At 42.4% G+C, this 144,179-nt stretch overlaps 4 protein-coding genes and 1 long non-coding RNA gene across 9 annotated transcripts in view; 2 read left to right on the forward strand and 3 right to left on the reverse strand.

Annotated features, from left to right (window-relative positions):
* Positions 1–6,678: 6,678 nt before the first annotated feature.
* LRRC14B (leucine rich repeat containing 14B) lies at positions 6,679–10,692 on the reverse strand. Its single transcript, XM_075843794.1, has 2 exons — positions 9,773–10,692; positions 6,679–7,550 (listed from the first exon to the last, which is right to left on the reverse strand). Exons 1-2 carry the CDS (start codon positions 10,690–10,692, stop codon positions 6,902–6,904), a joined length of 1,569 nt encoding a protein of 522 aa, XP_075699909.1. The 3' UTR covers positions 6,679–6,901.
* Positions 10,693–30,784: 20,092 nt separating this feature from the next.
* Positions 30,785–50,459, reverse strand: SRP54 (signal recognition particle 54). Its single transcript, XM_075843678.1, has 16 exons — positions 50,228–50,459; positions 46,550–46,656; positions 45,661–45,752; positions 45,422–45,506; positions 45,117–45,221; positions 44,450–44,516; positions 42,201–42,258; positions 41,947–42,097; positions 39,921–40,069; positions 39,684–39,784; positions 37,831–37,917; positions 36,388–36,461; positions 35,039–35,147; positions 32,914–33,084; positions 32,575–32,670; positions 30,785–31,262 (listed from the first exon to the last, which is right to left on the reverse strand). Exons 2-16 carry the CDS (start codon positions 46,625–46,627, stop codon positions 31,171–31,173), a joined length of 1,515 nt encoding a protein of 504 aa, XP_075699793.1. The 5' UTR covers positions 46,628–46,656; positions 50,228–50,459; the 3' UTR covers positions 30,785–31,170.
* A 268-nt stretch (positions 50,460–50,727) lies between these two features.
* On the forward strand, positions 50,728–99,756 carry LOC142664529 (uncharacterized). Of its 4 annotated transcripts, XM_075843679.1 has the most exons (9): positions 50,750–50,837; positions 56,375–56,496; positions 63,380–63,524; positions 74,622–74,760; positions 88,333–88,454; positions 91,537–91,647; positions 95,139–95,245; positions 95,647–95,737; positions 99,216–99,754. In XM_075843679.1, exons 2-9 carry the CDS (start codon positions 56,402–56,404, stop codon positions 99,330–99,332), a joined length of 927 nt encoding a protein of 308 aa, XP_075699794.1. In that variant the 5' UTR covers positions 50,750–50,837; positions 56,375–56,401; the 3' UTR covers positions 99,333–99,754. The 4 variants fall into 4 exon arrangements, with proteins under 4 accessions (XP_075699795.1, XP_075699794.1, XP_075699796.1 ...); XM_075843680.1 differs by lacking the exon at positions 63,380–63,524 and having other exon boundaries at positions 50,728–50,837; XM_075843681.1 differs by lacking the exons at positions 95,139–95,245; positions 95,647–95,737 and having other exon boundaries at positions 99,216–99,756.
* On the reverse strand, positions 87,258–101,137 carry LOC142664532 (uncharacterized). Its single transcript, XR_012851304.1, has 4 exons — positions 101,026–101,137; positions 100,635–100,762; positions 88,325–88,445; positions 87,258–87,787 (listed from the first exon to the last, which is right to left on the reverse strand). It is a non-coding gene; the product is annotated as an uncharacterized LOC142664532 (long non-coding RNA).
* Positions 101,138–102,891: 1,754 nt separating this feature from the next.
* BAZ1A (bromodomain adjacent to zinc finger domain 1A) overlaps positions 102,892–144,179 on the forward strand; it is a 98,931-nt gene continuing 57,643 nt past the window's right edge. For both annotated transcript variants that reach the window (XM_075844149.1, XM_075844150.1), the window contains exons 1-13: positions 102,892–102,972; positions 103,246–103,376; positions 115,416–115,694; positions 117,266–117,400; positions 121,182–121,283; positions 122,145–122,232; positions 127,864–127,989; positions 129,667–129,745; positions 134,154–134,320; positions 139,377–139,472; positions 139,842–139,980; positions 142,322–142,468; positions 143,303–143,398. In XM_075844149.1, coding sequence (XP_075700264.1) covers positions 103,264–103,376; positions 115,416–115,694; positions 117,266–117,400; positions 121,182–121,283; positions 122,145–122,232; positions 127,864–127,989; positions 129,667–129,745; positions 134,154–134,320; positions 139,377–139,472; positions 139,842–139,980; positions 142,322–142,468; positions 143,303–143,398 — 1,567 coding nt within the window. In that variant the 5' untranslated portion in view covers positions 102,892–102,972; positions 103,246–103,263. The remainder of the gene's footprint in view (positions 102,973–103,245; positions 103,377–115,415; positions 115,695–117,265; positions 117,401–121,181; positions 121,284–122,144; positions 122,233–127,863; positions 127,990–129,666; positions 129,746–134,153; positions 134,321–139,376; positions 139,473–139,841; positions 139,981–142,321; positions 142,469–143,302; positions 143,399–144,179) is intronic.

The raw sequence follows: 144,179 nt of genomic DNA on the forward strand, positions 1-144,179 counted from the left end.
ACGATGAAAGCCGTAAAAAAAAAAAAAAATTGTGAACGCCAGAATCTCTATTTTTTGGTCACCTAATCTCCCACAAAAAATGAAATAAAAAGTGATCAAAGCGTCGCATGTACACCAAAATGGTATTATTAAGAACTACAGCTTATCCCTCAAAAAATAAGCCCTCATACCACTTAATCGATGGAAAAATAAAAAAGTTATAGCTCTCGGAATTTGGCGACGCAAAATAAATGTTCTTTTTTACACTTAGGTTTTTACTTGTAAAAGAAGTAAATTATAGAAAAAACGATACATATTTGGTATCGCCGTAATCGTATTGACCCGCAGAATAAAGTTAATATGTTGTTTTAAATTGGGGTTATATAATATTACAATTTTCTGGGACACTAAATTTTGGGTTTTCATTAACTGTTTCCATAATCATCAACATTAGAAGAAAAAGATGCTGGAAATAGATCACTCTGTGTGTAATGAATCTATATAATGTATGAGTTTCACTTTTTGAATTGAATTACTGAAATAAATTAACTTTTTGATGATATTCTAATTCATTGAGAAGAACTAGTATAATTTAATATTTAGTGTCACAGAGAGGATTGTTATGTAACAAATGTGATAACTTTTATTTATCAGACAATGGTAATGGGGACATGTATGTGATGAGTAATAACTACTAACAATATACAAGGTTTGAACAGAAATTATTTGTGTAAATAAACATTTAAAAGATGACGTAAGAACCTGGTCCTGATCTGAAATGGAGCGGAAGTATGTTCTTGTGTTATTCTTCATTCCATTTTTGTTTTACATTTTGGCTGCTAGTCAGAGCAAGACCTGGTTTGGGCCTGTTCACACGTGTGCCTGGAAAAATCAGCTCCGTTTTTTTTAAGTGGTTTTGCACCACAAGCTTTTTTGAAGCGTTTTTTTAAGTAGTTTTTTTTCCTATTTCTTCAAGAGAAAAAGTGAAAATCCACGTGCGTTTTTTGCCAAAAACGCGTAGAAAATTGCAGCAAATGAACGCATCAAAAAACGCGTTTATTTCCATCTCCCATTCATTTCAATGGAGTTTTTGAGGCAGAAAACGCCTCAAGATGGTTCATGTCGCTTCTTTTTCCCGCGAGCGTTTTTTTTTGCTCGCGGTAAAAAGACACCTCCCATTGAAATCAATGGGAGTCAATTTCGGCCATTTTTTGCCGCGGTCTTTTCCACGGTTTCCGCGGCAAAAAATGTGGCAAAAAACAGGGTGAACAGGGTCTTTGGTTACACGTTTTCTTTCTTTGAGTTAATTTGATTGTAGAAATTTCCACAGTTATAAACACATTTGTGAGAACGTTCTGTGCTTTTTTTTCAAATTGCAGCAGGTCCTATCCATCACATATCTTGCAGATTTTCTAGGTTTCTTTTCACTTTTGGCTTTAATTCCTTAAAAATCCACATGGAAGCCGTTCTAGGAACAAGGCTGGGACAAGGTGCAGGCACCTACCTAGGGAACACTGACAACTGATGGAGATGGGGGCGAAATTATGCATGTATCCTTAGGGTATGTTCACACACTTAACAAAAACCGACTGTAAAATACGGAGCTGTTTTCAAGGGAAAACAGCCTCTGATTTTCAGCAGTTTTTTATGCATCAGTCGTTTTTTGCTGCGTTTTTTTTTTACGTATTTGGAGCTGTTTTTCGATTGACCCTATGAAAAACGGATCCAAAAACGACTCAAGAAGTGACATGCACTTCTTTTTTAAAGGGAGTTTTTACAAATGGTGGTGTAAAAAACGCCCAGTGGGAACGGAAAGCCGTTTTTCACATTGAAATCAATGGGCAGATGTTTGGAGGCGTTCAGCCCCCCCGTATTTTCAGCCGTTTTACGGGGTGTTTACGGAAAATAGGCTGTCAACATACCCTTAGGGTCAATGCACACGATTTGTATTATGTGCGGTTTTGCCGTGTATATTTGCGTGCGGAAAAACCAGAGCGTAATATAGTACTAGCATAGATAATGAGATTCCAGGGAATCTCATGTCCACGCTGCAGTATTTTTCAGGGATGTAAATTGACCCGCGATGCGTATTTTCAAAACCATGGCATGTCAATTTATCCCGCCATTCCGCTTGCGAATTCTATCCCTGTAGCACTACAGAAATACGCAGCAAAACCCGCATCATGAAAATTGCCACGATTTACGAAGCAAAACTTAAAAACCCTACCGAAAAACACACCTTTCTTGTGGTTTTCTTGTGTATTTTCCGCCGCAAAATACGCAACGTGTGCATGTGGCCTTAATGGAACTAATCATTTTTGTGCATATCTAGATATTAGGCCCTGTTCCCACTGAATTTGTGGGCAGAAAATATCTGGCTCAAAATTTTGACCTGCCTGCACTTTCTTGCTGTGGTTTTCTCTGCATTTTTCGCAGCGTTATTTGCCCGTGGTCATTATGGTCAGAGGCGGAACCGCGGCAAGAAAGAGCACATCGCTTTGTTATACAAAAAAATGCCTTTGCCTCCCATTGAAATCAATGGGAGGCGGTCTCGGACATTTTTTGGCACTGATTCCGTTGTGGTTTCCGCGTCAAAAGTCAGCGTAAAAAAACTCAGTGTGAACTGGGCCTTGTTCTCCAACCCACAGATCTCCCACAGAAAAAGGGGAATAGACACAAAGAATACAGCAATAATATCCAATTTATTTATAAACAGACATGTTTCAGAATTCTGATATCTACACATTACATCAAATTTTGCATACACACAATTCGGGAAGAAACAATTCTACCAGACTGTAGTGGAAGATATGTGCTTTCAATTCTTCTTGGATTAAAACATTTCAGACTTCTATGATCTAATGGTAGTAGCAGTAAAGTTGCAAAACAGCTTGTTAAAGGGAGTTGTCCTGAATAAAAGTAAATCTATAATATTAGGAATTTATATTTATTCAGTTTCCAGATCTTTGGGATTTGTGCACATGGGATGGATTAGCTGCACATTTTCCACACCAGATTTTATAGCGGAAAATCCTGAAGCATATTACAGTAACAGCAAAGGGAATGATATAAGAAAAGGTACAATGCACACCAGAAGTCGTTATCCAAAGATAGATTTTTAATATTAGTAATTATGCCAGTATAAGTGCGACGTTTCGGTCATGTCTCTGACCTTCATCAGGTACTGTAATATCCTGGGTACTGCGTAATGGCGCTTAGTGTATGGTGGCTTACCGCATGTGGACAGCGCCTCCACATGCGGCAAGCCACCATACACTAAGCGCCATTCCGTGCATTGTACCTTTTCTTATACTGTACGGGTTGGGCCCCTACGCATGCACCCATACGAAGACCCAGTGCGGCCTGAACACCTTCAAAAGCAAAGTGAGTGAGATATCTCATCCACATGCTGCAGAAAAAAACCCGGAGCACCCGTTCACAAATTGACCTGCGGTGCATGTTAATTTATGCTGCGGAATCGCTGCACTTTTGATGCATTTTTTCCCCCATTAAGTTCAACAGGGAGGTAAAAGCTACAACAAATAGCAAATGTTGCGATTTTTGCCGCGGAAAAGCTGAAATTTCGCCTCAAAAAACGCAAATCTAATGTGTACATTTCTAGTGTAAATTTAATTTAAAAACTCTACACTTCCTTCCCTGGCATTGTCATAGCGACGGCTTCCTGTTCTCCCGGCTGCTGGCCTCCTGGGATGACGATTCATCCAACTGCTGCAACCAATCACAGGCTGTAGCTTTCACATGGACTGCAGAATCATCACAGGAGGCCTCGCTGCACGGAGAGCTATGGCAACGCCAGTGAAGGTAATTATTGACATTGATTTTTTTTTTCGCTCTTTTTTTCCGCAGCAGTGATTCCGGCCGAAAATCTTCACCACAATTTGGTGCGGTCTTTTGGGCGGAATTCCCTGCGGGTTCTAGGTCGGATAAGCTCTGTACTTTTGTGCACTGTATCCGACCTGTGTGAACATACCGATAAAGTGGCACGTAGGCTGGGCTTCCATTTAAAGGATAAAACTGGCTAGATTCCTCACTATCGAACCCCCTTCTCCCACATTTAAATGCGGGTTAAATATTGTAAAAACGTTATAGTTGTGGTCGTTACGGACACGGCGATACCAAATATGTGTAACTTTTTTTTGTTTTGTTTTTTATAATAACGAATTATGTAAGCGGAAAAAGTAATTTTTCATTTTTTTTTCACGTATTTTTTTTAAATTAACTTTATTAAACTTTTTTACTAGTCCCACTAGGGGACTTCAATATGCGATCGCTTTTATAATACACTGCAATATTTTTGTATTGTAGTGTATTAGTGCCTGTCCGTATCAAACGGACAGGCATCTGCTAGGCCATGCCTCTGGCATGGCCTAGCAGGCATAACTAGCGGCAGACCTGTGGGCCTTTATTAGGCCCCCCGGCTGCCAGAGAACCACCGACACCCTGTTATCTTACGCAGGGTGTCAGTGGGGTGAGAGAGGGAGCTCCCTCCCTCTCTCCAAAACCACTCAGATGCAGCGCTCGCTATTGAGCGCCGCATCTGAGGGATTAAACGAGCAAGATCGATACTGATATCGACCTCGCCCGTTGGAGTAGAGCTCCTCCCTGCTCTCAGCTACCTCTGGTAGCTGAGAACAGGGAGATTTAACGGCTCCCTGCTCTATTTATTTATTCAGATGCAGCGCCGTAAATAGGCAATTGCATCGGAATAAAGCCCGTTAGTGGCTGCCGTAAAAACACTAATGGGTGGTCACTAACGGGTTAAACTATAGTTTAATAAAGTGGATGGAGATTACAAATTTGGCAAAAATTCTAGCTTACTTATCCAGTTTTTAGATCACAATATATATATTGGCATTTTTAGTAAGGTCTAAGAATGAGAAGGTTGGAAAAAGCTTTTAGGTCAATAATAAACCCATCACAGTTAATAGTTAAAGGGGTTATCCAGGGAGCAAATAAAAAAACAAACATGTCTAAAGATATTTATATAACCATCTAACTACTTTCACTGCAGTAATTCACATTTTAGCCTTACTCATCCATCCACGATGCAATGCTGAAGCCGTGGACAGACTTATAGATAATAGGCTAAACTTGTCATTTCAGTGCGCTCAGTAAACTACAGATCCCATCATGCACTTCGTTCCTCGATCTTATGTGTATCCCCGCCTACCACAAGTACTGTTCACTAGCGAAAGTGTGCGCTCTGTATTGCTGGCGCTCTGTGACACACAACAATCCCTTTATACTGGCCACAAGTGTCTACAATAAAAAAAACACTTTTTTTCATTTGTGGATCAGTGAGTAGCGTGCGCTATTGAATATAGCTAGCGACATTCTATAATTCCAGGTAATGCAATCTAGGACACAGCTGTTGAAGAAGAGAGCAGTCTCCCCATCAGATGTGTTGGTGCGTCATCATCCCACATGACCGCTAGGGGGCTGGCACTATGATGTCCCTGTAGAAGTAAGCCAGCCGTCGAGCCATTAAGTGGGATGATGATGCACCGACACATCTGAAGGGGAGAATGCTCGCGGTCACATGGGCATGTGTCAGTACGTCATCACTGCATAAGGACTACAGGACTTCTGGTGACCCAGCAGCGTATTGCCAAATGGAGAAACGTCACAGTAAGGCTGGGTTCACATGACCTATTTTCAGACGTAATGGAGGCGTTTTACTCCTCGAATTACGTCTGAAAAAACGGCTCCAATACGTCGGCAAACATCTGCCTATTACTTTCAATGGGCTTTACGATGTACTGTGCCGACGACCTGTCATTTTACACGTCGCTGTCAAAAGACGGCACGTAAAATACAGCCTCGTCAAAAGAAGTGCAGGACACTTCTTGGGACGTAATTGGAGCCGTTTTTCATTGACTCTATTGAAAACATCTCCAAAAACGCCTCAAAAAAACGCCTGAAAAGAAGCCTCAAAAGAAGCTCCAAATTTCATTTTCAGCTTAAAAAATGCCTGAAAATCAGAGGCTGTTTTCTCTGAAATCAGCTCCGTATTTTCAGACGTTTTTTGTTAAGCGTGTGAACATACCCTAAGGGTATGTGCACACGGTAGCAGGCTTTTACGTCTGAAAAGACAGACTGTTTTCAGGAGAAAACAGCTGCATCGTTTCAGACGTAAATGCTCCTCCTCGCATTTTGCGAGGCTTCTCTGACAGCCGTAAATTTTGAGCTGTGCTTCATTGACTTCAATGAAGAATGGCTCAAATTACATCTGAAAGAAGTGGTGTCCTGCACTTCTTTTGACGAGGCTGTATTTTTACGCGTCGCCGTTTTACAGCTGTCAAACGACGACGCGTAAATCACAGGTTGTCTGCACAGTACTTCGGCAAACCCATTCAAATGAATGGGCAGATGTTTACCGACGTATTGTAGCCCTATTTTCAGGCATAAATCGAGGCATAATACGCCTAGTTTACGCCTGAAAATAGGTCGTGTGAACCCAGCCTAAAGCAAACACATGTACCGTAATTATGGTCGGTAATTACGGGCCCATTCATTTCTATGGCCGAGGAACACCTTCCCGTATGTCTACTGGAGGGTGTCCGTGCAAAAAAAGCTGCAAAAAAAAATAGGACATGTCCTATTTTTTTATTTTACGGACCGTGTTCCTATACTTTATAATCGGAGCACGGCCCGTAAAAACGGCCAGCTGTCCGCGGTCGTCCGTGCCCGTAATTACGGGTCGTAAATTACAGGCACTGTCGTGTGCATGAAGCCTAAGTGTGTTCATATTCAACATTTATTTCATTTTGGGAACATGTTTGTTCCCTGGATAACCCCTTTAATAGTCCTCAGTTTTTCCATCTCCATCTCTAATCATAATAATACTTTAGTTGTATTGTTGATAACAAAAACATTTTTCTTGTCAATGGTTTCTATCCCTCTACCCTTCTAATTTTTGTAGTGATGTTGTGAAACTCTGAAGGGCATCCCTGAATGAATTCAATAAACCTGCACCCAGTTCCTTGCTGGTTTCTTCGATAGCAGAATCATAGCTGCCAAAGAGTGGGGTGACGGCTGAAATGTCTTCTCGAGCAGCCTGAACCAAAATTCGTTGCAGAGATTCTTTGACCATGTTATATTTTTGATTATCAAATTTTACGAGGGTTACTTCATCAAGGGGGTAGCTGACATCAGGAGGATAGCATTCTTTTGGTACTGGAAACTCAACATACTTCAACATTGGCAGATTGACAAGAACTCTGAATATTCGTCTTAGACTTATAGATGTTAAAGGATTCTGGAGGAATTTAAAATCTTTAAGTTTTAGGCAATGCACCAAGCCCATTTCCATTACATGGATATTCATGTCTCCAATATCACATTCCTCCAAAACCAGAGTCTTCAGGGTTGATGAAGCTTTGTAGAGCAGTTTGAAGAATGTTGATGGAAAGAGTTCTGTTATATTGTGACCACTTAGGTCCAAGAGTTCCAAGTGTTCAGCATGCAGGCTGTTTGCCAAGTACGCCATGTCTACCTGGTTCAGGGAACAATTGCCTAGTTCAAGAACTTTTAATGGGGTATTCAACGGGCTGAAAAATAAACCATAGATAGATATTAGGTCGACAACCATTGAATTGTGAAATAAGGATTATCCATGTTGAAAATATGATAATATATATTATGTAGTACATACCCTACAAAAAACATAATTATAGCGGATCCGTCATTTTACTATTCTGTATGGGGACATGTCCGCTCTACTATTAGATGAAATAGCTTACAAAAATATTTTTCATTTGGCTAATAGTGCCTAATAAAGAATACAGCAGACTTATAGTTATGAGTCCGCTGTATACAAGAGGGAATCTCTCTCCCCACCTACCTTCCGCCTACTGGTGATTAATGGCTGCTGTTTATAGATGCAGATAAGGCAGCCCGTCAGTCACTGGTGAGAAAGGTCGGGGGAGCACTCCTCTCATAAATACAGCAAGCTATGAGTCCACTGTATTCTTTAATAGGCTCTATTAGCCAAACAGCACAACATTTTTCGTGCAGTTTGGGTTAATAGTAGAGCGGACTTGTCCCCATTAATATTCTAACCTTAAATGGGGCAGCATTGAATGATGACAGATCTGTTTTAAGTAAAATGGCATAGAGTATATCATAAAATGACTGTCGAAATTGGAATTCCCTTATTATTGTTATCTACAATGTTTTGATGCCGCTATAACCAGAAAACCACATTGCTACTACCCAAATTTTAAAACCAGCTTGTTGATAGAAGAGGCTGTTGTGAAAGAATTAGTCAATAGGAAGACGTTTTCAGGAATAGACTTACTATGGTTTTAAAAAATTATAGCAGGCCTCAAAACCTGAAATACTCAACACTCCAGTGTGTGAACAGGATTTTCTAAGATTTATTCAATGACATGTAAAATCTGTTCACTAAGATAAAAAAAGAAACCTAAAGAAAACATGCAGCCGGGCTTTTCAGGGCACTGGGGTGGGGGTGGTACATGACACAGAACACAAAAGAAAGAATTACTGAACCCCCCTCAGGCCTCACTAGGCATAACACAGTATACCGGTATCTGCCTGGTCTGCTCTTTCCCAAAAAATTACCAATTTAGTTTTCTTTTTTATTTTAACCGCCTCCACTTACCCGGTTTAATACTAGCTGGGGCTTCTATAAAGTCTGGCTGCCATAGAACTTATACAGAAGATACCCCGTCCAGGGATGTGTTTTTGGAAAATGGAAAAAATATATGATGATGATGATAATTATTATTAAAAAGCCAAAACCATTTTGGTAGCACATGGGGTCCACAACCCACTGGTTGTTATACTGTTCACTTCCCGTTTTTTGCCTACGTTTAGCATGTACTTCGGGAAAGCTCCTAATCCACACATTAAACGTCTCCATAGGGCTCCATTAGCCCGACGGAGGCCAAAAGTGTATCTTTTTGGCCACAGTCTGGCTAGTATAGTTTTTTTTGCAGGATGAAAAGCATAGTAGACTATGCAATTTCATCCTGCTGGATCCCAAAAAAAAAACGTATATCACGCGGTATACGTTCTTTTAACCTGGTAGCCTATGGGTGACATATGGCATACTTCACAGGTATATGTTAAATATATATGTCATGGGCTTTTCAATAAATGGATAACATTATAGACTATGTGCGACGGATACATTAAACGGATAATCCCTAATAGTGGCATTCTGTTACCAATAAACGATATTGGAATCCGTACAATCAATACTTCATGAACTCATGAACCCAGTTCATGATGTATCCGTTTAACGGATACCAATAAAGGCTATGTGGACCTTTGAAAGCCGTAAGCTGCACTGACGGCTTTGGCTGAGAGCGGGCCCTGTGTGTCTCTCCCACACAGGATCCAGCATAACTTAGATGTGATTGATATTAGCTGGATCCTGTGTTACAGAGACACGCAGGACTTGCTCACAGCCAAGCTGTCAGTTCAGCTGAACTGACAGACTCAACCTAGAGAACGATACAGCTTATATGTTAACAGGATACATAGAAGGCGTCTCGTAAAAATTAAACATTGTTTTAAATAAAAGTCAATTAGAAAAGTGATTTAAACCACAAAACACTGATTTACTAAATAAAAAATAATAATTCTATTCAAAGGTGTACATTGCCTTTAAGGTCTATGGTGACAGATTACATTGTTAGGCATCCGTCATAACCTATGTTTAATGTATATGTCAAACGCAGGCAAAAAACGCGATGTGAACATAGATTTTGTTAATTTTGAGACATATGAAATAAATGATATGTACCTGAGCAGCTTCCTCAGCCTTCCTGTAAGGGTAGAGAACGAAACACTTAGTTCTGTCAGATGGACCATGTTGCTTAATTTCTCTCCTATGTTACTTAAAACAGCATCATCCTCTGGTGTATAGTGGGTAACATTGAACGTTCTTGTTGGCAGGGTGAGAGACTTAAGTTGAGGAAAAGTGACATTGTTTAGAAGTACCTCAAGATGGTAATGTTCTAAGCGGACATTGTGCACGATTTCTAACTTGTGAATAGAATTTGGCTCAATAAGTTTTATAATATAAAAGAGCTTCCTCAAGGCTATATTATCTGCCCTAAAATCTACACATCTGATCTTCAGGGGGCAGTGACATCGCATTAGTAAAGCTTGAACCACAAGTTCATAGTTCTTCTCTGTGACAAAGAGGTTACAGCGGATATCAATGTCTATGTCAAAAATAAAGGGATCAAAATCAAGTCTCTGCATTTCCACCAGAAGTTCGAAACAGAGCTGTGAAATCATTTCTGTTCTTGCCCACCTTCCCAATGACTTCTTACATTGGCACGGCTGAAATTCAATGTCTTGAATCGCTGTCAAATCTACAACTTTAAGTCTTTTCGAGTAAGTTGTTGAGGGATTCAGTACATAACTCTTTAAGCCCTTCAGACATGCTGTCAAGCTACGTTGGCATGCCCAGTGGCTGATATCTTCAGGGTAGTCCAGCGTTTTGCCAAATAGTTTGCGAAAGTTGAAATCTTGCTGAGGCCAGTTCTCCACCAACATAACAATTAATTCCTCTTTTTCATGTAAGTAACAAGCTTTCAATAAGAGGGGGTACAGATTGTGTGCCACACTCCTGATATGTTTCTTAGCATATTCATGGTTGAATATAAAGGTCTCTGCCCCGAGAAATCTCAGCGTCTTCATGTTGTATGTGATCATTTTCCGTCCTGTCTTGGTCACGGTTTAGTATCTCTCTGGAGCTCACTGTGTCATGGTGCTTTATTTTTAGTTGCAGCTGACACTGGAATTTGTTGGGAGATGAAAACCTCACCACATGTCAGTCTCCCTTTTATAAGTTGGCTTGTCAGCCTGTAGTTCTGTTGTGCTCGGGAATATAGCAGACACTCAGGCCTCATGCACACGACCGTAGCGGTGTGCACGGTCCGTGATTACGGCATGGATGGTCCGGGGGACTTTCATCCGCAATTATGGACCGTGCACATGCAAGATGTGCATTGACTTTAGTGAGCCCGGCCCGCAAATGTGGTCCTTTTTACGGCGCTGCATCAGGATAAATAAACAGAGCAGAGAGCCATTAAATCTCCCTGCTCTCAGCTACCAGAGGTAGCTGAGGGCGTCTCTGCTCGAACGTGTGAGATCAATATAAGTATAAGTATAAGTATCAATATAAGTATCGATCTCAACCGTTTAACCCCTCAGATGCGGCGCTCAATAGCGAGCGCCGCATCGGAGTTGTATTGGAGAGAGGGAAGGAGCTCCCTCTCATCCCACTGACACCCGGCGATAAGATCGCCAAGTGTCTGTCTTCTATGGCAGCCGGGGGGCCTAATAAAGGCCCCCAGGTCTGCCTGTAGTGAATGCCTGCTAGATCATGCCGGAGGCATGGCCTAGCAGATGCCTGTCCATTTTAAATGGACAGGCAGTAATACACTGCAGTACAAAAGTATTGCAGTGTATTATAAAAGCGATCGGATGATCACATATTAAAGTCCCCTAGTGGGTCTAATAAAAAAAATAAAAAAGTTTAATAAAGTTAATTTAAAAAAATTACAAACTGTTTTACTATTAAAAAAACTAAATGAAAGTGTTATTCCCAAGTTGAGTCCAAAATAGTTTTTTGGACATTCTAAGCTGGAATTTAATATTAAAACATTTGCTGTTAAAATAAAAAAAAAATTCATTCCCTAACTACCTTTTTTTTTACACTTGATAACTCAGCTAGTGCTGGTTATCTTTTCAAAAAAGGGGCGTGAGCGGCTCGATGTCCATCAAGCCGCTCTGCAGTGTGCGCGCTCCCGACGTTGCTAGATACTGTAGTTCTAGCAACATCGGGAGAATGTTCGTCTCAACCGGGCATGGTTAGCCCGGTTGAGACGAACACACCGTGAATGTCAACAACACTACACTATATTCACCCCGTTTCGGCAAGCCACTTCTCCCCCACCCTCTCACTACATATAATTTCTCTAGCCGCCGCACCGGTGCTGCATCAGCACCCGGCGAACAACATAAAATATATAAAAAAAATAAACTCACCTAAGATGTTCCTACGGAGCTCTGAACGGTCCCGTCACTTGCCATCTTACTGATACTTGGCGCCGCTCGCATTCATAGTAAGAATGCGTTGTGGCGCAAATGACGTAATCCTATCACGCTCACGTGATTACGTCATCTGCGCCCACCGCTTTGTTATTGTGAATGGGAGCAGTAAGAAGAAAAGTGACGGGACCGTTCAGATCTTCGTGGGAACTTCTTAGGTGAGTGTATGTATGTATGTATGTATGTATGTTTGCATGTATGTATGTTTGCATGTATATATGTGAATGTATGTATGTTTGCATGTATGTATGTATGTATGATATAAACATATGTCTCAACATGAAAGTGGTTATCAAGGTTAGACCACCAGCAAGTGCGGATTTAGGCCTCCCTACTATCAGAATAGAGACTCCAAAATAATTATGGAAAACACTGAGAACAAAGGAGTCATACACTATTGGAATGAAGTTTGCCAATGGCATAGAAAAATAAACTTTATTAGGACAATACAAATTACATACGATTTAAAATTTGACTGCAAATCCAAGACCTGTACACCTCCCAAGTGGCATGAAAGAACATAGAGGAACCACCTCTTATAAATGCAGCTATGAGAAGAAAAAGGTCTTTATAACAAATAATGCCATATCAGCTAGGGCTCAAGCAAAAAAATATTTAAATATGATTAAATATCAGTAAGGGCAAAAAGCCAAAATGTGTAAGTTTAGTCTTCTACTTTGGCCATTTTTTGACCTTATGTATTCACATTGGTCCGAGATCGATATTTTTGAAACACCTGTCTTACTGCTTGTGGGACTTTAATTCCCACTATACGGATCTGCTTGAAATCGTGTCAAGTGTCTCTACACGTCTTGGGATAATAATGCCATATCAGCTAGGGCTCAAGCAAAAAAATATTTAAATATGATTAAATATCAGTAAGGGCAAAAAGCCAAAATGTGTAATTTGAATGAATTGTAACATATATCCAGCCAGACTCATAGTAACATTCTAAGTAAATAATTATATGCTGGACTGAACTAGTGACAACAAATTGCTTACATAAGCCCACATCAAGCAAGACAGGTCTTCCCAGCAAGTAAAGCCACAAGAAGAAAGGCAAGTAAGAAGGTATAGGGTACAGCGTAGAGTATTACTAACCCATATGGTTCCTGTAGTTCAGTAACTTCCCGAGTACGGAGAGACCCCGGCGAGCGTTTCGCGTGGATGGCTTTTTCAGAGGGGTATACTATCTTCGACCTAGTCTTTCTACCTTAAATACACTGTTTAATCCAGTCAGCTGATACGGGTTGGCCAATGAAATCAACACGGCCGTGCCTGTCAGGCCGAAACATCGCGAGACTCGCACACCTGACAGCCGAGTCCCCACTACGCATGCGCGGCTCCGGAAACCACGCACGCGCAGAGGAGCACAAACGGCAGACAGAGTTAGAGCCAGCGATGGCGCGTATGACAGGCAGGGCAGGTATACAACATCATAGGATGAAGTAAAGGTAAGTTTTAGGCCTCATTTACACGAGCGTGTGCGTTTTGCGCGCGCAAAAAACGCTGCGTTTTGCGCGCGCAAAAGGCACTTGGCAGCTCCGTGTGTCATCCGTGTATGATGCGCGGCTGCGTGATTTTCGCGCAGCCGCCATCATAGAGATGAGGCTAGTCGACGCCCGTCACTGTCCAAGGTGCTGAAAGAGCTAACTGATCGGCAGTAACTCTTTCAGCACCCTCGACAGTGAATGCCGAACACAATATACACCAACCTGTGAATAAAAAAAGACTTTCATACTTACCAAGAACTTCCTGCTTCCCCCAGTCCGGGCTCCCGGCCGTTGCCTTGGTGACGCGTCCCTCTCTTGTCATCCGGCCCCACCTCCCAGGATGACGCCGCAGTCCATGAGACCGCTGCAGCCTGTGATTGGCTGCAGCCTGTGCTTGGCCTGTGATTGGCTGCAGCTGTCACTTGGACTGAACTGTCATCCCGGGAGGTCGGACCGGAGTTATCGGTAAGTCAGAACGTCTTTTTTTTTTTACAGGTTCATGGATTTTCGGAGCGGAAGTCACTGTCCATGGTGCTGAACCAGTTTAACGCTTTCAGCACCGTGGACAGTGACTGTCTCCTGACGTCGCGTACCCGAACATTTTTTACCGGTTTCGGTCAAAACGAGTTTGGCCGAACCCGGTGAAGTTCGGTGCGCTCATCTCGAATTTGACACTCCGTTTGGATGTTTGTAAACAGAAAAGCACGTGGTGCTTTTCTGTTTACATTCAGGAGTTTGACAGCTCTTGCGCGAATCACGCAGTTCGCACGGAAGTGCTTCCGTGCGGCATGCGTGGTTTTCACGCACCCATTGACCTCAATGGGTGCGTGAGTGCGCGAAAAACGCACGATTATAGAACATGTCGTGAGTTTTTTTCTGCGCACACGCGCTGAGCGCAATTCACGCATCGTCTAAACTGCCCCATTGACTAATATAGGTGCGTACGACATGCGTGCAAAGCACGCGCGTCGCACGCGCGTATATTACGTTCGTGTAAATGAGGCCTAAAAGGCGGATTTTAGTGCTACGAAGTTATATACTACAGTAATTTATTTAGTGCAGATGTTATAGCACGCATCGATCCAAGAAGGTTCTCACTGGAATTAATCATAATGAGATAATTGTAGAAGAATTGATACGATACACCGGGATCGCAGAAAAAGTGCTAAATGACAAGTGAACCCCAAGGTGCTGTAATCAGTTAATAAATATAATACATGGAAGGAAAAAGAAGAATCATCATCAGTAAGAAAAGTCGAATAATTAGAAAAATTGAGAAATTTATATATAAATATATTAAAAGTGCACGAATACAGTCCATGTTATAATAGCATGTTTATGTTATATTATCAGCATACAATGCTGAGCTTAATCAACAGTGAAAAAAATTAACAAATTAGGAGAGTCCCACTCTAAAGTGGAACACATTATGTACTTGTTCCAACCGTATCCCGGGCTGTCACAAGAGCATATAAAATAAAATATATACAACAATAATGACAAAAAGTTATAAAATACAGTGAATTATCCCACGACGTGTAGAGACACTTGACACGATTTCAAGCAGATCCGTATAGTGGGAATTAAAGTCCCACAAGCAGTAAGACAGGTGTTTCAAAAATATCGATCTCGGACCAATGTGAATACATAAGGTCAAAAAATGGCCAAAGTAGAAGACTAAACTTACACATTTTGGCTTTTTGCCCTTACTGATATTTAATCATATTTAAATATTTTTTTGCTTGAGCCCTAGCTGATATGGCATTATTTGTTATAAAGACCTTTTTCTTCTCATAGCTGCATTTATAAGAGGTGGTTCCTCTATGTTCTTTCATGCCACTTGGGAGGTGTACAGGTCTTGGATTTGCAGTCAAATTTTAAATCGTATGTAATTTGTATTGTCCTAATAAAGTTTATTTTTCTATGCCATTGGCAAACTTCATTCCAATAGTGTATGACTCCTTTGTTCTCAGTGTTTTCCATGTATGTATGTATGTATGTTTGCATGTATATGTTTGCATGTATGTTTTCATGCATGTATGTATGTTTGCATGTATGTATGTATGTATATATGTGTGTGTAGGCTTGCATGTATATATGTGTGTGTATGTATGTATGTATATATGTGAGTATGTATGTATATGTGTGTATGTATGTATGTATGTATGTATGTATGTATTTGCATGTATGTATGTATATTTGCATGTATGTTTGCATGTATGTATATATGTGCATGTATGTATGTATGTATGTATGTATGTATGTTGGCATGTATGTTGGCATGTATGTATGTATGTATGTATGTATGTTTGCATGTATGTATGTTTGCATGTATGTATGTTTGCATGTATATATCTGCATGCTTGTATATATGTATGTTTGCTTGTATGTATGTTTGCATGTATGTATGTATGTTTGCATGTATATATGTGCATGCATGTATGTATGTTCATGTATATATATATGTATGTATAAATGTTTGCATATATGTCTGTATGGCCATGTATGATACTGTCTGCTGGCACCCTGTATATAAGCCAACTTTGCGGCAGGCTTCTATACATGGTATAACAGTCAGTATCACACATGAAACTGAAACTAAGCCTACGACATGTTTTATTCACTTTTTTTATAGTGTTTTTTTTTACAGGTTTGGTCGTTGGACTACGTCTGTTTCGAGGACTACTTTGATGACGGCTTTTTTTTCTACAATAAAATGGTTAATGAGGGTTGTGTTAGGGGTGCTTTATTTCAATAAAATATTTTATCTATATCTTTGTCTTTTCTTTTCAACTTTTCTTACTGCCACTTTAGTAATGGCCGCTGTCTGAGTGACAACGTCCATTACTAAGGCGAGGCTTAGTGTTAGACGGTGCAGAGGCTAACACTAACCACCATTATTACCCCGGTACCCACCACCACTAGGGGTGCCGGGAAGAGCCAGGTACGATCCAGTACCCGACCATCTGTTGTGATGGTCGGGCACTGGGGTGGACGCAGGCTGGTATTATGAGGCTGGGAAGGGCCAAAAACAGTGGACCTTCCCACACATGTAATGCTAGGCTGCTGCTGTGTTGTATCTGGCTGGTTATGAAAAATGGGGGGGAACCCCACGTAAGTTATTATTATTATTTTTTTAATTTTTTTTAAAAAGGCATGGGGTTCCACCCCATTTTTCATAACCAGCCACATACAACACAGTGTTATTAGCCTGGGAATGGACAAAACCAGTGCCCCTTCCCACCCCTGTAATGCCAGGCTGCTGCCTTGCATCTGGCTGGTTATTAAAAATGTGGGGGACCCAACATCTATTGTTAAATAAAATAAAAAAACTACGTGGGGGTCCCCCCATTTTTATAACCAGCCCGATACAACACAGCAGCAGCAGCCTAGCATTACAAGGGTGGGAAGGGCCACTGTTTTTGGCCCTTCCCAGACCCGTAGTACCAGCCTGCGGCCGCCCCGGGGCCCGACCATCGCAACAGATGGTCGGGTACTGGATTGTACCAAGCTCTTACCGGCACCCCTGGTGGCGGTTGGATACCGGGGTAGTAATGGGTGGTTAGTGCTAGCCTCTGCACCGGCTAACACTAAGTACCGCCTTAATAATGGACGTTGTCAATCAGCCAACTGCCATTATCTAGGCACCAATAAAGTTTGAAAAAAAAACACATATACAATTTTTTTTATTGAAATAAGAAATCCCCAACAAAACCCTCGTTAACCATTTTATTAAAATTTGAAAAAAACGTAGATCTACGCAGTAGTCCAAATAAAAAAAAGTTAGCAATGTGAACAATACCAATATTTATACTCACCTACACACACACAAACAACCACACACAAACATATACACAAACACATATAAACACACACCCATATATTACACAAAGACACACATAAACACACATATACACACAAACACATGTACACAAACACCCATATATACACAAACCGTACACAAACACATACACACAAACACATCCATATATACACAAACACACACACACAAACAAACACACACACATATACACAAACACACACATATACACACAAACATATACACAAACACACACACATAAACACACATACACAAACATATACAAAAACACACACACATATACACACAAACATATACACAAACACACCCATATATACACAAACACACCCATATATACACAAACACATGTACGCAAACACCCATATATACAAAAACACACACATATACAAAAACACACACAAACATATACACACAAACATATACACATATGCACAAACACACCCATATATACACAAACACACACACATTAACACAAACACACACATATACAAAAACACACACAAACATATACACACAAACATATACACATATGCACAAACACACCCATATATACACAAACACACACACATAAACACAAACACACGCACACACACATATACACAAACACACACATATACACACAAACATATACACAAACACACCCATATATACACAAACACACCCATATATACACAAACACACCCATATATACACAAACACATGTACACAAACACCCATATATACACAAACACACACACATAAACACACAAACACATACACAAACGAATACACACAAACATATACACAAACACACCCACATATACACAAACACACACATATACACAAACACACACATATATAAAAACACACACAAACATATACACATATGCACAAACACACCCATATATACCAAACACACACACATAAACACACACACATATACACAAACACACACATATACACACAAACATATACACAAACATGTACACAAACACACCCATATATACACAAACGCACATAAACACACATACACAAACACACACATATACAAAAACACACACACACACACAAACATATACACACACACACGGATATATACACAAACACACACAAACATATACACATATGCACAAACACACCCATATATACACAAACACATATACAAAAACACACACAAACATATACACACAAACATATACACATATGCACAAGCACACCCATATATACACAAACACACACACAAACACACAGATATACACAAACACACATAAAAATATACACACAAACATATACACACACACAAATACACCCATATATACACACCCATATATACACAAACACACAGACATAAACACACGCACATAAACACACAGATATACACAAACACACACACACACATATATACTTACCTTTAGCGGAGCGCAGACTTCTCCTCGCGACGGGTGCCTTCCACTGCATCGCCTGCGCCGAGATGCGCGTTCACGAGTAAATGACATCCTCTGCTCAGGACGCAGAGGATGTCATTACGCAATGCGCGGCCACCGCTAAAGGTAAATAGCGGTGGCCGGAACCTAGACAACGTGCAAGATACAAAGAGGGACCGACCTGGACTTCTATCAAGAATATCAAGAAAACGACATCGCTGGGCGACGGACAGGTAATTAGAAAACTTATTATTTTTGCATGGGGGAGCTTCCTTGATACATTTTTGAAGATGGGAATAACCCTTTAATTTAAAATAGGCTGGTCATTAAGGGGTTAAATGTCTGTATCAGGCTGGGTTCACACAGTGCAGATTTGCAAGCCAAAACCAGATTTGGATCCAGGAGAGCAAACCTATAAGGTCTTCCTTTGTATATTTCTTCTGTTTAGGTTCCGTTCCTGGTTTTGGCTTAAAAAATACATGTAAAATCTGCACCAAATCTGCACCGTGGGAGCCCAGCCTAACGCCTCATTCACATGACAGGGTCAGAGTGTCGGCCGATAAAATCGCCCGTTTTGGGCTGTTTTTCCCGGCCAGTTTGCATCCATTTTGCATCCGTTCCGATTGCGTTCTGGGCCGTGTTGCCGGTTTTAACGGACGATTTTGACCCGTTTTGCATCCGTTTTTTTTCCATGTCCGTTTTAAAATCGGATGAATTTCATTTAAATTTGTTGCCACATATAATGCCACCCAGCCCCCTGTTGGTAATGCCACCCAGCCCCCTGCAGGTAATGCCACCCTGCCCCCTATAGGTAATGCCACCCTGCTCCCTGTAGGTAATGCCACCCTGTTCCTTGTAGGTAATCCCACCCAGCTCTCTGTTGGTAATGCCACCCTACCCCTTGTAGGTAATGCCACCCTGCTCTCTGTTGGTAATGCCACCCAGCTCCCTGTTGGTAATGCCACCCTGCCCCTTGTAGGTAATGCCACCCAGCTCCCTGTTGGTAATGCCACCCAGCTCTCTGTTGGTAATGCCACCCTGCCCCTTGTAGGTAATGCCACCCTGCTACCTGTTGGTAATGCCACCCAGCTCCCTGTTGGTAATGCCACCCTGCCCCTTGTAGGTAATGCCACCCTGCCCACTGTTGGTAATGCCACCCTGCCCCTTGTAGGTAATGCCACACAGCCACCTGCAGGTGATGCCACCCAGCCCCCTGCAGGTGATGCCACCAAGTCCTCTGTAGGTTATGCCACACAGCCACCTGTAGGTGATGCCACACAGCCCCCTGTAGGTTGCACCCATCCCCCCCCACATTCCAGGAGAAGTCACTGACTTCAATTTCCATATATGGACAGTGTAGTCACGGACTTCTCCTGGAGAGGAATTCCCTGCCACAGGTCGAGAATTCCGCTTCAGAAGTGAGTGACGTCACTGTGTCCATATATGGACAGTGTAGTCACTCACTTCTCCTGTAGCGGAATCCCCGGCCATAGAGTCGGGGATTCCGCTGCAGAAGTGAGTGACATTGCTGTGTCCATATATGGACAGTGTAGTCACGCACTTCTCCTGTAACGGAATCCCCAATCCCCGGCTGGGGATTGGGGATTCCGACTCCTACAGGGAGCAAAAAAATACCCTCCTCTTCCTCACATGCACTCTGCACTGTGAGGGAGGAGGAGAGAGAACGCGAGCAACAGAATACAAGGCCATCACTCGGGACACATTCCGGTGATGGCCGTGTATTACCCGGCCCCATAGACTTCTATGGGAGCCGGGCGGCCGGGTAAACGGCTGAAATGAAAACCGCACCAAAATTGAACTTCATGACACAGCTACAATATAGATCTTGTGGTGCGGGGTCACCTTTAAGGCTCCTTAGCAGGCGATGATGCTGCAGTCATGACATCAGAAGGACCAACATCACAGCCTTGGTGACTTAACCAGTGATTATGTCATCAGGAGAGGGTATTTATCAGGCAAGTGGCCTGGTGGATCTCCATCTATTGCATCAGTACATGTGGTGACGTCACAGGGGTGTTGAAGTCACTAGGTTGGTGATGTCAAAGGGATGATGATAGCATAATGGACACGGTCAATCATGTTTCCTGTTTAAGTTCTCAGAGTAGGTGGAGATATCACAAGTGAGGGTGTGGCGAGCAGTGATGTTACAAGGGTTGCTGGCCCTATAAATTAATCACCAAAACATGTTGCTGCCAGACAACCGTGGCGGCTTCACCCTGGAGCAGGAGTGGCTCATGCCAGAGGCCCAGTGCTTCTCTTTTAAGGCAGTGCATGTGATATTGTCAGTAACATTCTGACTTGTCACTAAGGCCCCAGAACCGGTGGTGACATTACAGGTGATGTGGCAGGTCGGGTGTGGTGGGCAGTGACCTCACAAGGAGTGCGGCACTATAATTTGAGCGCAATGGTGGCCTAGCCCAAAGGCACATTTGTTTTATTTTGACTTTTCTGGCAGTAAATCTCCTGCCTCTTTTCTTCTCCTCAAACATTGTTTCAGTTTGAGGAGAAGAAGAGACTCGAGAGAATTGCTGCCAGAAGAATACAGTGAAAAAAAATACAGTTACACTCTAAAACATTCTCTGTATAGATAGATTTCTATCTATCTATACAATCTATCTATCCATCTATCTTTTTTCTATCTATCTACCTTTCTTTCTTTTATTCTATTAGAATAGGCAGGTAGGGAGTATATAATTATATATATATCCACATATATATAATATATATAGCAATAGCGGTTTATTTTTTTGTTAGCGGTAGTGTAGATATATATATATATATATAGCAGTTAGCTTGTGTGTTTTATAAAAAATAAAAATTTGTTTAGTTAGTGTTAGTTACGTTATGGCGAGGAAGTTGTTTAGCGCCGAGGAGGCATACGCCATGCTGTGGTCTGAGTCGGAGACCGCATCAGAGATGGCGTCCGAGATGGAACCTGTTTTAGGTAGTGACGATGACAGCGTCACTTCAGGTTCATCTTCAGGGGACATTGTCCCTGATGCAGTTGAAACTGCAGAACATGAAAGCGCAGGGCCAAGTAGCGCTGTAGCACGGGACAGCCTGGTCCTTCCAGTCCAGGCTCTTGTATGGGCACCTGCCCCATCTTTTGGACCTAGAATCCACGGATTTACTGCCACTCCTGGCATAACCGTGGACAATACAAATTTTGTACAAATGGATTACTTCCATTTATTTATAACGGACAACATCCTAAATCAGATTGTCCACGAAACAAATTTATATGCCACTCAATATATAAGGCAGAAACCTTCATCCACCCATGCCAGAGATTGGACGCCCACCAATTTGCAGGAATTAAAAAAAAATTTGGGGCTCACCCTAAATATGGGTATTGTCAAAAAGCCCTCCATTAGGTCTTACTGGTCAACAAGACCCGCCCAAGCCACCCCAGTATATTCTGCAGTAATGCCCAGGTCTCGTTATGAGACAATAATGAGGTTCCTCCACTTCAATGACAACACACAGGCCCCCCCAAGTACCGATGCAAACCGGGATCGGTTGTTCAAAATAAGACCGCTAATAAATTCCCTGAATAATTTATTTCTGCAACTCTACACCCCTGAGCAGAATGGAAGTGTGGACGAATCCCTCCTCAACTTTCATGGCAGACTTAGCTTTCGCCAATATCTACCTTCCAAAAGGGCAAGATATGGCGTTAAGCTCTACAAATTGTGTGAAAGCGGGTCAGGATATACCACCGCCTTCAGGATTTATGAAGGGCGGGACCGCACAATAAATGTTCCTGATTTTACTCCAAGGGTGAGGGAGGGAATGGGTGGGTTGGGGGGTGGATGTCATGTTTGCATATTCTCTAAAGTTCATCTGCTGGAGAGCTCCATTTGCATAAACCTGCAATTTCTTATTTTAGAAAACCCCAAAAAATAAATTCCCATTATACCCCTAGATTAATATTTTGGGATTTCTGCTTCAAGAGCAGATATTTTGGAAGTGTTATAGAAACTCTGTTGAGTTTTGTAAAACCAGCTTTGAAAAAAAGCGATTTGTGAAATAAGCTTCTTCTATCGTCCACCCTCCTACTTCTCTATGTGATAAATAAGGCACACATATTTGGTATCCCCATGCACAGGAGAAGTGGCAGAATGTGAAAGGAGATTAATTTTGGCCGTGGTCTATGCCGTGTGTGAAAAATGCTGGTATAAACTGACGCATTTGCTAAAAAAATAGCTGATTTTTTTTTGTTCCATCTTATTCAAGAAACTTTCAGAAGAAAACTGGACTTGCTAAAAATATGATAAACCCCTTGAAGGAAACCTTGTGGGGTCTACTTGTGTGAATGAAGTAATTTATGGGGTGATTCTAATATTTCAGCAGCATTACGCCCCCCAGAAAACAGTATGCGGTTATAAAATCAAATGCAAAATTCCTGGACCGAAAAGGCCAAAAAGCCTGCTTTTATGCCAAACCCTGGCACATACCCGCACAGTGAATAAGGCACACATATTTAGTATCCCCATGCACGGGAGAAGTGGAAGAATGTGAAAAGAGATGAATTTTGGCCGTGGTCTATACCGTGTGTGAAAAATACTAGCCTAAACTGACGCATTTGCTAAAAAATAGCTGATTTTTTTTTGTTCCATCTTATTCAAGAAACTTTCAGAAGAAAACTGGACTTGCTAAAAATATGATAAACCCCTTGAAGGAAACCTTGTGGGGTCTACTTGTGTGAATGAAGTCATTTATGGGGTGTTTCTAATGTTTCAGCAGCATTACGCCCCCCAGAAAACAGTATGCGGCTATAAAATCAAATGCTAAATTCCTGGACCGAAAAGGCCAAAAAGCCTCCTTTTATGCCAAGCCCAGGCACATGCCCGCACAGTGAATAAGGCACACATATTTGGTATCCCCATGCACGGGAGAAGTGGAAGAATGTGAAAGGAGATGAATTTTGCCCGTGGTCCATACCGTGTGTGAAAAATGCTATCATAAACTGACGCAATTGCTAAATTCTTGCATTTTTTTCCAATTTTGCCCACTTTAGAGAAAAAAATAAAAATTATATATACTGACAAATGCCACTAAAACAAAGCCTTATCGGTCCTTTAAAAAGAGTGTAAAATTCAAAGATGAACTTTATTCACCTGCAGAGTTATAGTCATCTAAAGAAGCGCATAGCAAAATTGTCAAATTTGCTCTGGTCATTTAGCTGTAAAACAGCCTAGTCCTTAACCGGTTAAAAAGATTTGTGGTTAAATGAACGTTCTGGAGAGGGGCTGCAAACGGAGCCGACAGAAAGCAGTCTGGCGAAATGAGCACTAAGCGGGACCGAGCACCTGCATTGAATTGTATTACATGCAAGCTGCATAAGCCAAACGGGAACAAGCAAACAAATAAAAGACAAACAAAAATAAATAAATAAATTGCAAACCAGTACATGCAAAAATAAATAAATAAATATTATATGTATTCATAGACTGTAAAACAAATCCCTTTGCAGCGTTTTTTACAGCCGTTTTTGGAGCTGTTTTTCTATGGAGTCAATTTTTTGCCGCATATTTAGTAGTTTTTTGGGGCGTTTGCCTTGTGAACATACCCCAATACTACCTGGTATAAGGTATGCAAGATGTAAATGACATCTATTATATCTGTGGAGGGAGAGGTTTGGTGTCTTGTACAGTGAGATAGCTCCTTCTAAGGAATCATGCACACGATTGCATTACATATCCATGTTGTACGAAAAACACGGGTGGCACCATACGGCAGACAACGGAAGCTTATGGCTGTATTATGGAACTGTAGAGGCTCCACGTGTCACCGTTCATGGTCCACATATGAGACTTTGTAGTGTACATTGGCCCTAAACCTTACATCGCTTTGTAATTATTCAACTGCACAGGCAATAACAGGTACACAAATGAGCCAGCTGTTGTGTCCTCGTTTTTCTACCTCCGTAAGTCACATGTGAACAGTGGTAAATACAGGATGGGGAGTGCAGTGTAACAATACCGGTGTTTTCAGTCATGTAAATTGCATGACCAAGAAATATATGTTTTGATGTCCCTGGCGCCGCAATCGCAAATGTTGCTCTCTGACCGGAGTGACTTCTCTAGCAATCGTTCAGAGTGGAGGGGGGTAGCGTTCAGTAAAGAGCTCGGAGCACTGAACATTAAGAGGCCGCACATGTGGCAATTGCGATCGCAGCGTCCGGGAGATAAAAACTCAGATTTCTCGGTCATGCAACTTGCATGACCAACACCACAGGTACGGTTAGGGTATGTTCACACGCAAAATGAAAACCGGCTGTAAAATACAAAGCTGTTTTCAAGGGAAAACAGCCTCTGATTTTCAGCCGTTTTTGAAACCACAAACGTTTTTTGATGTGTTTTTGCAGCCGTTTTTTCAGCTGTTTTTCTATTGACAATGAAAAACGGCTCAAGAAGTGACATGCACTTTTTACAGGGCATTTTTTTACCCGCCAGTTTTTTTGTTTTGTTTTTTAAACGGCCGCGTAAAAAGATGCCTCGTCGGAACAAAACTCGTTTTTTCATTTGAAGTCAATGGGCAGATGTTTGGAGGTGTTTAGCTTCTTTTTTTTTAGGTGATTATGCCCCAAAAAAATGGCTGAAAATAAGCCCTGTGAACATGCCCTCATACTGCACCCCTAAGCCTGTATATAGCGCTGTCAGCAGTTTTCTGGGGTCAAAACTGCTGCTAAGGTAAAGAAAGCAGGTGTGATCATCTTGCAGGACACCTCCGCTGTATGAATGTTTTTTGGGCTTTTTTTTTTTAACCATGAAAATGTGTTTTTAATGTATTTCACCTGTAAAAACCACAGTGAAAAATTGCTCTAATTTGCGGTAAAACGCTGCGGCACTAGTGCCGGGTCCTGTAAAGTAGTTTTTTTTTATCTGGTTGCACACTGCTGCTAACTATATAATGCAAAAATTCATTGTTCACCTTTCAGTGAACAGGTGTTAAAGAGGCTCTGTCACCACATTATATACTACCGTTCAAAAGTTTGGGGTCACCCAGACAATTTTGTGTTTTCCATGAAAACTCACACTTATATTTAGCAAATGAGTTGCAAAATGACTAGAAAATATAGTCAAGACAATGACAAGGTTAGAAATAATGATTTTTATTTGAAATAATAATTATCTCCTTCAAACTTTGCTTTCGTCAAAGAATGCTCCATTTGCAGCAATTACAGCATTGCAGACCTTTGGCATTCTAGCTGTTAATTTGCTGAGGTAATCGGGAGAAATTTCACCCCATGCTTCCAGAAGCCCCTCCCACAAGTTGGATTGGCTTGATGGGCACTTCTTGCGTACCATACGGTCAAGCTGCTCCCACAACAGCTCTATGGGGTTGAGATCTGGTGACTGCGCTGGCCACTCCATTACAGATAGAATACCAGCTGCCTGCTTCTTCCCTAAATAGTTCTTGCATAATTTGGAGGTGTGCTTTGGGTCATTGTCCTGTTGTAGGATGAAATTGGCTCCAATCAAGCGCTGTCCACAGGGTATGGCATGGCGTTGCAAAATGGAGTGATAGCCTTCCTTATTCAAAATCCCTTTTACCTTGTACAAATCTCCCACTTTACCAGCACCAAAGCAACCCCAGACCATCACATTACCTCCACCATGCTTTACAGATGGCGTCAGGCACTCTTCTAGCATCTTTTCAGTTGTTCTGCATCTCACAAATGTTCTTCTGTGTGATCCAAACACCTCAAACTTCGATTCGTCTGTCCATAACACTTTTTTCCAATCTTCCTCTGTCCCATGTCTGTGTGCTTTTGCCCATATTAATCTTTTCCTTTTATTAGCCAGTCTCAGATATGGCTTTTTCTTTGCCACTCTGCCCTGAAGGCCAGCATCCCGGAGTCGCCACTTCACTGTAGACGTTGACACTGGCGTTTGGCGGGTACTATTTAATGAAGCTGCCAGTTGAGGACCTGTGAGGCGTTTATTTCTCAAACTAGAGACTCTAATGTACTTGTCTTGTTGCTCAGTTGTGCAACGGGGCCTCCCACTTCTCTTTCTACTCTGGTTAGAGCCTGTGTGTGCTGTCCTCTGAAGGGAGTAGTACACACCGTTGTAGGAAATCTTCAGTTTCTTGGCAATTTCTCGCATGGAATAGCCTTCATTTCTAAGAACAAGAATAGACTGTCGAGTTTCACATGAAAGCTCTCTTTTTCTAGCCATATTGAGAGTTTAATCGAACCCACAAATGTAATGCTCCAGATTCTCAACTAGCTCAAAGGAAGGTCAGTTTTATAGCTCCTCTAAACAGCAAAACTGTTTACAGCGGTGCTAACATAATTGCACAAGGGTTTTCAAGTGTTTTCTAATCATCCATTAGCCTTCTAACACAGTTAGCAAACACAATGTACCATTAGAACACTGGAGTGATGGTTGCTGGAAATGGGCCTCTATACACCTATGTAGATATTGCATTAAAAACTAGACGTTTGCAGCTAGAATAGTCATTTAGCACATTAACAATGTATAGAGTGTATTTCTGATTAATTTAATGTTATCTTCATTGAAAAAAACTGTGCTTTTCTTTCAAAAATAAGGAAATTTCTAAGTGACCCTAAACTTTTGAACGGTAGTGTAAGCGCCCTATCTCCTACATAATGTGATCGGCGCTATAATGTAGGTGACAGCAGTGCTTTTGATCTAGAAAAACAATCTATTTTTACCACTTTATGAGCGATTTTTAGCTTTACGCTAATTTGTTTCTTAATGCCCAAGTGGGAGTGTTTTTACTTTAGACCAAGTGGGCGTTGTGCAGAGGAGTGTATGACACTGACCAATCAGCTTCATACACTTCTCTCCATTCATTTACACTGCAGATAGCGATATAGCGATATCGCTATGTGCAGCCACATACACAAAGACTAACGTTACTGCAGTGTCCTGACAATGACTATACATTACCCCCAGCCAGGACGTGATGTGTATTCAGAATCCTGACACTTCTGAATATTTTCTGTGAGATTTCCAGCAAGGCAAACGTAATCTCGTTTTAAATTACAGTTTACAGGGTAATCTCGCGAGATTACGCTTGCCTTGCTGGAAATCTCACAGAAAAGATTCAGAAGTGTCAGGATTCTGAATACACATCATGTCCTGGCTGGGGGTAATGTATATTCATTGTCAGGACACTGCAGTAACGTTATAGTGTGTTTATGTGGCTGCACATAGCGATATAGCTAGATCGCTAGTGCTGTGTAAATGAACGGAGAGAAGTGTATGACGCTGATTGGTCACTGATTGGTCAGCGTCATACACTGCTCTGTACAACGCCCACTTGGTCTAAAGTAAAAACACGCCCACTTGGGCATTAAGAAACTAATTAGCATTAAGCTAAAAATAGTTCCTAACGTGGTAAATATAGATTGTTTTTCTAAAGAAAAACCACTGCTGTTACCTACATTACAGCGCCGATCTCCTTATGTAGGAGATAGGGCATTTATAATGTGGTGACAGAGTCTCTTTAATAAAAAAAAATCCACAGTGGTCTCGAACCAATCAGCTGTTCAGGGTACTTTATATGCTTGTCTTCAATGCAGATTGCCTCCAGGGTAGACAAAGCATGGACCAATAGCAAATTGATGGTGTTCTCTGAAAAACTAATGTTACATAAAAACAGACCTTTTGGTGCAATTTCCTGTATTTTCTTGACTAAAAAAACAAAAAGGTACAGTAAAAATGTGCATGGGGTTTTGAATAATTAGTTCAGAAATGAGTTGCCTAACCCCTTCTATATATTTGACATAACTGTACGTCATGGCCCGGGAGGGGGCGGGGGATATGGAGCGTTCTCATGGGCTCAATAACAGCCATATAGATCGCAGCCATTTAACCACAATCAATAGGGACCGCAGCATCTAAGTCTGTCATTCTGTCGGCCCCCCCTAGAACACGATTGTGGGTTGCCGATGGTTGTTATGGTATCCTGGTGGCCTAATGAAGGCCCCCAGATCTGCCATCTTGGTGCTCCTATTAAGTAAAAATCACAATGCACAAGTGTATTGAACCAGCGATCTAATGATCACTTGTTCTAGTCTCTTGGGGGTACAAAAAAATAAATAAATCCTTTCTATTTTTTCCCCTAACGTTACGTAACATTTTTATTTTTTTAAATAAACCTACCGTGTTTCCCCGATAGTAAGACACCCCCGATTGTAAGACGTATCGGGGGTTTCAGGGGGGTCGGCTAATATAAGCCGTACCCCGAAAGTAAGACATATGTCTTACTTTCGGGGAAACACGGGGGTATTGCCGCCTCCTGCCCACTTCCACTCCCACTTAACGCCGAAGGACGGATATATCCGTCCTCAGCAGCTGCTAGTTCGCGCCGGAGGACGGATATATCCGTCCTGTGATAGCGCGGGTACTGAGACTGTACCCACGCGATCAGCGGCAGGAGCACGGCTGTTATACACAGCCTGGCTCCTGCTGCAACTGCCGGAATCGAAGCGCGCGCCGATTCCGGCAGTTTAACCCATTAAATGCCGCTGTCAATAGTGACAGCGGCATTTAATGTGTTTGACAGAGGGGGGAGCTCCCTCTGTCACCCGATCGGCGCCCCCGCAAACAAATCGCGGGTCGCCGTCGGGTTTCCATGACAGCCGGGGGTCTAACAAAGACCCCCAGGTCTGCCTTCAGCATCTGCCTGTTAGGCGATGCCGGAGGCATGACCTAATAGGTTGCCTGTCAGTTTTACACTGACAGGCAATAATGCTTCGGTATACTAAGTATACCAAAGCATTATATATGCGATCGGCACATCGCATAGTGAAGTCCCCTGGTGGGACTAAAAAAAAAAAATGTAAAACAGTTAAATAAAGTTTGTGAAAAAAAAAATAAAAAATAAAAAAAATATTTTTTTGCCAATGTAAGACATACCCCGAAAGTAAGACATAGTGGGGCTTTTGGGGATAAAAAGAAAGTAAGACACTGTCTTACTTTCGGGGAAACACGGTAATTAGTATTGTCTCATCAGTAAAAGCCCGAACTATTACATTATAATATTATTTAAAGAGGCTCTGTCACCAGATTTTGCAACCCCTATCTGCTATTGCAGCAGATAGGCGCTGCAATGTAGATTACAGTAACGTTTTTATTTTTAAAAAACGAGCATTTTTGGCCAAGTTATGACCATTTTTGTAGTTATGCAAATGAGGCTTGCAAAAGTCCAAGTGGGTGTGTTTAAAAGTACAAGTCCAAGTGGGTGTGTATTATGTGCGTACATCGGGGCGTTTTTAATACTTGTACTAGCTGGGCGCTCTGAAGAGAAGTAACATCCTCTTCTCTTCAGAACGCCCAGCTTGTGACAGTGCAGACCTGTGACGTCACTCACAGGTCCTGCATCGTGACGGCCACATCGGCACCAGAGGCTACAGCTGATTCTGCAGCAGCATCAGCGTTTGCAGGTAAGATCGACTTACCTGCAAACGCTGATGCTGCTGCAGAATCAGCTGTAGCCTCTGGTGCCGATGTGGCCGTCACGATGCAGGACCTGTGAGTGACGTCACAGGTCTGCACTGTCACAAGCTGGGCGTTCTGAAGAGAAGAGGATGTTACTTCTCATCAGAGCGCCCAGCTAGTGAAAGTATTAAAAACGCCCCGATGTACGCACATAATACACACCCACTTGGACTTGTACTTTTAAACACACCCACTTGGACTTTTGCAAGCCTCATTTGCATAACTACAAAAATGGTCATAACTTGGCCAAAAATGCTCGTTTTTTTAAAATAAAAACGTTACTGTAATCTACATTGCAGCGCCTATCTGCTGCAATAGCAGATAGGGGTTGCAAAATCTGGTGACAGAGCCTCTTTAACACGCATGGTGAAAAATATAAAAAAATAAAAATTTAATTTCAGAATAGATGTTTTTTTGGCAGAATTTGGCGCATACACAAATAACACTAAACAATCAAACTACAACCATTAAGAAATTTATTTTACAGCAGACAATTTTCCAGTAAACTGCCAGCGATGAAGTATACAAAGAGGTTAACATTGGTTGTACATGTTGTATCTTTAACATCTCCTATTTCTTTCAAAACTTAAATTATTTGCGATATAATTTAAAACTGGATTTCCTTGTCATTACTTGAAGTGGAAGTAAAAAGCCGAGAAAATAATAAAACGACAAGGAGGACACCGTACGAGGACCACATATAATCTTAGTCTCTGAATCAGTTTCATTTCATGGTCTTCCAGAAGTTAGAACGCTACCTTTCTAGCAGAGTTTTGAATGTCTCTGGGAGAAAGATGAATTTGGGGGATCCTCTGTTCAGAAAGGCAAAAAAATCTCATCTACATGTTGTTAAAACCCATCATTCCTTTCATGTTACCAGCGGCTCCTTGTTGAAACTGCCTCATCATAGACTGCAGGCCAGCCATCCCACCTGCAAATCAGAAAATACATTTTAATTCATTACTTTTATTATTCAACAAAACGGAGGAATTGTATTGAACAAATTAAAGCGATCCCAACGATCAAGAGATCTTCATAGCTCTGGCTTCTCTAAGGGTATGTTCACACGCACTGTTTTCAGACGTAATTCGGGCGTTTTATGCCTCGAATTACGCCTGAAAAAACTGCTCTAATACGCCTACAAACATCTGCCCATTGCTTTCAATGGGTTTTAGGGCCTGTTCACACAGAGTATTTTGACGAGCTTTTTGGAGCGGAAACCGCTCTGCAAAACTCGTCGAAAACCGGCCAAAAATGCCTCCCATTGATTTTAATGGGAGGCGGGGCGGTTTTCTTCCGCGAGCGGTGAAACGGCCTCGCGGGAGAAAGAAGGGACATGCCCTATCTTTGCGAGTTTACGCCTATGACATCAATGGGAGGCAGAGAGAGAGTATTTCGCAAAGTTTTTTGCCCATAGCACTCAATGGCCGTGGGCGAAAAACAGAGCGAAAATCGCGGCAAACGACGTGCAGGAAGGACAAAATCTGCCTCAAAATCCCAAATGGAATTTTCCTCCTGCAAAAAAACTCTGTGTGAACACAGCCTTACGGTGTTCTGTTCCCACGAGGTGTAATTTTACGTGTCCCTGTCAAAAGACGCCCGTGAAAAAGAAGTGCATGTCACTTCTTGGGACTTTTTGGAGCCGTTTTTCATTGAATCCATTGAAAAACAGCTCCAATAACGGCCGTAAAATATGCCGCGAAAAACGTGAGTTTTTACAAAAACATCTTAAAATCAGGAGCTGTTTTCGCCTGAAAACAGCTCCGTATTTTCAGACGTTTTTGCTCACTGCGTGTGAACACACCCCAAGGCGTCATGCACACTTCCGTTGCCTGTCATACGGCCGCTAACGACTGATCCATGAAGCACGGACCGCACACGGATGGCTTCCGCGGACCAAATGAATGGAACGGCCGAGACTGTTCCGCCAAAAACGGACAGGAGTAGCACCTGTGGTATTTTTGTCAGAACGGCCACACTGTTCCTTTAAAACAGCGCAAATGTGCATGGCCCCATAGATATGAATGTGTCAGTGTGCTATCCGTTAAAAAAAATGGATAGCACACTGAAGAAAATAACTGAAGTGGGCATGAGGCCCAAGCCCCAGCGATCAGCTATTATTGAGATGCACGGTATTACAGAATATAAAGTATTATACATTTTCAGGGTGCCCGATAAAAATAAGCGGCTTTGTTTATTCTTTGAAGACATGCTACTTTTCGGCAATGATTAGCAGCACTTACCCATGTGTTGTAAAACTCTGGGGTCCATCATTTTTGCCATTTGCTGATTAAGTTTGGCCATTTGTGAAGGATTTACATTTTTGGACATGTCACCACCTAGAAGTTAGACAGCACAAGTTTTAAGTAAGAGTCAATACTTTGCAAGGCAGTTCACTGCACAACACACATGTCAAACCTGCGGCTCTGCAGCTGTTGCAAAACTACAACTCCCAGCGTTCTTTAAAAGCTTGCAGCGACCAGGGAATGCTTGAGAGTTGTAGTTTTGCAACAGCTGGAGGGCCACAGGTTTGACACCACTGCTGTACAACATTGAATGGTAACATCAGTGTAAATATATACCTTTGAAGAGTCCTTTGATTCCACCCATTTTTTTAACCATTTGTGCAAATTTAGTGTACTGTGCGAGGAGTTCCTGTACATCTCTTGTAGATACCCCTGATCCTCTGGCCACTCTCTGAATTCTCCCAGGTTGCTTGCTGAAGAGTTTGGCACCATCCGTGTTATCAAGTTCTAAAAGATACATAAATAAATTTACAGGTACAGTTGTAGAGTCCGTTTGTATAAAACGTAAAAAAAAAACAAAAAAAAAACAAAACACGTAGACGATGGTTCCTTCTTTCATTCAGGACAATAATTAAATACCCAGTGTTGAATAAAATGGTAGTAATGCCTAGAACTAACAGCAACGCAGCATCTTTAGACCTGGAAGAAATTAACTTTAGTTCTAGGTTCCCCACAATACTATTATAAACAACTCTATGAGCCATGGAGAGGTGATAACCGCTGATCGCAGGGGGTTAGGCTCTTTTCACACGGTTTACTAGTCTCCATTTGACGTATTACACCAGGAAAAGCTCCTAATGTAAATATTAAACAGAGGACGTGACAGATGCCTAACAGTGGAATCCATCACCCATAGACCATAATGGAATCCGTTTAACACATACATCATTAACTCTCATGACGTATCAGTTACAGATACTACCATTTACAAAAAATAAAAATAACTTTTTTTTTTATTTTTTATACTGGATGCCCCTTGATAAAATAGTGTAGTCTACAATGCTATTCTATCCAAAAAAAAAATAATCCACACCCGAATTTGGCCTCCGGCTATATAATGGGAGCCTATGGGAACCTTTGACGTATGGGCCGGGAGCTTTTCCAAAGCATTCAACAAACATACCAGGAAAAGAGAGAGCGAGAGGCCTTAGAGAAGTCAGACTCAAGGTTAGGGCTGGGTGATTAGAACCTAAATCAAAATCACCGTTCATTGAACTTGTAACCTCGATTACTATTAATAAACAATTTTTAGGCCACGCCATTGAATTAATATAGATCCCCTGAGCATGCTGTATATAATATGCCCCAGACACTGCCCTTCACACAGTATAATGCCCCCATACAGCCCTAATGGTGCCTAATAAAAAAGAATAAAATAGATACTCACCTTACACCATTCCAATGACAAGAGTAGGAGATCCCTCTGTTCTGAGTGGCTCGGCGCATATTTTCAGATGCCGCTGCACTTCTGCCATATACCGGCGTTTCAGGCATCTTATTGGTCCACGGTGTCCTCAATGCCCACCCCAATGACTTCTTGTTTAGCCTCAATGCCCATCCCTTTTATTTGTTTAGCCTCAATGTCCACGCGCCACGGCGAGCGGACAGTTCCCGCCCCAATGGTATATACATGGATGATGTGGGGTTGTGTATATATAACCCCCATTATCCCTGTATATTACTTTAGTCATCCCTGTATTTTACCCCATCATCCCTGTATAAAACTCCCATCATCCCTGTACACAGGGTTTATGGCTGGTATATATAGGATTGATAGCGGGTATATACAGGGATGATGGGGGTAATATACACATACCCCCATCATCCCTACCTATAGCAGCCCGCCATCATCCCAGTACATAACCTCCTTTATCAATGTATATACTATTAGGACGGGCACTGTTCGCTCACCACCACACACGGGCATTGAGGCTAAACAAGAAGTGTATGGGGTGGGCATTGAGGAGACAGTGGACTAACAAGCTGCCTGAAACACCGGTATATGGCAGAAGTGCAGCAAACTCTGAAAATATGCGCCGAGCCGCTCAGCAAATACAGGCGCAGGACAGTGACCTCATTGTGCCCGTTTGCGCTGAGCCATGAGGCCGGCGTTACGCAGTGAAAAGTAGAGCAGGGAACTGACTGTTCACTGCTCTACTATGGGATTCAACTGTGTCTGCGTTCTGAGGAGGCAGATACAGTTGAAACTGAGAATAAAAATGAAATGTGCAAGATGACCTCGGTTATCTGTGCGGAATTTTAGTTTCATTTTTTTTCCTATTAATTGCGAAGCCCTACTCAAGGTGATCAGCTGATTGCTGCGTTGGTTGGATGTCCAGTCTAGTTGTAGATATCATTGAACCAAACCCAAGATGACAGATTCCCAAACATATAATCTTACCCTGATCGTTCATACTGTCCATTATAGTCATTAGTTTCTTAAGTCGTGCCATTGATTCTTGCTCGTTACCCTTGCTCATAAAATCTTGACCAAAACCAGGAATCATGCCCTAAAAATGAATACAAATGTTTAATTAGAAGAAATAAAAGACCCAAAGCGCGTCTTCAAATGTGTTTTTCAAAAGCGTAGGTCCTAAAAATAAAACGTACAAAAGGAAGTTCTTCTCATTTCTGGCCACAAGAAAATGGACAAAAACAAAACGAGACACACACAGTTTGGATTTATTAGATTAGGGACAGACATTTGTCCGTGGGACCCACAAATACACGAAAGTGAAACAATCATGCTTCTAGACACATCTCAAAGTCTATGACAGACATATCAAAGGGAGTTGAAGTCCCAAGTCCCTATAAATTAGGAGAATGGTTTGTTTAATAGTTTGTTAGAAAAAATTATGAACGTCTCTTAAATAAAATGCAAAAAAAATTTCTGAATGTCATAGGGCGGGGGAGGGGGGTTTTGTTAAAGCTAATAGGCAACTTTAGTCATTGTTCCATATCATGTCATACGGTATAGTTTGCAACATCTTGTATTACCGTTTCTGACTGTCTCACTGTACTGTCAAACTTTGTTGTACATTTGTTTCTTTTTTTCTTTGGCAAATTCAATAAATAAAGGTTATAAAAAAAAAAATTATAATAATAAAAAAAAAAAAAAAAAAGGAAAAAAAAGGGACATTAGTGAGTCTTAGGCTACGTCCAGGTGTAGCAGAAGAAACCGATCATGATTTTGTAGCAAAAACCTTCATGCATTATATGCAGATTTTGCAGTAGCTTGAGTTGCAGATTTCGCACTATACATGGTCATGGGTGAAACCCGTAGTGAAAAATCGGTGACGTTTCCTCAAAAGAATAAGCATGCTGCGGATTAGAAAATCTGCACCATGCGGATATTCATGTGGATGGGGTTTAGAAAATCCCATCGATTTGTAAATTCACAGTATATTGCTGCGCAACGCCACTACATGTAGATCCGGCCTTAGGGTGTCTACAGGTGGTTTTGCGTTGCAATATTTTAGTACAGCAAGCAAATGTGCAATGCATCACTTATTCACACATTGCACTTTGCCAGCTGTGTTTTTTTTTTTTTTTTCATGGGTTCTAGACCATGTGGACATCTTTATAGACATTATAGCCTTTGGGAGGGGATATCACAAGTGCCACTTGAAATCTTGTAATGTTAAACGCAAAAACCACTTCGAGATACAAACACACGCAGGATGATCTCACAATATCAGAGTGCCTACAATTGTAATACTAGAGATAGTGGTCTAGTAACGAAACACTTACCAAAATCTGGCTAAATGGACCCATTTTCATTATGTTTTGAAACTGTTCATACATGTCTCTGAGTGTGAACTGACCTTAAAACATAAAAAAAAAATGAATTAAAAAATGAATTCAGACTTCAAAGACCACAATTAAAGAGCATGTATCGTGATTTGGCTAGAAGGTTGAATGTAACCTTTCTGCAAAGCAAGTTTTTAGACCAGTTGTTCTTAAACTAGGGCCTATACTAGATGCCTCCTTATGTGTGCGCTACATACTTAAGCCTATGCTAGCTTAAAGAGATTCTGTCACCACATTATAAGTGCCCTATCTCCTATATAAGGAGATCGGCGCTGTAATGTAGGTGACAGTAATGCTTTTTATTTAGAAAAACAATCTAATTTAAACCACTTTATGAGCGATTTTTAGCTTTATGCTAATTAGTTTCTTAATGGCCAAGTGGGCGTGTTTTACTTTAGACCAAGTGGGCGTTGTACAGAGCAGTGTATGACGCTGACCAATCAGCGTCATGCACTTCTCTCTATTCATTTACACTGCACTAGCGATATAGCTATATCACTATGTGCAGCCACATACACAAACACTAACGTTACTGTAGTGTCCTGATAATGAATATACATCACTACCAGCCTGGACGTCATGTTTATTCAGAATCCTGACACTTCTGAATCTTTTCAGAGACGCTACAGACGTGTCAGGATTCTGAATACACATGACGTCCAGGCTGGTAGTGATGTAACGTTAGTCTTTGTGTATGTGGCTGCACATAGTGATATAGCTATATCGCTAGTGCAGTATAAATGAATAGAGAGAAGTGCATGATGCTGATTGGTCAGCGTGATACACTCCTCTGTACAACGCCCACTTGGTCTAAAGTAAAAACACGCCCACTTGGGCATTAGGAAACTCATTAGCATAAAGCTAAAAAACGCTCATAAAGTGGTTTAAAATAGATAGTATTTCTAAATAAAAAGCACTGCTGTCACCTACATTACAGCGCCGATCTCCTTATATAGGAGATACGGCACTTATAATGTGGTGACAGAGCCTCTTTAAATACGGCACTCCCTGAACTCCCTAAAGCACATCTTGAGTGATGTTCAACGGTGTGCAACTGTACAGTAAGCAGAGGGGCCCTCTTGGTTGACGGGCCAATAGATATTGTGCTAGAATTTTAACACTTCGTATGCAAGTGTCAGAATACTAACCATATAATCCCTCTCGAGCATCATCAGAGAGATGCTCAGCTCCGCATGTAACGTGCTGCTTTGAGCGGCCCAGATTAGGAGTTGCAGGTGCAGTATAAATATAATACAGCTAAAACTAGATTTGCCTTACATATTTCGGTAATTTATTATTTTTTTCTAATAGTGAACAATATACTCTATGTATAACCCCACTGCTGAAATACTAACATCCCGGTTTGATTAGCATTTTGCTTACCATGTTTCAATTTTTCTATCAGAGCCTCATTGTCATCCAACTTCAACTCATTCACCTTATCGATCAAACCTTCAATATCTCCCATTCCTGCAGGAAACAAAATTGGAAAAAAAAGAAAACATGGTTTCTTCTACAATTTAATGTTTGTCAATAGAAAAACACATAGACGGGCAAAAAACCAAAACCCACAATTTAACCCCTTGGTGACCAGCCAATTTTAGGCCCTAATGACCAAGCTATTTGTGTTTTAGTTTTTCTATAGTTGCATTCAAAGAGCTATAATTTTTTTATTCTTCCGTCGACATAGCTGTACGAGGACTTGTTTTTTGCGGGATTAGTTGTACTTTTTAATGGCACCATTTTGGGGTACATGTCATTTTTTAATTAACTTTCCTTAACTTTTTTTTTGGGGCGAGGAGAATAGAAAAACCCCCATAAATTCTGCCATTGTTCTATGCGTTTTAAATTCACACCGTTCACTGTGTGGCGTAAATAATTCTATGGGTCGGTACGATTACGCCGATACCACATATGTAGAGGTTTTTTATGTTTTACTACTTTTGCACAATAAAATTGTGAACTAAAATTATTTGTTATTGCATCGTCGCTTTCCAAGAGCCGCACTTTTTTTTATTTTTGCGTCAATGTAGCGAGATGAGGGCTTGTTTTAAGCTGGACGAGACGTAGTTTTGATTGGTACTATTTTGGGGTACATGGGACTTATTGATTAACTTTTATTATGACTTTTTATGGGGGGGCAATGGAAAAAAAATAGCAATTTCGTCATGGTTTGAGTTATTTTTACGGTGTTCACCTTGCGGTTTAAAAATGACATATTAACTTTATTGCTTGGGTCATTACGGTCGCGGTGACACCATATGTGTGTATTTATGTTTCTTTTTTACACTTTTACTAAATAAAACCACTTTTTATGGAAAAAAAAGTTTTTTTACTGTAATATTTAATAATAATTTTTATATCACATTTGTAACTTATTTCTTTAGTCCCACTAGGGGACTTTACTATGCGATCTTTAGATCGCTGCTATAACGCTTTGGTATACTTAGTATACCAGAGAATTATTGCCTGTCAGTGTAAAACCGACAGGCATCTATTAGGCCCCCGGCTGTGATAAAATCCCATTGGAGGCCCGCGATTGCATTTGCGGGCCGCCGATGGGTGAGAGAGGTAGCACCCTCCCTCTGTAAATGATTTAAATGCCGCGGTCACTATTGGCCGTGGCATTTAGCGGGTCAAACGGCCGCGATTAAAGTAAACTTCGATTGCGGCCATTGGAACAGGAGCCAGGCTGTCAGGCAGCCGAGCCCCGGCTCCAGCCTGCACAGGACACCCGTGCAGGACTTGGACTGGGCCGCTGTGAAAAGGCGACGGCCTGGACGAAGGCCCCTTAAAGGTCGCCGTGAAAAGGTGTATTGGTGGTCACTAAGGGATTAAGTGAAATGCAGAATTATATATCGGCTATTTAAATTATTATGTTACACATGGATGGGCTGGAGCAGCCGATATACAGTGGTTCTCCACTATGGCTTGTATAGACAGTCTTGTGTGCACCCCCCCCCCCCTCTAATGCGTCCATATGGACACAGGTCATATGGAAGGGGCATGTACTGATGGGACATCCCTTTAACAGTTTATTTACAGGAGATTTGAAGAGGAAGGGGTGTGATACAGATAAAAAAATAAGAATAATATACATCCCACAGGAGAAAAACCCCACAAGACTTTATGGGATTAGATTAATTACAAAAGATATGCCCCTAGTGGGTGCATCCACATTAATTGGTATAGTGACAGTATTCATCACTAAATGAAATACAACCCATGCCACTAACCTAGGAGTTTGCTGATGAAAGGCTGTGTTTTAAATGGCTCAAAGTCGTCTATATGCTCTCCCGTTCCAATAAAAATAATTGGGCTCTTTGTAGCGGCGACACTGAAAAACATAGGGTTAACAAATTAGCAAGATGGTATCTACTGTACGCCTAACGAAAAATAAGCAGTAACAGAATTATTAAGACTAGAAATCAATCTGCTGCCACAAGATCTAAAATAAAAAACGACAGACTTACGCACTGAGAGCTCCTCCTCCTTTCGCATGACCGTCCAGTTTGGTCACAATAACCGAAGCTACATCCACTTTATCCTTAAAGGCTTTGGCCTGAGATTCACAAGCCTGTCCGATTGAGGCATCCATGACATACACAATGTTATCTGGTTGCTAAATATTGGGGGAGGGGGGTTAGATAAAAGCAAGAAGAGTCAACAATGTATTTGTTAGAAAACAAATTAAGATATATTTAGTTATAGGGATGATAGGAGTGTGTATGAGCTCTGATCCTTAAATGTGCATTTGATACTATAAAAACCCATTCTAAATCCCCCACCCCAAAAAAAAAATCAGATTATACCTAAGTTAGCGATTCTTCCCAGAAACCATGGTTACTTGCCGGTCCCATCCACCCACTCTGCTTACTACCTTGTGCAACGGAAGACATTGGACGCAGCGGTCAGACACGTCAGCTCTATGAACAACTTGCCATTACGCAAGACTAAACAGCAAGGTGTGGGAACCGAGAAGTATAACTAACTTTTACTTATATGTGGCAAAAACTAGGCCAGGGTTACAATCTCAGTTGTGGGATTCCAGCCAGAGGTCAGTCACATGACTCAAGTTGAATGATTTAAAGGGGTAGTTCACATGGGGTTTTCTTTTGTTGGAGAGAAGTATACCTTCAACAGAAAGCTGCAACGTATCCCACTGTACAGGCATACAGTGGGATAAGTCATCTGAATCCCCTGGGCAGAGCGCTACCTAAAGTGCTGTGCACAGGGAAGCCCCTGACGTCACTGTCCATATTTGGACGGTGAGTGATGTCAGGAGTATTACAATGCCGGAGTCCCGGCCAGAGCATTCAAAGCGCTCTGGCAGGTGGACTCCAGACACCACCCGCACGGCGGCCCTATATCTCCTGCAACTAGCAGCCCAAGGAAGCTACGTCACTGGAGCTTCCCGACACCTAGATTTAATAACGGAGGCCTGTAACTGTTGCATCCGTCACCCATAGGGTTGTGTTTATTTTGTAAGGAAAAAAAAAAAAGGAGGGGGGAGGGAGGGAAGAATATCCTCCATCCCTATACGACCATTTAGGATTACAGTACGCTATCAGGTGTTAGCATGGACTTATAGGTATCAGAGAACTGAAGCCGGGGACCAAGGATTGTTTCATCAGTATTCCGCAGCAATGCAGTGAGCTCGTCCATCCTCATGATATTGTCCACTCTATGTACCCACTGCCCAATGGTCGTGGCAGCATTTTTTTTTTTTTTCATAGGACAGGGACACAGGCAAGGCCAGCATGACCAGATGACCGCAGTATAAGTTTTTTTGTGTGATCCGGCGCGATGGAAAAGCATAGTCTACATTATTCGATCCTTCAAATAAAAAATAAATAAAAAATATATATACCAGCCCGCCAGAGGCCAAAAGAACACTCTTTTGGCTTCCGTCAGATTGATGGAGCCTTATGGACACTTAACGTGCATGTCGGAAAATTTCCCACAGTACAGACTAAGGCCTCGTGCACACGGCCATACCCGTAATCACGGCCCGCGATTGCCGGCACGGCTGGCCGCCGGCAGGCCTCAGACATTTATGGCATATCCACAGGACATGCCATAAACGTCTAATAGATGTGGATCCCAGCTCTGGGGCCGACACCTGAGGAACGGGGGTCCGCCGACCCCATCTGTTGAGGCGGCCGCCGAATCAGTGGCAATGTGGCTGGGATTACGGAAACAGCCAATCTCGCTGAGCTACATATTTTCCGCAACTCCCATAGAAGTAAATAGGAGTTATGGAAACAGCTCTTCTGTTCCCGTAATCTCAGCCACCTTGCTACCAATTGGCCATCTCACAAGGCAGGGACCGGGGACCCCCTTCCTGAGATGGAAATATTTATTTTAAGTTTTTAAAATTTTGAGTTTCCCCTGCATTGAATTACACGTAAAGTTGCATTCTTATGGAAGTCGTCATATAGTGGAGCCCTTAGAATAGCACTCGGAAAACTAAGAACATAACTAGAGAAATCGCCTTACTATGGCATTAGAAACTTGGAGCATTTCTTCAAACAGGGAGTCTTCTTGCTTGTGTCGACCGCTTGTGTCCACAATTATTATTTCAAAGTTTTCATTCTTAAACTTCTCCACACCTTCATAAGCAATGTTTACTGGATCCATCTCTGTATAACTTTAGGATGACAAAAATCAGATGCATCAAACAAACATTGTCAATGATCACTCTAGTAGGAGGACATAAAGAGATCGTTCAATGAAAGAATAAATCCACTTACCTGCCGTAGAATGGGATTCTGGCTTTGGTAGCGTTCTGTTTCAGCTGGTCAAAGGCACCTGCAAATAAAGTGTATGATCTATTTGTTATATTCATTAGTCCAAGTTAATAAGCAACGTGATAACCACTCTTATATTAGGATGGACATGATAAAATCAGTTTAATTAACTTTGACTCATCACCTCGCGCAAGCCAGAAGTCCCAGGTAAGGCGATTACATTCAACGTATATGTCAAGAAATGCCCATAGACTTCAATTACCAGGTGTATTCAAAAAGTTTGTCCTATTGGCTTACGTTTGGCAGCTATACCTTTGTTTCAAATATAGTAACCCGTTGCCGACACATGAGCGGCTGGACGTTGCCGCATCATGACCAGCATAGACATCATGCTGATAACATGGGCACAAGTGTGCCCACGTGATCAGGAACAGGACAACAGCTGTATTACACAATTGCAGGCCCGCTCTAACGGAGATCAGCGAAACCTTTTATCTCTGCCGTTAACCCTTTGAATGCAGCGATCAAAGCGGATTCTGGAAATCAAAGGGAGTAGGAGAAGGGGGGCCCTCCTTTGATCGTGTCACAGGGAATACCTGACGCGATCGAGGAACATACCTTGTATGGCTAGACTGCTCAGGGTCTATTAAAGGACCCCAGGGTTGTCGGACCATATTTCCTGTTATTAGGGCTTACTAAGGTATGCACTAACAACTGCCTATATGCCATGAGGACACATGCTATTGTATTGGCATATAGGTATATGCCAGTAAATTTTAAAAAAATAAAAAAAAGGTAAATTCTTTAAAAATATTATGTTAAATAAAGAAAAAACTAGACATATTTTGTAAAATTTATAAATTGCAAGTTCCAAAATATACACACATTTGTTATTGCCACAACCGTGACAATTTGCCCAACCAAATGTGTAGTGTCATTTATAAAAAAATCGGTGTATGCTGTAAAAAAAAAAAGAAAAATTAAAACTGCAGCGAAACTGCTTTTTTTTTCTGCATTTTTGACAAAATAAACAAACACTTACATAAATTAAACGATACCTACATAAAGTACAACTCGTCCTGAAAAAAAAACAACAAGTCTTATACAACTACGTCATAGAAAAAAAAAAAAAAAGTTGAGCGCCAGGATGCAGAGAAAAAAGAAAATAAAAAATATTGTCAGTGTCCTTAAAGGGAATGTGTTGCCAGAAAAACATGTTTTTTTAAAAAAAATTAAACATTTAGTGTGTGGGTGATTAAACATTGTTCACATTTTTTTTATTTTTTTCACGAGTCAGGAAATATTATAATTTAATTCTAATTTATAGTATTACCCATTTCTGGTCACTAGATGGAGCTATTCCCAAAATTGCAGCATTGCAAAATTGGGTAAAAAGCCCTCGCTCTAGTGAGCTCTCAGCATCCCCCCCCTCCTTTATCCTGGCTAGTGCCGGGATAAACGAGGGGTTTGAACGGTCTAACCTCCTACACTGTGTGTCGCCATTTTTTGAGCTAACACACAGTGTAGAAGGTTAACATACAGTAGTAAACACACACAAACACGAACATACATTGAAATCTCTTACCTGCTCCTGCCGCCGCGGCTCCCTCCGGCCCGTCCGCTCCGTCTGCTGCCGCTGGTCCAAGTGCACAAGTCCGGAAGCCGCGACCAGAAGTAGTAATATTACTGTCCGGCCGCGACTTCCGGTCCACAGGAAAATGGCGCCGGACGGCGCCAATTTCAAATTGGACTGTGTGGGAGCGGATCATGCGCAGTTCCCACACAGACGCCGTACACACAAGTGAATGGGACGGGAGCCGTTCGCAGTCCCTATGGGACTGTGGCTGCCGTATTCCATGTCTGTATGTGTCGTTAATCGACACACACAGAAATGGAACCAAAAATGGCAGCCCCCATAGGGAAGAAAAAGTGTAAAAATAAGAAAAAGTAAAAACACAAACACACAAATAAATATAAACGTTTTTAATAAAGCACTAACATCTTTAACATATAAAAAAATAATTTGTGATGACACTGTTCCTTTAAGGGGTTAAAAGCATGGTTTACTATGAGAGACAATGGCAGATGTATAGAACTGTAGAGACAGTTTATACATCTGAAACACATGTTCAGCTGCATTGTGCCCAAACGTGGTATGAACCCACTGACATACGTTTCAGAAACTATAGTGGGATATACATTTCTAGTCCAATCTCTGTCCAGCAAGAACAATTGGCAATTGCAGCACTCACCTGCTCTGAATGTATCTGCACATATCAAGCAAGTCTTCCAGCCTTTTCTCTGATAGTAATATGCCAGCTAGAAAATAAAGACACAGTAATGTTTGGTAACCACAATAGACTATATAAAAGTTAAAGGGGTTGTGCCGTGAACGAAAGTGCACCTAAAAGTACTCCTCATTTGAAGCTAATACTTTTCCCCATTGGAAGTATTTAAAAAATATATTTATGCATCCCGAGTTATTGAACTTACAAGCTCCGAATGGCGCCCCCTGCTGTTTCTTCATGTGGATCCGTGCTGTAAAACGCTCTGTGTCGCCGGATCTCTTTGAACTATCGGCGCACTGATTCCACTCCTGTTATCAGGTCCTCTCTTGTACTCGGCTTATCCACTGCCGAGAAATCAGAGCATGCACAGGAGAGCCGGGGAAGTGCAACCGCGTAAGTCCAGTACTGTCCCTAGCAGGGGGATTTATTGAAACAAAAATACTGGCAACAATCCACGGATAGATATCGAATGATGCAATAAACTACTAACATGGTCCCTTTAGCAGCTCCCGTGCCTATCAGTGCGGCGTCTTCGCTCTCTAGCGTTTAGGTGAACTTTCGATCGTGGCACAACCCATTTAATGTACTCAGCATAAGCCGAATATGTAGTAAAAATACCCGAATATCTTACCTTTGAACAAGTTGTTGTCTTTCCACTTCCTTGCAATCCCACAAACATGATGACATTTGGTTTACCTTTTGTTGGTGCCCAGGCTTTTACTCCAGGGTCCACCAGCTACAGAACAAGAGTAACACATGAGCTAATACAGCAACTAGTATACATCTTAGTGACCCCTACCAAGAACTAATGTTTATGCTTTACCTAATTGAAATTAAAAAAAATGTAAATTAACAATTTTTTTAAAAACAAATGCCAAATGCTTCAATTGTTGCTTATTGGATTACAGCACTATAGAAATACGCAGAAGACAATACCTTGACCAGTTCCTTGAAAACAGCGTGCTGGATCATCTTCCTCTTATTGAGGCCAGAAGCCATTTCTTCCAAATCAATAGCGGACCTAGAGAGAGGAGGATAATGTGGATGAGGATGAGCTACCTACATATCCAGCATTTAAAGTCCACGAGTTCATCTCCCGGGCCAAATATTACCATTATAATTATCAATATTTGACAGGTTATTAAAACCCCCATAATACAATAATGGAGCCCTACTTGACATTTTCTCTTAGCTGCTTTACAAGCTTGATGTTGACATCCGCTTCCAGTAAGGCCGTGCATACTTCTTTCAGCATAGCACCTAGCACCTGGAATTCAAAGAAAACTAAAATTTGAGCATCTCTAGTCGCTGGCACTTTTACAATTTAAAAGACAAAAAGTGAAGATTAAAGTGGAGTAAAAGCCAAAGTATTTACTCCGTTTATTCAAGAAGTGTTTTTACTCTCCAACACATTCACTATAGAGTCAGAGTGGCTACTGTGCCGAAAGATCCACTTTTGGGAACATTTTGCCTTACTGAGGGCTTGTCCCCACGTAACTGAATTGCTGCATATTCTCCGTCCGGAATTGAGGACGGAAATACGCAGCAGAATACAGTAGTAGCAAAGTGGGTGATATTTAACAAATCTCATCCACACGCTGCGTAAAATTTCTGACCAGAAATTGACCTGCGGTGCGTATTTTTCGTAGCGCAGCATGTCCATTCCTGCTGCGGAAAGTGGACGGAATTGCTGCGTTTTTCAGGAGGTCACCATGTCCTAGCGTTGAAAAAAAAGCGGCAAAATCGAGACCATTTTCTGCAGTAAAAAACGCCAGAAACAATGCAGTTCTTCCACAGCGGAATGTCTGCGGAAAACTTCTGCAGCAATTCCGTTACAGGTCCAGCTTTCGGTTGAACTAATACATCCACAATGCACCCATACATGCTGCCATGTGGTTCTCGAGACCTTTACTCAGCGATTGCAGCATTATATGTAAAAGATACAGAATACCTTTTAGGATCTGCAACGTGGAATAAATCTCTAAAATCGTAAAATGTCAAACTGTCCCCACACAAAAAAGCAACCAGAATGAATGTTCCACTTTTCTAGGTTTCACACCTCACCTCTTCATTAATGATCGTGGCATTGCTCAAAGAGCGCAGAGCCGAGGTGATCTTCCGTCCGAGGTCTGCCAAAACCATTTTGGCGGCTGCTCACTACACACCCTAACCTGCAACAGAGAATTATTCAGATATTAAAGGTTGTGTAAAGTAAAAGTTAAAAATCCTACAAAAAACAAAACAAAAACAGGAGTCAGACACAAAACCAATACGTAAATACACAAAATACGCACCATGCGCACTCCAAATATAGCATTATATTTACAATAGGACATACATTTTTTTTTTTTTATATGCTAAGTAACCAAAGAAAGACGTAAACGGAGTCCCAACTACATCCATATTTAGAACGTTAAAGGTAATGTAATCCTTTGAACACTTTTTTTTAAAATAAAACAATGTATCACGGTGTGAAGTGCAACTTTTCAATTGGTTTTTAGTAAAAAAAAAAAAAAATTAAAAAACTTTGAGATACATAGAAGCTGCATCTTGCGCTAAAACCCAAATCTGTCAGGTCAGCAGGACGGACGGCTTTGATGACAGCGGGTCCTGCGTGTCGACTCTTATCGATCAGATGGAACTTCATAACTTAGGGCCTCTTCATATCAGAATTACGTTCATCGGTTCAGTTCAAACCTTCCGTCAGGGGAAACGGAGGAACAGAAAGCCGTATGGAAACGATCGCTACCGTTTTCAAATAAATGGTAATGTTTCTGTTTCAGTTTTGTTCTATTCCGTAGAATTTCCTTTTTTCACGGAAACAATAGCGTAGTCCTCTACACTATGGTTTCAGTGAAAAAAAAAAACTAAAAAACTGAAGCTTCACGAAACGGAATCAAAAAGTACATTTTTTTTTTTTAAATGAAAAAACAATTAAAAGTTGCATTAAACACCATTATAATTTTTTTAAATAAAACAAAGCGTACTAAGGTTTACATAGCCTTTAAGACAATAGACTGTACAAGCGCTGTGACACCGGAGCCTGAAGTGCCAGGCAGATCGTATGACCCATGCCGCTAAGACAAGCTCTACTGCTGGGACATGGCGCCAGACACTTCCAAGCTCTCATTTCCCACTGGAGTAAGGCCCTGTTCACACGTTCCAGATTTGACAAGGATTTCCGTGAAGATACTGTGTAGAAATCCTCATCAAATCCGCTAACATTCGGCGATCAATGCATGTGAATGTGAATTGTGTAACCCTGTTCACATGCTCCGGAAGAAACCTGCACACATTTTTATCTGTGCCGCAGACACAAAATGATCAGCAAGAAGAACAAGCAGGTCTATTATTCCAGCGGATTCCATTGACCGGGGCTAATCTTCATTTAGATCCGCGGCACATCAACTGAACAGCCAATGCAGAAATCTGAGAGAATCCTCGGATATCTGCAATGGATCTACTTGTAAATACCGATCTGATGTACAACAGGAAAATCTGTAACGTGTGAACATACCCCAAAGCCTAATAGCATACGTTCACACCAAATTGGTTACAGATTTTTAGTGTGGATCTTGTACTGAAAATATGCAACAAGGTACAGTATGCCACTCCATTCACACGCCACAAGAAATAAAAAAAACCTGTGTACGTCAGAGGACATGCTGGATTTTTTATTACATCAGTCACAATGTGTATTACTGTAGAGTTTTTGCCAATTTCATGCCATTTTACGCAGCGTAATGTTCCCACACGGAAATCGGAGCATGCTGAAGAACTTCAAATCAGCAGCGTGATCGTTCTATTCTGGAGGTTTACTGTGCATTTCACCTTTTTTGTAGAAAGGGTGAAATCCGCACGGCATGCGTTCACGGGAGGGGCATAATGCATAAAATCGGGCTGTGCCAAGTGGCAGCTCTTACTAAAGGGATTCAAACAACCACTGGAAGGATTGTCAGCAGAATGGACTTCATGATGGACTTTATGGACTGGGTACTTATGTCTGAGGAGCTTCCCCAGATCAAGTTCAATGCCAAACATCACCTGAGGGGGCGCAGCGCACACTCCTAATAGATTCTGGAGCAGTGGATGTACGTTCTCTGGAGCAACAAGTCAGACCGCACTATCCGGCAGAAACAAAGACAAATCTGGGCTTGTTGGATGCGGACACCAAGTGTAAAATTTAGTGGAGGAAATTATTATCTTTGGCCTATTTCTGAAGACTTTGGCTAAGCCCCATACAATGCCATTCTAGACAACAAAAGAGTACCTCCACCAACATTGTGGCAATAGTTTGGGAAAGTCCTTTATTGACCCAGCAGGAGTGTCCCGGTGCATACATGTTGAATTTGGTGGGGTGCGGAAAAACTTGAATTGCCTGCACATACACCTAATGGGGATAAGTTGGAACCGCCAACATCAGGGTCTGTATCTGAATGAGTAGGATTCCCAGCAGCCATGTTATTAACGCTTATCAATTGCAGTTAAGCCTATATGGATGCTCTGATGTCCTCATATTTTGGGCCATGTAGTATATTAATATGGAGTAGTCTTAATAAGCTGCCCATCCATAGTGAGATTTTCCTACACCATTCTGACCATAGAGTAACAGCGCTGCTTTGCTTGGATGAAATATCGACCACTACCAACAATCGGAAACATTCAGTACAGCACACAGAAGAGGAAATATATTTTGGAAAGCAGAAGGCAAAAAGATGAAAGTACAAGATTGGTGACGGACAATAACTTGCCCAGTTGATTATACAATATTGCAGCATCGGGGTTAGACAGGGTTGAAAGACGGCCTCATAGCAAAATAAAAATGCCCCCTCACAAGTTTCTGTTGGGCTGTCTCAGCCATTAGCTACAATTCAACTATCCACTCACCCACAAATACGTCCTGGATAAGAAAAAGGATCTACCCTCCCGTATGGACAGGATAGGTTGGCCAAAACCCCCTCAGACCGTTTCCAACAGGAGTCGCACAGCATTTACACAGACCAAATCCATATTGTAACATACTGTATAGTGGATGGGGATGGAGTGGAAAGGGAATATGTTCAGGGTCAGCACTTGGGAAAGACGCGGTTCAGCATGACCCATGCTCACATGTTGAACCCCATAGAATTGCCCACACCTGCTGCTAAATTAGATATAACGGGCATCATAAAAATAACAAAAGACCCCTAAATATATGTTACAGCATGCGGGGAAAAAGATGTGCACAACTATATCGCTTGTGCAGTGGATACCTATAAAACGGTTTCTACTATCCAGAATACAGATGTCAGGAAGGCCGCAGCAGTGCCGTCAGTGCGTCTCACAACCATCAGCACAGGGTAGGGCACCGATCCACTTCTTCCACAGAATAATTGATACATTTCACAAGATTTTCCAACATAATAACGATTCTCAGAAACCCCCTTTAGCCCTTACAAATCAGAGGTTTCAACAAAAACCAAGAGAGAAATACATCTAAAAATAAATAAATATTATAATTTTTTTGCTAAGGGGGGCGATCTGACCCCCACGGATGTGTCACGGATCATAGAGAGACACCTTTACTACATCTGCGTGTGATGGATTTGGTTATGTGACTATCAAACCTTACAAATGTCCAGCAGATGAGCGAACAGCTGATGTGAAAGGAGAAACCCCTGCACACCCGTTGTGATTTACATTATATAAGCAGATGCCGGGACCCAAGATCTCTGCCCACATATGCTTTAATCTGACCATTACCCTTCGTATGACGACCCCCTTCTCCGCGTATCCTGAGGGTTTAATACAGTTGTATCTTCCGCCCCCTACGGGACGGCGCCTGCAGTTCTCCTCCTCTCTTCCCAGTTCTTGAAAACAACGACCAGATTTAGAACAACACGAAAAACTCAGCCAGACGGTAGATCGCAGCAACTTCCGGTCTATAGGAAACGTCACCATATGCAGACAACCTTTAACCAACACACTTTTTCCGGCTCCGAGAGCGAGATGAACTTCCGGTGTTACATAAAATTGTACCCCCCTGCTGCTGGACATTCTAATGAACGTTCCTAGTTTGGAAGAGTCACTATTTTCTGCGTAACGATTTGACATATGAAAATAAAATCATGTTTTAAATCTTTTGTACGTTGTTTGGAAACTGACGCTGTGAAAGACAGAAGCTGCCTCTAGCTCTTTTCCAGTTAAAATCTGTCGTATGGATGACATTTGTGGCAGCCATCTTGCTACACCCAAATAAAATAACGGGTCTCGCAGATGGATGTATCTCAAGCTCAAAAGGCTATCCTCAGCGTATTGGGACAGGTGTCTCCGAGCGCCCTGCCTAAGATTATTCAGTGGATGAAAACGAGCAGTAAGCAGTCCCGAGGCTCATTCATGCAGCATCACAGTGACAAGATTAGTACGGCACAGCGAGTGGTTTAGTTCCGCAATGTGTTTTTTCCCCCCATGTAGCTGTTAAATGCAAGCTAGTGTTCTCTGTTATCAGCCATTTAAGGCTAGGGAGCAGCTGACTTGTGTTCTTTAATTGGATGCTTGTTCTAATCATCATCTTAGAATTGCCATAGAAATGTACATACACGTTTAATATCAGCAGCTTTTTGTATCCCTTATATTTAGAGCTCTGATCTAATTACTAGTGGTTTCAACTTTCTAAAGAGGACCTGTCCTCACGCCTGACATGTCTGTTTTAGTAAATATTTGTATTCCACATAAAATAACAATTCTGGATATTTTTTTCATTAAATTTTGAATTGTCCCATTCCTCTGTTATTCCTCCTGCAAATCTATGAATACATTGACAAATATTTGTGACCATTCTCCTGTCGATGGGGTATGTCCCTACGCAGTCTGACACTATCCGCACTGATTGGACATTGGCTGAGTTCACACATCATTGTCAAAATTAAGTTTTACAGCAGTTTTACAAAAATCAGGGCAATAAAGGCATTTTGACTCTGATGTGATAACCCAGCCGCTGTGTAGAGACACGCGTCATTGCGGTGTTCACTTTATGATAAAACTGGCATGTTAACTTAGTTCTGCGGGTCAATATGAATACGGCGTTACCGTTCACTATATTATGAGAGCCATAACTTTTTTTATTTTTCATCGATGGATAGGTGTGAGGGCTTGTCTTTTGCCGGGTGATCTGTAGCTTTTAGGCCTCGTGCACACGAACATGTTTTTGCGGCCGCAATTCACCCGCAAATCCGCAGGTGAATTGCGGTCCCATTAATTTTTATGCGCCCATGCACACGACCGTGGTTTCCACGGTCTGTGCATTGCCCGGGAGCCTCGACCGCAAAAAGATAGGACATGTGTTATTACGGCTGTATTTTGCGGTCCGGGCTCATTGAAATTAATGTGCACAGCCCGTGATTTGTGGGAGGCCTGCGGATGACACTTCGCGGCCGTCCGAGCTGAAAATCATGGGCCGTGCACACCACTATGGTCATGTGTATGAGGCCTTAGGCAGTGGCGTAACTACCGCTATAGAAGCCGTAGCGGCTGCTACGGGGCCCTGGCATGAGGGGGCCCGTGTCGCCCGCCGGCACGGCCCCCCACCATGGTCGGAGGCTCCGCTAGCTGCTGCTATGGCTACTACAGCGCGCAGAGCAGGGAGGTATCTCCCCGCTCTGCCATTAAAGGGGCTGTTCCTACATAAGACATGTATCCCCTATCCACATGTCTTTTGTAGGACACACTATAGGTCAGATTTTTTTGGGGGGGGGTTGGGGCTGCATGGCGTTACCTACAGGGGGGGGTTGTATAGCGTTACCTACAGGGGGGCTGTATAGCGTTCCCTACAGGGGGGGCTGTATAGCGTTCCCTACAGGGGGGGCTGTATGGCGTTACCTACAGGGGGGGCTGTATGGCGTTACCTACAGGGGGGGCTGTATGGCGTTACCTACAGGGGGGGCTGTATGGCGTTACCTACAGGGGGGGCTGTATGGCGTTACCTACAGGGGGGCTGTATGGCGTTCCCTACAGGGGGGGCTGTATGGCGTTCCCTACAGGGGGGTTGTATGGCGTTCCCTACAGGGGGGTTGTATGGCGTTACCTACAGGGGGGGCTGTATGGCGTTACCTACAGGGGGGGCTGTATGGCGTTACCTACAGGGGGGCTGTATGGCGTTACCTACAGAGGGGGCTGTATGGCGTTATCTACAGAGGGGGCTGTATGGCGTTATCTACAGAGGGGGCTGTATGGCGTTATCTACAGAGGGGGCTGTATGGCGTTACCTACAGAGGGGGCTGTATGGCGTTACCTACAGAGGGGGCTGTATGGCGTTACCTACAGAGGGGGCTGTATGGCGTTACCTACAGAGGGGGCTGTATGGCGTTACCTACAGAGGGGGCTGTATGGCGTTACCTACAGAGGGGGCTGTATGGCGTTACCTACAGAGGGGGCTGTATGGCGTTACCTACAGAGGGGGCTGTATGGCGTTACCTACAGAGGGGGCTGTATGGCGTTACCTACAGAGGGGGCTGTATGGCGTTACCTACAGGGGGGCTGTATAGCGTTCCCTACAGGGGGGGCTGTATGGCGTTCCCTACAGGGGGGGCTGTATGGCGTTCCCTACAGGGGGGGCTGTATGGCGTTACCTACAGGGGGGGCTGTATGGCGTTACCTACAGGGGGGGCTGTATGGCGTTACCTACAGGGGGGCTGTATGGCGTTACCTACAGAGGGGGCTGTATGGCCTTATCTACAGAGGGGGCTGTATGGCGTTATCTACAGGGGGGCTGTATGGCGTTACCTACAGAGGGGGCTGTATGGCGTTACCTACAGAGGGGGCTGTATGGCGTTACCTACAGAGGGGGCTGTATGGCGTTACCTACAGAGGGGGCTGTATGGCGTTACCTACAGAGGGGGCTGTATGGCGTTACCTACAGAGGGGGCTGTATGGCGTTACCTACAGAGGGGGCTGTATGGCGTTACCTACAGAGGGGGCTGTATGGCGTTACCTACAGGGGGGCTGTATGGCGTTATCTACAGGGGGGCTGTATGGCGTTATCTACAGGGGGGCTGTAAAAAAGGCACTATCTACAAGGGGGGGTTGTGTGACACCCAGGGGAGGGGGGGCCCCAGTCAAAAGTTTGCTATGGGGCCCAGTCTTTCCTAGTTACGCACCTGGCCTTAGGGTATGTTCACACGGCTTATTTTCGGGCGTAAACGGCCAAAAAATCGGAAACAGAACGCCTCCAAACATCTGCCCGTTGATTTCCGACCGGGCATTTTTTTACGCAGCCGTTTTGAAAAATGGCTGTGTTAAAAAACTGCCGTGAAAAAGAAGTGCATGTCATTGACTCTATGGAAAAACAGCCGTGAGAAACGCGAGTTGCTAAAAAAAACAGCTGAAATTCAGGAGCTATTTTTCCCTTAAAAACAGCTCTGTATTTTCAGACGTTTTTGATTTTGTCTGTGCACATACCCTAAGGTCCCCATGCACACAAACGTGCTTTTGCGGCCGCAATTCCCCCGAAAATCCACGGGAGAATTTCGGCCCCATTCATTTCTCCATCTCCTAACATTGTAAAAAACGCAGCAAAATATGCACCATTTTCCGCCGTAAAAACTGCAGGAAATGGTGCGTGTTTGCCGCAGCAGAAAGTCTGCTACTTTCAACGGAATTGCTGCAGAAATTTTCTGCAGCAATTCCATTGTGTGTGGACAAGCCCTAATAGTTCAGAACCTTACAAACGCAGTGATACCAATTATGTTTATTTTTTTAACGTTACTTTAGGGGTAAGGCTGGGTTCACACGACCTATTTTCAGAAGTAATGGAGGCGTTTTACATCTGCCCATTACTTTCAATGGGCTTTACGATGTACTGTGCCGACGACCTGTCATTTTATGCGTCGCTGTCAAAATACGGTGCGTAAAATTACAGCCTCGTCAAAAGAAGTGCCGGACACTTCTTGGGACGTAACTGGAGCCGTTTTTCATTGACTCCAATGAAGAACAGCTCCAAATTACGCCCGTAAAAGACGCCCCGAAAAACGCGAGTACGAGCAATTACGTCTGAAATTCAGGAGCTGTTTTCTCTTGAAAAGAGCTCCGTAATTTCAGACGTAATTGCAGTTATCGTGTGCACATACCCTAAGGCTCTTTTAACATCTGTGTTGGGGTACCGTTCTGATGTTCCGTCGGAGGTTTCCGTTAGAACAGGACCCCGAGCAGACATAAACTGACACAGACGGAAACCAGAGTGTTCCGTCTCCATCACCATTGATTTCAATGGTGACGGAGCCGGTTTCTCTTTGTCTCTTATGTGCACCGGATCAGTTGTTTTGCCGGAAGCAATAGTGTAGTCCAGCGATCGGTGGATGTCGCAGTGACATGCCAAATGTTTTTAAAAAAGTTTAGTTACACTTTAAAACTTTTAATATTATTATTTTATTTATACATTACAAAAATCTTTTTAACAATTTGTAACTTTTTTTTTTTAGATGCATTTTTTTAATATGGTTCTGAACGCAGCTCAACCGCAACGCGTGGATAACTTTGTTTTTTTGTGGTGTTTTTACTGGCGTTTTCATTGATACTTTTTTTGCAGCAAAGAATGCTGCGCCCAGATGTTAGATTGAAGTCAATGAGGAGATATTAAACGCACTACAAACATTGTGTTTTTTAAGTGTCATTTCTTTTATTTTTTTCTTGTGTTTTTTGGGTCAGTTGCGTTTTTTCAAAGTCACAGCAGGGCTGGCTTTAGTGTTTTTTTTAAGCATTTAGTCAATATATGTGGCTTTTTTTATAGCGTTTTTTTGCTGAGTTTTTTTTTAGAATAAATTGCGTGTTGCAAAGAGGCCAATTTTGCATCACATGATCTTTTAGTCACATGATTCACAATGTGAAGAACGCCATTGAAAAAAATAATACACTATTTGCAAAAAAAAAAGCCATAAAAACGCATGTACTACAATTTTTTTGTTTTTAAAATGCATTTTTTGGTCCAAAGAACGATGAAACAAAAAGTGTGTGAAGGAAGCCTGAGGGTAGGAACACACTAGGCGGATACGCTGTGCAAAAAACTACACAGCGTATCCGCCCTGGAACCCGCAGGGAATTCCATCCGAAAAACCACACCATATTGTGGTGCAGTCTTTTGGGCGGCATGTCCGCTGTGGAAATCCTGCCGCTTATATTTATTCTTACCTTCTGATTTTGTTTTGTTTTCCGTAGTTGCGATTTTTGCGGTGGAATCGCTGCAAATACACAGCAAAAGTCGCAACACTTGGCTTTCTGTTGCGGGAGTGGCATCCCCATTTAATTCAATGGGGAAAACCACAATGGAAAATCAACAAAATCTCAGCATAAATTTACATGTTGCGGAATTGAATTCCGCACCGCAGGTCAATTTATTAATGTTTACGGTGCAGTTTTTTCCCGCAGCGTGGGCATGAGATTTACTAAATCTAATCCACTTTGCTGCTACTGTAAATGCTGCGGAATTTCAGCACAGAATTCCGTTGCGGAAATTCAGCAGCGTTTTACGCTACGTGGGAACCCGACCTTATACTGAATTCACACGCAAATTTGCTTCAGACATTTCTGCAACTGAAAAATCCATACATCTAAGGCCTCATGCACACGAACGTGCTTTTGCGGCCGCAATTCCCCTGAAAATCCACGGGAGAATTGCGGCCCTATTCATTCCTATGGGGCCATGCACACGACCGTGGTTCTCACGGGCCGTGCATGGCCCAGGAGCCCGCACCGCAGAAAGAACGGGCAAGTCTTATTACGGCCGTTAAATAATCAAACGTCAAATAATAACAGGAACATTTCGTTGATCTCAAAAAAACGTTAACGAGAGAAGATTATTGTTGTCTCGGTGTCAAATACTTTTCTGTTCTCTACACTGAAGCATTTTCTGACTTTTAGGTGATATAGAAGAGCTAAGAACATGTAATGCAGATGTTCTCCTCCACAATATCGCTGACGATTTACGAAACTTCTTGCCAGTGGAAGCGATGGTGGAATCGGAGAAACAAGCTATGGAAAATGTGAGATATTTAATGTTTCATGATGATGAATTTTTTTGGTGCACATATTTTCCAGTTTTGATGGCAGGTAGGCATCCCTTCACGTCACACCGTACCGCCATATTTGGCTGTTGGTGGGATGCTTTTTATTATCACTTTCCTGTTGACTGAACTGCAGCAATATCTCATTGTCTAATATTTAAACATTTTGTGTAAAGACATGTAGTTGACGTGCTGATATGTTCTAAGGGTAAATTCAGATGATGTTGTTAATTACCGCAAAAATTTGTCAAAATGTTATGGCTATATTTAGGTAATAAACGAATAAATGTGTCACATGTTCCTGCTCTGCTTTGTTCCACTATTGTGGCGAAACAACTGCAGCCAAGCGCCATCCGTTCGCCCCCATCAGCGCACTGTTTGGCTATATCCGCAGTATTTTAGTGGATCATGTAAACGCAGCCATTTGCGATCATTTAGCTTGCCGACCTTTTAACAGTGGTGCACCAACAATGTAGGGCTATGGGGCTCTTGGGGGATGGGTTCTGGTGTCACTGAACAGCCTCTAAGGCTATGTTCACACGGAGTATTTTGGGGGAGGAATATCTGCCTCAAAATTCCGTTTGGAACTTTGAGGCAGATATTCCTCTCCCTGCACGCCGATTTTCGCGGCAATTATCGCGCCGTTTTTCGCCCGCGGCCATTGAGCGCCGCGGGCATAAAACAGCGAGAAATACGCTTTCTCCTGCCTCCCATTGAAGTCAATGGGAGGTCGGAGGCGGAAGCGCCCGAAGATAGGGCATGTCGCTTCTTTTTCCCGCGAGGCAGTTTTACTGCTCGCGGGAAAAAGACGCCGACGCCTCCCATTGAAATCAATGGGAGGCGTTCTCAGGCCGTTTCTGCCGAGTTTTGCGACGCGGTTTCCGCGTCAAAAAACTCTGCAAAATACCCCGTGTGAACATAGCCTAACACTGTTTTGTGATTCAGCGTTTGTGCCTTACCAACGAGCTTTTTTTGCTTGTGATGTGATTGGACAGTTAAAGTGGTCAGTGAAGTCACCTCTTCTGTACATATGGGGGCAATTTATTAATACTGGCGTTTGATACGCCAGTTTTAAAGGGTAACTAAACGTTCAACAAACTTCTGACATATTATAGTGATATGTCAAGTTTTGATTGGTGGGGGTCCGAACACTGAGACTTTGTTTCTGGTCGGCTTTTTCCAGAAATCGATGTAGCGGTGTACGGACTCAATAGAAAGTCTATGGGCCGCTACATCGGCTCACTGGAAAAAGCTGAACAGAAACGAAGCGGCTGAGCGCTCACATGACCACTTCTGCCGCTTTGTTTTACCGATTGGTGGGGGTCTCAGTGCTTGGAGCCCCACCAATCAAAACTATGACATGTCAGAAGTTTGTTGAACGTTTAGTTACCCCTTAATGGCAAGAAAAGTTGGAGTAAACTTGGCGAAAAAGCCTCTTAATAAATGTGTTGCATGTTTTGGCAGTGTGCCACCATGTGCCATCCGCTCGCCCCCATCAGACATATAATGTAATAAAACATACTCACCTCAGCGCTCCCCTTCCCTCATCATTCCAGCGCCGTTCATACAAGGTCCGGTAACTGAGCAGCGTCGTGGCCTTATACGCAACACAGTACTTCAACGTCATCAGTGCTGCGCCGCATACAATGCCCTGACGCTGCCCGACGCCATTGCATTGTATGAGCCATGCTGGTGTGATGAGAGCCAGAGAAGAGGTGAGGTAAATATTATTTTTTTTATCTGTCCAATGGGGAGCTGGGTAGGGGCCACTCGCTAGGCCCCTACCACAAAACTAGCGTAGAAAGATTGATAAATTGCCCCATGGTGCCAGAGCTTACAGACCGCAGATAGCAGCTCTTGAATGCCGGGTGTGGAGCAGCCTCAGCTCTAGTCAGGGAATGGCGATACCATTGCTCGTCGTCCGCATTATTCAATAATGTTAGGTTGAAAATTCACACAATAGTCCTCTGTCAACGATTATGCTCTTCTCCCTCCAGCACAAAGCTTCTTGGACTGTTTGACCCTCTGTCACCTCCTGATATAAATACCCTCAGTGTTTGCTTTGTCCCATTTTAAGCAGCGCTGTTCACATTTACTATAACACAGTGCTTATTCATGTTTTGATGAAAGAAAAATGGCACTGAGCTTTGGCTTGTTACTAAGAAGATCTTGGTATCAAATAGAGTAGAGGTTGATAGTGATAATATTAACAGTAGTGAAACTAAACTCAACATTGAAATTGCAACACCAAGTAGGACAAGCTGTAAGGTTACGCAAATTGAGGCAGTAGGCAGGTGTCGCTAAGATCTGCAAATGATCACATTTTCAAGCACCTCACATGAAACCTCAAAAATCGGATCAAGTGGTGTGGGATGATTGTACGATGTCTCCTGTTCGTTGACGTACCAGTTATCGCCACTTGTCGGAAACTGAGGATACAATCCTTGAACTGGGAGACGTTGGTTTATCACTCCGGCAGATCGCTATGCGCCTATGCCGAGATGTCAGCACTGATCAAAGTTGAGTATCCCGGAGGTTTGGGGAACAACAACGAATGGGTATAACAAAAGATGCGCGGAGGTGAACCTCTGCACGGACGGATCGTCTGATTGGAAGAATGGCGCGTAGTGATCCATTCTGTACAGCAAATTAAATTGGACTTTACATCCCAAGCCTAGGGCAACCAGTATCGACACAATCCATCAGAACGCGTTTGCACGACATTGGGCTACGAGCCAGACGTCTAGATACAGGTGTTCCATTGGCCACTGCTCTCAGAGGCTACCATGGTCACAGCAAGACGGCAATGGAGGTTGGAATGGGGGGGTCTATCCTCTTCAGCAATGAGTTCCGCTTTTGTCTCGGACAGAATGATAGCCGGAGATTGGTCTGAGACGTCATTGGTTGGCAATTGCAAAGGGAGTTGCTTGCAGCCAATCTTGATGATTTGCGTGCCCAAGTGCATGAAGCGTGGCATAACATTCCTCAGACAGCCAATAATAACCTAATTGATAGCATGCCAAGGCGTTAGGTGCCTGTATTTCTGCTTGTGGCGCTCATACTCGATAGTGAATAAATAAAGATGTTTGGAATATTTTATTTCCGTTTTTTTATAATTTGCATATCATTAACATGTCTATCCGTCCTGTGTTTTCCACAATTGCAAAACTTTTCCTTCTTGGTGTTGCAATTTCAATGTTGAAGAGTTTATAAAGATAGAGACTCCAGTCAAACCTGAGTGAGCACAACAGCTTCTCTACCATGTTACTTATCTTTATTTATATAGTGCTAACATATTCCGCAGAGCTTTACAATTGACTAACAAGTAAAATGACAAATAATCAAAACAAGGAAACAACAAGACAAAAGGAGAGAGTACCATGCTCATAAGGCTAGATGCACATGATCGTGTCCGTTTTGCGTCTGCAAAAAACACAGCGTTTTTCCTGCGTTACAGTCCCGTGTGCCATCAGTGTGTGTTCCTTGTAGCATCGGTTTTTGATGTCCGTGTTGGTTCACATATTTTTTTATACTTTTTTTTTTCTCTGCATTTCTTTAGCAACTGATGCGTGAATTACGGACAGCACACGGATGACGTCCGTGTGTTGCCCGTGATTTTCACGCACTCATTGAATTCAATGAGTGCGTGATCCGCAAAAATGCACCAGAATAGGACATGCAGTGAGTTTCGCTCCGTGAAAAACAATGCATGTCTGAATAGCCCCATTGAATTTCATAGGTCTGTATAGTGTCTGTGAAAAAAACAGACAGCACACGGATATGAAATACGCTCGGCTTAATAAGGCCTAAGTGTGTATTAGAAAATACCACTATTATACCACTACTATCCTCTGTACTATGACTTCACTGTGTGCATTATCCTTGTATTATGATGCTGTGTTTTATCACTGTGCTGTGACATCACTGTGTTTTTAAGCCTTTAGTTGTGACATCCAGGGGCGGATTATAATGAGGGCAATCTGGGCAAGTGCCCGAGGCTGGAAGGGGGCCCAGTTCGCCCCGGTTCTCCCTTATCGGCTGTTAAAATTACAGCCGGTTCAGAGAACCGGAGTGAAGCGGGACCTCTCACCCAACCAGTGGCGTAGCTATAGGGGCCGCGCTACATCAATAAAAAGTTACGATAGTAACTGGAGCAGCGGGCCCGTTACTATAGTAACTACAGTACTTACCTTCCTGTTTCCGGTGCGCAGCGCATGACATCACAACGCTATGCGCCGCGCACAGCATCCTGATCCTGGATAGAGTCAGGACATCTGCTTCGGCTGAAGAGAAGGGTAAGTTTAATATCCCTGTCTGCTTGAAGCTGATAGGCGGGGTTAGACTCCCAGGACCCCCACCAATCACCTGTTTTGAGGGGGCCGCAGCGCTCGTACGGTCATTCCGGTCACTTTCACATTGTGAATCTGTGTCGGCCATTCACAGTCTGAGCCAGTAAGGGAAATGAAGGGGAAGCAGCTGTCGTACCAGCGCTGCGGCCCCTTCAAAACAGGTGATTGGCGGGTCACGGGAGACGAACCCTGACCCATCAGCTATTGATGGCCTATCCTGAGGATAGGCAATCAATGTTTAGGGACTGGACAATCCTTTTAAGCCTACGATGTAGCAGGCTTAGAGGGCCCATGAGACCGGATCACAGATTGTGTGATGCTGTCTGCTGGGCCCTGTATCTAAGCATCTTACATAAGCACATGGTAGGCTTAGATACATGGCCCATGTATGATCCTGTCTGATGGGCCCTGTATCTAAGCATCTTACATAAGCACATGGTAGGCTTAGATACATGGCCCATGTGTGATCCTGTCTGATAGGCCCTGTATATAAGCCTACCACATGTACTGTATAAGATTACTGTCTGCTGGACCCTGTATCTAAGCCTGCCTTGACAGACAGTATCACACATGGGCCCTGTACCTAAGCCTACCACATGTGTTACTAAGCGTTTTTGTTGTGTTTGTGTTTTTTTTACAGGTTCGGTCGTTGGACTACGTCGGATTCTAGGATTACTTCGATGACAACGTTTTTATTATCAATAAAATGGTTAATGAGGGTTGTCTGGGTAGTTTTCATTTCAATAAAATATTTTTTCTATGTCTTTGTTTTTTAAACTTTATTACAACTGCCTTAGTAATGGCCGCCAGCTGATTGACAGCGTCCATTACGAAGTCGAGGCTTCGTGTTAGCCGATGCAGAGGCTAACACTAACCCCCATTATTACTCCGGTACCCACCGCCACCAGGAGTGTCAGGAAAAGTCGGGTACGATCCAGCAGCTGACCATCTATAGTGATGGCCGGGTAATGGGGCGGCCGCAGGCTGGCATCATTATGCTGGGAAATAGCCAAAAACTGTGGCCCTTCCCACCTGGTAATGTTAACCTGCTGCTGCTTTCTTGTATCTGGCTGGTTATGAAAAATGGGGGGGGGGGGGTGGGCGCCCACCAGATACAACAGCAGCAGCCTAGCATTAACAGGGGGGAAGGGTCACTGTTTTTGGCCTTTCCCAGACTGATATTACCAGCCTGTGGCTGACCCAGTTCCCGACCATCACTACAGATGTTCGGGTACTGGTTCGTACTTGGCTCTTCCCAGTACCACTGGTGGCGAAGGGTACCGGGGAAATGGGGGTTAGTGTTAGCCTCTGCGCCTGCTAACATTAAGCCTCGCCTTGGTAATGGATGTTGTCAATCAGCCAGCAGCTATTAATAAGGCGTTAATAATAAAGTAAAAAAAAAAATATAAGTACATAGTAACAAACATTTTTGGAAATAAAAAAACAAACACAACCCTCATTAACAATTTTATTGAGAATAAAAAAAAAGCTGTCATTGAAGTAGTCCTCGAATACGACGTAGTTCAACAACCGAACCTGTAAAATTACACAAACACACAAAAATAATTAGTAAGGCTGGGTTCACACGACCTATTTTCAGTCGTAAACGAGGCGTATTATGCCTCGTTTTACGTCTGAAAATAGGGCTACAATACGTCGGCAAACATCTGCCCATTCATCTGAATGGGTTTGCCGACGTACTGTGCAGACAACCTGTCATTTACGCGTCGTCGTTTGACAACTGTCAAACGACGACGCGTAAAAATACAGCCTCGGCAAAAGAAGTGCAGGACACTTCTTTCAGACGTAATTTGAGCCGTTCTTCATTGAACTCAATGAAGCACAGCTCAAAATTTATGGCTGTCAGAGAAGCCTCGCAAAATGCGAGGAGCATTTACGTCTGAAATGAGGCAGCTGTTTTCTCCTGAAAACAGTCTGTCTTTTCAGACGTAAAAGCCTGCTACCGTGTGCACATACCCTAACACATAAAAAAGCAAAACAATTCTTATACTTACCTTTTCTGGGTCCAGCGCTGGAACCGCAATGTCAGCGAGCTGGTCCCTATATCTAATCCTATCATGTGTGATGCTGTCTGCTGAGCCACTGTATCTAATCCTATCATGTGTGATACTGTCTGTTGAGCTACTGTATCTAATCCTATCATGTGTGATACTGTGCTGAGCCACTGTATCTAATCCTATCCATGGTGTATAGGGTCGTAGTGCTATAGATATGCTGTCTCCTATACATACACACACATATTCAGGAGCGCAGTTTATAGTACTATTATATTCAGGAGCGCAGTGTATAGTACTATTATATTCAGGGGCGCAGTGTATAGTACTGTTATATTCAGGGGCGCAGTGTATAGTACTGATATATTCAGGGGCGCAGTGTATAGTACTATTATATTCAGGGGAGCAGTGTATAAGTACTATTATATTCATTGTATGATACTATTATATTTAGAAGCATAGAGTGTGGCATCATGAGAATTTTATCTTCGTTTACAGGTGCGGAAGGGTTGGAAAAGTGAGGAGCCAAAGATATCTGAGCTGTGAACTGCATAAATGGGCCGTGCCCGAGAGAAGTCATCAGAGGTCTGGACCGGATGGAGAAGTAAAGAGAAAAAGAACGAAAAAGAATCAGACATCACCTGTGAGTCACTCAATGTAAATGTTTATTCTCCCTGTGATTGATCAGTACTGTAGTCACTGTATGATCTGCAGTGAGATGATGGATGGTAGCATTCTTTTTTGTTAACCCCTTAAGGACGCAGCCTAGTTTGGGCCTTAAGGCTCAGAGCCCATTTTTCAAATCTGACATATTTCACTTTATGTGGTAATAACGTCGGAATGCTTAAACCTATCCAAGCGATTCTGAGATTGTTTTCTCGTGACACTTTGGGCTTCATGTTCGTGGTAAAATTTGGTCGATATATTCAGTCTTTATTTGTGAAAAATTGCAAAATTTAGAGAAAATTTACAAAAAATAGCATTTTTCAGAATTTAAATGCATCTGCTTGAAAAACAGACGGTTATACCACCCAAAATAGTTACTAGTTCACATTTCCCATAGGTCTACTTTAGATTGGCATCGTTTTTTGAACATTCTTTTATTTTTCTTGGACGTTACAAGGCTTAGAACATAAACAGAAATTTCTCATATTCTTAAGAAAATTTCAAAAGCCTTTTTTTGAAGGTGCCAGTTCAGTTCTGAAGTGGATTTGAGGGGCCTATGTATTAGAAACCCCCATAAAACACCCCATTTTAAAAACTAGACCCCTCAAAGTATTCAAAACAGCATATAGAAAGTTTTTTAACCCTTCAGGCATTTCACAGGAATTAAAGCAAAGTGGAAATTAAATTTGCAAATTTCATTTTTTCTGCTGAATTTCAATTTTATTCAATTTTTTTTTAGTAACAGAGAAGGTTTTACCAGAGAAACACTACTAAATATGTATTGTCCAGATTCTGCAGTTTTTAGAAATGTCCCACATGTGGCTCTAGTGCGCTCGTGGACTAAAACACAAGCCCTAGAAGCAAAGAAGCACCTAGTGCATTTTGAGGCCTCTTTTTTATTAGAATATATTTTAGGCAGCATGCCAGGTTTGAAGAGGCGTTGAGGTATCAAAACAATGGAAACCCACCAGAAGTGACCCCATTTTGGAAATTACACCCCTCAAGGAATTCATTTATGGTTTTTGTTATCATTTTGACCGCACAGTTTTTTCACAGCACCTATTTGAATTGGGCTGTGAAATGAAAAAAATGATATTTTTTCCAATAAGATGTCATTTTTGATCAAAATTTCTTATTTTCACAAGGAACAACATACCCCATTTTGTTGCCCAATTTGTCCTTAGTGCGGCAATACCCCATTTGTGGTGATAAACTGCCCTTTGGGCCCATGGGAGGGCTCAGAAGGAAAGGACCACCATTTGGCCTACTGGAGCTTTTCTGGTGCTAAGTCATGTGTGCAGAAGCCCCTGAGGTACCAGTACAGTTGAAACCCCCGAGAAGTGACCCCATTTTAAAAACTACACCCCTTAAGACATTCATCTAGAGGTGTAGTGAGCATTTTGACCCCACAGGTACTGTGTAAAAGATAATGCGCAGCAGATGGTGCAGTGTGAGATTTGCAATTTTATATATGTATATGCCATTTCAGTGTCCAATATAGTGTGCCCAGCATGCGCCACCGGAGATATACACCCCTTAAATTGTAATGTGGGTTCTCCTGGGTACGACAATACCCTACATGTGGCTGTTATCAGCTGCCTGGGCATACGGCAGGGCTCAGAAGGGAAAGATGAGGGGGGTAAGCTGTGCGGAGTGCATCAGGGTAAATTGAAAATCAAGGGATGTATGATACATTTTAAAACAATCTTTTATACAGAGCCCTGGTTTTTCGGGACACGTGTCACATTGGTATATTGTGTTCTTCCTTATCCCCCTCTTATAGCAGACTCTGCACCTCTTTTGACTCTTTCCCTTTCCACCGGTTTGGGGACCTTCTCCTGGAAAGTGTTGCCCTGGTACGATGCGCCCCCCCTTCCTGGTCCCTAAAGATTAGATCTTGAAATTCCAGGAAAGTTCCCCTCTGGCCTGCACATCGACGTAGCACATACGCATTGTACAAAGCCATCTGTATGATGTGCCCGGCCAGCTTCTTATACTACACCGCATGGCGCTGTAGGGCTTCAGGACTTGATTTGACAAGTCCATCCCTCCCATGTACCTATTGTAGTCCAGGATGCAGTCTAGTTTGGGGGTGGCCTTTCCTTCATATATCCTAAACCTGTAGGTATACCCTGATGCACTCTCGCACAGCTTATACATCTTCACGCCATACCTTGCCCTCTTACCTGGCAGGTACTGGCGGAATTGAACCCTCCCTTTAAAATGTACCAGGGACTCATCAATAGAAAAACACTTCTCGGGGGTGTATGCTTGGGAAAACCGGGCACTGGAACGGTCTAATAGGGGTCTCCGTTTATACAAACGGTCAAAACTGGGGTCATCTCGGAGTGGGCACGGCTCATTATCAGTATAATGTAAGAAGCGAAGTATTGCCTCATTTATTTATTTTTTTAGGTTCCAGTTCATTTCTGAAGTTGCTTTGAGGGGACTATATATTAGAAACCCCTATCAAACACCCCATTTTAGAAACTAGACCCCTCAAAGTATTCACAACAGCATTTAGAAAGTTTATGAACCCTTTAGGTGTTTCACAGAAATTTAGAGCAAAGTAGAGGTGAAATTTACTCTTTTTATACCATTTTTTTTATAACACAAAAGGATTTATCAGAGAAACGCAACTCAATACTTATTGCCCAGATTCTGCAGTTTAGAGAAATATCCCACATGTTGCCCTCGGGCGGTAATGGACTGAAGCACCGGCCTCCGAATCAAAGGAGCACCTAGCGGATTTTGAGCCCTCTTTTTTATTAGGCACCATGTCCGGTTTGAAGAGGTCTTGTGGTGCCAAAACATTGGAAACCCCCCAAAAGTGACCCCAATTTGGAAACTAGACCCCTTGAGGAATCCATTGTAGTTTTCTTGGGGTGCATGCGGCTTTTTGATCAGTTTTTATTCCATTTTTAGGTGGCGTGGTGACTAATAAACAGCAATTCTACTATTGTTTTTGTATACTTTTTTTTTTACAGCGTTCACCGTGCGCTATAAATGACATATTCACTTTATTCTGCGGGGCGATACGATTACGGCGATACAAGATGTTTATAGGTTTTTTTTATGTCTTATGGCGTTTGCACAATAAAATAAGTTTTGTAAACAATCATTCACTTTTTGTGTTACCTTATTCTAAGAGCCATAACTGTTTTATTTTTCAATCAATAAAGCCGTGCGAGGACTTATTTTTTGCGTAACGAACTGTATTTTCCATCAGTACCATTTTTAGGTACATGCGACTTTTTGATCTCTTTTTATTCCATTTTTTGGGAGGTGAAGTGACCAAACAATTGTGATTGTGGTACGGTTTATTAATATTTTTTTTTACGGCGTTCACCGTGCGGGATAAATAACAAAATAATTTTGTAGTTCAGGCCGTTACGGACGCGGCGATACCAATTATGTATAGTTTATTTGTTTGTTTATATATTTTTATTAATAATAAAGGCCTGATAAGGGAAAAAGTGGGACTTTTACTTTTATTACTTTTAAAACTTTTATTTTCTTATTTTTACACATCTTTTTTTAACTTTTTTTTTACTTTATTACTTTGTCCCACTAGGGGACATGAGGGCAGGAGGCCCTGATCGCTATTCTAATACACTGCACTACATGCGTAGTGCAGTGTATTAGAACTGTCAGCTACTCACTGACAGCAAGCATAGTGGGTCCTGACGTTGTCAGGACCCACTAGGCTTCCGTCTATGGCATAGCCGGACGCCATTGTTTGGTGTCCGGTTGCCATAGTCACCATCGCCGGCCGCTATCGCGTAGCAGGCCGGCGATGGCAGCTTAACCCCTAAAAAGCCGCGATCTCTATAGAACGCGGCTTTTAAGGGGTTAATCAGCGGGGACACAGCGATCGGTCCCCGCTGTAGGAGCTGTGACAGCTGCTGTACGAGACAGCAGCGTCACAGCTCCTGTATGTGTCGGGAGGACGGCCGAAACGGCCGTTACTCCCGAGACGTACTATTACGGCATGGAGCGCGAACGATACAGCTGCCATGACGTAATAGTACGTCAAGGAGCGGGAAGGGGTTAAACAGCAACTCCCAGCATATCCTAACCATTGTTCAGGCTATACTGGGAGTTGTCGTTTTATGTCGTACAAATTTATACAGCAGGGGTTAAACTGAATTTGCAAATGATCTCTGTACTGAACTGTATTTGTTCTGGTGCTGTATATATGTACTGAGCTTGGTGCTGTGTGTGTGTGTGTGTGTGTGTGTGTGTGTGTGTGTGTGTGTGTGTATATATATGTATATATATATATATATATACATACATACATATACTGAGCTTGGTTCTGGCTATATGTGTGTGTGTGTGTGTGTGTGTGTGTGTGTGTGTGTGTATATATATATATATATATATATATATATATAGTGAAGGAAATAAGTATTTGATCCCTTGCTGATTTTGTAAACCGTCTAGAATTTTTAGGCTAGGTTAATTTTACCAGTGAGAGATAGATTATATTTAAAAAAAAACAGAAAATCACATTGTCAAAATTATATATATTTATTTGCATTGTGCACAGAGAAATAAGTATTTGATCCCTTTGGCAAACAAGACTTAATACTTGGTGGCAAAACCCTTGTTGGCAAGCACAGCAGTCAGACATTTTTTGTAGTTGATGATGAGGTTTGCACACATGTTAGATGAAATTTTGGCCCACTCCTCTTTGCAGATCATCTGTAAATCATTAAGATTTCGAGGCTGTCGCTTGGCAACTCGGATCTTCAGCTCCCTCCATAAGTTTTCGATGGGATTAAGGTCTGGAGACTGGCTAGGGCACTCTATGACCTTAATGTGCTTTTTTTTGAGCCACTCCTTTGTTGCCTTGGCTGTATGTTTCGGGTCATTGTCGTGCTGGAAGACCCAGCCACGAGCCATTTTTAATGTCCTGGTGGAGGGAAGGAGGTTGTCACTCAGGATTTGACGGTACATGGCTCCATCCATTCTCCCATTGATGCGGTGAAGTAGTCCTGTGCCCTTAGCAGAGAAACTCCCCCAAAACATAATGTTTCCACCTCCATGCTTGACAGTGGGGAAGGTGTTCTTTGGGTCATAGGCAGCATTTTTCTTCCTCCAAACATGGCGAGTTGAGTTAATGCCAAAGAGCTCAATTTTAGTCTCATCTGACCACAGCACCTTCTCCCAATCACTCTCAGAATCATCCAGATGTTCATTTGCAAACTTCAGACGGGCCTGTACATGTGCCTTCTTGAGCAGGGAGACCTTGCGGGCACTGCAGGATTTTAATCCATTACGGCATAATGTGTTACCAATGGTTTTCTTGGTGACTGTGGTCCCAGCTGCCTTGAGATCATTAACAAGTTCCCCCCGTGTAGTTTTCGGCTGAGCTCTCACCTTCCTCAGGATCAAGGATACCCCACGAGGTGAGACTTTGCATGGAGCCCAGATCGATGTCGATTGACAGTCATTTTGTATGTCTTCCATTTTCTTACTATTGCACCAACAGTTGTCTCCTTCTCACCCAGCGTCTTACTTATGGTTTTGTAGCCCATTCCAGCCTTGTGCAGGTCTATGATCTTGTCCCTGACATCTTTAGAAAGCTCTTTGGTCTTGCCCATGTTGTGAGGTTAGAGTCAGACTGATTAATTGAGTCTGTGGACAGGAGTCTTTTTATACAGGTGACCATTTAAGACAGCTGTCTTTAATGCAGGCACCAAGTTGCTTTGGAGCGTGTAACTGGTCTGGAGGAGGCTGAACTCTTAATGGTTGGTAGGGGATCAAATACTTATTTCTCTGTGCATAATGCAAATAAATATATATAATTTTGACTATGTGATTTTCAGTTTTTTTTTAAATATATAATCTATCTCTCACTGGTAAAATTAACCTAGCCTAAAAATTCTAGACTGTTCATGTCTTTGATAGTGGGCAAACTTACAAAATCAGCAAGGGATCAAATACTTATATATACATACGTACTGAGCTTGGTTCTAGTGCTGTATATATGTACTGAGCTTGGTTCTGGGGCTGTATATATGTACTGAGCTTGGTTCTGGTGCTGTATTTATGTACTGAGCTTGGTTCTAGTGCTGTATTTATGTACTGAGCTTGGTTCTGGTGTTGTGTATATATGTACTGAGTTTGGTTCTGGTGTTGTATATATGTACTGAGCTTGGTTCTGGGGCTGTATATATGTACTGAGCTTGGTTCTAGTGCTGTATTTATGTACTGAGCTTGGTTCTGGTGTTGTATATATGTACTGAGCTTGGTTCTGGGGCTGTATATATGTACTGAGCTTGGTTCTGGGGCTGTATATATGTGCTGAGCTTGGTTCTGGGTCTGTATATATTTACCTTCTCTTAAGGTAAAAGTATATGTTAAATCTACTTTTACCTTAAGAGAAGGTAAATATATACCGTAAAAACGAAACCCAAAAAACCATGGAGGAATTTCAGTTTTTCCCAATTCACCCATTATATGGTACTTTACATGGTGCCAATAAAAACTATAACTCCTCCCGCAAAAAAATAATCCTTCACACACCACTCCATTGACGTAAAAATAAAAAGTTATAAAGCTCCTGACCACTTCAGTGTCTCAAAGTATTCTGCTTTCTTTCTTCTATATGGCTCATTCTGCTTTTACAGCTAAATTAAAACCATGCCAGATTTATGGCCGCCTAAACGGAAATCTGCAAATATAGACGGTCCAGCGTCTTCAGAGTTCAGGGGGGCGGGGCACTGAAAAAGTGCCCGGGGCCCATGGTACCCTTAATCCGCCCCTGGTGACATCACTATGTTTGATTCTTGTTCTGTAACTTCACTGTGCATTATCCTTGTATTCTGATCCTGTGTTTATTATCTCCGTGCTGTTACATTCATGTGATCTTAAGGCCTCATTCACACACAGAATTTTTCTGCCAATTTAAACTGCATCATAAAGACGCTCCTAAAAATGCTAGTGTTCTTAAAATGTAATATGCGTTTTTTGAGCCCTTTTTTTTTTTTGTGTGGTGTTTTTACATCTTTTTTTTCTTACAGTTTTTGAAATCCTGTAGCAAACCCTATGGGAAAAACACCTGAAAAAAATGCCATACCCAGAACATGCTGCATTTGGGGGAAAAATGCCACTGACTTCAAAATTGCCTCAAAAACTCCACAAGCCAAAACGCAGTTGTGTGTAGTGCATTTTATATTTTACTATATACTTTAATGTAACATTTGGTCGCACTAAAAAAATGCCGTATGTGTAATGTGATTGGAAAACCTTTTTCAAATTGACATTTCTAAACAATGTTTTTTTACTTTTTGCAATGCAGCTTCTATGTATGCAATATTATAGAAGCTGCATAGTGCCACTATAAGCTGAATCAGTCAGTCTGCTGGACCGACGGCTCAACTGACACCGGTTCCTGTGTGCCCCTTACACACAGAATAACCCTAATTAATGAACTTAGATGTGATCGGTATTAGGGTTCTCCTGTGTGTAAGGCCTCATGCACATGAACGTAAAAACGGACGTAATTACGGGCCCATAGACTTCTATTGGCCACGGGTACCTTCCCATTTGCTTACGGGAAGGTACCCGGGCCGTTTAAAAATATGGAACATGTCCTATTTCAGGCCGTAATTACAGCACGGGCAGGCCCATAGAAGTCTATGGGGCTCCCGTAATTACGGGTGGCTACGTGTGTACACCCGTAATTACGCGAGCGTTGCTAGGCGACGTCAGGGGATAGTCACTGTACAGGTAGCTGAAAGAGTTAACTGATCGGCAGTAACTCTTTCAGCACCCGGGACAGTGACTACCGCTGGAGTTAATAGTATTAAAAGTTAACTTACCTGCTTCTTCCTCCAGTCTGGCCTCCCAGGATGACATTTCATCCCATGTGATCGCTGCAGCCAATCACAGGTTTGTGGCCCATAATCAGCTGGTGTTACAGTTATTACACTTTGTTTTGGAAAAAAATATATTTATCTTCGAAGACAAGATTTTTCACCAGCAATGCGGTACAGCTATGGTGAGTCCCACTGCTCCCACCTATGCGAATTTATTTCTTGGCTGGTGGGAAGAGACAATTGTCTTTGGGGACAAGTTTGCCAAATGGACCTCATCAATAGGGATATGGATGAGATATATTGATGACGTGCTGTTGTTTTGGAACTCAACAGTTGAGGAGTTCAATAGTTTTGTAGCAGCCCTCAACAAAAACGATCTAGGGCTAAGGTTCACCTGCGAAATCAGTGATAAAGAACTTTCCTTTCTAGATCTTAAAATCATAAAAACAATGGAAGGCACAATTCGTACCAAAGTACACCGGAAGGAAACAGCAACCAACCGTTTCTTACAATGGAACAGTTTCCATCCCTATCCCCTCAAACGTGGTATTCCCAAAGGCCAGTTCATGAGAATACGCCGGAACTGCAGTTCCATGGATGATTTTGAGAGACAAGCACAGGAGCTCAAAAATAGACTGAAGGATAGAGGTTTTCCCATGGGAGTGATTAGGAAGGCCTATGAGGGAGTGAGAGATGCGGATAGGCAGAGTCTTCTTGTCCCTAAAAAACGTAAAGAAGAAAGAGTTACTAGACTCATAGGTACTTACGATTCCAAACAGGGTGAAATTATGTAGATCCTTAAAAAGTACTGGCGTATTCTTAGTACTGATGCGGACTTGGCAGACCAGATCACAACATGGCCTTCAGTCACGTTTCGGAGGGGGAAAAACATTAGAGACAGAGTCATGCATAGTTGCTTTGACCCCATTACATCTAAGGGCACATGGCTGGATAGACAATTACCAGGTACGCATAGATGCGGGAGTTGTAAGGCCTGCGATTTCATCTTAAAGGGAAACAGGTTCAGGAGTGTTGTTACCAAAGAGGAGTACGACATTCGTGATTCCGTCAATTGCAAAACAGCGGGGGTGGTTTATCTGATCACATGCCCATGCCCCTTAAACTATGTGTGCAAAACGATGCGACAATTCCGGCGCCGGATAAGGGAGCATGTTGGAGATATTGTCCATACTAGGGATACCCCGATATCCAAACATGTACATGCTAAACACCAGGGTCATGCAGAATGTTTAAAGTTTCAGCAATTGAACTTATAAGACCTCTGAAACGGGGAGGCGACTGGGACAATCTTATTCTGCGTAAAGAAGCCCAGTGGATTTACAGATTGGCATGTACACAACCAGCGGGTTTAAATGAACAGACCAACTATACGTGTTTTATATGAATATACATTATATCATCCATCATTAGGCAGCCAGGTCTATATGGCTGTTTTTTGTTGTTCCAAGATATTTTTCTAGCAAACTGCACCATGATTGATATGGCCAATGGGGTCAGCTCGTGTGCAATCAATACTTCACAATGTGTTTGGACACCGCACTTATCTTTTCAATATGTACTTACAGTGGAAGAGTTGTTTTAAAGGTTGTCTATTTGCGGTTTGGAACTGATCCGCAATACATATATCCTACATTCCATATCGTTATACTCCATCTCTAATCGTTTGGTTTTGGCAGCATGGGCGATACGTCCGTGGCTTCCACTGCGCCTGCGTGTTCGTCTTGATGCGGTCGATGTTGGTTTCGGGTTGTCAGCTGACGGCCGGGAGTCACATGGACAGGCGTCACGAATTCGGGGGACGCGTGTGATTGGCTGGTTCGAGTAGCGCTGCCGAGAACAGGGGGTGGAGTTAGATGTTTAAAGCAACTCAGAGTCCCGTTATGAAGCATGCCGCGGACATCAATGCGAGCATCCTTCCGTGATGTACAGCAGAATACCTGCTGCTGAATATATATCGCTGGCAATCTGGCCAGAGTAACCAAGATACAGACCCCTTAGGATAAGTATTTTGAAACGCGTAGTGTCGGTTTGAATTAGGAATTTTTGCATAGGGAACAGTAGCATTGTACTATACCCAGCACTTGTAGTTTCCGGTGTGTCTATCTCGGACTCGAGTGTGCACTTGGGATTTAAACTATTGTTATGCCCAATGTAAATGCTGATTCCATATTTATATCTGTACAAACACTGTGCTATATATATCTAATTTAACAGTGTTTATTGTTTAATACGTTTTTAACACACACGGTGGGGCTTTTCACAGTGGTGAGTTACCCCTATTTTTAGCGAGTTACAATTAAAAGGTATTTTTTACTCAATTGTCACTTCAGTGAACTTACTGAAATTCCTTTATTGTGGGAGCACAATTATATATATCAAATTCATACAGTGAATTCAATCACAGGCTGCAGCAGTCACATGGACTGCTGCGTCATCCAGGGAGGTTGGACTGGATGTCAAAAGAGGAACACGTCACCAAGACAACGGCCGGGGTACGTATGAACTTCTTTTACTTACAATCGCTGCGTTCCGCTGCGGAAACTCTGCCCGAAATGGCTGCCCCTTCTCTCTATCCACCACTGATAGAGAGAAGGGGCTGCCGATTAGTGCAATGCAATTTTGCAGAGAAAACGGGTCCGTAAATACGGGTGGAATACTGGTGATAACGGGCCCGTAAATATTGGTGGAATACGGGTCGAATATGTGTGACAAAGTACCCGTATTTATGCCAGGAAAAAAATAAGTTCCTGTGCATGAGGCCTTAGAGGTCTTACAAAGGTTTACATAGCCTTTAAGCCTCTAGTTGTGATATCACTGTGCACATTATTCCCATGCTGTGACATCACTGTATGCAATAACCCTTTCCTATAATTTCACAGTGTTTACTATGCATGTGTGGTGACATCACTGTTTTTGTTATTTCTGTGCTTTTACTTCACTTTAGTCATTAACCCTCTGCAGACAAGTCTTTCGGAGAATGTCCGGTCACCTGTCTATATGTTGATGCTGGACATAATAATGTTACCTCCTTTCAAGCGCAAATGGCTCCTTCGTGCAGCTTTTCGGTGCTGAGGGTCAAACCCCCACCGATAAGATATTGATGGCCTATTCTAAGGATTACAGTCCCAGAAAACCCTTTTTAATATCCTTCATCTTTTTGAATTATGATTATCTGATTTAGTCAACTCCCATATATTAGTATTCCTTATCCTGTGTATTTTCAGATACAAAGGCTTCAGAGGCCTACCCTCCATGTAGATGCTTTTCTTTATAACGATGATGCAATTGATTCTTTATGTGAAGAAGGAAAGATGAGCCGTAATTATTGTATGTCATGTGGTTCTACAAAAACAGCTCCAATAGGTGAGTCACTGGCTGCATGTTGTATAAACTAAACTCTAACTCTACACAAAACCTGAAAATTCAGGTGTGACTGCACTTAACCACAATATCCCTTCTTTACGTCACACCTAAAAGGGTCCTGGAAACTGAGATATGGGTTTTTGTTTGGTTAGGTACTGATACTGCAGAGCCGCTTTACCTGTCTATATTTTTGCATGTGACATGGAGAGAACACTGTTGTCATCGTTGACTTTTCTTAAATGAGTGGACGGCAGATTTAAAAAACACACCACAGGAGAGATGGCCCATCGGCCCTAGTGGGTAAAGAAAAACGCAGAGAAGTTCAAAAGCCCTTTCCCACCCCCAGTGTCTTCCTGACCCTACTAGGACCCACAGGCTAAGAGAAGCACCTGCTAAAGCAGGTCAAGGTTCTTGTAGCTAGCGGCAAGTCCCTTTTAAAATGTTACCTGTAGATCCAAGACGTGCCTGATATCCTGTCATTTGTGGAATGTTTCGCTAGCATATTGTTCATTTGCAATGGATATGATTTGTGCATCCAATATGCTTGTTGCATAATCACTGTAAAATGTTCAATAAAAATGTATAGATTAAAATTTTACCTGTATCGGGTAGCTGGGGTCGAGGAGTGGGAACTTCTTCCTCCCATAACAACTACTGCAGGTCTCTGCAGCCAGAGACGGGACCTGACTGTCTTTTACTGCGCTCCAGGGGAGTTTTAACCGCTTCCCGACCGCCCACAGTAAATTCACGTCGGCACTTGCTGGGCTCTGTGCAGTGCCGACGTGAATTCACGGTGGATGTTAAAAGCGAGATCTGGGTGTCTCAGAATAGCGCTGACACCCGGATCTCGCTGCTGTCACCTGCCTCTGGTCCTAGAGACCTGATCGGGACCTGATTTATTCAGGTCCCGAACATGTGATGGTCATGATAATCAATCATGACCATCGCAGGGAAAGTTTGTTGTAGCAACAAACTTTCCGTCGTAACCTACACTGTCTCCCCTCTGCTGTTCTATCAGAGAGCAAACAGAGGAGAGACAGTGCCTCTAGTCCCTTGGACATGATCGGGACCTGATTGGTTCAGGTCCTGTTCATGTGATGGTCATGATAACCAATCATGGCCATCGCAGGGAAAGTTTGGGTTGTTGTAGCAACAAACTTTCCCACGTAACCTACACTGTCTCCCCTCTGCTGTTCTATCAGAGAGCAAACAGAGGAGAGACAGTGCCTCTGCTCCTGTAAGCATGATCGGGACCTGATAGGTTCAGGTCCTGGTCATGGTAACAAATCATGGCCATCGCAGGGAAAGTTTGTTGTAGCAACAAACTTTCCCTGTAACCTACACTGTCTCCCCTCTGCTGTTCCGACAGAGGAGAGACAGTGCCTCTGGTCCTGGAGACATGATCGGGACCTGATTGGTTCAGGTCCTGGTCATGGTAACAAATCATGGCCATCGCAGGGAAAGTTTGTTGCAGCAACAAACTTTCCCTGTGACCAAGTATATATAAACACTGTCTCTCCCCTGCTGCTCTGTCAGAGAGCAAACAGAGGAGAGACCGTGTCAGATCTGTGAATATCACAGTATAAAACACAGTGAAAAAACACCACATAACAATTTCCCCCAATCCCATTAATCTGCCTTGTTAGGTAGGATTTAGGGTATAGTGCTAGGTTTTAGTATTAGGGTAGTTAGTAATAATAATTATTACGGTATAGTTAGTAATAATTTAGGGTGACGGTTAGGGTAGTATAAGTTATATCCGTAATCAATTTGATAGGAAGTGCTGTGCAAGTCAATTAATTAGTTCTAATTAAATTAACGAACTTCATACCATTTACGTTTATATACCTTTACGTATAAAAATATAAACGTAATAAAATGGCCCGTCAATTTTATTCTGCAGAGGAGGCGTATGCCCTTTTATGCTCTGACAGTGAAGATAGTGTCTTGTCAGATGGCGAAGACTATTTTGAGGGATTTGCTGTTAGCGAAAGTGACAGCTCTGAGTCTAGCGGTCATTCTGGTTCATCGCCAAAAAATACAAGGACCAGTACAGGACAGGTAGAGAGGGCTGTTGGAGAAACATCTCCAAATCAGGGCACGATGCCCAGTACAAGTGACATGCCTCATTTTAGCGAAGAGGCGCATGCCAACCTACAAGAGAGTTTGCCACTAGATGTAGCATTTACTAGATGGGAGGCTTCAAATTCTGGATCGCCATTCATCCCTGACTTTAATGCCACCCCAGGTACAAATGTGGAGGTGGAAGGTTTTGGTCCAATTAATTTTTTTTACTTATTTCTAACAAATGATTTGCTGGAACATATTGTTTTCCAAACTAATTTATATGCTTCCCAATTCATCTCTCAGAATCCCCGTTCATATTATGCCAGGCAAAATTCATGGAGGCCAACAGATATTGATGAAATGAAGAAATTTATAGGCCTCACATTTGCCATGGGGCTTGTTAAAAAACCGAGCATTCGATCATACTGGTCTACCCGTCCTGTTCTAACCACCCCTGCCTTTTCTGCCATTCTTCCTAGAGCCCGTTATGAAATGCTCATGAGATTTTGGCATTTCAACGATAACAGTCAGTGCCTGCCTAGAAGTGCCCCAGATTATGACCGACTCTACAAAATTAGGCCCATCATCAAAGCGTTGTCAGACACATTTTTATTAATTTACACCCCCACGCAAAACATTTCCATTGATGAGTCCCTAGTAAAATTCAAAGGGAGACTGCACTTCAAACAATTCATTCCATCTAAAAGAGCAAGATTTGGAATAAAGCTCTATAAAATGTGCGAGAGTTCAACAGGGTATACATCAGCTTTTCGCATTTATGAGGGAAAAGATAGCCAACTAAACCCACCAGGATGCCCCCCCTAGCTAGGGACAAGTGGAAAAATTGTTTGGGAGCTTATTACCCCATTTCTAGAAAAGGGCCATAACCTGTATGTGGACAACTACTACACAAGCATACTCCTTTTTAAAAGTTTTCGTCGAACAGAACACAGGGGCTTGTGGGACCATTCGTAAAAACCGCAAGGGGTTTCCACAATCATTGGTGTATGAAAAGTACAAAAAGGGGCAGTCAGGCGGTGTTCGCAGCGGAGAGCTGCTTGCCCTAAAATACAAAGACAAAAAGGATATTTTTATCCTCAGCTCGATCCACACTGATGCAACAATGGATGTTGTAGAACGAGGTTCTACTACCCAAAAGCAAAAGCCTGTGTCAATAATTGATTACAACAAATACATGGGGGGAGTAGACCTTGCTGATCAGGTTCTACAGCCATAACAGGTATCAAGAAAATACTATACCTGGTACAAAAAATTAGTTATTTACCTATTTCAGGCTGCCACATACAACTCGTTTGTGTTATACAAAAAGGCAGGAAATTCTAATACTTTTCTAGAGTACCAGGAAATGGTCATTGAAGATCTTGTTTTAGCAAATGTTGGAATTTGAATCCGTCAAAAGACTCACTGAGCGACATTTTATTGCTGTAATTCCCTCAACTGAATCAAGAAAGTACCCCCAAAGAAGATGTCGTGTATGTACCAAGAAAGGAATGAGGTGTGATACCCGTTATTATTGCCCAGATTGCCCATCACTCCCAGCCTTGTGTCTCATTGACTGCTTTAAAATTTTCCACACAGAGCCACGTTTTTAAACTCTTTATTCATTTGTCCCATTTTAGACATTCAAGAATATAATTTAGTTTATCTTTAGTGTGCCCAAATTTTCTTGGATATTTTTGTTCTTGCCATTCTTGTCAAAAACCCATCTTCATAAATGAACCACCAGCCAAAGTATACCCAAAAATAAAAATGTACCTAAAGGGGTTGTCCGATGAAAAGAAAAACTATTTAGCATTTTGCTTTTGTGAAATAAATAAACTTTCTAATATACTCTATTTTTAAAACCTGCACGGGTTGCAGGTTTTAGTCCCCATTGTGTGGACCCAGAAGTGTGGAGCTGCGATTCTTGCTCGGATGCGTCAACACAATCACCGGGAGAAGGAGCATCCCCCTCCTCTCTGTGTGTTGATAATGCGGATGAAGGCGCTGGCTGCCTGGCTCAATTCATCAGCTATCCAGCCCCTTCCCCCTTAAGGCTTAGCTGATGAATTGAGCCAGGCAGCCAGCCCTTTTATACGTGTCATCGACAAACAGAGAGGAGAGGAACTCCTAAAGTCTGTGTCGAAGCGTGGCAGCAAGAACGGCCAGGTCTATGCAATGGGGAATGAAAACCTGCAATCCATGCAGGTTTTAAAAATTATGTATATTAGAAAGTTTCTTTATTTCAAAAAAGCAAAGTAATATATTGTTAAAATGCAAGCTGAAAGCCAAAATGCACACAGTCCACTCGAGGCCCTGAAAAATGTCCAAGCAGTCGGTAATCTAAACATATAAGGTAACTACACATTCCTTGAGGGCAAACTTTCCAAAATATGGTTGCTTTCGGGGAGTTTCCACTGGGGCTAAGGGGCTTTGCAAATGCGACATGGCCTATGCACACCATTCCAGATAAATTGGAGCTTCAAAAGCCAAATGACGCTCCTTCCATTTTGGGCCCTGCCGTGTGTCCAAACAGCAGTAAATGACTGCATATGGGGTTTAACCCCTTAGTGACCAGCCCATTTTAGGCCTTAATGACCAAGCTATTTTATTCGTTTTTCTATAGTCGCATTCAAAGAGCTATAACGTTCTTATTTTTTCGTCTACATAGCTGTATGAGGACTTGTTTTTTGCGGGATTAGTTGTGCTTTTTAATGGCACCATTTTTGGGTACATATAATTTTTATATTAACTTTTATTAACCTTTTTGGGGGGGATTATAAAAAAAAACTGAAATTCCGCCATTGTTCTATGCGTTTTTAAATTGACGCCGTTCACTGTGCGACGTAATTAACATGTTACCTTTATTCTATGGGTCGGTACGATTACGGCGATACCACATATGTGGAGTTTTTTTTATGTTTTACGACTTTTGCACAATAAAAACACTTTTGAACTAAAATTATTTGCTTTTGCATCGTCACTTTCCAAGAGCCGTAATTTTTTTATTTTTCCATCAATGTAGTGATTTTTTGGGCTTGTTTTCTGCGGGACAAGACGTAGTTTTGAATGGTACTGTTTTGGGGTACATGGGACTTATTGATTCATTTTTATTATGACTTTTTTGGGGGGCAATGGAAAAAAATTGCAATTTCGCCATAGTTTTTGGCGTTTTTTTTTTACGGTGTTCACTTTGCGGTTTAAATTACATATTAACTTTATTAATGGAGTCATTACGGTCGCGGCGATACCATATATGTGTACTTTTTTTTTTTTTTTTACACTTTTACTAAATAAAACCACTTATGGAAAAAAATGGTTTTATTTATTTTTTTACTGTACTTTTTATTAATAATCTTTATTTCACTTTGATGACTGATTTTATTAGTCCCACTAGGGGACTTTACTGTGCGATATTCCGATCGCTGCTATAATGCTCTGGTATACTTCGTATACCAGAGCATTATTGCCTGTCAGTGTAAATCTGACAGGCAATCTGTTAGGACGTGCCTCCGGCGCGTCCTAACAGGCATATGTCCAGGGCAGACCTGGGGGCTTTTATCAGTCCCCCGGCTGCCATGACACCCCATCGGAGACCCGCGATTTCATTCGCGGGCCGCCGATGGGTGACAGAGGGAGCGCACTCCCTCTGTAAACAAAGTTAAATGCCGCGGTCGCTATTGACGGCGGCATTTAACGGGTTAAACGGCCGCGATCGAAGTAAACTTCGATCGCGGTCGTTGGAGCAGGAGCTCAGCTGTCATCAGACAGCAGAGCCCCGGCTCCTGCCTGCACGGGAGACCCGTGCAGGACTTAGACTAGGCTGACGTGAAAAGGCGTCAGCCTAGCCTAAAGCCCAGTAGTGAATCACGTTAAAACACGTATTAGTGGTCACTAAGGGGTTAACTATACTCAGAAGATATTTATTTACAAATATTGCAGTGCTTTTTCTCCTTTTAGTCCCTATGGAAATTTTTAAAAATGGTCAAAACCTATATTTTATCGAAAAAAAATTAGATTTTCATTTTCACTAATTCCAATAATTTATGCAAAAAAATTCTAGGGTCTAAATGCTCACTATACCCCTAGATAAATTTCTTGAGGGGTGTAGTTTCCCAAATAGGGTCATTTTTTAGGGGTTTCCACTGTTTTGGCCCCTCAATGGTTTTGCAAATGCGACATGGCCTCAGCAAACAATTCCAGCTAAATTTGAGCTCCAAAAGCCAAATGGTGCTCCTTCTAAGCCCTGCTGTGGGTTCAAAGAGCAGTTTCTGACCACATATGGGGTATTTCTGTGCTCAGGAGAGTTTGCGTTACAAATGTTTGGGTGCTTTTTCTCCTTTATCTATTGTGAATATGGAATAATCTGAGGTAAAACGTAATTTTACTTGAAAAAAAAACGTAGATTTTCATTTCCATTACCTAATTACACTAAATTCAGTAAAAATCTGTGGGGTCAAAATGCTCACTATACCCCTCAATATATTCCTTGAGGGGTGTAGTTTCACTTTTGGGGGGTTTCCACTGTTTTGGTCCCTCCAGTCCATTGCAAACGCGACATAGTACTGAAAACCATTCTAGCAAAATCTGCGCTCCAAAATCCAAATGGTGCTCCTACCCTTCTGAGACCTGCCGTGGGTCTATACAGCAGTTTATTACCACATATGGGGTATTGCCGTAATCAGGGGAAATTGCTTTATATATATTGGGGTGTTTTTTCTCCTTTATTCCTTGTAAAAATTAGAAAATTCTATGTTTTTTCAGGAAAAAAAATAATTGTAATTTTTACAGACTAATTCAAATAAATTTAGCAAAAAAACTGTGCCTTTAAAATGCTAACTATAGCCCTAGATACATTCCTTGAGGGGTGTAGTTTCCAAAATGGGGTCACTTTTGGGGGTTTCAACTGTTTTGGTCCCTCCAGTCCGTTACAAACGCGACATGGCACTGAAAACCATTCCAGCAAAATCTGCGCTCTAAAATCCAAATGGTGCTCCTACCCTTCTGAGACCTGCTGTGGGTCTATACAGCAGTTTATTACCACATATCGGGTATTGCCGTAATCAGCGGAAATTGCTTTATAAATGTTGGGGTGCTTTTTCTCATTTATTCCTTGTAAAAAATTGAAAATTCTATGGTTTTTCAGGAAAAAAAAATATTTTCATTTTTACAGGCTAATTCAAATAAATGTAGCAAAAAAACTGTGGGGTCAAAATGCTAACTATAGCTCTAGATACATTCCTTGAGGTGTGTAGTTTCCAAAATGGGGTCACTTTTGGGGGATTTCCACTGTTTTGGCACCACAAGACCTCTTTACACCTGATATGGTACCTAAAATATATTCTAATAAAAAGGAGGCCCCAAAATCCTCTAGCTGCTCCTTTGCTTCTAAGGTTGGTGTTTCAGTCCATTACTGCACTAGGGCCACATGTGGGATATTTCTAAAAACTGCAGGCTCTGGGCAATAAATATTAAGTTGCGTTTCTCTGGTAAAACTTTCTGTGTTACAGAAAAAAATGTATTACAAATGAATTTCAGCAAAAAAAATAAAATTTGTAAATTTCACCCTTACATTGCTTTAATTCCTGTGAAACGCCTGAAAGGTTAAAGGAACAGTGTCATCGCAAATAATTTTTTTATATGTTAAAGATGTTAGTGCTTTAATAAAAACGTTTATATTCATTTGTGTGTTTGTGTTTTACTGTTTCTTATTTTTACACTTTTTCTTCCCTATGGGGGCTGCCATTTTTTGTTCCATTTCTGTGTGTGTCGATTAACGACACACACAGACATGGAATACGGCAGCCACAGTCCCATAGGGACTGCGAACGGCTCCCGTCCCATTGACTGCCGTGTACGGCGTCTGTGTGGGAACTGCGCATGCGCCGCTCCCACACAGTCCTATTCGAAATTGGCGCCGTCCGGCGCCATTTTCCTGTGGACCGGAAGTCGCGGCCGGACAGTAATATTACTACTTCCGGTCGCGGCTTCCGGACTTGTGCACATGGAACAGCGGCAGCAAACGGAGCGGACGGGCCGGAGGGAGCCGCGGCGGCAGGAGCAGGTAAGAGATTTCAATGTATGTTAGTGTTTGTGTGTGTTTACTACTGTATGTAAACCTACTACACTGTGGGTTACCTCAAAAAATGGCGACACACAGTGTAGGAGGTTAAACCTTTCAAACCCCTCGTTTATCCCGGCACTAGCCAGGATAAAGGCGGGGTGGATGCTGAGAGCTCACTAGAGCGAGGGCTTTTAACCCAATGTTGCAATGCTGCAATTTGGGAACAGCCCCATCTAGTGGCCAAAAATGGGTAGTATTATAAATTAGAAATAATTTATAATATTTCCTGGCTCGTGCCAAAAAAAAAAAAAAATTTGAACAATGTTTAATCACCCACACACTAAATGTTTAAATTTAAAAAAAACAACATGTTTTTCTGGCAACACATTCCCTTTAAAACACTTTCTGAATGCTGTTTTAAATACTTCGAGGGGTGCAGTTTTTAAAATAAAGTGTTTTTTTAAGGTTTTCAAATATATGGGCCCCTCAAAACCACTTCAGAACTGAACTGGTCCCTGAAAAAAAAGCCTTTTGACATTTTCTTGAAAATGTGAGAAATTGCTGCTAAAGTTCTAAGCCTTGTAACGTCCTAGAAAAAAAAAAGGACGTTCAAAAAACAATACAAACATAAAGTAGACATATGGGAAATGTTAAATAGTAACTATTTTGGGTGGTATTACTATCTGTTTTACAAGCAGATACATTTACATTTAGAAAAATCATATTTTTTGCAAATTTTCGCCAAATTTTGGCGGTTTTCACAAATAAATATTACATTTATCGACCAATTTTTTTCACTAACATAAAGTACAATATGTCACGAGAAAACAATCTCGGAATCGCTTGGATAGGTATAAGCATTCCAGAGTTATTACCACATAAAGTGACACATGTCAGATTTGAATAAATAGGGCTGGTCCTGAAAATTAACTTGGTCCTGAAAGGGTTAAGTATTATAATCCGGTGCCATGGCTTCGGTTCCCTTGTGGTCCCTAGCCGTTGGGCCCATCTAGAGAGAGGCATCTGACGGAGGCACGTTATCCCGTGTTGGGAGATCCAGACCAGGAACATGTAATCTCTTTAAGCAAACCTGGAGCCAAGCCTGGCAAGGGATCGATGGGGAGTATTGCGAGGTCGTGGCAGATATTGGTGCCATGTTTGAACGCCCTGATCTGAGGCCTACTATAAAGCTATGAGTATTTTGGGATAACATTGCTTCTGTGTTCCTGGTTAGCTAATTGACATGAATGGACAGTCCGCTTCACGCTCTGAATCTGCAGAGCTTGGTAACAACCCTGGCCTAGTTTGGTTAACTTTTAGATAACTTCTGTTCACCACTTACTCGTTTGAGTTTCACTTAGGCCCTTCTTTTAACTATCTGAGGGAGACAAGGAGCCCTCTGAAAAATCCAAAGCGTATCATAAACTTTATATTAATACGCTTGCCAAGTTACCTCCAGCTTACAAAAAGCTATGTCCAACCTGTACATCTTATGTGTTACAAGACGAGCAGTTTTTCCATATGGATGATATCCGATCTATGGTAAAACAAGTATTTCAGAACTCCATGGCTAGTGAAACTTCCACCACTAGCTAAACCCCTCCCTCAAAAAAATGTAGCCATCTTTAACTTGCTGCAGCGTGATATCACATAACAAAAGCCATGGAAAAGTCATTGAAAAAGTCAAGATAAGAGATCTAGCCACTGAGTTAATTAAAGATTGTACAGGTAAAAGAACAAAGGTCATTGCAAGATGAAATGTTTGTGGGCCCAAGTACAAGGAAAAGTAGAGTGTTTCCTCTTCTTGAAAATGTAAAAGAATTGATTATGGAAGAATGGGAAAAGCCAGAAAAACGCCTGAGTATCCCTAGTGAGGGTAAATAAACAGTTTTCCTTTTGATGATGAACATATGACAATATTGGACGAAGTTCCTAAAATTGATGTACAGCTTGCCAAAGTAGCCAGGAAAATGGCACTTCCATTTTAAAGGACGAGTGTCGCGAAAATTTTTTTCTTTATATCAATTTGCTTTTAGTGTTTTATTAAAAAAAAAAATATTTATTTGTGTGTTTGTGTTTTACTTTTTTTTATTTTTTCACTTTTTCTTGTCTATGGGGCTGCCATTTTTTTTTCCATCTCTGTATGTGTCGATTAACGACACATACAGACATGGAATACGGCACATACAGCCCCATAGTGAATGCGAACGGGGCCCGTTCCATCCACTATGCTGTACGCCGTCTGTGTGGGAACGGCGCATGCGCCGCTCCCACACAGTCCAAATTGAAGGTCTTCGGCCGAGCGACGTCCGGCGCCATTTTCTTGTGGACCGGAAGTCGCGGCCGGACAGTAAGATTACTACTTCCGGTCGCGGCTTCCGGAATTGTGCACTTGGAGCGGAGGGAGCAGACGGAGCAAGGGAGCGGCGGTGGCAGGAGCAGGTAAGTTAGGTCTGTGTATGTACGTGTTTTACTGTGTGTTTACTACTGTATGTAAACCTACTACACTGTTTGTTAGCTCAAAAAATGGCGACACACAGTGTAGGAGGTTTTACCGTTCAATCCCCTCCTTTCTCCTGGCACTAGCCAGGATAAAGGAGGGGGGATTCTGTGAGCTCACTAGAGCGAGTGAGTTTTCTCAAATTTTGCAGCATAAAGCAATGTGGTTGCTTTACCACATGCCAATGCTGCAATTTTGGGAATTGCTCCATCTCGTGACCAGCACTGGGAAATGTTATAAATTAGAATCTAATTTATTATATTTCCTGACTCGTGAAAAAATTAGAACAATGTTTAATCACTTATACACTAACTGTTTAACTAAAAAAAATAAAAAAATGCGACACATTACCTTTAAGACCCTATGAAACTCAGATATCCAATGGATAGAAAAGCAGAGAGTCCTAAAAAAAGACCTGGGAGTCTACCTCTATGGCACTAAAGATGAACCTGGCACCACATGCGTTGCCGAATCTATGCATTTTTGGGCAAACCAGCCCGTAAGTTAACTTAGGCGTAAAATCTTTAGGTATCAGATTCTGGCAACCATTTCCCTGTTAATAAAAAAGCAACAGGGATCATGGACGATGCCTCAGCTGAATCAGTCAGAAAAGCTGCAAGATCGTCAGTTCTGTCCAACACAGCCAGACGAGTATTATGGTTGAAATTTTGATCGGCAAAAACTGTGTCTCATTCCCTTTAGGGGCCGGAATGTGTTTGACTGAGGGCAGCATAATGTAGTGACATACATGCTGATTTCAGCGGGTTATCACTTGTTTACTTAAGTGCAGCCGTTTCTGAGAACTTACGTGCAAAACCCGGCCGGCACCGCCAGAGATCAGTCTGGCATATTCATGAGCTTGCTCTGCCCACTCTATACTGATTGACGGATGTCTCTCTATGCACAGTACTAAACATGTCAATCCGCACAGTAGGCAGAGCTAGCAAAGAGTGGGCAGAGCTAGAACAGTTCATGAATACACCGGGCTCGCCTCTGGCGGTCCTGCACAGGCATGTAAGCTCTCAGAAACAGCTTCACTTAAAAGAATAAATAACAGACCAATGAAATCAGTGTGTCTGTCCCTACATTATGCTGCCCACGGTGCATTACAGGTTCGCTTTAACCTCTGTATTTATATGTGCCTATCGTGGCCTATGGGTCATCTCTCCTGTCGTGCTGTCATGAAGGAAACCGAATTACGACTAACTAATTTTTGACATTGCAGTCAGCTATTTTGTTTCTACATCTCTACAGTAAGAAGACCCCACTAAACAATGCTTATAAGGCAGATATTGACGTTCACTGCACCCAAAGCTGAAATTTTAGGTATTACCAAAGTCCGGCTTTAAAAGCTATAGAAACCTTTACTGTAATTTTATTAAATTTTTTTTTTGCAAATGTATGTACAGTATTTTGGGCAAAAATTTTTTTTTCTATAATATCTTTATTTAAAATTCTGCATTGTTTCGGTGATACAGCTTCTATGCATCCACTTTGCATAGAAGCTGCATCTGCCGTCAGTCAGCTGGACTGACTGATTCAGGTTAAAGCGCTGAGATGCAGCTTCTACGATGATGCTAAAGTGGTTTCTTATTTGTCCAGTTTCACCCCTGAATGAGAAACTGGACGAATAAGAAACCAACTTCAGCATCGTGCTTCTATGCAAAGTGGATGCTTAGAAGCATGTCATAAAAGCTGCATCTCTAAAACAATGCAAATTTTTTTTTAGCCCAAAATACATACATTTGCAAAAAATGTTTTAAATACACACACACACACACACATCCCCCCCCCCCCTTTAAATAATAATTTATTCCACAGGAAAAATCTGTTCTATATTATTTAATGTTGTAATGAAATGTCCTCCAGAGCAGAAGGCAGTCTTTCCGCTTTGGTTAATACACATGCCTAATAGGGCATATGGATAGAGGTTGTCTGCCCAGTTGGCGTCTGTACCTGATAAATGTATTTCCAGGGTTTTTCCCAGGATATACTAAATATTCATATTATACAGTTATAGAACTTACTAATATGCTTGCTGTCCGTTTTCTGCAGCGGTTCGCTGAATTCAAAATGATCCTCCAGAAGTAAGCAATAAAGTTTCACATTGTTTTCCAGAGGTTTACTTTCCGCCATTCCCACCTCTGATGGACATTACATGCTCCACTGCTTGTGATTGACCGTTTCTTGCTATAAGTGTTTGTAGGGCGAAACTATCAATTAGAAGCAGGGGCAGTGGGAGGAGTTAACGATGCATCTCATGAACACCTTGGACGCCTTCACCTGGCACCAGCACAGACAACTGTGCATGGGCTGGAAGTTCCACAGCCGTGTTCTCAGTAATAAAGTGAATAGCGAAAATAAAGCGAAACGCCAGTTGGCCAGGTAATGTGTTCCTGTGAGAATAAAGAAGATTATCGTTACACCGTGGTGAGTGCAGTGTCCTATTTTCTATACATCAGTTCTATGGACTGTCTTTAAACGCGGAGCACCACCGGTGTTAGTAATATCCACTTGGAGCATCTCCGTGTTTTGGATCCTACACCACTGACAACCGTTAATGATCCTATTGGAATGTTAACGCCAATAATCACCATGCTCACTGTCTCTAAACCTATTAAATGGGGCCCTCGGATAGGGCACCATTTTTCTACTGACAGATTCCCTTTAAGCTAACCATAAATTTTTCAACCTGTGTAAAACAAAAGTCTCTCTTGTTTTTAAAAGGTATCATACTTGCACAAAAATGTTTTTTTTTGGCAGATTAGTATTCTTCTTGTACATTTGAAATGTATAACTAATAACAGATTCTACAAGAACTTTGAGCAATGCTTTATTAACAAACTTAACTCTGCTACATCTGTAGTTTCATATGTACGATCATATAAATACTATATTGGTACATTACCAGTGACTGTCTACTTTATGCTTACATTTGCAGATTTCCTTTCACATTCTTTCTCCATTCTGGAGCTCAAATTTCTTTTTCACCATGCCTTACCAGACCTGAGTGGGAAGACTTTATTAGATGTGGGCTCAAGACTTGGAGCAGTCCTGTATGCAGTAAGACATGAAATTAAATCTTTTGTGTACTCAGAAAAAAAAAGTAATTTAACAATGACTATTTAACATTCTATACCATCGAGTGGGTTCACGTATATCCGTACCGACCAAACTTCAAGAGTGTTCGAAGATCTAATAGTTAATAATGCAAAATATACTCCATACAAATATCTAGCAATCTACGAAGGATAACTGAATTAAAGGGGTTACCCGGGCACGGACAACTGATGACCTATCCACATGATACCCGATGTTATGCGGACCCCGCACCGACTATATGCTCCGGCGGCCTCCAGGCATCGGTTGTTATGCAGAGTTCGGAGCCGGAAGCAGATGGCTGTACACTGCATAGGGACCGTTCTGCAGAATTACAGCTCTCTCCTATTCACTTGAATAGGAGCAGAGCTGCAGATCAGCTGCTATTCTGAACCAAAGCCATCTGCTTCCACCATGGACGTCCGGTGGCCGGAGCAGCTGATCGGTGCGGGGTCCGGGTGTCGGAGCCCCACAATCATATACTGATGACCTATCCTGTGGATAGGTAATCAGTTGTCTGTGTCCGGACAACCCCTTCAAAATTTTCTAATAAATGATAATTTTAGGTTCTTCATGATTAGATTCTTTATGGTTGTATTCACCCGCAGCAACAAAAAAATTCATCAAGACTGAGTATTTAATAAGATTAGCAGTAAGAGTAACTTTGTGGATTGAATTATCCTTTTAAATGAAGTTTTCAGACAAATCTGTATTTATTAAAGTGAAGCTCCACCTTTCATTAACATTGACTATATAGTCCGTAAGTATAGGATTTAGCGTGTGTATGTATGTGTGTGTACAATTATATAATAATCATAAGGTCTAAGATTTATAATCACATATAAACACGTACATTACAGACCACAATACAGTGTGCAATACAGAACTGTATTTGTGGTCCATATGGATCAATACGGTCTAGAGAATATCACAATGTACACTATATGACCAAAAGTATGTGGACACCCATCCTAGATATTGAGTTTAGGTTTTAGTCACGCCATGTAATTTCCATAGACAAACATAGTAAACATTGGTAGTAGCACGGGTCCTACTGAAGAGCTCAGTGATTTTAAATAATTGTCATAGGATTCCACTTTTGCCACAGGTCAGTTCTTGAAATGTCTCATCTGCTATATTTTCCTCCGGTCAACTATAAGTGATATTATTGTGAAGTGGAGGTATCTAGGAGTAACAACAGCTCTCAGCCGGGAAGTGGTAGACCGTGCAAACTCACAGAGGGGAGCCGGCAAGAACTTAAGCGTGTGGCACCTAAAAATCACCTATCTGTTGCATCACTCACTACAGATGTAATGACGGAGGTAGGGAAACAGACAAGTGAGCCCTAATCTACCCGCCACTCAGTCCCTGCCTACTTGCAACGACCCGCCCTAGGCGACGGGGTAAAACTGGGCGACGGTCCCTACGCTCAATAAGTGCACGACAGACAAACAGACAAGGGTACACAGAAGCTGAGGGAAATGGGGCAGTTGCCCACGGCAACACCGTGAGCAACAAGAGTAGTCAAACCAGGAGTGTACGAGGTACCAAACGCAGAGCAGGAGAGTAGTGAATAAGCCAGGTTCAATATGAAGCAGGGTCAAATAGTTCAAGAAACTGCCGCAGGGCCAGGAAACTAAATGAGAAGAATCACAAGCAAGGAGGAATAGGAAAGGCAGGTATAAATAGACAGAGGGCGGGAGCTAGCTCCGTCTGGCCAGGCTGTGATAGGCTCTCCCACTCCTAAGCCTGCCATCCTGAGTGGTGGAAGATGGAGTCAGTCTCACAGACATAGAAGCAGGTGCAGACTGATTACCTATGGGCGTAGACACAGAAGCTGTGCCTGGCAGATCCTTTACAACAGATTTACAAACTGCCTCTGGAAATTACATCAGCACAAGAACTGTGCGGCAGGAGCTTTATGAAATGGGTTTCCAAGGCCAGGCAGCTGCACATACATCTTTCCAATTGGCTGGAGTGGTGTAAAGCATGACGCAGCTGGACTCTGGAGCAGTGGAAACATTTTCTCTGAGTGATGAATCATGTTTCACTATCTGGCAGTCTGATGGTTAAAATTTGGTTTGGCGGATACCTGGAGAATGCTACCTGTTGGAATACATATTGCCTACTGTAAAATTTGATGAAGGGGGGATAATGGTTTGGGCCTGTTTTCCGGATTTGGGCTATGTCCCCTATTTCCAGTGAAGGGTAATGTTCATACTACAACATACAAAGACATTTAGACAATTGTAGTCATCCAACTTTGTGGTAACAGTTTGGGGAAGGGCCTTTCCTGTTCTAGCATGACTATGCTCCTGGGTACGTAAGTATGGTCCATAAAGACATGGTGTGACTAGTTATGGTGTGGGGAAACACGAGTGCCTGTGCAAAGCCCTGACTTTGTCACCATCGAACACCTTTGGGATGAATTAAAAACCAGACCTTCTCATGCAACATTAGTGCCTGGCTTCACAAATGCTCTTTTGCCTGAATGGGCACAAATTCCCCCAGCCACACTCAAAAGAAAAGTGGAGGCTGATATAGCTGCCCAACTCCATATTAACAGCCATATCTTTGAAATTGGATGTACAACAAGCTCATATAGGTGTGATGGTCTGGTGTCCAAATACATTTGGCCATATCGTGTATATCCCTCTAAAATCACTGTACATAAAAAACACTGTATGCTGCTATATGAGAAAACAATATGCATCCATCCATAGGAATGCATTACTTTAGGGATCCAGAATGTAGTCGCGTGCATGATCTCTAAGGCATAAGGATCTGTACTTTCACTTGTGAATCAAAGGATTGTTTAAAACCATCACTTTTCTTGTCTGAACTGTGTGCTGTAATCTGTAAAATGATGATAACAGACCTAGTGTACCATACATGTGCAAATATATATAGAAAAAAAATATGTAATGAAATTCATTACAGTACAACAAATTGGCTATGTACCCATGCCAGGTCAGCCAAGAGTTTCTAAAGTGAAGCAAAACAAATAGAAAAATTTAGCATCACGTTTTTTTTCTTTCCAATTTAGGGTTATGTTTACAGTTCAGCCAGTAGATTGGAAGGAGTGGAAATCACTGCTGAATTCTGTGATTTGCAAGACAAGATCATAAATAAGTATAATTTTTCTGACAGAATTCAGGTAAGTTAAAGCATATTTATGGAGTGTATGGGCCAAAGTAAAATAACATCCCATGTTGCGTCCCTTCCTCTAACACACCAGTGTGCCTAATACAACACAGCACCTACAGACATACATTAAAGGGGTTGTCCAGGCTTAAACATTGTTCCCACTATACAAAAAAATGCAGCCCCCTCTACCCAGCATGTACATAATGCATCTATGACTTGGTCCTTACATTGCCTCTCCCCTGTAGAGCGGCCACATTACTCTTCCTCTGAAAGACCAATTGTATGGCCAGAAAATTTAAGAATAAGATATACATCTATTTTTTTCTGGGTTGGACCATGGCTGCTGTGCTGATCTCATGAAATTTTTAGTTCTGGGTTTCTTCAAGTTCAGTATTTTCATTAGACATTAGATGAGATTTATAAAAAAAAAAAACTAGCGCAAAAGAAGGTGGGAAGCTGTATGTAATAACCAGTAAGGTTGCTGCTTTTATTTTCTAAAGAGCCTCAGGAAAATCAGATCTTAAATCTAATTGCTTGATCCGGGCAATTCCTCCATTTTTCCTTTGCACTAAATCTGAAATATCTCTAACACTTTATGAACCAAAATAACCACACTCATAAATGTGCACATTTATGAAACCACACGAGAAGAATCACAAGCAAGGAGGAACAGGAAAGGCAGGTATAAATAGACAGAGGGCGGAAGCTAGCTCCTTCTGGCCAGGCTGTGATGGGCTCTCCCACTCCTAAGCCTGCCATCCTGAGTGGTGGAAGATGGAGTCAGTCTCACAGACATAGAACCAGGTGCAGACTGATTACCCATGGGCGTATACACAGAAGCTGTGCCTGGCAGATCCTTTACATGTATAGTGATATTATTTGGTATCTATGTGACTGTATAATTCAGTCACTGTGTATTGATGCATTTTTTTCCCATGATATAATGGTGTTATTCAGTAACAGTATGGTGGTATTTATCAGTATAGTGGTATTATTTGATAAAAATTTGGTAGCTATATGTGGTAAAATGTTGTGGAGATATCATACCACTTGTATAGTGGTATTATTTAGTAATTGCATGATTATACTTTAGAGAGGTAAACTTTTATATCTACATCAGGGTTTATGATGGAGTAAATTACATAAATTACAAGGGCTGATTTATCTTTGGATACAGGTTCCGGGCAGCTCAATGCTGATTTTCATTATAAAATAATATCTAGGGATAGTCTATTGCTGAGACAGTGTCACAGCTACAGGGTATATGGATCCAGTGGGTCGCTGCACCGTGGTGGAGTAGCAGCTGGTCAAACAAAATGTCGATGACAGTCACTAGGGTGAGAGTACCTGGATTGCTGGCTTGTGCCGGATAACCAGAAGCAAGCTGGTTCCAGACTATTGGAAGCTGGCTTGTGCTGCACTATTGCACTTGTCATCGAAACTTGTCTTGGATACTGGACTTGAACACCGAAGTCGTCTTGGACAATGGACTTGGCAAGGACCCCGGACGAAGATGGTGAAGTCGTCTCGGACAATGGACTTGAACACAGAAGTCGTTGTGGATAATGGACTTGTCAAAAATAGGGATTTTGCTGATACCCTCACTTATTTATTATATACAAAGTGAGTTTAGGGGAACCACAAAGGTGTATACCACCAGTTAATGCTATTTTATTATTATGGAAATAGGAAGAAGGGAAAAGAATTGTGGTTCCTATAGGAAATGAAAATAATAAACTTTATTAATATGTTTAGGTTAAAATAATTCTATATTTTTCAATGTAGGTCAAAATTATTAGCAGTGCAGAAGACCCCTTGTCCTGCACTTAGAGAGCAAAATTTGTCTTGTATATACTTAATTATCGGTTGCTACTATCATACAACAACAAAATTGGACTTTATTGCTTACTGAAGTAAGTAAAGATCTGATCACACTGGTTTGTGTGCACTGCGTGAATCAGCATTGGCTGTCAGTCTCTAAACATTATATCAGTTTTATTGTGTGCACTGACAGTTGCAGTATTTTCTATTAGTAAATAGACATTGTATCAATTTCTTGGTTCTGTGCTATGCACTGATTGTGTCACTATTAGCTTGCTAGTCCATAGAAATTGTCAGTTATTTAAAGTTCTCATGTTCACTGAATATATCAGCACTTGCTGCTAATCCATAATTGGGATGAATTGCATTAGCGTATCGTGCTAGGATTTAATTTTTATATTCTGTATATGTCTATTTTACAATTATTCAATTAATACATCAGTCCACATTAAGTTGTTTTGCCACGCTGGTCATTTCTACCAGAAATAGCAACGATGCGGTAACCTGTGTGAATGAGCACTACAGGGAATGCTCTGAATGTTAAATGCTCACTGTCAGTTCTCACCGTGGGTTTGTGAGAGACTGAGCAACGGCACTATGCGATATTTAAGCGAAATGGCTTATGTGTTCTGCTTATGCAATTGACATACACCACCGATCCTCGTTATTGGGAACAGCAGCGATATAGTACGCCTACTTGCAGATAGAGTTGCACTGTGTAATGTGCTGTATTTATGGGCTGTTTACTGTCTGTAATCGCCGCTTTCCGTGTTAGGCAGTGAATAGCAGCAAGATATAATATTCTGGCCAGGCAGCCTGTATATGTCAGTGGGCTTAGTGAGCGCTATAAATTCAATTAGCAATGCACTTTGTAATGTGCTCCATTTATGAGCTGCTTGCTGTTTATATAATGGACTTGGACACAAGTCGTCTCGGACAATAGACTTGATACAGATACTGGACTTAGATACTGGATACAGCTAGGGAACCATTTGCATGGCAAACACCTTTTAAAGGCCAGGGTGCTCAGAAAGTTGGGGCTAATTTTACTGGTGGGCGTGATGGCCCTTTAAGGCTTGGTAAGAGTGCACGCGCGCACCCTATAGGACAGCCGGGGAGGGGAGAGAAAGCAGAGAGCACAGCGGTCAGGCATCCCTGGGAAGGGGGACGCCGGTGAAGGGACACAGTCCAGCGGTCGCTGGTAAGAGGGGAATGCTGGCGGTCCACGGCAGCGCCGCTGGATAGTGATCAGAACAGGAAATATCGTGAGATCACGACAGCACATAAGTCTCAGACTTTAGGCATGTACCTTCGAGCCTTTATAACTCAAAAAAATGGGTGGTTTGTAGAATTCTTCTGGTGTCCTTTATAGTGGCGGATTCCAAATAAATCAATGGGATCTACTGGAAACAACCCAACCTAAAAATTAAATGCTGAATTGCTGATTCGTTGCTATTTTTTTTTCCATGGATAGATGACAACTAACATTTATGGGGTGGCAGTCATTTATCATCCAGCTTCAGTTTTTCTATACCTAACAGCATAACCCAGTGGTTCCATGAGGAGGACCACTTAATATTCTCTTAGCAAAGGTTCTTGGGAATGTTCCTTCTTCTTGTCACTGATTCCTGTATGTGAGCATGCTTTCTCTGGAGTGTTTTCTACCTTTTCTTCTTGCAGGTGCACCATTCAGATATTTGCAGTAAAAAGATCCTTCTGCACCAAGCTGATGTGGTTGTACTAAATAATGTTTTCGAGTACTTCCTGAACAAGGAGGAACAAACAAAGTAATCCATTATGTTAACGTATACTTACTCTATAATTTCAGAGCATCTATCAGCATCTCATTAATTTTACTACTGTTCAATATCACTCATCTTAAAGAGAAGGTTCATTTTTAAACATCTGGCATGTCACCGAGACACGTCAGAAGATGTAATCGTTGGAGTGTCTGTATTTTGTGAGCCGCGACAAGCTCTAGAATAAAGGGGCCGCGGCGCTCTTCTTTAGCCATCTTTGGATGATCATCGCAGTACAATTGAAGTGAATTAGAGCCATAGTTCATTTGTTCTGTTGATCCATGAAAATTGCCAGATTTTCACACTAATAGAAGCATGTTGGTATCAATTTCACGGTAAGAAATATGACTTTCTCTGTGTTAACAGTGTTTTAAAATTGTTCCTTCCAGAGCCTGGAAATTTATGTGTAAAAACTTAAAGAAGAGAGGGTGCCTTATAGTGACAGTACCTAGCTTAAAGGAATCCTTCAGAAAGCTCCAGGTTAGTTGTCTTGTAAATCTGGAAAATAGAAAACCTCACCCATTGATTATTTTGATATCATCCCTTCTTTAAATCCCAGAGATTACTCATAGATGGGAACAAGGGATGGGGATAGTTTAGGGCACTATTTTGGCCTCCGTCGGGCTATTGACGCGTTTACCATGTACGTCAGAAGCTTTCCTGGTGTACAGGCTAAACGTACATCACAAACGTGATGTGAACATGGTCTTTGAAATAATCAGCTCAGGTGACCCGGTTACATAAATTTCACCCGAAACCTATATTTTCAGATTTACATTTTTCAACAGGTTCTCTAATTTATTTATTTTTTTACAAAAATAGAGAAAGGTATTGTGTACATTCTGTCAAGCCTCCTTGCCTGTTTTGTGACCTCCATTCAGTGGCAGTCCTGACTTGTGGTTGAAGAAACAGTCCAGACACACTGTATTATGCCTGAGGGTTGACGCTTAAAGGGGTTGTCCGGGAATAGATTGTATTTCTATTTTAACTTAATGTGACATGTAAAATTAACTTCCTAATATAATTTCTGTTTATATCTTGTGCCATTACTCACTTGACCGCTCCAAGAGTAAATTTTTCACTTCCTCTGACATTCCGAGTCTTTGCTCAGCCAGCACTTCAGGGAGAGCAAAGACACGACGCGTCATCATCTAGGTTTACAGGCATGGATAATGGGGTAATATACAGGATGATGGGGGTTATACACAGGGATGATGGGGGTTATACACAGGGATGATGGGAGTTATACACAGGGATGATGGGAGTTATACACAGGGATGATGGGAGTTATACACAGGGATGATGAGGTAATACACAGGGATGATGGGGGTTATACACCAGGATGATGGGGGTTATACACAGGGATGATGGGGTTATACGCAGGGATGATGGGGGTTATACACAACGATAATGAGGTAATACACAGGGATGATGGGGGTTATATAATTGGGTAATACACAGGGATGATGGCGGTTATATACAGGGATGGTTAGGTAATACACAGGGATGATAGGGGTTACATACAGGGATGATGGGGTAAGACACAGGGTTGATAGGGGTTATACACAGGGATGATGGGTGTTAAATACAGGGATGATGGGGGTTACATACAGGTTGTATACAGGTATGATGGCTTTCTATCATCCCTGTGTATAACCCCCATCATCCCTGTGTATTACATCATCATCTCTGTTTATAACCCCATCATCCGTGTGTAAAACCCCATCATCCCTGTGTATTACCCTCAACATCCCTGTATATAACCTCCATCATGCCTGTATAGAATCGGCATCAGCCCTGTATATAAACCCCATCATCCCTGTATATAACCCCCATCACCCTGGTGTGATTATTACTGGGTGTGTGTGACAGTGCAGGGAGCTGGATGACTGTAATTAGAGCAGAGAATGACCTGTGAACTTAGAGGGGTGTGGCCGTATGCAAATAGCGGAGATGCTGTGGAGGAAGAGGGGGGATTTAAGTTGTCTCCTCAGATGCAGCAAGGGATCATGGGTATGGTGGGTTACAAGACAGGAAACATCCAGGAACAGAAGCAAGAGATATAAACAAACAGAGCAGCAGTGACGATTGAGATCAAACAGAAACTGGTTAGAAGGTTATTAGGGGGTATTAGGGAAGGCAAACCAAGGCTGGGGGACACTTTTTAGAAAATATTTTTTTCCTGACCAACCCCGTTAACACAGAAATTCAAAGAACACCAAAGGAAGAATCCCTGTGTCATGCACCACCCCCTCAGACTCTGTACTAGGCAAAACACAGTGGGACAGATGTATTAATATTGTCTAAAATAAGGACAGCATAAACCTAGAGAAGAAAGGCAGATGTGCCAAAATTAATCAGTGGCGCACACTGTGTGATAGATTTGGCGCATCTTGATAGACATGTTAGACACTTTTTTTTAACTTATGCCATTTGTTGGTTGGCTTACTTTAATAAAGTTATTAGTAGTGAAAAAAAAAAAAAACCTTTTCCCATTTTTCCTCTAAAGTAATGTAAAAAATAAAAAATAAATAAATTGGTATCGCTGCGTCCATAAAAGTCGGAACTATTATAATATACCATTATTGAACTCACACAGTGAACGCAGTAAAAACCAAAAAATGTAATCGCTGTTTTTTGGTCACTTTATATTAATAAAAGGTGATAAAGTTGTACGTACCAAAAAATAGTATCAATTAAAACTACAGCTCGTCCTGCAAAAAATAAGCCCTCACACCGCTCAATCCACGGAAAAATAAAAAAGTTATGGCTCTCAGAATGTTGTGAAACAAAACTATTTTTTTTTCAACAAAAAGGTTTTTTCTTTTTAAAAGTAGTAAAATATATATATATATAATATATAAATTTGGTATCGCCGTAATCGTATTGACCCGCAGAATAAAGTTCAGTTGTTGTTTTTACCGCACGGTGAAAGCCGTAAAAACGAAAACCAAAAAAACAATGTAGGAATCACAGATTTTTTCCAATTTCAGCCCACAAAGAATTTTTTTCAAGTTTTCCAGTACATTATATGGTGCCATCAGAAACTACAACTCCTCCCGCAAATAATAAGCCCTCACACCGCTCCATTGACGGAAAAATACAAAAATTATGGCTCTTGGAACGCGCGGAGTGAAAACGAAAAAAGGCTCGGTCCTTAAGGGGTTGTCCCTACCGGACAACTGATGACCTATCCACCAAATAGGTCATCAGTAAACAAGCTGTGTGGGTCCGACACCCGGACCCCGCACCAATCAGCTGCTCTGGCTGCCATCGGGCACCAGACATCCATGCCAGAAGCAGATGGCTCCGATCACGGAATAGCGGCAGAGCTGCAGTTCTGCCGCTATGCAGTGTACGGAGCCAACTGCCTCCAGCTCCATAGACTGCATACTGTGCAATGACATCCGGTGCCCGAAGGCAGCCAGAACAGCTAATTAGCTGGGGTCCAGGTGTCGGACCCCCCACCGATCGTATACTGATGACCTATCCGGTGGATAGCTCATCAGTTATCCAGTAGTAACGTTAAAGGGGTTGTGCAGGCTTGCGGCTGCTTTTGATACTGATGACCTCTCCACAGGATCGGTCATCAGAATATGTTCGGTGGGGTACGACACCCGGTTTTGCTGTTCTGGTTGCCTCCCGGCGCCAGAAGCTATGCAGGGGTTGGTGCCGGAAGCAGAAGGCTCTGGCCACTGTATATGACAGCCGTGCTGCAACTCTGCACCTATTCAAGTGAATAAGAGCAGAGCTGCAGTAACCCAGCACGGCCGCTATACAGTGGTCAGAGCCTTCTGTGGATAGGTCATCATATCGTATAAAAAAACCAGATAAAATCGTATAAAAAAAACAGCCCCCAACCTGGACAACCCCTTTAAGTAAGGTCTTGTTTATTTAGAATCCCACTTTACATTGAACATTTTTCAGGTTTATAGTAATTCTGTGTTTGTTTTTGCAGATAAATAGACAACTAAGTCAGTGGGTAGAAGAAATTGAACTGGATACAGATATCTTCTTAGGTCCAGACACTGACCCGGAGGCTCTTAATGACATTCATCTATATACAGTCCTATAGAAGAAGATGAAACTGACTTCTTTTTCCCCTCAGTAAAATGAATACGACTTTGTTTCTGGAAATTGTCTTTTTATGCGTCTGCCAGGCTTGGAAACTTGTTTTCAATAAACCAATAATCAATTATTTTATATACTTTGGCTCTATTCACATGACAGGGTCCGAGTGTCGGCCGATAAAAACGTCCGTTTTGCATCCGTTCCGTTTCCGTGTTTCTGTTTTTAACGGCCGATTTTGATGCATTTTGCATCAGTTTTTTTCCCTGTCCGTTTTGAAAATGGATGAATTTCATTTGTCAATTTTTTTTGCCACACACTTCCCTCAGTAGATAATGCCACACAGCCCCTGTAGAAAATGGCACATTGCCCACTGTAGATAATGCCACACAGCCCCTGTAGATACTGCTACAGCCCCCCTGTAGATACTGCCACAGCCCCCCTGTAGGTAGTGGCACACAGGCCGGGGATTCCGCTTCACGTCCCTGTCCATATAAGGACAGTGAAGTCAGGAACTTCTCCTGGAGCGGAATCACCGGTCGTTGTGGCCGGGGATTCCGCCTCATGATTAGGGGACCGCTGCAGAAGTCCCTGACGTCACTGTCCATATATGGACAGTGACTTGTCCTGGAGCGGAATTCCGGCGACAGCTTCGGCAACGCTGTGGCTGGGGATTAGGATTCCGCTCCTGCAGGGTACAAAAAAATCTCCTCCTCACATGCAATTCGCACTGAGGAAGAGGAGAGAGCGAACGAGTGACAGAAAGCACGGCCGTCACTCGGATCACATCCAAGTGGCAGCCATTCTTTACTTGGCCCCATACACTTCTATGGGAGCTGTGCGGCCGGGAAAACCGCCCAAAATAGGGCATGTCCGATTTTTTGGACGGGCCGGTTTAGCTCCTATTGTTCCTACTGCGGCCGTGTGACGGCCGTTTTTTGAACGGCCGAGAATCCCTGTCATGTGAATAAAGCCTTTGTCATTGGATATTTTCAAAACATGGAAAGCAGCAATATATGTATATATTTAGGCCTCATTCGAACAAGCATATTTCACGAACAACACCCTGACCAATGTAACTTAATGTGGCTAGTCACACGCACGTGTTTTTCACGGCACGTGTGTCCGTTGTGTAAAACTCACCGTATGTTCTATTTTGGCCCATTTTTGCGGAGCTCATCGCCCATTGAAGCCAATGGGTGCATGAAAACAACGGACAGCACAAGGGCGACATCTATGTGCTGTCAATGTTTCACGCATCAGTTACTAAAGAAATGCTGAGGAAAAAGTAAAACCAGGAAGTGCTTACAGAGGAAAACACAGATGAGAAAAACGATGCCACACGGAAACCACACTGCCCTTTTTTGTGCACGCAAATCGGACACGCTCCTGTGAATCAGGCCTTACTGTACATCCATAATCGAGAGATGTGAGCATCTAGAGAAAATAAAAAAAAAATTTGGTCTACCAACAACAGGAAAAAATACATGGTCAGCGCCTCCAATTTTTACACTGATCTATTGCTGCTAAGCAAAAATATAGAAAACAAACAGGAGGTTCTTAGTAAACATTTTGATCAAACTATATAAGCCAACTTGCCACTCCACGGCGACCTCTTTAAAGTGGGTCCCTACTCTATTGGGTAGAGTACCGCATGGAGCAACCCCTGAAATGCAGATAAACGTATTCTGTTCCCTTACTACCAGGCTTTCATCTGCGTGCATGCGGGACCTGGCCATGCGCAGTGTGTCAGTGGAGGTTGGTGATGGACGTGTTTTGTAACATGATCCTCCATCTCTGGTCATTTTCTGTGGCATACTGTAGGGGGGAGAAGGCTGTGTTAAAAAGGGGCCATGGCTTCAGAGTGATAAACCGTAGAACGTCCAATGTGTAAATTGTCTATAATCCCGTTTCCAACACATTTGTAAAGATTATACATAAAGTGACCAACTCCTAATTAATTGAGGGCTGTGATCCCAGCGATCACATCATCCAGTCACATGATCACCGGCACCAATAGAGGCAGAGGCAGTGCCTATGTAATACACAGCACTTGTTAAAGAGGCTGTCACCAGATTCTCAAACCCCTATCTCCTATTGCATGTGATCGGCGCTGCCATGTAGATAACAGTAACGTTTTTTTTAAAACGTTCATTTTTGGGCAAGTTATGATCTATTTTATATATATATATGCAAATGAGCTTTGAAATGGACAACTGGGCGTTTTTTTTTCGTTATGTCCAACTGGGCGTGTATTGTGTTTCTAACTGGGCGTGTTTACTTGTTTCACTAACTGGGTGTTGTGGAGAGAAGTGTATGATGCTGACGAATCAGTGACCAATCAGCATCATGCACTCCTCTCCATTCATTTACACAGCACATAGTGTTCTTACTAGAACGATGTGCAGCCATATACACAAGTGTCCTGATAATGAATACACATGACCTCCAGCCTGGACGTCATGTGTATTCAGAATCCTGACACTTCTGAATCTTTTCTGTGAGATTCCAGCAAACCACGCGTAATCTCGCGAGATTACGAGGTAAACGAGATTTCGTTTCCCTTGCTGGAAATCTCACAGAAAAGATTCAGAAGTGTCAGGATTCTGAATACACATGACGTCCAGGCTGGAGGTCATGTGTATTCATTATCAGGACACTCGTGTATGTGGCTGCACATCGTTCTAGTAAGAACACTATGTGCTGTGTAAATGAATGGAGATGAGTGTATGATGCTGACTGGTCATTGATTGGTCAGCGTCATACACATAAACACGCCCAGTTGGACATAACGAAATAAAAACGCCCAGTTGTCCATTTCAAAGCTCATTTGCATATATATAAAATAGCTCATAACTTGAACGTTTAAAAAAAAAAAAAAAGTTACTGTTCTCTACATTGCAGCGCCGATCACATGCAATAGGAGATAGGGATTTGAGAATCTGGTGACAGAGCATCTTTAAATCTTTGCAACAGCATTGGCTACTGACCTTATGATTTCAGGTAAGAGTTCACATTGGAAAAATTGGCTGGCCATAGGCCGCCCTGACTGTTCTAGATCAACAACCATGTCAATTCTAATAAAAGAGGGAAACTGGAAGGGAGGGAGAATAGTGGAGTAAACAAAGGATCAGTCAGGTGCACATCCAAAATAGGTTTCTCCGACAAAGCAGACATATAGCTGGGCCTATGCGCATGAGATGGTTGCCAGATACTGACAAATATGACACCAGTAAAGTCCTAGTATTAGGGCATTTTATAGACACAAAGACTTCAAGGGTTTGTATGTGGAGTTTATGGGACTTTTAATAGGAATTTATCATCCACTGCTCATACCAAGCCCAATACGAGTTCACTGTCCATGCAGCAGTAGTGGAAGTGTATGGTCTCCATATAATAACGTGCACCAATCAGAGCAGCGCTGTCACACACATGGTGAGCTTACAACACAATAGGGGAAGATCCAGCGCTCACTTCCCTCTCCCGCCAGCAGCCGCACCGAAACAAGGTATCAGCCCGCCACCTCTTCCCGCCTACCGGCCCTCCTCCAGCTCCTCACGACCGGAAGTACCCGGCGGGACAGACAGCGCGGGGTTTCCAGTCAGGCGGCAATCTCGGACGTTGGGGACTCGCGGCTCTTCACATGGGTACCGGGCTTTGTGTTTTCTTTCTTTCTTCTAACCTGAGTCACATGGTTGCCTCCTTATTCTTTAGCCCCGTTCTAGTTTCTCATAGTTCCCTCGTATCTGAGGGGTTCCGGGCTTTGTACAACCCGGTTTTGCAGATGAATCGTTCCCGTTTATTAGTGACATTCTAGATTAGTTCGCTCTTTTCCCTGCGTTCTAGTCCTAGAACTGTTGTATGAATAAAGATTTTGTTGTTGATGAGCGGAGGCGCTGACCTGCTGTCTCCCTCCACAGTGTTATCATAGAGAAGACATGCCGCAGCTACACCGCAAGCTGTTCGTCCGGAACCCGCCGCCGGCCGACCTGGACCCCGCAGAGCGCCTCTTCTACTGCCGGGTGACCAACGAGGTGTTCAGAGACTATGAGTAAGTCTTCTCCTCAGACTCTTTGTTATTGTGCAGCACCTCTCCGGTCCCGGCGCTGCTCTACACGTCTCCGCACTGCTTTACTATTGCGTTATATTGTTGAAGGGCGCGCCATAACTTTCCATAATGGACGTACACATGACACACTTTATCAGCTTATCATAGATATAACAATTATTTATATGGAGGCTCATTATTTGTCATATCGTAAGAAATGATCCATATGCTCAGGTTTCCGATATATATATATTTCTGACGGTTGCACTGACTTGCTGGGGCTACACATACATTTTGGTCTTGACGTTGGTTGCGCCAAAAAATCGCTTCGTGCCCCAGCGTGCATCGCTTGTAGTCAAAGTGGATGTGGCCGAGTTGTAAGGGGATGTTCACACGCCCTATTTACGGACGTAATTCAAGCGTTTTACGCCTGAAAAAACGCCCCTAATACGCCTACAAACATCTGCCCATTGCTTTCAATGGGAATTACGATGTTCTGTTCCCACGAGCCTTTATTTTACGCGTCGCTGTCAAAAAACGGAGCGTAAAAAGACGCTCCGTAAAAAGAAGTGCATGTCACTTCTTGAGGCGTTTTTTGGAGCTGATTTTCCATTGAACACTGAAAAACGCCTCATTGATTTCAATGGGAGTTGGACGAGTTTTTTTGCCGCATGCAAAAAAAACACGTCGCGGTACGGCTTTGTTCACACAGTTTTTTTTGTAGGAGGAAAATTCCTCCTGCGAAAAAGCGTCAAAACACGCGTCGAGACGTTTTTTTTTCCTCTTTCTGACTGATTGAAATGGGGTTTTGGAGGCGGATACCGCCTCAAGATGGGTCATGACACTTCTTTTTACCACGACGCGTTTTTTTTACTCGCTGTAAAAAAACTCGTCCAACTCCCATTGAAATCAATGGGAGGCATTTTCAGACGGTTTTTGAGGAGTTTTGCGGCGAGGTTTCTGCGTCAAACTCATCAAAAAACTCTGTGAACAGGGCCTAAAAAGAAGCAACATGACCCATTTTGAGGGGGTTTCCGCCTCCAAAACCCCATTTTAATCAGTCAAACGGTAAAAAAAACAAAAAACACAGTGTTTTGACGAGTTTTTGTCAAACCACTGTACAAAAAACGTCTGGAGCAGTTTTTGCAGGAGGAATTTTCCTCCTGCAAAAAACTCTATGTGAACACAGCCAAAAGAAGCTCCAAATGTCATTTTCAGCTTAAAAAACGCCTGAAAATCAGAGGCTGTTTTCTCTGAAATCAGCTCCGTATTTTCAGACGTTTTTTGTTAAGCGTGTGAACATACCCTAACTCGCAGGTTGCCCCGACCCATCAGTCGCAAGAAATCCAGCAGGCAACGCTACCGCAGTCACTTTAATTCCATGCTTTGTATGCAGGGTTACGTGGATTTTTGGCCACACGACCAGTGTTGCAGCCATAGTCTCCATGCATGACCCGATGTACTTTATCCACACGGTAACAGTCTCAATGTGTTTACTGAGAAGTCTCTTAACCCCTTAAGGACACTGGCATTTTTTTGATTTTCGTTTGTCACTCCCCGCCTGCCAAGAGCTTTCTTATTTTTCTGTCATGAGTGGTATGAAGGCTTATTTTTGTTTTGCGGGAGGAGTTGTAGTTTTTATTGGTGCCATTTTTTGGTACATACAACTTCTTGATCACTTTTTTTTTCTTTTGAGAGCTAAGTTGACCAAAAACAGGGATTTTGGCGCTTTTAAATATTTTCAGTGTCCATTGTGCCCGTTAACGCTATATTGTAATATATCTACTTTTACGGACGCTGGCATACCAATTTTGTTTACATTTTAAGTTTCTTTAGAGGAAAAATGGGGAAAAGTTTTTTTTCTCTACTAAATATATTTCACTTTTTGTTACTTTACGCTTTACACATTTCAGTAGTTTCTTCCACAAATTGGAAAGTATTAAAAATATAATAATAATTTGACATATTTTCCTATGTTAGCCACCAGAGGGAGCACTTCCCAGAATTACCTCAAGGTGAATCAGGCAAAGCAGACTAGGGATGCACGATGCATCGAAACTTCGATGGGGTTGCACGGCAAACGGTTCAATACCGTTATTTCATATATTTCGATACTAAGCTGTGCGGTCGCGCAGCTTGGTAGAGTAACACATGAATGTATGAGCGAGGCTGCGGCTGTGTAATAGACATTGCCCCTCTCCTGAGTCCTGACAAGTGCGCGCTGTCAGGATGATGTGATGTGGCCAGCTCACTGTGACAGATTGCTGGCAATGAAGACCGAACATGGCGGGCGTGCTGAAAACCACCCCCATGTTCTGTCTTCAGTGCCTGCACCGCCGCTCATTAGTGCAGCGCTGGCCGCATCACCTCATGCTGACCGTGCGCACGCTTATTGTCAGGAGCGGGGCAATGGCTGTATTACACAGCCGCAGCCCCACTCTATAACGGCGGATGTCAGAGAAACCTCATCTCCGCCGCTATTCTCCTGAATCCTGCGATCAAAGCTGACTGCAGCATTCAGGGGAAAATGAGAAGGGGGATGCACCTTGGATTGTATCACAGGAATCCCTGTGATGCGATTGGGGGACATACCATATATGGGCAGACAGCCCAGGGTCCATTGTAGGACCCCACAGCTGTCTTACCATATTTCCTGTTGTTAGGGCATACTTAGGTATGTCCTAACAACTGCCTGTGTACTATCCGTACACAGGCTAATGTACTGGTATATAGATATATACCGGTCCATTACTATCAGTATATAGATGTATGCCAGGACATTACAGTTTAAAAATATAAAGTAATATTCAATTTTAAAAAAATACACATATATATTTTTTACAATAAACATTAAAAATTAGTCTCAATACATGAAATATACACTCTGTATTGGCGTGGCCGTAATAACCTGCACAGCAATGTTTTTGCGTCGTGTGTGTACGCTGTAAAAAAATTAAATAAAAACTGCTTTCTTTCACTTATTAATGTGAGGCACGATTAATTTAACCTCCATGTGCCTCACATAAATAGTAATTAACCCAATCATGTACCTTACATATTAACCCATTATGACTGAGAAACATGATGGGGTTAATTACTATTAATGTGAGGCAAGTTCAAAATTCATCACACCTCGCGCCTCACATCAGAAAACGGAACTCTTTTTTTTTTTTTTTTTTTTCATTACTGTTGGCAAAGTATGGTTTCGGTATTGAAATCGCAATACTACACAAAGCATCGGTATCGAAGTCCAAATTCTGGTATCGTGACATCCCTAAAGCAGACTGACTTCCTGCTGATGTAAATGTGGGAGGGAGACTCACCCCCCCCTCCCTATTTTTGGATACAAGCTAGCAAAAGGTGTCTTCAAATTGCTAAGCATTGTCCAGCTCCATTTTGGGAGTGTTTTTACAGTGGCAGCTGGCAAAAGGCTAAGAATGGTAAAAGTCAAGAGGGAAGACCCTGTGGTGAATGACTTTTCAGTTGACAGGTTCACACGGCGTGTATTTGGGCACTTTTTTTTTTGGGCGCAATTTGCGTGCCGAAAACCGCATCAAAAAATGCTTGATTACGCTTTCCATTTACATAAATGGGTAAGTGCACTGACCGTACATACAACGCGCTTTTTTTACACACGCGTTTTTAAATAGTCAAGTTGGTTTATTTTCTTTTAAAACATACGAAATGTTTCCATAGTCAATGGGAGTGCTAATTATGCACCAAAACACCTGAAAAAAGCGCATACAAAAAAGCGTCAAACGCTTGATTAAGCTTCCCGTTTACATCAATGGGAAAGCGAGACATTCGTTTTTAACGCAATCGTTTTAAAAAACCGCGTTGCGTAAAAAAGCGTTGGATCAATTCTTTGGTGCATAAAAAGCGCTAACTGTTCCCAGAGTTAGTGGGAGTCCTAACTACGCACCCAAAAACGTACATAAACCGCAAAAAAAACCTGCAAAAATACAAAACTGAATTGTGCATGGCCCCATAGAAATGAATGGGTCAGTGTGCTAGCACACTGAAACATTTCACTGAAGTGTGCTTGAGGCCTAGATTTAGTTTCTTTGCAGTGTCCGCTGGACCTATTGGACTACGTCGTAGATTCGGTGGACTACTGCGACCTACGTTTGTTTTGTTTTTCTAAATAAAATGGTTAATGAGGATTGTGTGGGAGTTTTTATTTCAAGTTTTCTTTAATACTTTATTATCACCTTATTAATGCCAGTTGTCTGTTTGACGACGTACGTTACTAAGGTGGGGCTTAGTGTTAGCCAATAAAAAGGCTGCAAATAACCCCCATTACTACCCCGGTAACCACCGCCACCAGGGGTGCTGGGAAGAGCTGGGTACGATCACTACACAGACCTTATAGATCTTCTTTAAATGGAACCTATCAGAATTTAATTCCTTTTTGAAACCTCGTTTTTTTTTTTAAGGAATGCATATATTTTGATACTAAGCACTTGTCTAACAAACTTTTATTAAAAATTGTACTTCAGTTCTGTTCCATTTAAAAAATAAAGGCATCAAGTGTTTCAATAGCCTTGTAGCCTACCAAACTACTTCCAGCGCTTGGTCGGACACTTAAAAACATGTGAACACCTAACATTGTGTCCCTTCATAGCATCGTTATTGGCGATGAAATTAAGCCCTCATGCACACGACCGTAGCCATGTGCATGGCCATGATTTTCTGGCCGGCCATGGAGCGACACCCACGAGCCGCCCGCAAATCAGACCCCGGCCATTATTTTCAGAACACGGCTGTAATAAGGCTTCCCCGTTCTTTCTGCGGTCCAGGCCATGCACGGACTGTGAAAACCACGGTTGTGTGCATGGCCTCATGGTGCCGCAATTCTCCCGTGGATTTTCGGGGGATTTGCGGCCGCAAAAGCATGTTCGTGTGCATGGGGCCTTACTTTTATTTGGTATGCAGATTAGCCCACGAGTGCTCAGGCGGTGATCCCAAGAGCGGTAAGTGTTCCAGGTTCCGCTTTATAACTCTGCTCAACTCCTTCCACCTTTGAGTGACGGCTCTAGTGTTGTACTACTTGCTGCATGCGATGACGTATCGATGGAGCTGTCAATCAACACCGACGGGGAAGAGGTTGAGCAGGGTTACGAGGTGGGATCTGGAGCACTTGAGGGCTAATTTGTTTACCGGATTAAAGGTATTCCCAAAATGAAAACTGATCACCCATCCACGGGATAGGTGATAATTGTCTGATCACTAGGGGCCCCCACAATGCTGGGAGTCCCGAATTCTCTGTTCCTCCTTACTGTGCCGTGAGGAGGACCAGGGGTTTCGGGACCCCCGTAATTGCAATCGATGGGGATCCCAGCGGTAAGGCCCAACAAAAGGTTGAAACAATCATCACGTATCCTATGGATAGGTGATAATTTTTTTTAATTCATTTTATTGACCATTTAAGGTGCTATGAAGGGACACAAAGATATGTGTCCACATGTTTTTAAGCGCCCTACCAGGCTCTGAAAGCCGTTTGGTAGGCTTAGGCTGGGTTCACACAACCTATTTTCAGACGTAAACGAGGCGTATTATGCCTCGTTTTACGTCTGAAAATAGGGCTACAATACGTCGGCAAACATCTGCCCATTCATTTGAATGGGTTTGCCGACGTACTGTGCCGATGACCTGTCATTTACGCGTCGTCGTTTGACAGCTGTCAAACGATGACGCGTAAGTTGACTGCCTCGGCAAAGAAGTGCAGGGCACTTCTTTGGATGTAATTTGAGCCATTCATTGCATTCAATGAAGAGCAGCTCAAGATTACGGGCGTCAAAGACGCCTCGCATAATGCGAGGAGGAGCTTTTACGTCTGAAACGACGCAGCTGTTTTCTCCTGAAAACAGTCTGTCTTTTCAGACGTAAAAGACAGTGCCCTTAAAGGCATACATCCTAGTAAATTCCCATGCCGTTCCTGCACTGCTGCTCCAATGCTCTCCGGCGGTCTGTAAACTTTTACAGGAAGTGATGACTTCCCGTTTTCCTTCTGTCCATGTTTTTGATTTTTTTTTTGTTTCCATCTGCTTTTGTATAAGATAGACAGATCTCCAAGTCCGTCTGCTGTTTCCTTTGAAATTGACAGACATGCAAGGCACATTATAGCTTAGTGGTGGGGAGAAAAGCAGCTGAACGCACAAAGCCAGTGTGAAATTGGAGACTATTGTGCAGCCAGGAGTTTTTGTTCATGCCGCTTTACATAGTTTTTTTGAAGGAAAGCTTCTGTTTTTTTTATTTTTTCACTTTGAAGATTAATAACGGAATAAGGCAAATATTGGTGTTTATCAATAGTTTTACTGTTAAGTTTTTACTTATCGGACATTGTGTGCAATACCTACTAACGGATTGTTTAGGAATTTTATTTTATGTTTTATTTACAGGCCAATATTATCTGATAGCCTCTATTATTTGGCAGCCGTTGTATAACAGATTAAACTTTTTTTTTTTTGTAGCTTTTGAATTACTTCTGCATTAGGCCTTATTCACACGAACGTGTTAATGAATGGGGCCGTTCAGACTGTCAGTGATTTTCACGCAGCGTGTGTCCGTGTGTCCGCTGCGTAAAACTCACGACATGTCCTATATTTGGCCGTGTTTCGCGCAGCACGCACCCATTGAAGTCAATGGGTGCGTGCAAATAGTGCACGGCACATGGAAGCACTTCCGGGTGCCGCGCGTGATGCACGCTACAGTAGTAAAATAAATGAATGAAAACAAAAGCACCACATTCTTTTCTGTTTGTAAACATAAAACCAGTGTCATAATGATGCCGGCTGCGCGAAAATCACGCAGCCACGCACCATATGCTGATGCCACACGGACCTTTTGCGCGTGCAAAACGGACATGTCCGTATGAATAAGGCCTTAAGTTGCTGAAATTGTGATGGTCAAAACATTTATAATGCTGTTGACTGTCAAGTTACTTTAGCTTCTGCCTTATGTGATTTAGTTTGACTCAATTTGACTAGTCAAATCTTTTCTCTTTTGACTTAGGGCTCATTCAGATGAGCGTTGAAATAACTGACCGCACACGTACCCATGCAAATCAATGGGGCTATTCAGACTTGCGTAATTTTTCACGCATTGTGTGTCGGTTGCGTGCACCTCACTGCGTGTCCCTTTTTGTGGACCTTGTCTAAATTGAAGTCTGTGGGTGCGTGAAAAACATGGACAACAATCGTGTGCTGTCCGTGTTTCACGCATCAGTAGCTAAATGCAGAGAAATATAAAAATTAAAAACAAGTGCTTGCAGAGGATAATCACGGATGTGAAAAAGCAGATGCCACACGGACATGAAATGCAGGAAATAGGGTCCGTTTTTTTCCGCACGCAAATCAGACAAGCTTGTGTGAATGTAGCATTACACTCAGGATATACAAGATGTATTCACAAAGTGCAGTTTTTAAAGCCACAATTAGGAGTGGCTTAAAAAATAAATATATATATATATATATATTAGGGATGTCACGATACCAGAATTTGGACTTCGATACCGATACTTCGTTTAGTATTGCGATTTCGATACCAATTTCGATACTTTGCCAACAGTAATAATAAAAAAAAAAGTTCTTACGTTTTCTGATGAGGCGCGACGTGTGATGAATTTTGAATGTGCCGCACATTAATAGTAATTAAACCCATCATGTTTCTCAGTCATAATGGGTTAATATGTAAGGTACATGATGGGGTTAATTACTATTAATGTGAGGAACATGGAGGTTAAGTTCATCGCACCTCGCGCCTCACATTAATAAGTGATAGAAAACAGTGTTTATTTCATTTTTTTACAGCGTACACCTCCTAAATGATGCAAAAACATTGTTGTGCGCGCCATTACTGAATGTGTATATTTTATGTATTGAGACTTATTTTAATGTTTACTGTAAAAAAGGCGTATGTGTATTTGTTTTTAATTTAACAATACTTTGTTTTTACTTTATTTTTAAACTTTAATGTACTGACATATATCAGATATGTGCCAGTACATTAGCCTGTGGACGGATAGCACACAGGCTGTTGTTAGAACATACCTCAGTATGCCCTAACAACAAGAAATATGGTAAGACAGCCCTGGGGTCTCTGTCTGCCCATATATGGTATGGCCCTCGATCGCGTCACAGGAATTCCCTGTGACGCGATGCATGGGCATCCCCCCTTCTCACTTTCCCCTGAATGCTGCAGTCAGCTGTGATCGCAGCATTCAGGGGAATAACGGCGGAGAGGAGAGGTTTCTCTGATCTCCGCCGTTATAGAGCGGGGCTGCGGCTGTGTAATACAGCCATTGCCCCGCTCCTGACAGGAAGTGCGCGCGGTCAGGTGATGCGGCCGGCGCTGCACTAATGAGCACAGGCACCGAGGACAGAACATGGGGGTGTTTTGTAGCGCGCCCGCCATGTTCTGTCTTCAGTGCCGCAGATCATTAGTGCAGCGCCGGCTGCATCACATGATGCTGACCCCGCGCGCATATGTCAGGACTCAGGAGCGGGGCTGTGGCTGAATTACACAGCTGCAGCCCCGCTCTCATACACTCATGTATTACTATACTTAGCTGTGCGGCTGCGCAACTAAGTATCGAAATACAGGAAATAGCGGTATCGAACCGTTTGGGGATGCACAGTATCGAAACAGTATCGAAGTTTCGATGCACCGTGTATCCCTAATATATATATATATATATTATTGTTCCCGTACGCTTTCCTTCCCTTAACAATCCACTCCTGGTTGTGGCTTAAAAAACTGCACTCTGAAGAAGTAGCACCTACAAATTAAGTATATAAGCAATACGCTGTATACCAAACACAACATAAAAACTTATTCAAAGTATACAACGTAATACACAATGTAGGACAATATTGAAAAATCATTACTGTTACAACAGTAATACATGGTTATCAAAAGACTAAAATCCTCTTAAAATGCAAAAACTGGACAGTATCTGTTAGGCCTCATGCACACGACCGTATTTTTGTCCACCCGTAAATACGGGTCCTTGGTCACACGTATTCGACCCGTATTGCACCAGTATTTACGGGCACGTTTTCGCTGCAAAATTACACTGCAGTAATCGGCAGCCCCTTCTCTCTATCAGTGCAGGATAGAGAGAAGCGACAGCCCTTTCCGCAGAAAAAGTAAAAGAAATTCATACTTACCCGGCCGTTGTCTTGGTGACGCGGCCCTCTCTTGACATCCAGCCCGACCTCCCTGGATGACGCGGCAGTCCATGTGACCGCTGCAGCCTGTGATTGGCTGCAGCGGTCACATGGGCTGAAACGTCATCCCAGGAGGCCGGACTGGAGGAAGAAGCAGGAAGTTCTGGGTAAGTATGAACGTCCTTTTTTTTTTTTTTTTTTACATTTTTATTTTTACACAGGTTGATCTATATTGTGATCGTAAGTCACTGTCCAGGGTGCTGAAACAGTTACTGCCGATCAGTTAACTCTTTCAGCACCATGGACAGTGACTACTTACTGACGTCGCCTAGCAACGCTCCCGTAATTACGGGTGCACACATAGACTTCTTTGGGCCTGCCGATGCCGTAATTATGGCCTGAAATAGGACATGTTCTATATTTATCAACGGCACCTTCCCGTAAGCATACTGGGAGGTACCCGTGGCCAATAGAAGTCCATGGGCCTGTAAAAATGTGCCGTAATTACGGGCGTTTTTACATTCGTGTGCATGGGGCCTTAGTGGTGGTCAACCATCAATACGATCAATGCTTATAAAGCACTAACTATTAATATATCTGTTCCTATTGGACATGTCTATTCAAAAAAGCCGCACAGTGGGAGGAAAATACATATATACCACACATTACATATCAAATGCCGCGTTTAATCAAATTCAGCATATAAAGAACCAACTATAAAAATAGAAAAAACTAAAATTAGGTCACAAAATGTAAATATTAGCCAGATTGTCATTGTACCAAGCATAGTGCTAATGACGACCAACACATAAACCCTGCCGCACGTTTTGCCGTCAGGTTTTTCAAGGGGTGTTATATGTTAAGAAGGCCTGACAGAAGTGAATGGCAGAAGTTGTTGCTATTCACTTCTATTAAGATTCATCTGTTCTATGAGCGTGCTGCCTCATGCCTAAAGGCCCTTTTACACCGGCCGACACTCGGCCAATGCAGCGAGTGACTATTAACGAGACATCGTTTATCGGTGCTCGTTTTCTCCAGTCACGCGGAGCTATGAATGGGGACAAGCAGTCGTTACTCTGATCGCTCATTCCCATACATTATTATCATGTCGGCAGCGCTTCTCCCTGTTTACACAGAGAGATGTGCTGCCGACAACGATAATCTTTTTTACATCAATATGCGACCAGCAGATGATTGAGTGTTTGCGCGTTCATCTGTTGATTTGATGCCATTTTTACACAGGGCAATTATCGCCAATGAGCGTTCTATGAACGCTCGTCTGCACGATAATCGCCCAGTATAAAACCCCCTTAAGTCAGTCGACCAGTATAGCGCTGTCATTGAATTGCTTAAATTGTCCAACTTGTGACATTCCCATGGTTGTGGCTGTTATATAGCCTCAGATGTCGCCTGGCCTATGTCAGTTTATGGCTGGAATTGCACACGCACTTTTCCATTTAATTTTTGGTGTATTTTTGGTTTAGTCAAAAACATGGTTGGAGACATATCCTACTTTTCCTTTAGACATTTCCTTCAATTTGGATCCACTTTTTGCTTTAACTTGTATCAAATTGCACTAATAACTGCATCAAAGCTGCATTTGTGTTTCCAGACTATACACGTCATGTGTAGAAGAGCCCTAGGTGTCTAGTAATTGCATGTAATGTGAACTCTTAATGTTTTTTAGGGAAAGGTAGAGGAGCCTATTATTGGCTGGTGACCGTTTGCCAGAGTATGTCAGTCAGGGACAAGTTGGTAATCCCTTTGATCAAATGGTTATACATATACCAGTTTTTGCATTAACATTATGAGCTCCTGACATGGTGCAATGTGCCAAATACAGCGCTTGTATGCATTGGGGGTATTGAAGACCGTATCTTCTTGCGGTCACATGGTGGTGCAACATACCGTTGAGAAACGAACCCACTACTATATCCAAGAATCACACTCTGGCAGCGTGCACACTTGCACTGTTCTTCCATCCAATCTTGATTGCCAAAAATAGGGTTTTAACCCAGCTGAGGGGAGAAGAGACACCTTCCCAGAGGAAGTTTTTGGGATTGTTTTGTCTGTTTTTCTGAGCCGGTTTCAAATCCTTTTTTTTGGCAATTAAGATCTTTTGTTCGTATACATTCTAAAATGCAAGTGTGCATGCAGCCTAAACACACCTTTTGAATGTAAAATACACACATTACGGGTTTGCTGTGGCATCTTATATATTTGCATTTTTTTCGAAATAAGGTTATTGGAAAATCCCAGTAAAGCCTCATTGTACTTATATGGTGGCACACAAAGTCCATACGCCTTCTTACAGACCCGTAGGCACTGAATGTACCCATGTATGATGCCTTTGTGAGAATACCTCCATAATGCGACATGCAATGAAGCATGCCACAACTAGGCCCCACTCCACCTTCACGGATTCATATGGAAAAACCTCTATGCATCCACATGTGGAGGTACAATATGGGATCATAGATTTCTATTGGTGCCATAGCACGGATCCATACAACATGGACCCCTGATATGGCAGTTTTTGTGAGCCCTAAAGCGTATTCTGTAATCTAAATAAGACAGTGCTGCCCTACTGTAAACAGATATTTATATATTCCTGCTCCCATATCACAACATGGAGTCTGGAGGACTGTCCATTTAGTATGAAAATCGACATGGTATATATGTTGTCATGTTTTCCTTTGTGAAACCATATGTTCCCAAACTAGGATTGCTTGACTGCACGTTATAAGAAATGTTTATAGAAAACTGGTCGTCCGTTATAGATTGTAATTCTAGATCAGCGTTTTTGTGATTGGACTTTTGTGGGAACTTTATACTAATCTTTGATATATTATCCCCTCTCTTCTTATTACAGTGAGTTTTTCGAACGCACTATCCTATGCAACAGTCTTGTCTGGAGCTGCTCTTTTACTGGAAAATCTGGACTTACTTACCAAGAGGCACTCGAATCTGAGAAGAAAGTGAAAAGAAGCTTGCTGAATTTCCCTGAGCCTGTACTCGTGCCTGTGTTATACCTCGCTACACTTGCCAATCATCAGAGGTTGTCTGATCTATGTGATGATGTCTTTGATTATGTGAAGGACCGATTCTTTATTGGTGAAACAGTAACTGTAATGAGAAACAGTGGTGCAAGGTAATGTGACTATGAATCTGATTCAATATTGAAATGTATTTTGCAATAAAGCTTCACCTTCTTTTAGCTGCTTTAAATGTTAAATATAGGAGTTGCATTTTCAACAGTTCCCACATATGTATCCATTATTTGAATTGCTATCTGTAGGAGTGTATGTTTGGTTAATAATGGTCCCTGTGGCTGTCCTGGTGCCATTAGGATACAGCTGCCCAGCTGAGTGAGGCAGAAAAGACAGATGCTGCTGCAGCTTCTGATAACGGTTTTCTCTCACCTCCATGCTTGATTCACAGCTACACTGCTCATTACTGCTGTGATGTCCTCCATGTTGCTGCTGTTTCTGAGTGCTACAAAGAAAGAGGGGAGCAGGATTTTCCTCTTCTGTGTGTGCAATGTATAAAAGACATGATAGCAGTTAGCACCCAGTAGCTCAGTGACAACTGAGAATTAGGGAGAGCCTGCAGAGAAGAAAACGGCAAAACAGATATATATATATATCAAGTCATATAAAGGCCAGAAACTATGTTATTCCTAATGTACACACATGACCTCTTATAAAAAAAGTCACCTGAAAATGTTTGATAAAAATGCACAAGGCGGGCATTGGAATAGGATCAAGCGATGTATTATATTATGCTGATCTGGTTGTACTGTTAGTGAATGTAAATGTTTTACATTTCAAGGCTGAAAACCCTTCAATACAAAAACATTTCCATTCATTAACCGCCCAACCAGATCAGCAGATTATATTGCTTGATCCTATTACAATGCCTAGTCCTGCTCACACAACTACAGTTTGTTACAATGTATAGAATTATTCTAGTGCTAAAAATGTGATCGCTGAGCTGAAACTTTGGAGGACAGACTTGTGTTCATGCTTGCAATTTCACACCGCAGCCTAGGTGCTTGCATTAAAGCCTATGTATGCAGTAATGCATGGATGTGAATGTTTAGCTCTTGAATATTACAAATGTCTGCACTTTAGATGCTGAGTTAATTGAGCAAAACGTTGGGGACCCCTTGTAGAATAAACATAGTGATGAATAAATGATCCTCAAGTGAATTATGGCTAATTTATCTAAATTGTCATTCAAAGACATAACAAAATACATCACATACATATTATCTACTCCATCTTATTGGATGTGTTATGGGCAGGTGAATTGTCTTCCTCACGTGGCATCGCTTGTAAACTCCAGATCATCACCTTGTGCTGTGAGTCAGCACCATGTAGAAGTATGTGGAGGTGACTGCTGGGTGTAGTTTGCTTCATCTGTATATTTTTCAATACTTTTGTGTATTTCCCGTTCATGTAATCTTTTTATAGCATTTCTGTATTCCTTACTGTAAGAAACGAAATCCTAATTCTTAACAAGTTTAGTTTTTCCAGCATGAAAACTTTTATTGTTGTGTTTCCCTTCAAATTCCACATGAAAGAGAACAAAGGATGCAACAGTACAAGATCCATGCGATATTTCAAGCCTTTGTGTGTTAGAGAGTATTCCTCAAGCAGTGCCGACTTGTTACAACTTGCCTTCCATAGTGCATTTATTACTGATTTACTATTTTGTCAGGTTGGAGTGTACTATTTTGGAGATTAAACTTCCACCACAGGAGAACGGGATGACAAATGGGCACAATATCCACAGCGACACAATTGTTATCAGTGACAGCGATGATGAGTCTCCTAAGGATGTTCCGGATAGCTGGTAATTAATAAAATTTTAATTTATTACGGATTACCATATGATCCTAACATTAAAAATGGACACTAATTTTTCAAACAACTTATGCTAATCTAATAGTATACCTGATATAGCACAACTTTGTAGTTTACTTGCTGTTAAAATGTAGTTTTATCCAGGCAAATTCTGTGTGAAGTTACTGCCACTAGGTGTCCCTTCTTTTAATCTGCTGTCCAACCCCTGTTGTCAAGCAAATTCCATCCTGGTTACAGAGCAGAATTGACAGGGTGCAGAAGTTGGGGGTGTGTCCCTACACTGCCTACTATACAAGTCTATGGGGAGGGGGAGCAAAAGGAGAATGAGTCAGCAAACAACTATAGAGGGGGAGGAAGCAGAAACAGTGAGAGACAGGCTGCTGGTAACATTTCTGTCACCCAAGTTGTGGATTCTCAGCTAGACCACTAGTTACTGCTGCATAATCTCCTTCAGAGAGCCTGCAGAGGGGAAAACGGTTAATAATGCAGGATACAAGTCCTATAATGGCTAGGGATAGTGTTATTCCTCAAGTACACACACACAACGGCTTACTCTGAAAAGTTAGGTACGCATTGTTAGGACTGGGTGATTAATCCAAGCCCTCAAGGCTGCTGACCATTCTGTTTTTTAAAAGAATCGTTGAATCTATTCTCTAGTGGTGGCTTGGCGTCTTGCTGCAGCAGGAAGCTCTGCCTCGTCACCTGCTTAGTCCGCTCCGTCTGAGAAGCTGTTCCCCGTTCTGTCCCCATCTGCTCCCTGCTTCCCTGCGGAGCTGCTGTTCTGTACTCAACAAAATAATACAGTACGGAACAGCAGTTCCTAGGTTATGCAGGGACTTCTAGTATAGTGCCACACAACCTTGTAGATACCACCCCCCGCCTTGTAGATGCCACCACTGTAGTCCCCTATAGGAGCGAAATCTCCTATATGGACATTGACGTCAGGGGCGCCCTCTTAGAGCGGAATCCCCGGCCAGAGCGTTGGCAACATATGGCCGGGGATTCTGCTCCCGGAGGACCCTCTGTCGTCACTGTCCATATGGACAGTGATGTCAGTAGCTATTCCTGTAGTGGAATCCCCAGCTAGAGCCTTGCCGACGCTCTGGCAGGGGATTTCGCTCTTAGAGGGAGCCCCTGACCTCACTGTTCACATACCACGCTGTATGGAATAGTGTAGTATACTACGTAAATCGTTCCTCCAGAAGAAACGTATACCGACTGAGGCCAAAAGGACACTCTTGTACGGTCAGGCTAATGGAGCCCTATTGGACACGTTTAGCGTGTACGTATGGAGCTTTCCCAATGTGCATGCTAAGGCCTCATGCACACGACCGTAAAAACTCCCGTTATTACGGGTCGTAATTACGACCCGTAATAACGGGCTCATAGACTTCTATTGGCGACGGGTGCCTTCCCGTTTTCTCACGGGAAGGTGCCCGTGCCGTTGAAAAAGATAGAACATGTCCTATTTCAGGCCGTAATAACGGCACGGACAGTCCATAGAAGTCTATGGAGCTCTCGTAATAACGGGTGGCTACATGTGTGCACCCGTCATTACGGCAGCGTTGCTAAGCGACGTCAGTAAATAGTCACTGTCCAGGGAGCTGAAAGAGTTAACTGATCGGCAGTAACTCTTTCAGCACCCTGGACAGTGACTACCGATCAGAATAAACCTGTAAAAAATAAAAATAAAAGACGTTCATACTTACCGACAACTTCCTGCTTCCTCCAGTCCGGTCTCCCGCCCGTTGCCTTGGTGACGCGTCCCTCTCGACATCCGGCCCGACGTCCTGGATGACGTTTCAGGCCATGTGACCGCTGCAGCCAATCACCGGTCAATCACAGGCTGCAGCGGTCACATGGACTGCCGCGTCATCCAGGGATGTCGGGCTGGATGTGAAGAGAGGGACGCGTCACCAAGACAACGGCCGGGTAAGTATGAATTTCTTTAACTTTTATTACAGAAAAGGCTGTCCCTTCTCTCTATCCTGCACTGATAGAGAGAAGGGGCTGCCGATTAGTGCAGTGCTATTTTGCCGCCAAAAACGTGCCCGTAAATACGGGTGGAATACGGGTGACACCGGACCCATATTTACGGGCACGGGTTCGTAAATACTGGTGCAAAACGGGTAGAATACGTGTGACACCGGACCCGTATTTACGGGTGGGAAAAAATACGGTGGTGTGCATGAGGCCTTAGTGTAGGGCCAAACAGTATGTTATAGGAGGAATAACATTAACTTTATCATGCAAATATGATATATATATATCTCATATTTGCATTATAAAGTTGCTGTTATTCCTCCTATAAATTAATGGAAAAAAACCCCCAATAACAAACGGTTAGGTGTCAGTCTGTGTAGGTACGTACCCCCAACTGGTAAGGCCCTGTTCACATGTTTTGGCCCTACTCTTAGCGTGCACGTTGGGAAAGCTCCCTACGTACACATTAAACGTGTCCATAGGGCTCCATTAACCTGACCGTACAAGTGTCCTTTTGGCCTCCGTCGTATATATACACTAGCAGAAAAGACAGTGGCTTGCAGCAAAAACAAAATTCCTTTAGGTGGGTGCACAGCAAAAGCAGTCATGATCCAAAGACTGTATTGATATCAAAAGAAAATCTTTCAGCACTCCAAATGAGAAACGTGAAAAAATGTGGTTTATTGAGCCAACACAGCAAGGTGCAACGTTTCAATCCAACATTAGGACCTTTTTCAAGCATTGTGGTACATAACATCCACAGTGGTTTAAATAGTGTGGCTAATACATATAATCAACCTCATTGTAATAATTAAAAAGTGTATAAAGTTCAATAGGGTATTCATAAGGTATAAAAAAAAAAAATCTATATATGTAAATTGATATAAACTAAAATCAAGCAAGAAATTTGCATGATTACAAGTCATTCAATAATCTAGATGTGTTGAAAATTATGGCTGCAGGACCAGTCACCAATCAGGAGCCTGATTCCTAATTCATGTTAAAACGAAATAAATTGATGTTATATATCCAATCGAAGCCATCCGTGTTCATCGTTCGCCGATGTCAAATGCGCATGCGTCAAGGTGGCGAATCCGGAAGTGACGTATAAGACTCGTTGCCAAGTTACAAGACGCTATTACAGACGTCTTAACAAACCCTAGTGTCCATTGCGCATGCTAACAATCTTATATCGATAGGATATAAAAACCTATTTAATCCTATAGTAGTGATTTTTTTTTTTTAATTTAAAATAGAAGAACCCAGTGCATGGTTTGACATATTAAATAATTAAAATGTCCTGGACCAATAAAATAGGAAAAGAAGGTTAAAAAAACAACGCAATAAACATAAGTGGGGAACAGCAAGTATGCACAGTATATCCGCTCGATGTAAGTAAACCTCATTGGCCATACCCCATTCGATCACAAATCATAGGGGCTACTTAGAAAGAAAAATCTTCTAATATGTGTATACAGGAATAAGATCCACACGAGGAGAGAGCGCCCGTGGCCACACTTATGTGGTCAATGGTATCAGCTATCCGGGTTCGTGGAGAAACCGAGTAACACCTTCGTGTACACGGTCAAACACACCTCAACCAACTTTCGTTTTGTTTTATGTCAGTAGTTTTTTCCCCCATTAATTTTATAGGAGCAATAACAGGAACTTTATAATGCGTGTGTGTGTTTATATATATATATATATATATATATATATATATATATATAAAATGTCTCTAACTAGACATGTCAGGAGAGTATAATGGCTTTTCTCCTCCCATTCAGGGAAAAAAAAGAACCAGTTGACGCATCTTTAATCAAATACAAAGTTGAACCTGTTGTGAAAGAAATGTATGAATCTGTTACTGTGAAACAATGCCAAGTCAGGTATGTATGCTGCCTGGAACCCAGTACTGAAGTTTGTTGATGTTGTGATCTTTATAAATGACGTTACAATACAGAATACCTTCCCTTTGGCTAATTTTCCAGCAGTCACTAGGTCCGTTATCAATCTGCCAAAAATTACTGCCAGCCGTCTGTAGCGTGTTTTTGTTTTTTTTAAAATAAATTTACTAGCATGTAATCACAAAGTAGAGCTGAAGTTTTCACGTGTACTCTGCACTTGACTATGTAGAAAGGTTTTGCCTTTTAAAAGGTTGATATATACCGTTTTGTTATGATACTGAAACCAATATCTGTTTAACAAACTTGGGCCTCAACTCCTTGCTTCTCTTTAATTGAATCCCAGTGACTTTTTCTTTCTTCTGTTTTCTAGAGCTTCTTTTCTGTTAGTTATTAGTTTAGCTAGTGCTGACGGCTTAAAGAGGCTCTGTCACCAGATTATAAGTGCATTATCTCCTACATGATCTGATCGGCGCTGTAATGTAGATAACAGTGGTTTTTGTTTTGAAAATTCATTTCTTAATAGACAACTGGGCGTGTTTTAACTTTTGACCAAGTGGGCGTTGTTAAGAGAGGTGTATGACGCTGACCAATCAGCGTCATACACTTCATGTCCATTTGTACTCAGCACAGCGTGATCTCGCGAGATCATTCTGTGCTGTCACATACACCCACATTAACTTTACTGAAGTGTCTTGAGAGTGAATAGACATTGCCTCCAGCCAGGACGCGATGTCTATTCACACTTTTGTAAAGTTTGTGTGGGACTTACTCACACAGCAGCAACAATACATTGTCTTAACTGTTCGATTCTTATGTTTATTTGCTTTTCTATCTTCATTCTAGTCGAAAGCCCTCTCTATTTTCACAAGAAAGACTGAAACAGTTTTTAAAACTTCACTGTGAAATACAAAATGGGATGGTGAAGCCCAAGGTAATTTTTATATTTTTAACAATTGTGTTGATTTCAAGCACAGCAATCATGAGATGTTAGGGGTATCTTCATGTTTTTCCTAAAATTATATTTCTTATGGTTCCTATAGTTCTGGCCACATCCTTGTAATATCAAATATTAGCCAGTATATATAAAATATTTTTCTGCTTCCATCAAGGTAGAAATAAGCTACTTGGTTGGTGAGATCTTTATCTCTCCAAGTAAGGGGGGATTCACACGAGCGTGTATTCGGTCCGTGCGGGCCGCGTGGTTTTCACGCGGCACGCATGGACCAATACAAGTCTATGGGGCAGTACAGACAGTCCGTGCTTTTTGCGCAGCGTTTGTCTGCTGCGCAAAAAGCGCGACAGGTTCAATAACTCTGCGTATTTCGCGCATCACGCACCCATTGAAGTCAATGGGTGCGTGAAAACCACGCAGGTTGCACGGAAGCACTTCCGTGCGAACCGACTGAAACAGCGCACCAGCTGTCAAAAGGATGAATGTAAACAGAAAAGCACCACGTGCTTTTCTGTTTCCGAACATCCAAACGGAGTGTCTTTGCGATGAGCGAAGCCGGACAAGCGAACCGAACTTCACCGGGTTCGGCCGAACTCGTTTTGGCCGAACCCGGCAAAAAAATTATCGGTACACGACGTCAGGAGTTAAACTGTTTCAGCACCATGGACAGTGACTTCCGATCCCAATATACATGAACCTGTAGAAAAAAAAAACGAAGTTCTGGCTTACCGATAACTCCCGGCGTCTTCCTCCAGTCTGACCTCCCGGGATGACAATTCAGTCCAAGTGACAGCTCCAGCCAATCACAGGCCAAGCACAGGCTGCAGCGGTCACATGGACTGGCGCGTCATCCAGGGAGGTGAGGCGCGTCACCAAGGACGCGTCACCAAGGCAACGGCCGGGAAGTTCTCGGTAAGTACGAACTTTTTCTTTTTTTTCCAACAGGTTTTTCGATATTGTGTTTGGCATTCACTGTCGAGGGTGCTGAAAGAGTTAGCTCTTTCAGCACCTTGGACAGTGACGGGCGTCGACTAGCCTCATCTCTATGATGGCGGCTGCGCGAAAATCACGCAGCCGCGCATCATACACGGATGACACACGCAGCTGTGAAATGGTTTTTGCGCGCGCAAAACGCAGCGTTCGTCTGTATCTGTCCTAATAGTGCTACAAAGTTCAATTCAAAAGTCTACTTAGAGGACATGTCCACAGCCCTCCCTGTGTGACTGACCTTTCTGATCACACAACTCAGTGCTGCTGTATATGGGTATTAAAGATGTTTTCCTACAAACCAGATCATATTAAAAACTTGGGGCCGCAGCCATTTTTTATTTTTGTTCGTTCCTTCCTTCCAAAAGCCAGGACTTTTTTTTTTTTCTTTTTTTTCGCCTACACAGCCGTATTGGAGTTATTAGTAATTATTTTTTTTGTGGGCTTGTTCGCAGTTTTTAGTGGCATCTTGTAATGTACTGGGAAACCTGAGAAAAAAAAAAGATTATTTGATGAAGAGGAGGCCCCCCCCCCCCCTCTGTCTCTAGTGGCTTAGGTACCGTGGCTGCTATTGACCGTCTTAAGTGGCTAGTCGTCCGGAGCTGAAGCCATCTCTGATCCTGGCCGTTACAATGAAGTGTCGACTGTCTAAGATGCAGCTAACGCCTGCTAAGTATGGAGTTCACAATCCCCTGCCCCCTGACTATGATGTAAATTTACGTCAAATGTCTCTAACGGGTTACAAAGTGATGCCTAGTAATTCATATTTGCTATGATTGGTGGTCAGGGCGTTAAAAGGAAAAAAACACTACTAATGGTTTCTCACTTCAAAACTGTTCCTCATTAAAACAAATTGGAGTGTAGGAGTTCATAGGGATGTGTTCACACATCCCGGTTTTGACACCATTTATTCAAAACCGCACCAAAAAAAAGTGTTAACACAAGATTAAGAGTTGTCATCAGTGGCCCCTTCGCTGGCTGGTAGATCTGCCTGGCTGCTTCTAATTAGTGATGTATTTCAGTTATAGCAGACAAATCTTATTCTATCTACAATTGAAAAGGTAAACCAATTTCCAGTATATTTTGTGTATCAATTCATCATGGTTTTGAAGACCCACTTGCCTTCATTTAATAGTTACCTTTGTTTTCTTCCAGTGGATACAAATCTGTCCTGGTCGTTTGATGGACACACAGGTGCACGATCGTTGCAAGACACCGCTCTGATAGGATGGGTTTTCATGCCGTGATCTAAATGTGTTTTTGGTTTTTTTTATAGCAATTTTCGTAATATCACGACAAAATGGTGCGGTTTTGCGGCGATACGTGGCAAAAAAAAAAAATCACATTGTCCTTATGAACTTCGCCATAACTGGACTGTAACGAGCCGTGTACCAGTGTATCCATCACAAACATGAAACTATGAAACAGCGTCTCCCAGCTGGTGTTTCATCAACGCTGTGTTCAATTTGCAGCTCGTTGGTTTTGCTGCTTCGACGTGTAAATTCAGGATTTCTCACATAATTTGATTAGCAAAATTGTTTGTTTAAGAACGCCTTCGTGTGTAAGACCTTGTGTTTCCTTTCTTTTATTTATTTATTTTTTTTAGTAAATTTCAGGTTGGAATAAAGACTGTAGTAAAATAGTCTATAGTTAGTGACACTGAGTATAAAAATTTGTGCAACAGGGGGTAAACACTGTGCCCCTTAGGCAGTGGTCAAGCTCTGTTTTTTGTTTTTTTTTGGAGAGGTGCAGAATGTATTTTTATATATGTATGTGTATATATATATATATATATATATATATATATATATATATATATATATAAAATTTTATTCTAACTGGCGTAAAGCTTTTTTTTATCTTCTCATTGGGGAACAAAGACCATAAATATATGCTGTTGCCACTAGGAGGTGTAACACTATGAATAAAAAGTATTGGCTCCTCCTATAGTGTATATACCCCCTCCATCAGGCATTGAGAGCTGAGTCTAAGCTTAATGTCCGTAGGAGGCAGACACCCCTGCTGGTACAGTAAGCTGTCTTTTTTCTTTTTTTCTGTGTTTTATTTTTACCTTTCTATTTTCTTCCAGCAGGGTAACAAGAGTGACGCTGTCCACCTACTTTTCCTAACGTCTGACGGGTGTATAGTGTTTTCCATTGCACTGATGTCCCCATGCCATGCTGAAAGCAAGAGGGACTAGAGCGCAAGCTCCCGTTTCCCACCATCCTGAGGTTCGTCCCCCTTCCCAGCTCCACTAGTATACCTCCTAATTTAAGTTGGCACACGCAAATGGCTTTTCACTGCTGGTTCCCATTCTGCGGATGGACTTAAGGACAGGTGAGTATTCACAGTTTCCCATCTCCCGTTAATATTTCTTGGTGCAGTGATCTGCGTCTGACCACCCGCAGCACAGATGTAGGCGGGCTGCAGGCGCCTTCCCAGAGGATACAGTTTCTGGGGTCCTTGTCCCATGTCACAGCCGCCACTTCGCCACGGTTGACACCATTTTCGAGCGCTCAGTGGGGCGAGGCTCGTGCTTCTGCCTAGCAATTGGTGGGTAATGGTCATGTGATGACTGACAACCAATCATGGCAAGGTGGGGGGTCATCTCACGTGCCGTTTTTTTACAGACTTGCTGGGACGCAGCCTCTCATGTCATGACCTCCAGGCACTGCTGCGGTAGACACTATGACAATGGTTTTTATCCAGACTCGTAGATTGTCTTTTGCACCCCCTTCGGTCCTGACAGTAGCAGCGTAGCGAATTGCAGTCCAGTACAGCAGGAGAGCATATACCTAAAGTACTCTAGGTAACTCTAAGTAGCCATTACCCATTTTTAAGGGAATCTCAGACTTGAATTGCAGTATTAAGTTGTCTCATAGTCACTAGCTTTTCCCCGAGGCTTCTGCCATGTCAGGCTTCTGCCATGTCAGACACCAGAAAAAAAATCCTTCCAACAGGTGCCTTTTTATGGGGTTTGTTTTGCCTGTTCCACGAGTAGCCAAAAATGTTAATGTGGTCAACCGACTCTTTGTAATGCATTCTGGCTTAGCCACTTCCAGCTATGCCCACGCCTAGTGCTGATATCGAACTGCAATGGGCTCATTCCCTCTCCAGGGTCGTCAATGAGCTCTCCAACGTCACCTAGTCCATGATGGGCATCTTGGTTTGCCTAGCCGACAAACTCTCTGGAGACTCTTCGTCCACATCGTCGTCTTTTCGTGGCACACCTCCTAAGCAGTCTCACCCGCCCTCCATATTACCGGTCTTATCAATATGCCCTCCCCCTCCAGGGGACATATCTGCCGCTTCTTCCCCTCACCAGCACCCCTTGTCCGAAGGTGAAATCTCGCATTCTATTTTGGAACTGGATGATGAGCGATATTCCAAGTTGGCCTCTACGGTGGACAGTCTCATCACTGCAGTCAGACGCACCTTACAACTTACGGATACGAAACAGTCTCCCTCTGTGAAGACACTCACCTTCCTTCACCCCAGACAATTGCACAAACCTCGGAGTTCTAAGAGGTAACCTCAAGGGAATGGAAGCATCCTGATAAGAAATTTTTCCAGACCTCTCGCCTGAATCAGATGTATTATTTTCCAAAGGATATTTCCTCAATGGCCAAACCACCAGCTGTAATCCTCTTGTCTCCCTTCCGGCCAAGACCACTACTCTTTCTGTAGCAGAGTCTGCCCCATTCCGCGATACTTTTGACCGCCACATTGCCCTAGGTGGTTTTTTCCCACCTTAATGAGGATGTCATTTTGTGGTCCTTCTGCCCATCGCTGGTGCACCCTAACGATCGCTACTTTCACAATTTGGCTTGGCAGCTTCTAAGGCTACAATCGCTCGGTGACAGCAGTTGACGCTTCGTGAGGTTTCCTGGATTAAAGAAAAGCAACCCCCATTCCAGATTACGCCTTTCCACTGGGGTGGTTGGTGCCTACTGGGTTATGCGCCATCAGACTCTGCAAGGCAGATACCTGGTTGGTCGAATTTGCACAGGGTACATACCTTTGCGTCTGTAGACCCTTCCCTTGGTCGCATGGTGCGGACGTCTGTGCAGTCGATGCTTATGTTCTTTCTTTTCAGTACACACCCATGTGGACTGCTTTGGGACGTCCCATGGTCTGTGTCGCCCAATGAGATAAATGAGAAAAGGATTTTAAAAAAAAAAATATTGTAAAGTCCATTTCTTGTCCATTCATTGGGGGACACAGTTCTCACTGTTTTTTAGGTGTGACATTCATAAGGTTGTTAGTTGGACATAGTTTTCTTCTATGGTTCTGATATTGTTCTTTTACATTTTTGTACTGCTTCTGTATAGACTGACTAGCTCAGTGCCTGAAAGAGGGGTATATATTGTAAGAGGAGCCAAAACTTTTTTTTGTAAATTGTGTCACACCTTGTAGTGGCAACAGCATATTCCCATTGTCTGTGTCCCCCCAATGGACTGGACAAGAAAATAATTTTACGGTGAGTTCTCCAAAAATCCTACAATATTTATTTATTTTTTCTACATTGTCCTCTGAGGGCTACAAATAAGCATTGACTGTTCTTGAGATTTGAAGCAAGTTTCCAAATTTAATCCAACAATGTGTTCTTTTTCTCATTTATAGGCAAGCAGCATTGCAAAGTATCATATCTTAGAGAAAAATTACTTCCACTTCTTTCCTGATGAGCCGCCAAGATTTATATTATCAGCAGAAAAAAAAGCTGCAGCAGCCAGAAAGCACTTAAGAAGGGTAAGTTGTAAGTGTAAATGAGTTGTCTGGTTAGGAAACCCTTTTTCAAATTTAACACTATTCTGGGTTAATAGAGGAACGGGTCCCTCATTCCAGTGCTCCTGGCACGGCCGCTGATTTAAAAGGGCACCATTTAATGCTTCATTTTCCCTGCGGTGATGCGGTGAATTGAAAAACTTGTTGCCATGATTACCCACAAATTACATTTAAGTTCTAATGTTTTCAAGCAACTGGATACCATGTAATTAGATTTAACTTTAAAAAAGACTACCAGCAGAAACACCACTTTCCATCAATTCACCCCCAATTTGATTGAAAACCCCCCCGCACTATACATAGTACTTACCTACAATCAAGCCCCTGGCAGCTTCTGATCAGTTACCATCTTGAATTTTAGATTTTACCCTACATTCTCTGCCTCTGTGCTATACTATAAATCCCATAATGCCTCAGCACAGCCTAACATTGGTAGCTAGAGCCAATACCAACTTTGCCTGCTCGGGCGGACAATACCCGTATCCATCTCTAAATACTGTAAATAAATGATTAAATGAGATTAGAACCAATATTACAATGTCAAAAAACCTTCCTTTTCCTATCCCCCACCCCCTAAAGCAATGTTAAGAATAAAATTAACATAACTGATGTCGCCGCGTCCGTAAAAGTCCACACTATAACATTATAGCGTTATTTAATTTGCTCGGTGAACTCCATAAAAAACAAAACACCATATATATATATATATATATTTATCACCCAAATTGCACCTCAAAAATGATCAAAAAAGCGCATGAATGGTATCCATAAAAACTACAGCTCTCCCCGCAAAACTGTAAGCCCTCACATCGCTCATTCGGCTGAAAAATAAAGTTATGGCTCTCAGATTATGGCGACACACTTTTTTTTTTTTTAGCAAATACATTTAGTAAAAGTTGTAATAAAAAAAACACAAATTTGTTATTGCCCTAATCGTATCAACCCGTAGAATAAGGTGACCGTGTAGTTTTTACTACCTGATGGACGTGGTAAAAAAACAACAAACCCCCACCCCCCAAAAAATTGCGTAATCACGGTTTTGCCCATTTTACCCCTCAAATTATTTTTTCCCTGTTTCCTAGTACATTATTTGGAGCAATAAATTGTGCAATGTAAAAACTGCATCTGTCCCGCAAAAAACAAGTCCTCATACAGCTGTGTAGACGAAAAATTAAAGTTATGGCTTTTGGAAAGCAGGGAGGAAAAAAAAATTGGCTTTGTTCTTAAGGGGTTAAAGGAACATGTGAGAAACTTTAGTTTTGATTTAAAGTTTTTCTTTTAAGGAGGCTTTCCCTTTTAAGATTATTTTACAGGTATGGTTCATAGCAGTTGTCATCATTATTTCTATCCTGGTTGTTAAAATAGTTCCATACTAATTTGTGATCGGTGCGGGTTCAAAGTAGACTGTGCTTGTTGACAAACTGCTGCCCCTTTTGGGAAAGGTGAAGGTAGGTATTCATCTGGTCCACCAAGTGCAGCAGAACCTGCAGTAAGACCTGCAACAAATGCATATCGATCAATCACCACTTTTTGTGGGTGGTGGGGTTTAGACTAGAGGGGCAGGTGCAGTACTGTCGGTGTATATATACATATTTATTTTTTTTTTAATTGTTTTTTATGTATATTTTTCAAATCTTTTAGGATAATGCAACCAAGCAGGCTGCAGCTGCAAGGGAACGACAGAGAATCCTGCAGCACAAGAAAGATATGAAAGCAATGGGTAAGAGTTCTGCATTCACAGATTATGGGACTGATCTACAATTCTTCTTTCTTCAGATTCATCAGTCTGGTCAAGCACCTTTTGACTTATACATCTTATTTGCCCCTTAATTGCCTTTCATTGATAGTATCATGCGCTTTATAACAAGCCTGTCAATACTTTCGTAAATTACTTAAATAGCAATGCCCTTATATAATATATGGAACCACTCTCAATGCCTGCAGGTGGTATTGGAAAATACAATATGACAACCTGGGGAATTTTAAGTATTCTTAAGGCTACACGCTGTGCTTTGGTTTATAGGACACCTTCTCAGCCTAACATGTTTTGATTGGCTTATTTGGTGAAATTTACGTAAAAAAAACACAAACAATAAAACACGGTTCCGAATATTAATTAATAGTAAGAAGAGTGCGTGTCATGCTGCTAATTCCTTCGCACATTCACATTTTAGTGTTCTCAAACCGCATAGCTAGTTTGTATCTTTATTGGAGTTTTTTTTGTTTTTTTTTCCGCACTAAGATTCGCAGGTGTTAAGCTGTACACGAGCATATAACGTCTACTTAAAAACCTAGTATTGTGGGTTTCATAAGGAAGCATACAGATGTGGTGGTTTTTTTTGGGCTTTTATGTTACATAGTCAGTACTGTTGAAAAAAGACACCTGTCCATCAAGTTCAACCAAGGGATGGGAAAAGGGAAGGTAAAAATGTATACACATTGATATAGTAGCTGATGTTTATTCGTTCTAGGAAATTATCTAAGCCTTTTTTAAAGCCATCTACTGTCCCTGCTGTGACGGCTCCTGCGGTGGCTATTCCATAGATTCAATATATTTAAATAGGTATTACCCTCTTACAATTTTATATATAATATGCTAGAGTAATTCACACTAGGTGTACACCACCAATTGTCGATATATGAATAAAGGAACGGGGAGTGGGAAAAGTAGTGTGTTTTGTAATTGCAAAAAAATAAAAAATACTTTATAATTAAATTTATATTAAAACAATGTTAGATGAAAAATGATGTTGCGCCAAAGTCCCCTAAATTGGCGCACTATGACAAATTATGTCTGATTTAGATTGCTCCGGATTGTAAAGGATATATATGTGTCTAACCTCCCCCTTATTTTATAATAGAGAAGAAACTATAATAGTCCCTAAACCAAAAGTTGGGTTGTTAAGTAATTGCAAATAACTGTCCCCCTCAGTGTCAATAATGAGACAGTCTGATTGCACATGAACCCAGAGGTTCCTTCAAGGGCTGTGGGTGAAGCCCAGCAGTGGAGAAACCCCTGTATTAATGTGACTGTAATGGGTTACATGTACATGTGTCTCTTATATGAATAGACACAGCACAGCAGAGTTGAAACTGCTGCATTCTAGGAACTGAACAGGAGGAGGGAATAGACTGGGCCACAGTCTGTATCGGGCGGCCGGTCGCTGAATTGCCTTGGTAGTGATCTAAAGTATCTGTAAATATTCCTGTCAGGCAGTATAATCACTTCCCCCCCCAGCTGATGTACACTAACAACCTAGCTGTCAGGGTTTACAACAATTTATGTGGGCTAGCAAATAGGCTGCGGTCAGCTGAGTATTTATGACTGCACATAGCAGCAAAAAAGCCCCCGTCAAAGACAAACACTGTATGTGTATTGTCTTATTTGTCAAAGCTCGATGTAGCAGAGCCGTTACTGCTACATTCAGGTCTCCAGCCCTGCAAGGAGACCTGACAGGCCAGCCACGCTCCCGGGCAAACGATCACACAGGCAGCGCGCCTGGACAGCGTTCTCCAGCTCCACACAACAGTGAGTACTCTGCCTAACAGGCAGTAAGGATATTGTACCACTGTTTGTTTGTCTGTGCAAGATAAGGCTGCCCGATGAGTCGCGAACTCATGTGCAATCAGACTGTCTCATTATTGACACTGAGGGGGACAGTTATTTGCAATTACTTAAAGAGGCTCTGTCACCAGATTTTGCAACCCCTATCTGCTATTGCAGCAGATAGGCGCTGCAATGTAGATTACAGTAACGTTTTTATTTTTAAAAAACGAGCATTTTTGGCCAAGTTATGACCATTTTTGTAGTTATGCAAATGAGGCTTGCAAAAGTCCAAGTGGGTGTGTTTAAAAGTAAAAGTCCAAGTGGGCGTGTATTATGTGCGTACATCGGGGCGTTTTTAATACTTTCACTAGCTGGGCGCTGTGAAGAGAAGTAACATCCTCTTCTCTTCAGAACGCCCAGCTTCTGACAGTGCAGATCTGTGACGTCACTCACAGGTCCTGCATCGTGACGGCCACATCGGCAGCAGAGGCTACAGTTGATTCTGCAGCAGCATCAGCGTTTGCAGGTAAGATCGACTTACCTGCAAACGCTGTTGCTGCTGCAGAATCAACTGTAGCCTCTGGTGCCGATGTGGCCGTCACGATGCAGGACCTGTGAGTGACGTCACAGATCTGCACTGTCACACGCTGGGCGTTCTGAAGAGAAGAGGATGTTACTTCTCATCAGAGAGCGCCCAGCTAGTGAAAGTATTAAAAACGCCCCGATGTACGCACATAATACACGCCCACTTGGACTTTTGCAAGCCTCATTTGCATAACTACAAAAATGGTCATAACTTGGCCAAAAATGCTCGTTTTTTTAAAATAAAAACGTTACTGTAATCTACATTGCAGCGCCTATCTGCTGCAATAGCAGATAGGGGTTGCAAAATCTGGTGACAGAGCCTCTTTAACAACCCAACTTTTGGTTTAGGGACTATTATAGTTTCTTCTCTATTATAAAATAAGGGGTAGATTAGACACATATATATCCTTTACAATCCGGAGCAATCTAAATCGGACATAATTTGTCATAGTGCGCCAATTTAGGGGACTTTGGCGCAATATCATTTTTCATCTAACATTGTTTTAATATAAATTTAATTATAAAGTATTTTTTTTTTTTTTGCAATTACAAAACACACTACTTTTCCCACTCCCCGTTCCTTTATTAATATTCCATAAATTCCCAGTTCTCACAGTAAAGAAGGCTTGACGCCTCTGCAGGTTGAACCTTTTTTTCTCCAGACGGAGGGAGTGCCCCCTTGTTTTTTGAGGGGGTTTTACAAGGAACAGGATTTCACCATATTTTTTGTATGTGCCATTCATCTATTTATATAACTTAATCATGTCCCCCCTTAGTCGTCTCTTTTCAAGGCTAAATAGGTTTAATTCTTTTAATCTTTCCTCATAACTTCGATTCTCCATGCCCCTTATTAGTTTCGTGCTCTTCTTTGTATTTTTTCCAACTCCAGGGCATCCTTTCTATGAACTGGAGCCCAGAACTGGACTGCATATTCTAGATGAGGCCTCACTAATGCTTGTAAAGTGCTAATATAGCCCTGTCCCGTGAGTCCATGCCTCTTTTGACACGACAATAACTTGCTGGCCTTCGAAGCAGCTGATTGACATTGCATGCTGTTATTTAGTCTATGATCTATAAGTACACCCAGATCCTTAACAAGTGACTCCCCCTGCGTAGCTCTCTCATTTGCGAAGTGGATGACACAACACTAAGTGTGTCCAAATCCACTTGTAATCTCCAAACATCTTTTATAGACTGAACAATAAATACTACATAGCTTAAAGGGGTTGTCCACCTTCTGACAACTGACCTATCCACCGGATAGGTCATCAGTGGGTCATTGGTGCGGGTGCGACACCCGGACCCTGCACCGATAAGCCGCTCTGGTGGCCTTCGGGCACTGGATGTTATGGCACGTAATGCTATGTACGGAGCCCGGAAGCAGTTTGCTCTATACATAGCATAGCGGCCGTGCAGGTCTGCTCCTATTCACTTTAATAGGTCGGCCTCTATTCCGTGGCTGGAGCCAACTGCTTCCAGCTTGTACGTCTGCTGCATGGAGGCACCGGACCAGCTGATCTGTGCGTGGCCCAGGTGTCAGACCCCCACAGATAATGTACTGATGACCTCTCTGGTGGATAGGTCATCAGTTGTCAGGAGCTGGAAAAACCCTTTAATATTGGGTCATGCTTTATTGGATGCTGTATTATGGATTCACTGCCATATGGACTTCACTTGCCTCTTCAAAGACCTAAGACCCTGTTCACTTGGCAGAATTTTTGCATCAGATTTCGCCACAAAATTCAACCTCCCATTAATTTCAATGGGAGTCAGACGCCTCTTTTTCCCGCTAGGTGATTTCTTTTTTTTCAGCTCGTGAGAAAAAGCGTCTTGCCCGATCTTCGGTCGGATTCAACCCGAACCTCCCTTTGAAGTCAACAGAAGGAGGAATAATTCCACCGTGGATTTTGCGGCTGAACCCACGAAGCAAAATCCACCCTGTGAACTGACCCTTAGGATTGCAGTACTTAACTTTTATTCACATTTCTCTTTTTAGAGATGGAAAAAGAGAGACTGAGAAAGGAGCGTGCTGAACGTATGCAATACAGGAACAGAGAAAAGCAGGATGAAGTAACACAAAAGGAACAATTTAAAAACACTGTTCAGGTTGACAGGCTGAAAAAAAGTGAAGAAAGAACAATCCTGAAACTTGAAAGGGAAAAGGTAATAGTTTCTTTAATGAACAGAAAAGACCTTGCCCATTCGCCAAGTGGGGATGGCGAATAGAGTCCTTTTCCACCTGAAAAAGACCAGTCCGTTTCCTTTATCTTGGGTTTCACAAAATAATAATTGGGGTGGCTTATTATATCAATGCTCTAGACCAGGACATCTTAATGTTTTCGTACTGAAGAAGGATGCCGGGGCCCTACCAGCGGTCAATGTCTGTGCCAAAATTAATAATATTACTTAATTTACGTCTTTGTCTCCTGAACCCAGTATAATATTGAGGGTAGGAACACACACCGCGTATTCAGTGCGGATACACTGCGTCAAGCTGCGCAGCGTATCCGCCCTGCACACCGCTGGGTACTTGTACAGGATACTTGTATATACACTGTTAAGCCATAACATTAAAACCACTGACAAGTGAAGTGAATAACATTGATTATCTTGTGACCATGACACTTGTCAATGGGTAAGATAGATTTGTCAGCCCGTGACCGGTCAGTTCTTGAAGTTTGTGTGGGAAGCCGGAAAATGTTCAAGCGTAAGGATCTGAGCGACTTTGACAAGTGCCAAACTATGGTGGCTAGGCGATTGTGTTAGGGAATCTCCTGAACAGGTCTTGTGGGGTGTACCTTGTATGCAGTGGTTCGTACCTACCAAACCTATTGCAAGTAGGGATAACCGTGGACACATTTTATGGAAGCCCAAGTTTCATTGATGCGCGTGAGGAGCATAGGCTACCTTGCTTGGACTGATCCAACAGAATAGCTACTGTAGCACAGATTCCTAAAAAAGTTATTACTGACTGGCAAAGGTGTCAGAACACACAGTACATCACAGCTTGCAGTGTTTGGCGGTTTTGTAACCACAGACAGGTTAGCGTGCCCATGCTAACCTCTCCCCACTGCTGAAAGCGCTTACGGGCATGTGAGCATCAGAACTTCGCCATGGAGCAATGTCAGAAGATGGCCTGGTCTGCCAGGCGCAGTTGTGGCCATTCTGACGGTCGCCGGGCACAGAATTTGTCCCCCGGACTCACTTTAGTCCCTAGCTTCTGACCTTGCTAGGTTGGGTATCGAGGAGCAGGATTCTTTCCTCACACAGTTGTCATCAGTAGGAGGGACCTTTCTTTAGTGGTGAGCCTGCGTTCTCCACCTTGTTGGTTCAGGCATCCAAAATGGGTGGGATCCTTCTTGGTCCGGCGTTCTTACCTCTGCTCCTCATTGTCAGGCTACAGTGCAGATGCGTAGCATCTTGCTCTACTCCTGAGGATCCACTCTTATGATCAGGTAGACTGTGCCCTGGATGGTGTTGCCCCCCCCCCCCCCCATCAGTACTACCTTCTGTAGCCTCCTAGCTCTCCATGTGTCACTACCAAACAGTAATCAAAAATAGATATTGGGATGCACTCCTCAATCAATTGGCGTGGTGCTAGTAAGGTAGGGACGAGAATCCCACAATATTGGAAATATATAACCCCAGCACACACAGAGGTACAAGAGATCCAGATGCAAACAAATTTAAGTTTTATTGCAACAAAAGATGGTAAAGTTGAGGTGGAAAGCGACTTGGTAAAGACGTTTCGGCCGTAAGACGATATCACTGGTATGGGTTGTCCGCCGGATATTCCCTGTGTGAGACACACAGGGAATATCCGACAGACAACCCATACCAGTGATATCGTCTTACAGCGACCGTGACAAAGGCCGAGGTTCAGCCGAAACGTCTTTACCAAGTCGCTTTCCACCTCAACTTTACCATCTTTTGTTGCAATAAAACTTAAATTTGTTTGCATCTGGATCTCTTGTACCTCTGTGTGTGCTGGGGTTATATACTACCAAGCAGTAGCTGTACGTCTCACTCTGCCTTTTGCATACAGAGTAGTCGCGCGTTCCAACCATGTCAAAACCCAGAGGGAAAGTCCCAAAGCATATAACGGCCATAGTTACTAATTTTGACTGCTGTGATGATAAATTTAAGTGCTGCCAGTCTGACAGCCTCTGTTTTAAGTGCCGAGGACCGAGACAGGATGTCCGTGAACCAGCCCTCGATTCAGCCCCCCAATCAATACCGCACCAGACTGGGCATGCAGGCTTTCCTTAATGGTTTTGGACTTTTTCCAAAGCCATTCTGCTGGATTATGCCGAATGTCCTTGCAGACCCAGACCAGTCCCTCCAATTTGTGAGGGCTCAGACTCACTGGGTGGGAGACCCTGTAAGCGTGCTTGGTCTGCCAATCATCCCTTAGTTTCTCCAATGCATCCCCTGCACCTAGAGAGATCGGCTTAGACATCTTCTCTAAATAGGAAAATTTGTTCTGTGGGTGAGATCTCTGATTTAAGGCTCGGCGTTAGATGAGGAGCAGTCATCGAAACGGTCCTCCATGGTGGAAAGCCTGATTTCAGCCATCAGGGAAACTCAATGTCCAATGCATGGAATCCCCCGCCCAAATCTTTACCCTTACACGAGTTTTATAAAGCACTCTTCCAAGAATTGGAACATCCTGTTAGACTCTTCTTGAAGCCAAAAAGAAAAGAGGCCAATGAGAAATAGTGCTCTTCTCGGCAGTGGACCCCCCCCCCCCCCCCCCCCAACTTCTTTCCCCTTGAAGCACACAACACTTTCTGTGGCATAGACAAATCAAGGATAGGAGCTGCACTGTGATTCCTTGCCTGTTAAGGCTGGTGCTCACCTCTCAAACAAGGAGTGAGCTCTCCCTGTACAAACATATATCCAAAGAAAAAAGAACGAAGCAGCACTACTGTAGTGGATGCTGGATGAATAAACCCTAGTTTTTTGTGTTTTTTTTTTTAGTGCTGCTTCGTTCTCCTCTTTGGATATACACTTTCTATGGCAGATGCTGTAGATCACTGTAACAGGTGCATAGAATCTTTTGCAAAGTCTTTCTTTGAGGTAGCTAGGTCAGCATTGCGCCCCATCTTTGCCTCTTTCTAGGTTAGCAGAGAATCTACAAAATGGGCAAAACAACTTTTTGACAAGGGATTCTTTCAGATGACAACCCTGATCAAATGGCTCAACTTTGCAAATTTACATGCAGGAAGATATATATGTGTAAGACCTCTCTAGCTGCAGTAAGTCTGTTGGCCTATTTTTCAGCGCTCTCCATTGCCATACGCAGGATACTTTAGCTTAAATGCTGGTCAGTCAATGCTAAAAAGTCACTTGCTTCCATCTGCTTTAATTAAAGATTCTGGCCTATTTGGAAGCCGTCTGAATGAGATCATCTCCGAGGCCACCGGCAGCAAGATCTTTCCTGCCCTAGGACTGGACTGCTCATTCGACCCCCCCCCCCCCCTTCCTAGGAAAGGCAAACACTCCTCTTGCAGTTCTCATTCCGGAAGCTAAGCAAGATTAAATTGACAGCCCTTCCTTTAAACGGCACCCTTCCTGGCAACCTCGCCATTAGGCTACAAGCCATCCTCTGGCAACCCAATACTGCATGAAGGACAGTCCCCACCTGAAGGTTTTCCAAGATACCAGGTTCTCCTAGACATACTAGAGGTAGTCTCCTCAGGTTGCAATATCAAGTTGATTTTCATGCCCCCAAACAGGTTTAGTCACTCTATCCCCCCCAGATCTCTAGGGCTTCAGACCTTTTCAAGCGGTGAAGTCCCTTCTCTCTCAGGAGGTGGTAGTTCAAGTTCCTTTGCAAGAACGCTGCCATTGTTTTTATTCCAACGTTTTCATGTGTCCCAAAATGGAAGGTACGGTGAAGACCCCTCTTGGACTTTGAAAAACCTCAACCAATTCATCCGGATCAAACTATTCCGGATGGAATCCCTGAGATCAGTCATTGCATCAATGGAACAGGGGGCGTTTCTCTCCTTAGTGGACATCTGCGTGTCCCGATTTTGGGAGTCAAATCAACTGTTCCTGCCTTTTTGTAATACAGTCCAACCATTATCCGTTTGTAGCTCTCCCCTTCCCGGTTTGCGACACCACCGGGAGTGGTGTCTGATGACTCTCTTCCATTCTTGGTGTGGTAGCCATCCCCTTCCTAGATGACATCCTGATAAAAGCCCCTTCCAGGTCAGCCAATGTAGATTCTTCAAATCACCTTGAACACCTTTAGCAGCTTCAGCTAAGCCATCAACATCTCCTCCAAGTCTTCTCCTCTCCTCCCACATTCCTTAATCTTTCTGGGCATGGAATTTGTTACAATCAGAATAAGCCTACATCCTGAGAAGCTCTGTGTCCTTCAGACGCATGTACAGTCCTCTTGGCTACTTCATCCAGTATCCATTCGTAACGGCATGAAGGTATTGGGTCACGTTGTCTCTTCAATGGAGGCAGTTTCTTATACCAGTTCCACACCAAGCCTCTGCAATGGGAAATACTGTGTCACTGGGAGAAATCCAAGGAGCTCCTGGATCATCCCAATCTTCTACCCCATCTATTGATCATTGTAGTGGTAGCTACTTTTCCACAATTTGTCATTGGTAAGTTCTTGTCTGCCATCTCAGTCGCTGGTCCTGACATGAACATCGTCTTTCTAGGCTGGGGAGAAATCCTTCTGAACCGAACGGTTTTTAGTAGTGTGTTCTTGTGAGCAATTTTGCCTTTCGATCGACGTGCGAACTTCGGGCAATACTCTTGTACCTCCAGCACTGGACTCATCTTCTGGATGCTCATCCTCTAAGGGTCTAGACGGAATACGTGACCACACCTACATAAGTGGTCAGGGCAGTACCAGCCGCGCCGCAGCCATTTCAAAACAAACATGTCTTCTGGAGTGGGCAGAGGGCCACGTTCCATCCCTATTGGCAGTACACATTCCAGGAATGGACAACTTGTGACGGGTTACCTCAGTCGCGAACGTCTAGAGAGTGGGCTCTTCATCCTGAAGTGTTCAGCCACACTTGGTCCAAGTGGATCTCATGGCATCCAGACTCTATTGCAAGGGATTTTCATTTGTGACCAGAGCCCAAATGACTATATAATAGGGTACGTCCGGTTTCAGTTAGGGGGTTTGTCACTTTACATGGCAAAAGAGCGCTGCATGCATGCTACTTATTTATTTATTTTCTTTCAGGAGAGAGAGAAAATCCGTGAAGAGAAACGTAAATATGCAGAGCGCATAAAACTATGGAATCAACGGCGGGATGACATAGAGTGTGATGACTTACAAGTATGTTTGTTGCTTTGTATGATCAGTTACCTATTTTATGTTTTACTCTGAAGTGATTGATCAGTTCCAACAGGAGTTCCAGGGCACCACTCAAAGGAGTGCAAGTGCATCTTATGCTAATAATTGCACCTCCTGGCTTGATTGGCCTAAAGGCACCACATGGACGCAGCTGCGACTTCTTTTGCCACGCAAGTGCCGTGACAATGATGATGAAGTAGCATCTACTGAAGCACATAATAGAGCGCATCTTATAGAATTTAAACCAACTCCAGTTTTAGAAACCTGTATTTTCTTCCACTACTTAAATTAGTTGCTTACTTATAGTTTGAATGCATAGTATGAATTACTTTTTTTTTTTTGTCTACTTAGGCTCTTCCTGCTCCGGTTCCAGTGAAAACTAGACTTCCTCCTGATTGTTTTGGGGATGCTGTTATGGTTTTAGAATTCCTTCATGCATTCGGTGATTTGTTTGATCTTACAGATGAGTTTCCAGAAGGAATGACATTTGGTAGGTTTCTGGTTCCTTTTTATTACTGCCCTATTGCTTTAAAAATGCTTTTATTTAGTAATAAACTTTTTTGTAATTTTGACTTATGAAAAAAAGAAATGCACTGATTCACAGTACACAGAAGCGGCAGAAAGCCGCTCTGAGCCTAAATTGACAGCTTGGCTGACAGCGGCTCCTGTTGGCAATTTGCTAATCTTCGTTCTGATCAATTCAAAGCGGAATCCACCCCTTTCTTTAGGTGGAGTACCCGTTTTCTCACAAATTACTATGAACACCAAGGGGGAAGCTTTTTCTATAGGTGGAGTACTTGTCTCCACACCTTTACCTAGTTCTTTTGCATTCTCTGGTGATTCTGCAGGTGGACGTGGACTAGGTGTCTGAGGCTCTGTTCACACTTGGATCATGATTTTTGTTATTGCAGGAGCCGTGACTAACCTGTTTTTTCTTCATTGAGTTAGGCCTCCTGCACACGGCCGTAGCTGTGTGCACAGTCCGGGATTACAACATGGACGGGCAGCGGAGTGTCATCCATAGGCCGTCTGCAATCCCGGACCATAATATGCATTCATTTCAATGAGCGTAATGACGTACCCTATTTTTTTTATTTTTTTTTGCGCTCCGTGCAATGCACGGACTGTGGAAATGTGCATTGGCCCATAGGATAGCATGTGTTTATACTTACCGCAATTGTGCATAGTATATGGCAGCGAAACTATATTTGTGCCCTATACTATGTTCGTGACTCCTTTATTATGGATCAGACAGGTATCCATATATTTTTTATTTTCTTTTGCTTGATACAATACAGCAGCATGCTATTATGATGGTCAAAAAGCACATCTTACGTTCTACTGTCTCCCAATAACACGAGCGAGAGAAGGATTTATCATAAGCAATAATAAGAAAATGTTTAATGTTACTAAAAATGCCTTTCTCCACTCCTCTCCTCGCCTCCTGCGCTAATCACTCAATCCGTACAGAGATTAGGCTACAGCTGCTCCCCATTGAAGGCTTTGGGGGAGGAGGGAGCAGCTGCAGAGACCTAAGAGACGCACCTAGACAATGCTGCTTGTAATTGTTCTACTTCTTGCCCCAGTGCTGGATTCACAGCTAAACTGCTCAGTACTGCTGTATAATGTGTGTGTATGTATATATGTATTTGTAGAGATAAGCAGCACTCTGCGACAGATTTCAACACGGTAATGGGTGCAAGCAGGTAATCCAGATCCATGGATTATAACACATAAACGAAAGAAATCCCACAGCACTCCGATGGTTCCAAAAAGTATGTGATTTTATTCAGTCAACAGCTGCAACGTTTCCATCCTGCTATAGGACCTTTTTCAAGCTTGGAACCATCGGAGTGCTGTGGGATTTCTTTCGTGTGTGTGTGTGTGTGTGTGTGTGTGTGTGTGTGTGTGTGTGTGTGTGTGTGTGTGTGTGTGTGTGTATATGTATATAATATAATATAGATCTCGATCTCTCTAATCTCTCTATCTTTATGCTGCTGCTTCTCATTGTGTGTGAGAGAAAGGGGAGATGGGTCTCCTTTTCTTTGTGTACGTTATATGAGAGACATCGTAACAACTGGTGTCTGCACCTCTGGAGCATAGCTCAGGGGAAACTGACAATTCGAGATGGAGCCCGCAGAGGGGAAAAACTGGTGATGTCTTAAGTCAGATATACATGTACCCACACGATGGCTTATTCTAAAGCTTCACCTGAAACAATAGGTACGCATTAATTGGGCAGATAGAAAGAGGTTGTCCTTAACCTTGTTAAGAACCTTGGTATAATCCATGTTCGAGCATATTGCACTTGTGAGTAATGTCTACAAACAGGAACCTGTTCTATTAGGCTCTGATCACATCTGTGTTTAGGTTTTTTGTTCTTCGTTATAACAACGAATAACGAGAGCCACCGGATTTGTCGCATGACTTAGAGAAACTGCGCCTGACGGAACGCATTAACTTTGGGTTTTGTCATGCTGTCCGCTGGTTTGCTGGACAAAATAGTACCTTATGCTGCCCTATTTAGTTTGGCAAATTGATGGAATCTTCAACTAAGGCCCCAAATGGAGCCTCCAATACAGATGTGAACAAAAGCTGTGTACAGCAGCTGTGGAGGACCGCAATTGTCCATAGGAAATATTGGATGCCTATTGAGTTGAGTACATTACTCCACCCGTAACAGTAGTGAGGATCCCTGCAATTGACTGCTAACAATTGGACTTGTGGTCTCAGATTGATTTGTCCAAACCACATAATCCCTTTTAATTTTTATTTTTTTTTATACGGTATTTGAATAGAATAAAGCATATATTTTGTCTTGCTCTTACCAGAAATGCTTGAGGAGGCTTTGGTTGGCAGTGATCCAGAAGGTCCACTGTGTGAGCTGCTTTTCTTTTTCCTGAGTGCCATTTTCCAGGCCTTAGCAGAAGAGGAGGAGGATGTGGCCAATGACAAAATAACAGACACAGAAGCCAAAGGTAAAGGTTACTTTTCATTAAACAGATAGTCTTTTAAGGAAGCTTAGTAAGAGGGATTATGAGACATGCAGGACTGGGCAATTCATCAAAAAGAAACAAAATACAATCGGTAATTCAAGATAACCGATGGCTTGTCCATTTGTGTTGTGCTTTTTTTTTTAGGTTATTTATTCTTAGTTTTCAACTGTGTCCTCAGGATGCAGATACAGTTGAATCCATTAGTGGAGCAGTAAGGCCCTTCATCGTTCACTATGTAACGCCGGCCGCTGATGCTTCGACAGACGCGATGCAGTGACATCATCACTCTGGTACTGTGTCGCAGTGGCACTGGTTACCATACGATACTGCACTTGATAGTGTAGGGACCCTCTTTGGGGAGGTCGCCGTGAAGTGGCATTGGGCTCATACAGTTTGATCAAAATGTAAACTAAGAACATCATGTTCATACATTTTTTTTAATTTTGCCGATCCACAATAGATAAAGTATAGCATAGTGGACGTGCAGTCCAGGTTTTCTTCTCTCCCATTGGTATATGATATACAGTAGCATAGAGCAGACTCAGAGGATATATATTTAATGGCATGCAATTCGGGTGTGTGGCATGTAAAAAGGCGTAGCCTAAATAATCGTTCATTAATCGTAAACGAGGTTATATGTTCAATTAATGTTGATTTTGATTTGGGTCCTAATCGCCCAGCCCTACCTCATGACATAATTATTCCCCATTGCTAAGTGTAATTGCTGCATTATTTCACAGTATACAAGCATTGCAGTTGGAGTTGTGCTTTTTTTTTTTTCTATCCCCTGTAGACTGTTTCATTTGTGTTTTATAGGCCTGACGGAAGCTTTGGGTGAGGATGCAGACACAACAAAATCTGCTCTATACGCAGTAGCCTCTCTAGCAGCGGCTTGGCCCCAGCTAAATCATGGTATGTTCTCTTTATAAAGCTTAGACTGAATAATAACTTGCCTTAGGTATGATGAAATGTAATTATTATGTCCACCTTGAACACTTCCATTTTAAGTCTGTATTGCTCAATAAGTTGGCAGTGTGAAAATAACTTTTCTTACAATGTTAATGCATGCTCGTTGTGGGACAGGACATAAATGTTTTTGACCGGAATACCCTTGAAGTTTTACCACCTATAGACTGGATAGGCGAGCGAGATTAAATCGGTGAGGGTCCGACCACTGGGAGCCTCACCCATCACTAGATGGGGGGGGGCGTTCCCCATGTGAAGTTTTGAATGTTTTTGGCTGGAATATCCCTGTGATTGAAGACTCCTCCAAATCCAACTATTTATTTTGTGCTGCGCAGAGCAAACATGTCTTTGTCGGGCTGTTTTTTCTTCTTGCGCCTTCCTGCTTATTACTTGAGTCAATTCTGCTTGACGTACTAAATCTGTTGATTTTTGCGGCACCCTCGTCACACAGACTTGAATGCAAGTTTTAGTTTTAGAATAGTCATGAAAGTGCATTCTGTAGATAATGCAGCACACTTTGTACCAACAAATTATAAAGAGCCAAGTGTCAGAGTAGATAAATAGCCTTTAGGTGCAGGTGGCGATTAGATGAGCATTGTCTCACTCCTGTAGTAGGGCACCCCCTCCCTAAATGTGGAAATCAGATGACACCTCTTCTCTCATTGGAAACGTGAAGTAAAGTTCCTGTATTCCCCCTCCCCCTGGGGTCGCTGGTGGACTGTGCAGG

Source organism: Rhinoderma darwinii, chromosome 12 (assembly GCF_050947455.1).
Source record: "Rhinoderma darwinii isolate aRhiDar2 chromosome 12, aRhiDar2.hap1, whole genome shotgun sequence".
In the NCBI taxonomy this organism is placed as follows: Eukaryota; Metazoa; Chordata; class Amphibia; order Anura; family Rhinodermatidae; genus Rhinoderma; species Rhinoderma darwinii.

Bases quoted from the DNA above. Each gene is read 5' to 3' on its own strand.
- SRP54 (XM_075843678.1), bottom strand. From the start codon at position 46,627: ATGGTTTTGGCAGACCTCGGACGGAAGATCACCTCGGCTCTGCGCTCT. The intron at 39,785-39,920 runs GTAAGTCTGTCG...TATGTTTTTCAG, and splicing joins GGAGGAGGAGCTCTCAGTGC to TGTCGCCGCTACAAAGAGCC. The intron at 35,148-36,387 runs GTAAGTGTTTCG...ATTCATTTTTAG, and splicing joins GTCCATTTAGCCAGATTTTG to GGCATGATTCCTGGTTTTGG.
- LOC142664529 (XM_075843679.1), top strand. From the start codon at position 56,402: ATGCAGATGTTCTCCTCCACAATATCGCTGACGATTTACGAAACTTCT. The intron at 56,497-63,379 runs GTGAGATATTTA...CTTCGTTTACAG, and splicing joins AGAAACAAGCTATGGAAAAT to GTGCGGAAGGGTTGGAAAAG. The intron at 88,455-91,536 runs GTAAGACATGAA...TTTCCAATTTAG, and splicing joins TTGGAGCAGTCCTGTATGCA to GGTTATGTTTACAGTTCAGC.
- LRRC14B (XM_075843794.1), bottom strand. From the start codon at position 10,692: ATGATCACATACAACATGAAGACGCTGAGATTTCTCGGGGCAGAGACC. The intron at 7,551-9,772 runs GTACATATCATT...TTTATTTTTCAG, and splicing joins AGGCTGAGGAAGCTGCTCAG to CCCGTTGAATACCCCATTAA.